The sequence below is a fragment of the Nuphar pumila genome, chromosome 9 (assembly GCF_984573655.1).
Source record: "Nuphar pumila chromosome 9, dmNupPumi1.hap1.1, whole genome shotgun sequence".
NCBI classification, from domain to species: domain Eukaryota; kingdom Viridiplantae; phylum Streptophyta; class Magnoliopsida; order Nymphaeales; family Nymphaeaceae; genus Nuphar; species Nuphar pumila.
In genome coordinates, this window is record NC_143257.1 from 114351075 (window position 1) to 114495253 (window position 144179).

At 37.4% G+C, this 144179-nt stretch overlaps 1 protein-coding gene across 2 annotated transcripts; it reads right to left on the bottom strand.

Moving 5' to 3' along the window:
• Positions 1-9790: 9790 nt before the first annotated feature.
• LOC149828943 (outer envelope protein 80, chloroplastic-like) lies at positions 9791-93473 on the bottom strand. 2 transcript variants are annotated; one of them, XR_016434093.1, is made up of 17 exons: positions 92880-93473; positions 92093-92186; positions 91873-91955; positions 91676-91773; positions 91516-91585; positions 88889-88982; positions 68965-69046; positions 68863-68898; positions 68358-68511; positions 68124-68264; positions 53571-53641; positions 53350-53428; positions 53132-53247; positions 41389-41536; positions 10739-10808; positions 10372-10583; positions 9791-10270 (listed from the first exon to the last, which is right to left on the bottom strand). XR_016434093.1 is itself a non-coding variant. In XM_090017011.1 (17 exons), exons 1-17 carry the CDS (start codon positions 93426-93428, stop codon positions 10267-10269), a joined length of 2001 nt encoding a protein of 666 aa, XP_089873137.1. In that variant the 5' UTR covers positions 93429-93473; the 3' UTR covers positions 9791-10266. The 2 variants fall into 2 exon arrangements, 1 of the variants encoding a protein (XP_089873137.1); XM_090017011.1 differs by having other exon boundaries at positions 10472-10583.
• Positions 93474-144179: the final 50706 nt, after the last annotated feature.

A 144179-nucleotide genomic window follows, 5' to 3' on the forward strand; every position in this document is an offset into this window, starting at 1 on the left:
TCAATGTTAGATACAAAAAAAAGAATTTTGCTTTATCTTTCAATTTCCACATTGGAATGTAATTTTTAGGTCTCAGAGATGTACCTGTTCTAATTATTAATTCCTTGCATTTAGTGGATGGTTTTATTATTTTAAGCCTTGGGGTCAACATTTTTGAGCTGTGTGTTCATCCAACTTTAATTAGAGGCATTTAATAAAAAGATGTGAGAATTAAATTGAAAGTGTAAAATACATTTTTAAATATTGAGATATGGACTGAAACAATCTTAATCAAATCTGCATGGATCATAGCTATTATTATCACATTAAACATGATCTTTCAAAATGACAGGATAAGGGGGAGCATTTTAAATTGAAGCATTGGGTGGTTCTCAAATTTCAAAAACTTTCAGTTCCCCCTATTTTATCCTATATTTATTTCCATAAAATCTTTATTCACTACAATGTTGACTTTTCCAACATACAAAAAATAAAAATTGAATTTCACATCTTTTACCATCTTTATGTGCACATTTGTATCTCATAATTGTATCCTGTCCTTGTCTACCAAAAAGAAAAATAAAAGGAAAAAAGCCACTTGTATGAAAAATAATGCATGTAATTAAAAGGGCAGACATAAAAGCTTCTGTACAAGGGAGGTAAAAAAAAATATTAAATGGAATTTAACTGGGTGTGGATTTGATGAAGTCCCCAACAGTACTAAAACAGGTCTAATCAAATACAGTTGCCCTTCCAGCTCTCACTGCATTTTTTTGGCCATTACTGCAATAGTATGTAGGCTAACAAGCAACCCAAGTGGCTCTCTTCTCATTCACATGACATGATAATTGGATGTGACAAGGAAAGCAGATAAGCAAGTTGAGGTACTTGCACTATTCAAACACAACAACTACAGTGGAGTGGACACATATCAGAATGGATCCAGAGTCCAGACATATATCGATGTGGTCCAAGTCATGAGACAAATCCTAATATGGTTATAAACCTTTTCTTTTATTAAAAAAAATGTCCATATTATATTTTAGAGTGTATTTTGGGTAGGGCTGGTAAACCAGCCCAACAAAGGTAGTTTGGGCTCGGCTCGTTTACATCAAGCCACTGCTCAGCTCGGCTTGTCTGGTTCATGCAAGACGAGCTTAGCTCGCGCTCGAACAATCCTGAGAGAATGGAGCTGAGCCACCCATTCTTCGTGCTTGCCTCGATTGCACTATACGAGCAGCTCATGGCTCATCTTGCCGAGCCAACTTGATGGACACGAATGGCCTTCAGGCAAGCTGAACAGAGTCAAGTCATGAGCTGTTCTGTTCGTTTGCCAGCCCTATTTTTTTTACTGAGAAAGCTGAGGTTAGGCTGACCCTTACCAGTTATACAACCATATACCATTGGAATTCGAACCTGCAACGTCCCAACACAAGGTGATGTGCACTAACTGCTCCTGCCAGACAAGCGGAGCCCTCGTTGGTTGCCAGCCCTAATTTTGGGAACATGGTATGGGTCCTTCAAAACTAGGATTTATGCATATAATCATGGACTAGTTTAATGACTTTCATAAGTTTATGGGATGGCTCTCAATGTTGTAACAGTGAAAATTTTCACGTAATTCAGAATGAAAAAAAAAAGAGTGATCCACTAGTAATAGTAGTAGTAGTAGTAGTAGTAGAAGTTTGGAATTCGTGAACTTGGTCACGTTTTACATGATGCCAAACATGCCCTTAATAATTCAAACAGGATGCATGTTTTCTTTTGTCGAAAATGATTGTGAATGAGTAAGATATGATCTGAATGAAAAAAAAAAAACTTGATCCACTAGTGCTAGTGGCAGCTAGCTAGAAAATTTGGAGTTCATGAACTTGGTCACGTTTTACATGATGTTAAGCATGTCCTTAATAATTTGAAACATGATAAATGTTTTATTTTTTTTATCAGTGTGGGAAAATGTTAAATCCAGACTAGGATAGGGTAGATTTTAATCATGCATACTGGAGCAACATGGGTCAGACTGTTCACAGGCTGTCACATGGACACTTTATTTTGCTCTCTGTACCCGTGTCAACGGACACACCATTTTACCTTCAGTACATACAAGTTTGTATTCAATTTATAATTTATAATTATATTTTCAGTATGTAATATACTTTAGATATAACATATTTATTTAGATTATATTCATATTATTTCATATTTATGTGATATTTAATATATATATATATATATATATATATATATATATATATAGCCGTGTCCCGTACTCATATTTTTTTAAATTGCCGTGTTGTATCCACTATACCCGTACCCGCACCCAGGTGACATAGCTCGCGCATATAGGTTCCACGTCACCTAGTTTAAGGAGATAAACTTAATGTGAACAAATATGTACATTAAGGGTGTGTTTGAATCATGGGACACACCCGGGACTGATCGGTCCCTGCTCAGGTGAAGATCTGCGTTTGATACGTGAGAACAAACTGGTCCGGGAGGGGGGGGCACCGGTCAACTTAATGTGAACAAATATGTACATTAAGGATGAGAGGATTACCTTAAGAAAGTGGTGCAACTCTTGTAACAACAAGGTTAAATTTGTGGGTATAATCACAACTATCTGCAAATATTTTGTAAATATCACGATCTTATGGCAATATATGTGGAAAATGACAAAAACCTGAAAATGCAATACTTCACCTGTTTTCAAATTTTCATCTTTTGGTTGTGATATTAACATGTTTTTTATTTTACTTTCTTAAAAAAAATTCTTTCAAGTTTCTATAGGTTTTCATAAGATTTTATATCATTACATGGGGATGATATTTTCCTGAGAAAGGTGTGAGATTTTCCCTTGCCATTCGAGAAAATCTGCACAATGAGACTTGTGACATTGGGTCTGAGGGTAACATGCTAACCACCTAATCCAATCCCAAAAGACAAGATCCAAATGGATCGGGATCCATCATTGCTTGTTTATTTTCAACCAAACATAAGTATTCATATGTGAAATCAGATCCAACTTACATGGATCTTACCTATCTGTGCATTAGCATCCATGTCAATGGCACTAGCTCCTCTGATACATAACAGATTGTTATTCCGTTCATATGGTATGGAAATTTGGCATGTATACTTGCATAAGGGCCTTGATTGGGGTTTAATTGTGCTTGATTTAAATCACTGATGACTTAAAAGTATCTAAGATCGAATTCCGCTGGTGCATGGGGACTGCCATTGCTTGATCAAGGTTGGGTCACATAAGGCTAGGTGGATGTGTCTTCAACAAGGAGTTTTACTACCAACGGGGGCTCGGCTTGTCTGGCAGGAGCAGTTAGTGCATGTCACCTTGTGTTGGGACGTTGCAAGTTCGAACCCAAAATGGTATAGTTGTATAACTGGTAGGAGCCTGCCCAACCCAAAAGACACAGAGTTTTACTTAGCAGGGAGGCAGGCTCATTAAGTGACCCGGTTCTCAGTGAGGGTCTTCCTTGGCCTTCAAAAAAGACTTAAAAGTATCCATGTAGCAATCTAAACTTCAAGTGCATGTTTGGATATGGAGGACATGTGGGAGTTGGACTTGCTTGGCATTGAGAACCACTTTTTTGCATTTTAAAATCTACATCCAACAAATGTGTTGACCAACCATTCATTTTAACCAACTAAACATATTAAATGAGTAATTCAAGGTGAGTAAAGAGCCTTAATGGTCATTAACTGATCATTTTTCACTTACCAAGGCAATAATGACCTTTGATTGCTAAGGCCATTCTAAACCTCAACCCACTATGTGGATGTACATGGATCATGTTTGGATGGTTCAGGTACCCTACCAACCCAAGTCCATTTAACTCACTTAAATTTAGTATACCACTACTATATCCAATGTCATTGTCACATAACTCGTGAGTTATTGTGGGCTTTATAGTGCATAGGGGTGGCAAATTAAATCTGACACGACCCGCCAACCCACCCGCTTCTTAGCCGGGTTCGGATTTGGCTTAAATGGGTTCGTGTCGTAAATGGGTCGACCCGCCTAACCTGTTTATTAAACGGGTCGGGTTCGTGTTAGGGGTATGCCAACCCGCCAACCCGGCTGATCCGTTTAATAAACGGGTTATGCGGGCGGGTCAACCCGTTTACCCAAACCCGACCCGTCAACCCACCCGCCAATCCGTTTACCCAACCTCGACTGGCCCGCCAACCTGTTTAATTGAACCCAACCCGCCAACCCGTTTACCTGTTTACCCGAACCCGACCTGCCAACCCGTTTACCTGACCCGACCCATTTATTAAACGGGTTAACCGTGTCATGTTGGGTTACTCGTTTAATAAATGGGTCGGGTTCGTGTTTGCCACAGCCGACCCGTTTAATAAACGGGTCGAGTTCATGTTGAGGTATGCTGACCCACCAACCCGCCAATCCGACCCGATTGCCACCCCTAATAGAGCCTGATCCGTATGAGAGCGAGAGAGAGAAAGTGAGCAATGTTGTCAGTATCGGTATTGGCCCTGAATCTTTTGGCCAACGATTCAGCTGGATCGGCTGATACCGATACTCAAGTGAATCCTTCTTATCAGCCAAAAAGAAAAAAAAACATTACGATGTCATTCAGAACGTGACACGTGTTAAAACTATTAACATAATATTAAAAAAATAATTTTTAATAATTTTTACATTTATTTCAAATAGCCGATTCAAGGGTGATGCGTATCAATTTTCTGCCGATATGATACATACGTATACCGATACTGACAACATTGAAAGAGAGAGAGAGAGAAGTTGACTGGATTGCAATCCAAACTGAAGTTGAGAATGGTTTACACTGTTGGAAACCTAGTCAACTCAGCCATTAAATCCAAGGTTTTGTAGCCGTTGGACATTGATTATATATATATATATATATATATATATATATATATATATATATATATATATATATATATATATAACTGGTATGCACCTGGATTTTGGTAGTTTTTTTTTTTCTAAAATTTCAGATCTAGATGCTTGGTTTTATAAAAACACACTCTTGGATCATCCAATTACCATGTATAAAAAGGATCTTTTAAGGACTTAAAATCAATGGCTCAGAATTTTGTAAATATTCAAGCATAAAAAATCACATTTTTTTTAATTGTCTATTACAAGCAAATGAATCTCGCCGAATGCATATGCAGGGTTAGATTTGCAAAAAAAACCTATGAAAATCTTGTTTCATACGAGTTTACATATTTTGCTGGTTTACTAATTTTGATTTATATAGAGAGAGAAAATATATGATTATACGGGAAAATCACACTTCTATTTAATTTTTTTGCCCACATATATTAATGTTTTTATGTCTAATTTATATGATCTTGGACTTTGAATCGATTCAATTCTTAGTTGATGAGAATTTCATAAAGTGCTTATAAAGAAGCATGACATAGATTATCCAGGACTTAGCTATTAAACCACAGAAGATGTTTTTTTATAGGGTTACAAACTAACAACAGGTCGGTTATGGATCAGGTCATGCTTGACCAAACACTGTTACCTGTTTTTATCAAATTGGGTCTTAAGGTCACATGGCGGGTTCCCGACCTGGATGTGATATAATGGTACCAGATCCAATAAGCAGTTAATCTCCATGGTTTCTACGGTTCTACCTAGCATAACTAAATTGGGTCTGGTTAAGATCTGATTCAGACCTAAAAGGATCCGAATACTGTCAAATATTCGAAGCAAACCCGAACTCGTTTACAGCTCTGGTTGGGACCCACCAGAGAAGGTTCACGAGGGCCCCTGCTGGGGCGGTGGGTTGGGAAAATCGAGGCGGGTCGGACCCAGTTATTGGGATCCAATAATTTAGGGCTCACTGTTCTGTCTAGGGCGATGACGTCACCCTGAGGAACGCCTAAAAGCACGTGCCAAGTGCCAACCCTTCCTTTGTTTGTCGTCTTATGCGACGTCAGCTTTTTCTTCCTTCCTGCCCGCTGCCCGTTGACCGGTCCATCCTATATCTGTGGACTAGGAAATGACGAAATTGCCCTCTCTGCTGAAGAACGAGTCGGGTCATTATTGGTCTGTAACCCGATCTATCTTTACAAAAGTGAAACAGGGTTCAGAAAGAAGGCCTGTTATGGGTTGGATATATGAACAGGAGGCAGGTCTGACTTTGAGGTGCCGGTCCCAGCCCTGGGTCTGGGTCATAATGTTTCTGAAAAGGGTAGAATCAGATCCAGATCCAAATAATGGTAGTATGAACCGAACCCGGAGAAATATTTTTGCCTAATGGTTTTTACGTTGGAAAATACCGGATCTTAATTGGAATCGAAACTTTAAAGATGGCATGGGTCCATATGCTACTCCAAACTTGTCGATCTATCCCGAATAGCTAGAAGGGCCTATTTTTTCTCTTTTTTTTTACTTTTTATGTTTAGTAATTTATTGAATTTATTCAATATTAAAAAAAATATTGTCACATAGAAAAAGGAAAAGAGACACAAGTTAATTCTTAGGTTTCCTTTCCATGGATCGATAAGTTGTGCTGTCAATGGGTTGGGTTTTTTTTTGGACCCAACCTATATTTGGATATTCAGGTATTGATATAAAATGCTGATCCGAATGTTATTTGGGTCAACCTGAACATGGCCCGAGCAACATGTGGGCTGTGTTTGAGCTATGATTTTTTCCGGACCCAGCTGACCCAAGTGTTTTATTATATATTTTTATGTAAAAATTATAATCCTAAATACCCTCTATATTGTTATGTGGATCTCAAACCGAACCTGTTGACAGCCCTAATGAAGTGTTGCAAGAATGATTTGCTTGAGTTAGAAAGGGTTGCATCACCGCGATGGGCCATGAGTTGGGGTTGTCATGTGATGTAGAAGAAATGGGTGGGTCTGGATCCAGATCCAAGTAAGAAGTGTTGTACTCTGGTCCATTCAGACCTACCATAGGTAAAACCTCCGATTAGGATTAGATCAACCAGAATCGGCCTGTACCTGATAAACTAATATATTTTATATGTTTTACATTGAAAAATTATGAATTTTAATTGGAACTTGGGTCGAATACAGGTCTGGTATGAAATTTCATAAAAACCACACCCAGTAGTCCTTATTTTAATCAAACCTTATAGGTCCAACCCGAATTCTTAATCGGATCTCCCTCTTTCGTACCAAACCCAGATCCTATTGAACCCAGTACAGGTTTGGGGATCACGTCATAACCAGTTTTCACCAAGACGTGCGTGTTGATAACAAAACCAGCAGTCTTATATGGTTGCTTCCCAACCTTGGGCTCCTGCAATAAATGATGAGAGGGTTGGCTCTGCAAGCTAAAACTGAACCCAGTTTGTGGTAGAAATCCATCAACTAATCAAGTAATGGCTTCATCAGGAGATAAGTTGATATAAATCTCTCTCTCTCTCTCTCTCTCTCTCTCTCTCTCTCTCTCTCTCTCTCTCTCTCTCTCTCTAGAGAGAGAGAGAGAGAGAGAGGCCGTCCAACTAAAGGAAGGTCCAAAATCTACAACCAACGACGATCAGACAACTCCCCCTCTCCAATGCTTGTGCATCTCATCGATCGGACCCCATATAATAGTTTTTTATAATTTATTTAGTAAAAAATATGTTTTATATGAAGACTTTGCGACAAATCGATAAAATACAAAATATTGTGAACTGCTGATTTTTAGCACTTTCAAAAACACATCTAAACATAAAAAATTCATAATCCAAAATATGTTGCTCACTAAATGAATGATAAAAATCAAATAGGTAAAGTCCGATCAATGAAAAACTTGATCGTTATCGAAAGAACACCATCGACATAGGTTGTAGATTTTGAACCTTCTTTTAGTTGGATGGATATATATTAATACTAGGTCCACACCCAACATAACCCAGATCCAAATAGTTGTATGTGAGCATGAAAATGAAGACCTGAATACTATTTAAGTTGGTTTGAACTAGGATTTTGTTGGATATTGACAGTTTCATGGGGCCTTGTATCCCTTGAGTTGATTAATTTTCATAAAATAAATAAATTTATGTATTCAAATTTTTATGAAACATTGCATCCATGAGTGATGTAATTTATTATAACCTGCAAACGAAATTGTGTTAAACCAACTTTTGTGCATGCAAGATAAGTCCATGTGATGATCCTGCTTGTTAAAGCACTATAAAAATTAAGTAACAAAGCCCCTAACTTAGCATTAATGCATTGCACTTTCATAGCTGGTCTCGCAATTAGAGTGTGGGAAGAGCTCAGGTTAAGTTAAGGTGATACAATGGCTTTTATATTTGGCAATAAGAGTCAGTGGAGTCGTGCAAAATTATTCACTAAGACCCATTATTGGCTTTCAACAAGTTTCAGGTCATTTTAAAGACCTTCAATTACTACTGCTCGAATGGATGAATCAAGTGTGAACTTTGCTCCATACCTAATTGAGGATGATTAATCTCTTGGCATGGTACTAAGTGACCCAAGATCGATATCTATTCATGAATCATGATTCTAGCTGGAATTAGAATATAATAAATCTGGCTGGTGTGTTCATGATGCAAATAATTGTGAATTTATTTTTAAATTTTAATTGTTAATACATTTCTATATTTTTTTAAAACAGGCTCGCGAAATCATTTTATATTTTGACTCTTTTTAGTGCAACGATTGCTATGATGCATTTGTCTGGCTATTTAGAGACGGATGGCTAAAACAGATTTTTCTACTATGATGGTATAGAAAATAAATATTTTGTTTTCAGTCAATTTAAGTCTTATCTGAGAAAGATTTATGAAATGGTGCATCATAGAGGTTGTGAATCTTCTTCCCTCTCCATCTATGATTTGCCTTAGACCTCAAGTAAATAAAAAAACTCACATTTCAATTAAATTGTAACGGAGTTAGTTGATCAATCCCTTTTTACCAAACTTAACCACAAAACTAAGTCACAAGCAAAATCTAAGTCAGATGTGATCCCAAGAGTGGACTTTCAGCAATCTGTTGCGTGTGGCTTGGCAAGAAAATTGAGTCATGGGTACAGTACCCCTTACATGTATGACCTATTGCTCATACTATATGGGATCCTCATTTTGGTCAACCGGCTGTAGAAGCCTCGAAGGGGTGCTCTTAGCCCAGTGAATATTGTTTATTTCCGTGTTTATCAAGGGTAGTATATAATTAACATGCACACCAACAAAGATCTTTATACTGGAGCTCTTTTTCTATTATTTATTTCTAATATATCCTTGGTAGCGGGTTAGTTACATCTACAACCCAAATGGAGGCCAAGCGTTTCATGATTCAAAAATGTTGAATCTCGTCTCAATCGTCATTTGTCAGCTCTTCAGAGTAAGCTCCTTGGCTTGGGCAAGACATTTAGTTCATGTCCTATTCTTGGATCAAGGAGGGAATAGGTCAGATAGAATAATTTCTTAGATGTATTACCGTATCCCCGTGGATTGTCCAGATTTGCACCAACAGGGCTCCAATTGTCTGGTAGGAGCAGCTAGTGAACGTCACCTTGTATTGGGACGTTGCAGGTTCAAAACCCAATGGCATAGTTGTATAACTGGTAGGGATCGGACTAACCCCAGCTAGACTTTCAAAAAAAAAAGAAAGATTGTCCAGATTTTTTATTATCATAAGTATAGGTTGATTTTTTAAAATTTTAAAAACAGAAATGCACTTTTCAATTAGGCTGAAAACAAAAACAAAAAGTAGGGGAACGTTATCTTCTGCTTTTGTTTTAAAAAATCAAACCAGAATTAATCCTGAAATTATTAGATCAGTATACTCTTACCCACTATCGCCTATTCAAATTAAAAAACAATCCAACCATGAAACACATTTTCACATGGTTTTACAGATCATGGTCCCAGTAAACCTTCTCCTAGGCAAGCAACAAACTGAACCCAGAACTAATCTAGCTTCAATTGCAGAAGTGTAAAGAAGTTTTGACAGAAAATTGCAAGGCCCAGAATATCATATGTGAACCTGATAAACAGAATAGTAATGAAGCAACTAAGCACTGAACAGGGGAGATGAAAATGAAAAACATAATTGACCTGCTTGAAGGACTAAGCCAAGGAGGAATGAATTTGAACTCATAAATACAAGAACTTTGGGGAGTTTTCTTGAAGAACGAAATCTGATGTTGCCTGTTCATGGATCATGAGAGTGCCCATCCCTTGCTGTTTGTTACAAAATCAAGAAGTGCCCCATTGTCATTGAAGATGGTCGAAAGCAAATGTCTCACAGTGTTCCCTTGATTAATCTGGCATACTTTGCTTACCTGTTCAAATATAGTAATGAAAGATTTCATGGTTGGACTAGAAAGAACTAACACTGAATTACAAGTGTAACAGGAGGTGACATTGAAATTTTTTAACGAACCTAAAAGCTGATAGAGGAGAAAATATGGTGACCCTCAAGCTACCGCAAGGTGACCATTTAATTTCTATATCCGACAGCAAAATGAAATCGTGTTGCAAACCTATCATTGAAGGCATATTCCAACCTCACAGGTCCCAAGGGAGAGTCTACACGAATGCCTGCACCATATCCATAACCGCTGCCAGGTTTGCCCCTTGCACCAGCGGGGTCTCCTGTACCACCCACCACAGATGGAAGTTTGTGCAAAAATTTTACAAAGAGTTTCAGATAAGTCTCTCTCTCTCTCTCCCAACACATTCCACAACCTAACATTTCTCAACTACAAAGAGGATCAGAAAATGCATATTACAATTGCAATCAATCTCACCTGGAACAGTTGATCCTGATCCAAGGTCACTTCCACAGTCAACAAATATTGCACCTTCTACTGGACCAAACTGCCAAAATACACCACAAAATTGAGAAGTGTGCTCAAGCAGCAATTTGGGAATGGATACGCAGTGTGAATGCACAAAAGCTTTATTTAGATGAAAGTACTGTACACAAGCTGAGCCAAGGTCTTACTCAGCCAAGTCCAAGTTCTCCCGTGATAGTTTTAGCTCCGTGGACAAAAGACATGATACTCAGCCAAAAGTCATAATAACGTACACTAGGATCCAATACAAAAAAATTAAAAATGAACACAACCGGATGCCTTACAAAAGTGCTTCAAAACGTACATATACCATGAGCAATGAATGTAAACAGCGCTATGTCCATGATTCTTTCATGGACATTATATAAATCAAATTCCAAAAGTCCTATAAACATTGAGTTTTAGTATATAGATGCAACAGCTCCATATATAAGGCCATTTAATAAATGAAACATTAACACACTGCAGCAGATGGTGGCCAAAAAATAACTGGAGTATCTTCACCACGTCACCTAAAATACTACCAATACATGTCATCAATCACTTCTATTTAGTCATTCATATAGGGAATTGAAGCAGGAGAGAGAACCGGAGAAACTTCCAACTATGATAGAAGGGAGAGAGAGAGAGAGAGAGAGAGAGAGAGCTCAGTAGCATGGGTAAGACAAAATTATACTTGAAGTGGTTTAACTGTTACAACCCCTTCATCTGCATATCCATCCATTTTTGCAAGGGAAATGGTAACTTAAGCCCGAAGCAGTGTTATTAAAAACGCGCCTCAAGGCGCAAAAAGCACGCCTCGCCTCAAGGCGAGGGGCTTTAAGCCTTGAGGCACACGTACAAAGTGCAAAAGCCCCGAGGCGTGCGCCTCATACGCCTTGAGGCACATGCCTCGAGGCGAGGCGCGCCTCATACTGAGGCATACACGCCTTAAGTTTTTGTGGTCAAATGAGGGTCAAAGCCCTCATTTGACCACGAAATAGGGTTTCGGCTAGGTTAAAAAGCAATTTTAACCTAGTTCCTCCTTCACGCACACTCTCCCTCTCCTCTCCCACTCGCTCTCCCTCTCTTCACGCTCCTCCTTCGCCACCGTCGCCCACGTCGCCACCACTTCCACAAGAGCATCCAAAGTTTCCTTTATTTGCTGTGGGCACAAGCATTGGTGCCAATGTTCTGGTATTTTTCCAATTTTTATATTCTTAATCCGAAGCTTTTGAAAATCAGTTATAATGTTGATAATTCAAACATTGTCATGGCCTCTTTTATTCCTTAAATTCAACAACACCTTTGCTCACTCCTCTCTAATCTTTGTCATGTAAAGAAAGAATACCATTTCATTAAATAGCTAAAGCAGCTGAGAGGTATGGCATTCTCATGAAGTCAAAATCTGAATAGTGGATGTCTACTTTACCACAATATGAACTGATCATGACCATTCCTTGCAGTAATTTATGCTGCTAACATGTGTATGGTTCCTCATACTGCAAAAGGTTAAATCAACCTTCTGTTTTAGTCATGGTTGCACTTCCAGTCAAGAATACTTGAATATGAGTATCTTCTGATCCATTCAACCTTCTTTTTCCTTTCTTTCTGGTATCAAGTCACGCAGAAGATAGGCATTGATTTGCTTGCAGAGTTTGAAAATTCTTTTTTTTCTCGTCTTTATTTCCCTTCTATACCACATTTTCCTTGTCTATTGTTGGAACATGTTTGTGCTTTTATGATTGATTCTTGGCTTCATTTCCTAGTTCCACTTTCTATTACTCTGTTTTAGAGCATTTTTTATTTATTTATAATTTTAGATATTTTTTATAGTTTTTTTAAGTTAGTTTTTTTTTTAGGCTTACGCTTTACACCTCGAGGCTTACGTTTTTTGAAGTTCTTTTTTAGGACATCGCCTGTTCATTCAACACTGGGGGAACATTTTCTTTGGCTGTAAGGGTGTGATGTAGGACCAATTGTGGAAGACCCAGATCCAAATTCCCAAATGTTGAAACTTGTGGGGCCCACCCTGTGAAAATCTAAGTGCACGAAGGCACAGATACACATGCACAAAAGCATGAAACAAAATGAACTTCAATTCATAAGTTCCCAATAGGAGCTTTACAATATTGCATATGCACTCACAAAAAAGAATATGTTTACAAGGGCCACTAAGGCCTATTTATAATGCAAAAAGAAGCCACAGGTGCAGCTCAATATGACGGTTGGAGCTGCACCCAATGGTCACATTTGTGACTGTTGGGGCAGCTCCAACAGCTATATGGAGCTGTCCCTTTCACAACAGTCAAAAAGAAAAAAAGTGTAAAAAGCAAAAGTAAATAAAAAAAGAAAAAGTAAAAATGTTAGCCCATTAGGGTGGCTGACACCTATCGAGTAAAAGGACTGAAATACCCCTGATGGGTATTTCAGTTTACAGTTAAAAGAGACATAATATTTTAACACTCCCCCTCAAACTTAGGTGTCACGACCGAAAGTTTGCCAAGAAGGAGGTTAAATCTTGGAGAACACAACGCCTTGGTGAAGAAGTCTGCCAGTTGATATTTTGATGTAACATAAGGAAGGTCAATGGTTTTTCTTAAATATTCTTCACGAACATAGTGGCAGTCCATCTCGATATGTTTCGTGCGCTCATAAAATGTGTGATTTTTGGCAATGTAGATTGCACTTTTATTATCACAACATAATTTTGTGGGCCCTTGAACTTGAATATTCATATCTTCCAACAAGTTGCGAATCCAAACAATCTCCATGGTAGTAGATGTCATGACTCTATACTCAGCTTCGGTGGATGAAAGCGATACTTTTTGCTGCTTCTTGCATCTCCAAGAGATTAATGATTCACCTAAAAAAATACAGAAACCAGTGGTAGAGTGACGGTTATTTGTGTCACCTCCCCAATCAGAGTCAGTATAAGCAACTAAACTTAATTCAGACGTAGAAGATAGAAATACTCCCTTGTTTACTGTACCCTTTATGTATCTGATGATGCGAATGATGGCGCTCATATAGACTATAGTAGGTGCATGTTGAAATTGACTAGCAACATGTACTGCATGAGAAATATCAGGCCTGGTAATGCTGAGATACGTTAGGGATCCAACCAGTTGCCGGTAAGGTGTGAGATCTTTTAAGAAAATCCCATTTTCATCTTCAAACCTACTATTTCAGGAGTTTCGCAGACCTTGTCATCTGTGATTCCTGATCTATCAAGAATCTCACAAGCAAGTTTAGTTTGAGACAAAAAATAGCCTCTCTGAGAATAAGCAACCTCAATTCCCAAAAAATATGTCAGAAATCCTAAGTCTGACATTTCAAATTTTGAAGTCAAAATAGATTTAATGCTCTTGATTCCTTTGATATCATCACCTGTTATTAACATATCATCAACATATAACAATAATATAACAATCCCTGCATCAGATTTCTTAACAAACAATGCAGTGTCAGTATAGCATAAAGTGAAACCATTTTCAGTCATTACATTGTTAAACCTATCGTGCCAAGCCTTGGGTGCCTGTTTCAGTCCATAAAGAGCTTTACGAAGACGAAGAACTTTATTTTTAGGGATTTCCATACCAGGTGGAGCATCCATGTAAACTTATTCATTAAGATCTCCATTTAAAAAGATATTTTTGACATCCATTTGGTAAATATTCCATTTTCGAATTGAAGCAATGGTGATAAGACATCTGACAGTAACCATACGAGCTACTGGAGCAAATGTCTCTTCATAGTCAATCACATATTCTTGACTGTACCCTTTAGCTACAAGACGAGCCTTATACCTTTCAAGAGAACCATCACTCTTAGTCTTGACCTTGAACACCCATCGACATCCTATAGTTTTCTTGCCATTGGAAAGAGATTGAAATTCCCAAGTGTTAGCTTTTTTAAGAGCTTTGAGTTCACTCTCCATGGCTTCTCTCCATTCAGTACACTGTTTGGCTTCTCCAAAAAATTTTGGTTCAAAATAAGAGTGAATGGCACTCAAACAAGCTCGATATTTAGGAGAGAAAGAATCAAAAGATACGAATCTAGAGGGAGTCCTTCTAGTTCTTTCAGTTCTCCTAGGATGAGAATCATGAGTGAAAATAGTCTCACTAGGTTCACTATATAGTTCAATAGCACTCATAAAGGTGCTTCTATCTCTATGTGAATAAGTGATGGGTTCTCTAGATACATTTTCTTCTTGAGGGGTAGAAGGGTTAGAGTTATTGTTGATCACAACCATTTCATTTTCACTATTATATGTTGATTCATCATCACTAGAGATATCATCATCCTTAGATAAAAGGTAAAAAAGAAAGGAGTAATCGGCATTTTCTAAAGTTTACAGTTAAAAGAGACATAATATTTTAACACACCCATGGGGCGCCACCTCTTAATTCAAGCAGTGTAGACCAAGTGGGGCCCACCTGTGGATCTCCCTTCCTATTTTTGAGCCTAAAGGCATTGTGGGACCCCCCACTCAAGTAGCACCCCACCTTAAAGTAGAGCTCCATGGAACTATTTCTCTCTAAGGAAGTCAAAGAAGAAAACTATTTCTGGAGATCCTAAGTTTAGCCTAAGGTTAATTCTGGAGCTCCCTAACTCTGGAAAATCTAAAAATGGAGATAAAGACCCCTATTTCTGGTTTGGTCCAAGTAGGCTTAACCAAGAATAGTCTTAGCTTATTTTGAGTTTAACTAGATTTAGGTTTTATCTAGTTTTAGGTTTTCAATTGAAATCTATTTTGTAACTTGTGTGGGCATTATATACCCCTCATTGGCCTATATACAGAGGACTTGTTCCCCTTTGAAAATCAATTAAGAAATCAGACTTCTCTCTCTCTCTCTCTCTCTCTCTCTCTCTCTCTCTCTCTCTCGAGTCCCTATCCTTTCATTCATCTCTCTCTCAAGGGGTAGTCCCTCTCCCACGTTTGTGTGTTGGTCCCTTGTGGTCTGATTTACTTCAGTGGACCATGGTTGCAGCCGAGGCCCACCTCAATCCGACAATTAAAACCCAGGTCTCCGGCGTTCCCAACTTCCTCAAGCCAAGTCGCGGTGTCTCTGACATCTCCCAGTTGAACCAGCCCTGTAGCAGAACTCAACCACATCTGCCAAGCCTTAGTAAGTCGTCCCAGACATTTCCCTTAACCCAAACCGAGTTTAAAATCCCTCAAACCCAATTAAGCCTAAACTCGATTTCTAACATACCCTGAAAAGTAGTCAAATTTCATAAAATCATCCAGCCCTAACCATAAGGTCTTTGAGTATGAAATTTGGACCCATTACATTTTAGGGTGTCTAGTGTTTACCTTCCAAAAATCATGTTTTATTGAGCTTTCTGTAAAGATAACTCGATTTTACAAGTTGGTCAGTCTATACCCAAAACTCAATTTGTCTCTGTCATGTCATGTCATGTCTTATCTGTCCCGCCACTTGTCCAAGTCATATCTCCCTATCCCCGTGTCGCCTGCCCCTGAAAATTAAAACATACCTAGTCTAAGGTATCTAGATCAATCCCTTCAAATTTGGAAATTTTTTATGGTGTTTGGGCGCACTGATTTTCTACCAAATTTTGTTGCTCTGTTTACCCGAGTTGACCATTGACCTAGACCTTGACCTAACTGAGCCTACCCCTATCCAAAATTCCTAACCTAGGCCCATGAACTCATCAAGTGGTATCAGAGTGAACGATCTTTCGTTCCTCTAATTTTTTAAAATGAATTTTGCCTTCAAAACCACCAAAGAAGAGGAGCAACACCAAGCTTATGTGTGGGAAACCGCATGTTCAGGCTCGAGACGAGCTTCCTACATATGTCGAGCTTGCTGTAGAAAATCCAAGTGAGTGTCCAAGATGCACAACAGCAACTCCGACCCACTGCCCATGTTGAACAAGTTCTCGAGAAGCATGTCGAGTTTTCGACATGTGAATCGACCTTGATTCTGCAGCCCGTCGACGAAACCGATGAGAGCGAACTTCCCGTTATTCTTGAGGTCGACACAACTACTGAAAGAATGTTGGAGGAGGTTCCAACGGATGAAGAGACTAAGAAAGTGTCACGAAATGGCACGAAACTCAAGACATTTCAAATCGTAATCCAAATGCCAAATCAAAATACATTTGAATACTAACAAGATACAAACTAATACAAGTTTTGTAAATAAATGATTTCATTCATAATGAACAATAAAATACATAAAAACCTCATTACAAAATGCACTTAAGAACACTCAAAAATTGTTAGACAAGGCAGATATCGTGCATTTATATTTGTATCTAAGTTTGGATCCGGATCCAAACTACTTTTGTGTAACATGTCCAGCCAATATTGGGGCATACTTGTAAATACCCCTAACCTATTAGGGTTACTTGTAAAGTACCTTGTATTAGGTTTTGTTATATAAATTAAAAGGTAGAGATCGTGATTTCTCCATAAGGGAAAATCGTGAATACTTGCAGCCTCATTCTCTTTCTTCTCTATAGTTTCCTGATCCTTGATTCTGGAGAAAACTTTCAAAAATATCTAGAACTACCCATCACTCTCTCAAAACTCACTCTTGCATACACCCACTTATTTATAGAGAAGGTAAAGAAGAGAGGGAAGTACCTTTCGTAATTGTTGGAAAGGGTCCAAGAGCTAGAAATCTAGTCATTGGACCCTTTCCAACAGCTAGAAAGGGTCAACCTAAGTTGATTATAGTATATATATTATATATACAACTATATATATATTATATTAAACAATATATATACATGTATTTACACACACACACACACACACACACATATATATATATATATATATATCTTAACAGCTTCCCTTAAACTTAAAGTGACTCAGTGCAAGTTTGAAATTACAAAAAAAGAAACCCATAACACAAAATGTCTTCATAGACTTCATCAAATTCTTTCATTAGGTGCCTCTTCAAGGGGTGCTCAATCATATGCTTCATTACATAAAGGATCTTTAATATCATCAATTCTTGATATTCTTAAAAATGTCTTTAGAATCATCCATACCGTCAATATTTGAAAAACCTATAAAAAGAGCAAAACAAGAGAAATCTAACAACAAATAACTATATATATATATATATATATATTTAAGTATATTTGTATATAGGTGGTGCCCTCTTTTAATTATTTTTGTATATTTGTTTTCTTTCTTTCTTTCTATTTTTGTCCTTTTTCTTTTTATTATTTTTCTGATTTGTTGACTGTTTGAACTGAATAGCCGTTGGGCTGATTCCCAACGGTTCTATTTAGAGCCGTTGGGAGATGCCCAACGGCTACAGTTCCTCTTCAGCATGTATATATATTGGGCTTTTGGCCCCTTTGTAAAATGAACTTTTCAGTGAGTTCTTTTAATAAAGACTACTTTTTCACTTATGCCTTGGTGCATTCTATGATATTTTTTGCCTTAGTGCATTGTTTGTGAGAGAATATTATTATCAACTCATTATTTGCCTTGATTAGCACTAATATTAGTACTTCCTTTCATGGTATCAAAGCCGGGTTGGCTACTTCGCTCATTTTTCTCTCGTGGAGGTTCTCTCCTACAAGCGTGTTGGTGGCTGCATCATAAAGCGAGTCGGTGATCCTCCATTGATTTCTCCTTCTTCTCATAACTCAAGCAACTCTAATTTAATCCTACCATTTAAGCTTGACGGTAGCAACTACATCATTTGGGCGGAACATTTGGAGACATTTATAAAAGGTCAAGGATTATGGGGATACTTAGAGGTACTATCTCGGAACTTACTCCTAAACTTGCTATATGTGAAAATAATGTTGAGACAAGTCTTGAAAGAAAAGAAAGAGAAAAAGCAATGAAAGAATATTATAAAAAATTAGATGAATGAGACATGAAAAACGCAAAAAATTTATCTTGGATGCTAAGTGAGGTTGAAACAAAGATTGCTTCAAATCTTTTATGCTACAAGAAGGCAAGTGAAGCATGGGAATACCTTAAAGGTATGTTTACCGAAAAAGATATGGCTCATAATTATCCACATGTATTGGCTAAATAAACAACTAAGTTTCTTTGGCAGGAATAAAAAATTAAGTTTTCAAACACATGAAAAATGCAAAAGTTAACTTCCAAGTCATAAATATTATCTCCAAGAAAAAGCTAGAAACATCAAACAAGGAGATAAGAATGTTAGAAACTACTTTATGGAGTTGTCTTCCATTTGGACTTAACTTGCTCAATTTGAACAAAAATGGGAAGGAAAATGTATTGAGATGTGGAGGGCTCAATTTGAAGAAGATAGACTTTTTGCATTTCTTTATGGTTTGAGACCCGAGCTTGAACAAACTAGGTCCTCTTTATTATCTTCTTCATCACCTACTCCTATTCATGAAATCCTCACTAAACTTAATAGAGAAGAGACTAGACTTAATATGAGCAAGAATGATAATGTTCTTGCTACACCTAGTATCACTTAAGAAGATGATTGTACTCTCGCCGCCTCCAAACCGGAAAATCATATCAAGTTTTATAAGCCTCCTCACTTCAATAAAAATCAAAACAGAGGAGAATTCAAAGTAATTTATTATAATTTTCATGAGCCCGATCACATCAAACACCAATGTCCTAGACTCAAAAAGGACTATAAACCACATGAAAAAAGGGTTGTGGCGGCTCCATCAAAACAAGAAGACACCATAAGTCTCAAAGATCTCACCAAGTCTTTGGCACAATTAACGGAGGCACTACAACCACTATTTAAAGGATCTACATCGGGGGCGGCTATTGCATCTTCTCCAACTCCCAGTATGTGTTCTTGGCTTCTTGACTCTGAAGCTTCATTTCATATAACCCCACATAAGTCTATTTTATCCGAATGTCAACCTAACTCAAATGTATCTTTTGTTTCTACTGCCGATGAAACGTCTTTAGAAATAAAGGTTATTGGAAATTTTAAAAGTAATTTGACTAAACACAACACGTTTTACATTCCAAAAGTTAGATTTATACCAAAACTATACCTCAACTTACTTCCTGTCTCTCAAATCTCGGATCATGGATGTGATATTGTATTCTCATCAAACAAATGTTGGGTGCATGATCGTCAGTCCAGAAAATTGATTGGGGAAGGTTCTGGGCAAGGAGACCTTTATTACATGAATTAACTTTATAGCCCAAAAGAATCATTTTGTAATGTTGCCCAAACAAAAGATATCAAAGTTTGGAATCAAAGACTTGGTCATCCAAATGTAAGAAAATTAAATTTTATACTTGTAACTAAAGATCTTTGCAAAGACAATTTTGAATGTAAGGAATGCATACTTGAAAAAATGATATCTTTGCCTTTTAGACAAATGATTGTTTATTCCTCTATGCCTTTTGAGTTGGTTCATTCAGATGTGTGGGGTCCTGCTCCTGTAGTCTCTAAAGAAGGATTCTTCTACTATGTTGTGTTCATTGATGATTATACTAGATATTGTTGGATTTATTTTCTTAAATTTAAGTTTGATGTGTTTACATCCTTCAAAAGTTTTCATAATATGATCAAAACTCAATTTGAAAGCAAGATTAAAATCCTAAGAATGGACTCCGGGGGAGAATATTTATCAAATGATTTTAAACAATTTTTAGAAAATGAAGAAATTTTGCACCAAAGATCGTGTCCTAGAACACCTCAACAAAACGGAATTTCAGAAAAGAAACATAGACATATTATAGAAACTAAAAGGACATTACTTATTGCTAGAAATGTTCCCAAATTTTTTTGGACTGAAGCTGCCCTAACCTCAATATATCTTATCAATAGGATGCCATCAAAATCCCTATCAAATAAAATTTTCTTTGAAAAACTATTTAAGTATAAACCTGATTATCAAAGACTTAGAATCTTTGGTTGCAAGTGTTATGTTTTAAATTATAAAGGAGATAAAGTATCCTCCAAGGCTATTCCTTGTGCTTTCATTGGGTATTCTGAATCACAAAAAGGGTTTAAATGTTATGATATTAAAAATGATAAACTTATTGTCTCAAGGAATGTGAATTTCGTTGAAAATGAAAATGGATTTGAAGGATGTATGTCACAAAATGTAAATGTTGATTACTCTTTCTTGTTTAAACTACTTTCTAATTATGAGAATGATGATAGCAAAGTTACTTCTATAGAGTTTTCTATTGAAAGAGAAACAACACTTGAACCAATAGCATACACTAGAAGGAATAGAAACATACCCACAGAAAACCTAAATACTCACGAATCATTAGAAGCTTCCTCCGAACAAATTATCATTCGTAAATCTGAGAGAACTCCAAAAATTTTCAATAGATTTGTTTCTTATGACTCATTCTCTCCTAAACATAGGGCATGCCTTTTAGCTATTCATTCATACTTCGAACCTTCTTGTTACAATGAAGCCAAAAATCTTCCAGAATGGGAAAAAGCAATGCGTATTGAACTAGATGCATTGGAAGGTGCTAATACTTGGGAAATCCTAAATTTACCTCCTAGAAAGAAAACCATAGGTTGTAGATGGGTCTTCAAAATCAAGACAAAGAGTGTTGGATCCCTGGAGAGACATAAAGTCAGATTAGTTGCAAAAGGATATTCACAGGAGTATGAAGTAGACTATGAAGAAACCTTTGCTCCTGTTGCCAGAATGACAACCGTTAGAATTTTTGTGGCTATTGTTGATGTTAAAAATTGGAATATATTTCAAATGGATGTTAAGAATGCCTTTTTAAACATCAATCTCAATGAGGAAGTATATATGGATGTTCCACCTGGGTTGTTAGTCCCTAAAAGCAAAGTGCTTAGATTAAGAAAAACCCTGTATGGACTTAAACAAGCACCTAAAGCATGGTTTGACATATTTAACAACGTTATTACAAAGTATGGTTTTAAACCTTGTTATACTAACACAACTTTGTTTGTCAAGAATTCTTCTACAGGTATTATAATCCTTCTTCTATATGTTGATGATATGCTAATTACAGGAAGTGACAAAGAAGGAATTAAAAAAGTAAAACAGTTTTTGAAAAACACTTTTGAAATGACTGATCTTGGATTTTTAACATATTTTCTTGGAATAGAGGTCTGATACACTAACAGAGAATATATATTGTCACAAACAAAGTTTGCTCTAGATATCATTAACAGGTCAGGACTATTAGACGACAAGGTTGCTGACACTCCAGAGATTGTTGGAATGGAGATGTGAGTTGATTATGGGGTTCCTTTAGACAATCCAACTCCATTCAGACAACTGATTGGATCTCTCATGTACCTAAGTATTACTAGACCTGATATAACTCATGCAGTTCATGTGGCCAGTCAATTTCAGCATACTCCAACGTCGACTCATATGGGTGTCGTCATGAGAATCATCAAATACATTAACGACACCATCAATAAGGGAATTTTTCTATCCTCCTCTTCCTCATTTGATCTTATTGCTTACTCAGATGCTGATTAGGGAGGAGATCCAAATAATAGACATTCAACAACTGGTTTTTGTGTATTTTTAGGGAAATCCCTGATTTCGTGAAAATGCAAGAAACAACAAAAAGTGTCATTGTCATCCACAGAAGCTGAGTATAGAGCGATGGCCACCACCGCCATGGAGATTGTGTGGCTTAAACAACTAATTACAGATATGGGAGTTCATCTTCAGAATCCTACGAGATTATGCTGCGACAACAAGAGTTCTATATATATTGCTCACAATCACACATTTCACGAACGAACTAAGCATATAAAAATGGACCGTCATTTTGTTTGTGAAGAGTACTTAAAGAATTGGCATCCCGTATGTGACATCAGAATATCAACTTACTGATTTCTTCACCAAGGCTCTTTGTTCATCGAGAATCGATTTTCTTCTTGACAAACTTTTTGTGATTGCACTATAAGTTTGAGAGGGACTGTTAGAAATTAATGTTGTATATACGTGTATACTTAAATATATATGTATGTATATATATGTGCATATATATATATATACATACTCTTCATAATCTACTTATGTAAGAGTATGTCTATATATAGACATATATTTATATATATTTAAGTATATTTGTATATAGGTGGTGCCCTCTTTTAATTATTTTTGTATATTAGTTTTCTTTCTTTCTTTTTATTTTTGTTTTTTTTCTTTTTATTATTTTTTTGATTTGTTGACTGTTTGAATTGAATAGCCGTTGGGCTGACTCCCAACTGCTACAGTTCCTCTTCAGGCCTTGGTGCATTCTATGATACTTTTTGCCTTAGTGCATTGTTTGTGAGAGGATATTATTATCAAGTCATTATTTGACTTGATTAGCACTAATATTAGTGTTTCCTTTCATATATATATATATATTATGGAGAGAGGATGGCCAATCACACAAACATAAAATATGTACAAAATATTTAATAAGTCAATTTAACATTTTCAAAATCATTTAAAGTAAGAATTCGCTAACAAACTCGAACATAATAGAATAATATTAAGAGAGATGCAAACAATACAACAACAACAACAACAACAACTACGCCTTCATCCCAAAACAATTGGGGTCGGCGATATGAACCAACAAAGAAAATCATTTTGGGTCTTCCACGTGAATCCTTCTCCTCCAATCATTTCTATCCAATGCCATGTCCTCGGTGAGGTTCAAAGCATTCATATCATTTCCTATCATCTCCATCCAAGTCTTCCTAGGCTTACTTCGACCTCTTTTAACTAATATATTTTCCCATTTCTCCATCCTTCTAACTGGAGCATCATTAGGCCTTCACCGAATATGTCCAAACCACCGTAAACGATTCTCTCTTATCTTATTTTCAATGGGCGCAACGCCTACCTTCTTACGTATCTCCTCGTTCCGAATCTTATCTTTTATTGTATTTCCACACATCCATCTAAGCATACGCATCTCAGCTACACTCATTTTTTGAATATGATGTCTCTTGGCAACCCAACATTCCGTACCATATAGTAAAGTGAGCCTAATAGTCGTCCTATAAAACTTTCCCTTCAACCGCAATGGCATTCTACGATCGCACAACACTCCAGTTGCACTTTTCCATTTCATCCGCCCAACCTTTATCCTATGATTTACATCTCCATCAATTTCTCCATACTTTTGAATGATAGATCCCAAATATTTGAAACAATTATCCACCGGTATTTCTTGCTCACCAAGCTTCACTAGACTCTCATCACTACTTTGTTGCTTACTAAACCGACATTCCATATATTCTGTCTTACTCTAACTCGACTTAAAACCTCTTGCTTCCAATGTCTGTCTCCATAATTCTAACTTAGCATTAACCCCAGCTCTAGATGCAAACAATGATAAAGTTATTTTATAAAAAACATGTACATATATATCTATCACAAAAAAGGACATGATTATTAAAGAAAGAACTCACAAAAGAGTTAAAATCATAAGACAATTTTACACAGCGGAAGACATAAAAGACGAGTGTTAAAAAAACATTAATTTTTCAAAAGATAATACTAAGTGTCAAATACACAGAATAGCCAATATGGGCATACACATAAGAGATTTCACTAATGAAATGCTTAGAAAAGCATGTAATAAAATATGCGGAATTACAAAAACAAAGTGCAAAAATACATACTAGTCACAACACAAAGACACGAAGGCACAATACAAGCATAAAAGTGCATAAGCACAAGTCCACTATGGGACAATACAAAGAGCCAACAAAGGGCAATACAAGTAAAACATAATATGTATCTATTTATTGAATATATGCTTAGAAAAAATATAACCTTATGCAAATTATGAAAAATAATTAATCATGGAATAACTCATGCAACTAAAGCATATACAACGCAAAATGCATGAAAATATTTCAACAACCATTTCTCATAAAATAGCAAATGAGTTTAGAAAAATTACGAAGAAATTTTAAAAATCTCATACATCATAATGAATGAATTTTGCAAATTAAAACACTAATTTGACAATCACAAGCAATCACCGCTTAGGCCTTCAAACCTCAAACATCAAGTGTATCAACGACTAGAACAAAAGCATAATCATCATGTCACTAAAGGGTCAAAGACACACACGAAGGTGTATATAAAAATATCTTGTCTACATATAATGACACTTAAAAACAAGTGTATCAGCGACTAGAACAAAAACATAATATTAATAAAGGGCTAAAATCATACACGAAAGTGTAAATAAGCATCTCTTGTCTTCATATAATGGCACTTAGATAAAAGGCATAATAGGAGGAAACAAAAAAAGTAAGAGCACTTGTAATGAAAACACACTAATGTTATCAATAAAATTATCAATTTTAACCATCTTTCGAAATATCATGGTTTCAAAAATAGATAGCCATCACAGATAAACAAAGTTACAATCATCCATAATAACAATGGTTATACAACAAAGGAGTGATACAATACACTTAGATCCAGAGATCAAACTGTAAGTTAGAGCCAAACCATAAGTTGACAATCCAAACTGACATAAAACGAGGTGCACACAACTCACCCCAACATCTCTAAATAAAAAATAACAAGGCCAAGAGAAATGATACATCATATAAAATTTTGTGACAAACACAACAAATGCCATAAGAAGGCAATAAGTACTCACAGAAAGCATTGTCTGAAAGCATTTTCCAAATAGGTGAGTTCATAAAAGGAACCGATTTGAAAATACAAAATTTCAAATCAAAAAATCCAATAAAGAAGATAAAATCTTAGAATGAATGTAGTGTAATCATATGCCCAACAATATGTCCCATGACAATTTTTACAATTTTTACAATCTTTAATAAGCAAACAAGAATCATGCTTCATTCTTAAAAAATGAATTCATAAATCAACCAATCAAGGAATAAGTGCACTAAAGTATATCACATACAAAGGATCAAATAACTCTCAAGGAGAAGACAAGAACAATATATATGATCTTAAAAAGAAGTCTTTTAGATTTAAATCATAAGTCTACTATGAGACAACAATGACATGTAACATTAAGGAAATAACACATATAGAGATTCTTGAAGAACCATTTATAAACTCAAAAGCATACATAATTATCTCCAATCATGAATACTCAAAGCAATAAGATAATCTAATAACTTATAGCCACATAGGCTATACAAAAGCTATGAATTTTAACACTACATACTAAATATCACTCACAATGCATCAAATATAACCTTCTAAGGGGCACAAGCATAAGAACCTACTAGGGGGGCAGAATACAATCTATAAGGAGAAAACAAGTTAATATTATAATATACAAAATGCATTCAAGTATATGTGAACAAAGCATCCAATGCAAGTCATTTGTAATATGAATGACAAAGAGAAATGAATACAAGTCATATATAAATATATCCAAGATCATTCTCAAGCATAATCAATCGAGGATGTTTTTCAAAGAATTATTTTTGCACAATGAGAGCAATATCTTAAAGTCAATCATTGAAGAAGCCACATAAAAATATGGGACATAAGCATGTCGATATGAGAGCATACAAAATATCCATGGTATTACCAAAGAATTAAAATTATGATGATTCAAGATATACATACAAGAATCTAAATTTCTTGACACATTTTTAACATAAAATTCACATAATATACCTAATAATCATGCTTTGACACATGCTTAAGGGCACCAATGATCATTACGATAAAACAAAATAAATACAACAAAAAATTAGTATTTTGCAAACAACATGAAAAACATATAAGCATAGTATTTAAGATTTTAAAGAAAACCACATACTCTTGTAAAATATAATTTTCATGACGATATTTTTCAAAAAATATATGTATTCATAATCAAAACATATATTTCATGTAAACATGCTTACACAAAAACATATATCAAAAGTCAATAAATTTTCACAAGTTCTAATTTTAATTAACTTGAAAACATATTCATTTTTAACATGTTAATAAATAGCTACTATATTTCAAACACCTTTTTTTTTAATATATACCATAAATCTTTAAAGTAGAGAATCCAAAGAAAATACATACCGGAATACGAGAGTCTCAAGTCCAAGCCGTTCATCAATTCAAATCTTTCTTTTGAAGCACAAACACTAACAAGATACCAAGACTCAGATACCTTGCTCTGATACCATGTCACGAAATGGCACAAAACCCAAGACATTCCAAATCGTAATACAAATGCCAAATTGAAATACATTTGAATACTACAAAGATACAAACTAATACAAGTTTTGTGAATAAATGATTTCATTCATAATGAACAATAAAATACATAAAAACCTCACTACAAAATGCGCTCAATAACACTAAAAAATATCTAAAACTACCCACCACTTTCTCAAAACTCGCTCATGCACCTACCCACTTATTTATAGAGAAGAAGGTAGAGAAGAGAGAAAAGAGGAGTACCTTTTCAAGTTGTTGGAGAGGGTCCAATGGCTAGAAATCTAGCTGTTTGACCCTTCAGTCAACCTCAGTTGACTATAGTATATATATTATATATACAACTATATGTATACATATTATATATATACATATATATAATATATATAAATCTATATTATATTAAACAATATATATACATACATATATATACATACAAAAATACATTCATATTAACAGAAAGCTCCCATCCTTCTCTCTTTCTCGAAGAACCCGCATTGTTATTCTCGGACTCTGAAGTGAGAGGAAGTGACGAGTTTCGTAGTCAAACAAAAGGACTACATAGCTCCTCGCAAAAGAGGCAAATTGTCACAAAGAACTTAAAAGACGAGTTCCTCCATATGTTGAGCATATTCATGAACCTCCTGCACTATGTGATGGATCACCATGCTCTTTTGGTGATCGATCAATTGCGGATGGTTCGTACTCCTTTAACAAACACATGTGTTGGGAGGAGAAGCCCCAATACGAATTCTCCCTTGCTCGTTATATACTGAACTCGAAGCTCACAATGGACGGAGGCCCTTGCGATGGTCGAAACATAGGAGGCGGGAATACCAACTCTCTCATGTGCAAGAGAGAGCTTTTCCTGTCGCGCATCACAAAGAAAAGGCTTTGCATGGGGGCCGAGCCATTGATGCTACCGAAAATGGCCAATGGTGTTGATCCCTCTGGTGGTTATGGTTTGGGTGCAAGTGCTTTGTTGTCTTCAATGATAGCAATCCATCTTGCTCGTGACAATATTCCCTACCTTTCTAAAGTTGTTTGAGATCTGCTGGTCCAAGGACTAGTCTCTGCTGGTCGTGACATTTGTGACGACAGCAACATAGTGAGAACACTTGAGTTGGTAACTGCCTTCCATGTTGTTGGGCTTGAGCCGAAGTTGGGAGGCAATGCTGGTTGAAAATCTGATTCTATTAGGTCATATGTGTTAAAAATGTAAATGTATATACATGTAAATGTATATACAACGTATGTGGACATATACCTAACTAAATAGTAACCAAGTATTAGTATCTAACTAGGTTAGTTCATTTTTACGTTTTCTTTTTTACTTTACTTTTTCAGCTACCTTGTAGCTAGAGAAACATTGGAGAGAGAGCCCAACGATTCTATTGGAGTCGTTGGGACTTCTCCCAACGTCTCTCTTAAGAGTTCCTTTTTGTGTGTATAAATAGGGGTGAAACCACAATTGCCAGTCGACGAAGCGGGAGCGGGAAGCGAGGCACTTTCAAAAATTTAGGAAGCGGGAAGCGTGGGACTACTTAGAAGCGAGTCATGAACCGTCTCAGAAGCAACCTAGGAAGCGAACCGGAAGTGAACTAGGAAGCGAGGGGGAAGCGAAAAAAGAAGAAAAAAAATAAAAAATAAAATGAAAAAAGAGGGAAGCGAGGGAGAAGCGTGGGGGAAGTGAGGGGGGAAGCGTGCTTCCCATAAATGGGAAGCGTGTTTCCCACCCAAAAAAGGGGGATGCTTCCCCCACGCGTTTCGGAAGCGCGACGTTTCGCGCTTCCGAAGCGCCTATCGGGGAAGCGCGCTTCCCCTACTATAGGGGAGCTTCCGGTAACTCTGGGTGAAACCCCCTCTCAAATGCATCATTCTTGCATGGTCTTTGATCAATAAAATATTATTCTTATTCTTTGTGTTTAACCTTTAGTGGGTGTTTGTGTGTGAGATCATTTTGTGGCTTGTGAATGTTCTTTTGGTGTTTTAGTGGAACTCTTTGAGTGTCCACCTTATTGTTTTGGTGAATACATTCTTGGAAGATCTTGTTTTCTTACATGGTATAGCTTGGAGATCAAGCTGATTTTTCGGTGCATTGGAAAGCACGCCACTCAAGATTTTGAAGAGATAAGTCGTGAACCGGGACATGCCAAGACATATTGTCCTAAATTAAAAAGACCCTACGAGAAGAAGGTAGCATTGGTTGCACAAGAGTCAAGTGAGCTCAAAGCTGCACAAGAATCACATTAGGAGTATGTCTTTGACTCAACTTGTAGGAGCTCTCCAACCTCTAGTCAAAGGAGCTTCATCAACCGGAGCCACAGTCTCTTCTCTTGGCATCTCTAACCTCGATAAGACTCTTTAGCTTCTTGACTTAGGTGCCTCATTTCATATGACACCAAATGGTGATATCTTATCCGAATGTCATAACTCAAGCGAGTCAAATGTTTTTATTGCTGATGAGACATCCCTTGAGATAAAGGGAATATAAAATTTCAAAAATGTTTCAAAAGGTTTTTCTATTCCAAAAATTAGATATATTCCCAAGTTAAAATTAAATCTTTTGTTTGTCTCTCAATTATCTAACCATAGGTATAATATTTCCTGCTCTTCTATTGGTTGTCGAGTGCATGATCTGATTAGGGAAGGCCACAGGGAAGGAGGTTTATACTACATGGATTTTTTGAAAATACCTAAAAATACTTTTTGTTATAATGTTCAGAAACTGGATTTGGATTTATGGCATAAAAGACTTGGCCATCCTAATATATCCAAAATCCAGCATTTTTCAAATATGAAAAATTTTTATAATTTTGAAAATTTTACATGTGAAGATTGTATTCTTGAAAAAATTGTCATTTTAAGAAAGAACTTTTGTCTCTACACGACCGCTTGAGTTAGTGCATTCGGATGTTTGGGGCCCATCACCTGTTATATTTAAGAGTGGGTTTGCATATTATGTGATCTTTGTTGATGATTTTACTAGACACACGTGGATTTATTTTTTCAAACATAAATCTGAAGTTTTTTCATATTTTCAAATATTTTACAATTTGGTCAAAAATAAATTCAAAAGGATGTCTTTATCTTTCGCACTAATTCAGAAAGATAATTTTTATCAAACGATTTTAAAGATTACCTAGAATCAAATTGTATTACACATAAAAAATATTGTCCCTACACTCCACCACAAAATGGCTTGACCGAAAGCATAGGCACATCATAGAAAGCACAAGAACTTTGTTTATCTCAAATCAAGTACCTAAAAATTTTTGGGTCGAAGACGCTTGGACGACAGTTTATCTTATTAACAGAATGACATCTGCTATATGGAAAAATATATCACCAACTGAAAAACTCTTTAAACTTACTCATGATTATTCTAGACTAAGGGTTTTTTGATGCAAATGTTTTGTATTCATTGATAAAAATGATAAACTTTCTTCTCATGCTATTCCTTGTGCCTTTTGGGGGTATGCAAATAACCAAAAAAGTTATAAGAAATTTGTATTTCTTATAAAAAGAAAAAAATTTGAATTTGAGAATCGTAAGGACATAACTGAGTATTCTTTCTTGTTAGATCTAATTCCAAAGTTTGGTGATTGTGATATGGATCTTGATGAAGATCAGAATATTAGAAATGATGTGGTAAGTGAAAAAGAATCTTTTGACAATGAGATAAGTGAAGAACAATCTCAAAATCAGAATTGTATTCAATATTTCAGGCATAGTAATTTTGAACATCCACGTGCCCTAGAGAAATATACTAGTGAAAACAATGTAGAAATACAAACTATAAGGTCATCGAGAGTATCAAAACCTCCTGAGAAATTTGTGTCCTATGGGTCCTTTTCACCTAAGTATCAAACTTACATTGTATTGATATATTCCTTCATAGAACCCTCCAATTATTCTAAAGCAAAGAAACATTCTGAGTGGGTAGAAGTCATGAGGGTAGAATCAGATGCTTTAGAAAAGGCAAATACTTGGACTATCCAAGATATTCTCTTAGGAAAGAAACTCATAAGTTGTCGATGGGTCTATAAGATAAAGACCAAGAGTGATGAAACCCTTGATGGGTACAAAGCTAGGTTAGTTGACAAGGGATACCCCCAAGAGTATGGAATAGATTATGAGAAAATCTTTGCACCTATTGTTAGGATGACCACAATTAGAACTGTAGTAGCCCTTGCCTCTGTAAAGAGATGACCTATGTACCAAATGGATGTTAAGAATGTGTTTTTTAATGGTAAATTGATTGAAGAAGTTTGTATGTAGGCACTGCCTGGTATAGTTATTCCTAAAGAAAAGACTCTTCGCTTAGATAAGGCTCTGAATGGCCTTAAATAAGTTCCAAAGGCTTGGTATGACAGATTTAATCAAGTTGTACTTAATGTTGTATTTCAATCTTGTTGAACTGACACAACATTGTTTGTTAAGATTTCTGATGCAAGTATTATTATTCTCTTTCTTTATGTGGACGATATGATCATCACATGATATGACAAATAGAGAGTTGAAAACATTAAAAACCTTCTCAAAAAACATTTTGAAATTACTGATTTGGGGTTTTAAAAGTATTTTCTTGGTATAGAAGTTGCTTATTCCCTAAAGGATACTTAATCTAAATTTGAGTTAGAGATTGTTGTCAAGTAGGTATTTCGAACGATAAGGTTGACATTCCTGAAGTTGTAAATGTCAAAATGAAGATTGATGATGAGGAACCACTTGAAAATTCAGCACCATACAGACTTATCGGAACTCTGTCATATCTCTCAATTACGATACCTGACATTGCACGTACAGTTCACATGATGAACCAGTTTCAGCATGCTCCTACCACTATTCATATGAGAGCAGTTTTTCGTATTATTAGATATATCAAAACTTCTAGTTTTTGACGACTTTTCTTGTTTGCTTCTTCCTCCTTAGATTTACTTGCTTTAATTGATATTGACTGGGGAGATGATCCAAATAACCGACACTCAACCACTGGTTTTTGTGTATTTTTAGGTAACTCGTTGATCTCATGAAGGTGCAAGAAGTAGCAGAAAGTTTCTGTCTCTTCAACCGAAACAGAATATCGAGTCATAGCTACAACCGCTACGAAGGTGGTCTGTCGAAGGAGATTGTTGGCTGACATGGGCGTTCCATGTACAGGAGCATCATGACTGTACTGTGACAATAAAAGTTTCATCTACATTGCCAGCAACCGGATCTTCCATGAATGAACCAAACACATTAAGATGGATTGTCACTATGTACGAGAGGAATATCTACATGGCACTATTGATCTTCCCTACGTTAAAAATATCAATTGGCGGACTTCTTTACCAAACCTCTCATGGGACTTTTTTACCAAACCTTTCGCTGCCCCTAAATTTCACCTTCTCTTAGACAAACTTTCGGTTATTCAACCGTAAGTTTGAGTGTTAAAAATGTAAATGTATATACAATGTATGTGTACATATACCTAACTAAATAGTAACTAAGCATTAGTGTCTAACTAGGCTAGTTCATTTACCTTTTCTTTTTTATTTTTCTTTACTTTTTCAGCTACCTTATAGCTAGAGAAACATTGGAGAGAGAGCCCAATGGCTCTATTAGAGCTATTGGGACCTCTCCCAATGTCTCTCTTAGGAGCTCCTTTTTTGTGTGTATTTTGTGTGTATAAATAGGGTGAAACCCCCTCTAAAATGCATCATTCTTGCATGGTCTTGATTAATAAAATATTGTTTTTATTCTTTGTGTTGGACCCTTATTGGGTGTTTGTGTGTGAACCCATTTTGTGGCTTGTGAATGTTCTTTTGGTGTTTTAGTGGAACTCTTTGAGTGTCCACCTTGTTGTTTTGGTGAATACATTCTTGGAGGATCTTGTTTTCTTACAATATGCCGGGTCTACCTGTCTAGCACTTGTTGTAAGCTCTAAGGAAATCTACCATGAGTCGACCCCTATGCTTCTTCCCTTGCTTGTTAGCACCAGGGACACCTGGGTGTGCTTGAACACCATGCTTCTTGAGGCTGATGTCCTTGAGATCAAAAGTACTACCCTGCTTCCGCTGGAAAATATGGTGTCTCGTACCTAGCCGAGTGGAATGAAAGTGTCATTAAGACGGTGCATATTGTGTCTAATCCCATTGTACCAGAGATTCCTAAAATAAACAAGCTTGAAATCAAGGGTAGAAGCTTTTACACAAACTTATATGTTCGTGAAATTTAAAATGGAGGAGAGAGTCTTGAGTTCAAATCTCAATGAAAGCACCAACAAAGAGGTTATCTTGAGAACGCAACTCATGGTGTTTGGAATAGAACCATTCACTATTTTTTATCCTCGTGAAAACCAACAAGGGATCCACCATTGACGAAGTGAGCTCCCCCTTCTAGAAGCTCACATGTGCTGACGGCTCGTGTGTTGGAAGGATGCATGGGTGTCGCATGATTCTAAAGGCTGGAAGACAGTTTGTCAATAAAATACGAAGGGGTGCGCGAACCTTGGAGATCGACTACACCCTTTGAAAGCATCCTCTTCGATTCTTGCCTAAGGGACTAGGTAATTCTCAAGCGGGAGGGGATGATGCGGGCCCAATTGTGGAAGACCCAATCCAAACTCCCAAGTGCTAGAACTTGTGAGGCTCACCCATGGGTCATCACATCCTAATTCAAGCAGTGCAGACCAAGTGGGGCCCAAATGTGGATCGCCTCTTCCAATTTCTGAGCCTGAAGGCACTGTGGCACCCACTCAAGTGGCACCCCACCTTAAAGTAGAGCTCTATGAAACTCGTGTAGAGGGCTTTGAATGACTCTGTAAGAAAAGAGAAAGGAAGTCAAAGAAGACTATTTCTGGAGATCCTAAGTTTAGCCTCAGGTTAATTCTGGAGCTTCCTAATTCTGAAAAATCTAAAAATGGAGATGAAGACCCCTATTTCTGGTTTGATCTTAGCATATTTTGGGTTTAACTAGATTTAGGTTTTATCTAGTTTAAAGTCTATTTTGTAACTTGTGTAGGCATTATATGCCCCTCATGGGCCGCATCACCTAGGCTAGTCAAGACCCAAGCCACATGGTCAACCAAAGTCCATACTACCTTTGGCTGGTATAATTGTGTGACCACTATGTCAAACCTAGACTTGACCAGCCCACAAGGGTTGCACTCATCCGGTATGGTGACCCATGGATATCTCTAAGTTTAAGGGATCGACAACACCGATTCAAAACCCACGTGTGCATCCCTTGTTGCAAGGCCGAAGATCGGTGTACTCCCTGGCAAGCAAGTGTCACGAAATTGTGTGGATTCCAATACACTCCATGATGATGTCCAAGACTCAAAATATTATACATTTAAACAACAAACTTAAGAATTAAAAGACACATATCAAAATGTAAATGAATAATTTTATCCATAATGGACATTAAAAAAGATACAAAATAAAATTACATTCAAACTTCACTACAATGAACTCAGAAAAATAATGCACAACCCTAATACTACCCATTACTCTCTCAACCTTACACATTCACGCACTCACTTTATTTATAGAGGAGAAAGAGAGAAGTAAAGGAGAGGAAGATAAGAAGTCCTCTCAATAGCCAATAAGGAGAAGCCTCCCAACGGCTAGAATTCTAGCCGTTTCAAACAAGTTTGACTAGGTCCCAACGGCTAGAATTTCTAGCCATTGGGACTAAGTCAACTTGTTTGACTTAGTCCTCAATATATATATATATATATATTACAACAACAACAACTACGCCTTCATCCCAAAACAATTGGGGTCGGCGATATGAACCAACAAAGAAAATCATTATGGGTCTTCCACATGAATCCTTCTCCTCCATTCATTTCTATCCAATGCCATGTCCTCGGTGAGGTTCAAAGCATTCATATCCTTTCTTATCACCTCCATCCATGTCTTCCTAGGCCTACCCCGACCTCTTTTAAATAATAGATTTTCCCATTTCTCCATCCTTATAACTGGAGCATCATTAGGCCTTCGTCGAATATGTCCAAACCACCGTAAACGATTCTCTCTCATCTTAGTTGCAATGAGTGCAACGCCTACCTTCTTACGTATCTCCTCGTTCTGAATCTTATCTTTTATTGTATTTCCACACATCCATCTCAGCATACGCATCTCAGCTACACTCATTTTTTGAATATGATGTCTCTTGGCAGCCCAACATTCCGTACTATATAGTAAAGCGGGCCTAATAGTCGTCCTATAAAACTTTCCCTTCAACCGCAATGGCATTCTACGATCGCACAACACTCCAGTTGCACTCTTCTATTTCATCCACCCAACCTTTATCCTATGATTTACATCTCCATCAATTTCTCCATACTTTTGAATGATAGATCCCAAATATTTGAAAGAATCATCCACCGGTATTTCGTGCTCACCAAGCTTCACTACACTCCCATGACTACTTCGTTGCTTACTAAATCGACATTCCATGTATTTTGTCTTACTCTTACTCAACTTAAAACCTCTTGCTTCCAATGTATGTCTCCATAATTCTAACTTAGCATTAACCCCAACTCTAGACTCATCAATCAAAACAATATCATCAGCAAACAACATACACCACGGCACATTTTCTTGAATTGATCTCGTAAGCTCATCCATCACTATAGCAAATAGGAAATGGCTTAAAGCAGATCCTTGATGTAACCCAACCGTTATAGGAAAATTGGTTGTCACCCCTCCACAAGTGCGGACATTGAAAGAAACACCTTTCTTCATCATTGTCCACCAGAGAACGTCCCTAGGTACTCTATCGTAAGCCTTCTCCAAATCAATAAAAACCATATGCAAATCTTTGTCCTCTCTCTATTTCTCTCAATAAGTTGTCTAAGAAGATATATAGCTTCCATAGTTGATCTTCCAGGCATAAAACCAAATTGATTCTCCGATATCATGACAATCTTCCTCAACCTAGACTCAATCACCCTCTCCCAAAGTTTCATAATATGACTCACGAGTTTTATACCACGATAGTTTGTGCAATCTTGTATATCACCCTTATTCTTATATAGAGGCACCAAAGTACTCTTCCTCCACTCATTAGGCATCTTATTTGTCTGTCAAATCTTGTTAAAAAGATTTGTCAACCATTCTAAACCTTTCTCTCCCAAGCATTTCCAAGCCTCGATAGGTATACCATCTGGGCCGCCAAATATATATATTATAATAAATATATATACATATTGTATGTATATAAAAATATATATACATATGCATGTGAACGTATACGTATATGTTATACTATGTACATAAGTATGTATATATACAAATAATAAATATACATATATACGTATGTATATACATATATATACTAAATGATACATTTAATCTTAACAGCAAGGTAGACATGGGGTTCTTACACCAGTGAGCTTGCAAGTGACCAAGGTGGTTTTCGTTGTTATCGAACAAAAACTTAGACTTGATCAACTCTCAATATGCCAATGTGTTACTTCATTGTATTCATGCATGTTAATTTATGAAGACAAGTTCAAAGCTTAGACTTAGAGCACATTTGCAAGCCCATGGTTGATTTGGCACAGAGTCCTCTTCCGAGGAACACAAGCAAGTTATTCAATAGTTGATTGCGGTGCAGCCCAAGAAAACAAACGGGTTTTCGTAGTTTTTTCAGAAACTTGAGGGCTACAAATATGGAATGCTAACGCAAGTTTGGATCCCTCGGATCTCAGACCAAAGACCCTTGGTTCTAAGATCCGAGGATCTCTTGTCAAATTTGTGGAGAGAGAATACCTAAAACGAGAATCTTAGATCCTCCAATGTGAAATCCCATATTTGAGAGACGCCTTGTTCTCCATTGAAAATCAATTAAGAAATCAGACTCTCTCTCTCTCTCTCTCTCTCTCTCTCAAGGGCTAGTCCCTCTCACACATTTTGGTGTGTTGGTCCTTTGTGGTATGACTCACTTCAATGGACTGTGACTGCAGCCAAGGCCCACCTCAATCCGGTGGTTTGAACTGGGGTCTCTGGCTTTTCCAGCTTCCCCAAGCCAAGTCGTGGTGTCTTTGACCTCTCCCAGCTGAACCAGCCCTGTAGCAGACCTCAACCATGTCTGTCAAGCCTCAATAAGTCATCCTAGACCTTTCCTTTAACCCAAACCAAGTTTAGAATCCCCTAAACATGATTTCTGACGTACCCTGAAAAGTAGTCAAACTTCGTAAAATCGTCCAGTTCTAACCGTAAGGTGTCTAAGTCTGAAATTTGGACCCAATACACTTTAAGGTGTCTAGTGTCTACCCTCCAAAGATTTATTGAACTCTGTAAAGAGAACTTGATTTTACAAGTTGGCCGGTCTGTACCCAAAACCCAGTCTGTCCCACCACTTGTCCAAGTTGTATCTCCATGTCGCCGTGTTGCCTGCCCCTGAAAATTGAACCGCACCTGTCCAAGGTATCTAGATCAATCCCTCCAAATTTGGGATTTTTCTGTGATGTCGTTCGGGCGCACTGATTTTTCTACCAAACCCTATTGGAAACCTGCACCCTGTTTACCCGAGTTTGACCACTGACCTAAACCTAACTGAGGCTACCCCTTGACCAAAATTCCTAACCTAGGCCCAAGCACACATCAGGGTGCCAAATGCAGCAAGTTCATTATGAGATCATCATCATGGAAATATTCACTTCAACACTTAATTGTTTTGTTTGTAACACTTGCCAATTCATTTAACAAGACTAGATTGACATCGTGCAACTAATTCTTGACCTTCCACTTCACAAGGTCTATGTTCTTTGGCAGGTTTATCTTGCCTTAGTAGGTCACTCAATAACCTGTATGGCCTATACTTCCACTGAGTGAAAATGTCCTTATTTGATCTCACTCTATCCACAGCATGTGCATGCTTTATTGCACCTTTCAGTGAAGTTAACCTAATACCATATGTGCAATACAATCTATTAGCGAGTTTAAACGTCCACTTACAAGGAACTTGTGCATAGTATTAATTGCACTTGCTTGCAAGTTCCTTGACCATTGCATTTTTCTTCTCCTTGGTTAAGATGTTGGTTGGACTTTTACAGGATCCATGGCAAAATATAGCAGAAGCAGGTTTCTGTTTCTTCCACTGAGTATTTAGTGATTACTTGAAGTTCAGTAGAGATTTTATGGCCAGTCCAATTGCATACTGATATTTATGGTGAAACTGTGGTTAATGTCATGAAAAACACTGTTAATTGGTTCCTTGCAAGGGAAAAGCATATTGATATACAAGATGTTACTATGCTTGCAACAATTACATGGAGAAGTTAGGCCCTCACTCTATGTTGGGACTGGTCTTCTGCCTTTAATGAAGTCTCACCTCATGTTCATTATGTTAAACTATAGTGTATATGTTTGTGTGTGTATATATGTATATATAAATAGGGGTGGGCATTCGGCCTACCGGGCTTTAAGTGCGGCATGGCCCGGAGATGGCCCGGTTCTTAACAGGCTTGGGTTTGAAGAGCAGCCCATGGCCCGACCCATTGGCCCGTTGGGCCAATGTGAAGCGGGTCGGGTCCGGCTCGGCCCAAATCCATTTGTAAATAGTAATAATTAACAAGTTCTCAACTTCCCATGCACCCAATTAATTATCTGTATGAATTCCATAAAATTAATGTAACTAATTAGGTAAAGAGTAATAGTTACCAAGTTACTATGCAATAGTCTATGTCACATGGGTGCGGGTGCAGGTGTGGGTGCGACACGGGTGCGGCGCAATTTTAAAATTTTTGGACACGGGGACTCGGCTATATATATATATATATATATATATATATATATATATATATATATATATATATTATTTAAAAAAATGCACAGACACACAGTCTGTGTCTGTGACTGCAGCACTGTGCACGGCACAACACGGATTGTGCACAGCACAACACAGACTATGCACAACACAACACAGCACAGACTGTGCACTGACTCTTTTTATTTGTTTTTTTTAAATAAAAAATATAAAAAAATTCATTTTTTAGGGACAAATGGACATTTTTGGACTCGGTCAAAGTTGACCGAGTCCAAAATGTGGACGGACTCAGACTCGGACTCGACTCGTTGACCGAGTCCGACTCGGCGTTGACCGAGTCCAGGCCGAGTCCGAAGCCGCACCCGTGTCGGGGCGTGTCGACTCGGGTGCGGCACCTCCCTAGCCGAGTCCGTGTGACATAGGCAATAGTTAATTTTTTCAATTTTTATATTATCAAAAAATTAATAAATAACTCAGGCCGATCGAGCCGGTCCGGTAGCCCGCGGGCCGACCTTGGACGTCCCACATATATAATGAGCCGGGTTTCGACTCGGTACCTAACAGGATCGAGCCTAAAACCTTAGCCCAAACTCGACCAGAGTTACCGGAAGCGCCTAGGCATATGAGGAAGCGAGCTTCCCCGAAGCGCGTTTCGAAAGAACGAAACGTCACGCTTCTGAAACGTGCAGGGAAGCGATTCCCTTTTTTGGGAAGCGTGCTTCCCATAAATGGGAAGTGCACTTCCCCCTTGCTTTCCCCACGCTTCCCCCTCGCTTCCCGCTCCCGCTTCCCACTCCCGCTTCCTCAACTGGCAACCATGAACCCGACCCATGGAGGGTCGGGCTGGCTTGGCCCATCGGGCAGCCCGGTACATCAGGCTGCCCCTATATATAAATGTATACATATTTATATGTATACATGTGTGATTCTTTAGGTTTGTAATAGGTTATATCCTCTAAGGGCATTTTGGTCTTTTTATATGATTGTAATAGGTTCTGCCCATTAGGGGCAGATTTGATTTTTTTTGTTTTCCTTTTTGTTTTTTGTTTTTTGTTTTTTTGTATTTAGGCTTTATGGTCATTTGACTATATAGGTGTTGGGTGCTCCACAACGGCTATATTTCTAGCCGTTGGGAGCTCCCCAATGGCTATATGGGCTCTCTTTTAGCCCTTGTGTGTGGTCTAGAGTTACTGGAAGCTTCTGAGGTAGGTGGGAAGCTCGCTTTGGAAGCGCGATACTCCTCACTTCCAAAACTCCATGGGAATCTCAATTCCCCCACGCTTCTTCTATGCTTCCCACACGCATTGTCCATCCTACCTTACATGCTTCCTATATGTTTTTCTCACGTTTCTTTTCATATTTTTCATGTGCTTCGTCTCCCGCTTTCACTCACTTCCCATGTGTTTTCTCTAAATTGGTAATCATTATTGTTAGATTTTAACAAAAATTTAATTCTTTACTGAAAAATCATGAAATATAAGAATAATCAATTTTGTTTTAGTTTTTATTTGCTTTATGTCTGATTCCTATTCAGTTATCATATTGCTTCTTTTTTTATTCTTATTTTGCTTTCAAATTGATACTTCGCTTCTCGCTTCCTACAAAATTTAAAATACCTCGCTTCTCGCTTCCGCTTCCTGTATCGTTTCTCGCTTCTGCTTCCTAGTCTGGCATCCTTGGTGTGGTTTATATAAGGGACCTCTTGTCCCTCTTTTATGTATGTTTTTTCTTAAGCATGTTATGAATAAAGCATGCTTGTTGTGTGCTCTCTTGAGTAACATTTGTGAGTGCTTGTGGTGTGCCATTGTGGCCATTTGTATTTGCCCATTAGTGGCTTACGTATTATCTCATTAGCATTGTGTTTGTGATCGTGATTCAAAGAGCTCATTTCTACTTCAAGATTTCATTACAGATTACAGGGTACTTGTGTCGTTGGTTTCTTTGTGTCATGAAAGAGAAAAATGTACTAACCAATGACAATGATAAAGACTTTAAATATAAACTAGGTTTTGCATTGCAGCACATTTATGAAAGATGATTCAATGTTGAGGAATATGTTCATTGTTTTCCAGGTTTTGGGTCATTTTCGTAGCGTCGAATTAATGAAGGTTCCACTTAGATATCCACACTTTGAATGTACATTTCCTGAGTTGGAAAGTGAGCTTTTAAGAAGACCAGAATATGAAAAAGAACTGAACCCTGAACTTCAGGAGCCAGAAGAACATTTACCCCATAAAATAAGTTCCTTATTGTATGTAAGCAAGACAAACTAAACATAGCCATGTTAAATTTGGTGGCAGCAAGGTAAAGGAGACCATGAGTCGCGATGTTGGTCACTGGTAACTTGGCGGCAGGTCTGGGCAGACTGTAACAAAATAACATTCGAAGGAGCTGCCCCTAATATGCAGCTGGTTCAAAAAAGAATCAGCAGAGAACTCAGAGAAGTGGCCAAATCGGGACAGGGTCATTCTGCAGGGTAACAGGGGAAACTGCAGGTATTTAGGTTGCAATCAGCGTAATCACGTGAAGGGGTGGAGATATTTTAAACCGGATTAGGATGACATGTCTTTCTTAATGCCCTGTAAATTGAATTGTAATATTAGAAAATGATGTATTATGAAAACTAAAGAATGAAATTGCCTTTCCTCTAAAAAAAAATCAATGCGTAAGCTCTCCCAAAAAAAAAGTCAGCTATATAGAAAAGCTGCACATACCATGCGAAACGAAACTTCTCCGCTTCCAACCACATATGACCTTCCAGAACCAACCGCACCTTCTTCATAACCTCGAACACTGTTAGTCCCACCAATAGCAAATGCTTCATGTGGAGAGAAATTACCCACAACAGTTCCACCAGTCAAACTGCATAATGATAGAACGATATTGTATTTTTTTCTTTAAATAAATAATAAAGAAAAATTGAGGAAAGAAGATTTTCTGGAGGACTTAGATATGGCTGACAAACTTCACATAATTAAGTAAAAATTCTGCAAACAACATGAATACATATAAACGTGTATGTGCATGCATGTACATGTATATATATGTATATATATTATTTATAATAATGTAATAGGTAAATATCCTCTAGGGGTATTTTCATCATTTTACTCTAATAGGGATTGTTCATTAGGAACAGTTTTTTTTTTTCTTTTTTTTTTTGTAATTTGCCCTTTTAAGCAAGGGATCTATGGTCTTTTGACCATATAGTCATTGGAGGCTCTCCAACGGTCATAAATATGACCGTTGGGAGCTCCCAACGACTCTATTGGGAGCTCCCATTTGGTCTCTCTCTCCCTTGTAAGTGTATATAAAGGGGCTTTGTTCCCCCTTAATTGTTAATGCTTCTCTTAAGCATTTATGCTCAATAAAGATGAATATTTTTTACATTTTGTGTTTTTCTATTTAGTTCCTTAATGTTTTATATGTTGTTGGCTATTGTTTTGTCCTATAGTGGACTTGTGCTTGTGTACATTGTGATTGCGATCTTGTAAGCCCTTAATGACATTGGTTTGTGCCTATGCACTTTTGTGATCGTAATCTTGTAAAGCCCTTAGTGGCATTGTTTTTGTATTTTCCGCTATTTCATTACATGGTATCAGAGCCAAGAAATTTTTCTTGGCATTTTGCCTCTTTTGGGTCTTGGAAATCTTTGGTTCGAGTTCATGCTTCGTGAATGATAGCTTGGATTCAAGGAAAATAGACTCAATATGTATCTTATATCTTTAAGTATTTCTTATGTTATCTAGTCCATGCATTATGCATGAGAAAACACTTATTTTCTTTATTGTTAAAATTTATATATATATATATATATGTTATTATTATTAAAATAAAAAAAATCTCTTTAAATAGCTTTTTAATCATCATTGGACTTATTTTTTATTAAATATCTTATAAGACTTATTTGTTTATTTTTTAAATTAGATATATGTATGCTTTGAAATCATGTTTGAATCTTAATTTTTCAAAACTTGCTTTATTTGATATATATGTATACCATCGTGTATGCTTGAGCATGTATTGTTGGCATTTAGATGCTTTATTTGAATAAGTCATGATTATAAATGTCAAATCATGTTCGTATTGTTGAACTTAGTTTTGTTCTTTTTTGATAAATTGTTATATATTTTAAAATAATTTGAGATATTTCAAAATAATGATGTGTGTATTTCACAAGTATAATTTTATGAAAATTTGTTTGAATTTGTATTTAATATTTCTCTTTACTCTTGGTGTATTAAAAGTAGCATATAAAGTATTAAAAATGATGATCTAGCTTATAAAATAATTTTTATTGATATTTGATTCTTATGCACTTATGATTGCCTTACATGCTGAATAAGATTGTTTGTTTATGTATAAGGTATTGAGCATAATTTCTTATAGGAAGTCATTCACTTTAATAAATGTCTTTTATGGGTTTTTTGTGGAACAATAGTTATGATATTAGGTGTTTATATTGTTGATCCTTTTTGTGATACTTATGATTATGTTATTAGTCTCATGGCATTATTTTATATGCTTTAAATGTGATTTAAATATTATGTTTCATACTTAGTTTTTAATAAAATATTAAGTTGAGAATCATGAGAAAATTTCTTGTGTTTTTATGAGAGTTATATGTGTTTCTCTCGTGGTTCACTTTAGTAATTGTCCATTATTGATAGACGTGTTTGTTCACTTAGATCTTTGGTAGATATGTGTGTTCTTGATTAAAGACTCTTGATTCATTTCATAGTTGTTATTTATAAAATATAAATTTTATATTGCGCCCTTAGCGCCTTAAATCTATCACTTGCATATATGCTTAAATTTGTTCCTATGCATGTCTTTTGTATAAGATAAGTGGCTTTAACTTATTTAGATTATTGCATATATATGAGTTCTTTTAATCTCTTTGTGAGAATTCATGATTAGTTGTACTTATGTATGCACTTGGGTCTTTTTATATATGGTTCTTTAAGAATCTCTATATATATTTTGGTCATCTTTAATGACATTGATTGTCTCTCACAGTAGACTTATAATCTAGATTGAGTTGTCTCTCTATATATCTTGCTTATATTAACGATGCTTATGATTGCACTATATTCAGTCCAAGTTTTTAATCTACCGTTATTGGATTTGATTTGAAACTTTATTTTTTCAAATCGGTTTTTACATTTAAACCTACTTGTTTGGAAAATTATTTCTGTGAGTATTTATTGCCTTCTTATAGCATTTGTTGTGTCCATCACAGAATTTTATATAATGCATCATTTTTCTTAGTCTTGTTATTTTTTATTCAGAGATGTTGAGGTGACTTGTGTGCACCTTGTTGTTAGTTTAGATTGTCAACTTATGGTTTGACTCTAATTGACAATTGTTTGATCTCTAGATCTGAGTGTGTTGTATCACTCATTTGTTGTAATGACTACTGTTATTATGGATGCTTGTAACTCTATTTATCTGTGATGGCTATCTATTTTTGAAACCATAGTGTTTCGAAAGATGGTTAAAATTGATATTTTTATTGTTTTCATTAGAAGTTATCTTACCTTTTGTGTTTCCTCCTATTATGCCTCTTATCTAAGTGTCATTATATATAGACAAGAGCTGTTTGTTCACACCTTCGTGTGTGTTTTTAGCCCATTGTTGGTATTATGATTACACTCTTGATCTAGTCGTTGATACACTTGATTTTTTAGTGTTATTATAAAAAATATTTATTCACACCTTCGTGTGTGATTTTAGCCCATCGTTAGCATTATACTCTTGATTTAGTTGTTGATACACTTGATTTTTTAATGTCATTATATGTACACAAAAGATATGTATTCACCTTCGTGTGTGATTTTAGCCCATCATTGGCATTATGCTCTTGTTTTAGTCATTGATATATTTGTTTTTAAGTGTCATTATATATAGACAAGAGATGTTTATACACACATTTGTGCGTGTCTTTGGCCATTTAGTAGCATGATGATTATGCTCTTGTTCTAGTAGCTGATACACTTGATGTTTGAGGTTTGGAGGCTTAGAAAGTGATTGCATGTGGTAGTTAAACTATTGTTGAAATTTGCCAAATATCACTTCTTGATATTTGTGAGAATTTAAATATCTTCATATTTTTCGCAAATTAGTGTTGATTTGCAAATACCATTCTCTTTGTTATGTGGTTTTTTTCTTAAATCTCTTCTTGAAATTTTGAATCTTTTACTACTTATTTTTTCTTGTACAGAAGATGTTTATGGATAAAAATTTCAAGCATTTTTTGCATACTTGAGGTTTTCTTTATATTGTGAGCCTTCTTGTGTGTGCCTCTTTGTGGGTGTTGAGAGTAGGAGTGGCAATCGGGTCGGGTTGGCGGGTCGTATCGGCGAGTCAGCATACCTCAACACGAACCCGACCCGTTTATTAAATGGGTCGGATGTAGCAAACACGAACACGAACCATTTATTAAACGGGTAACCTGACACGACATGGTTAACCCGTTTAATAAACGGGTCGGGTCGACACGATTACACGACACCCATCGCAGATTCGTAGCCCGCCCTCATTGTTCAGATTTGCAGAGGGTTTCGACCCTCTGCTCTCTCTTTGTCCCTCCGATCAGCCTCAGGACCGTCGCTGTGGACATCATCGCCTGACGCCTCACGCCTGAGGTGCTGCCAAGAGAAAGGGCGGAGCCCTCAGTGTTGTCGGAGAGAGGTAGCGGCCAGGCTACATGCATTCCCGGAGGTCGACCCACCTTGAGGTGCATCGGCTCAATGTGGGAAGCGGGTGCCAGAGAAGGAGACAGAGGAGGTCGTGAGAGGCAGCGGGAGGTCCCTCCTCTGTCGGGCCCTTGCTGCCACAGGTGCTGTGGGAAGAGGAAGCAGAGGACGATGATGGTGCTCGGTGCCCCACCGGAGGTAAGCGAGGTGACGCTGGGGGACCGCATTGAGCCTCCTGTAGTGGAGAACCCCTTTCGTGGGGTGGTTACCTCAGCCAGGTGGTTGCTGAAATTTATGGTAACGGCAGCGGCGAGGGCTACGACCATCGCCGTCACTGGTTCGTGTAAACGGGTTGCGAGTTGACGGGTTGACCCGCCCGCCTAACCCGTTTATTAAACGGGTCAAATGGGTTGGTGGGTTGGCATACCCCTAACACGAACCCAACCCGTTTAATAAACGGGTTAGGAAGGTCGACCCGTTTACAACACGAACCCGTTTAAGCCAAACCCGAACCCGGCTAAGAAGCGGGTTGGTGGGTCGGGTCAGATTTTGCCACCCCTAGTTGAGAGTGTGTTCCTTATGAAAACACTTGTGTGTTGTCCACTTGATATTGATGGACACTTTTGTTCGTAATTGAAGGCTATTTGATTTTTTACATTAAAATCATGTATTTTAAGTGCATTTTATTGATAAAAATAGTTATTTTTATTGTCGTCTTATGTGCATTAAATATGTTTTAATTATATGTTAGATATATATGTGTGTTTCATATTGATTATCTTGAAGTTAATTAACTCTTTTTTTTATTATATGCATGCTTGAAATGCTTAGGATATTATTTATGCATAATTGTTTATCTCTTCTTGATGAATCATGTCCTTTAATGATCAAATTTTCTTATGGCCAATGTTATGTTTTCTTAAAAAATATGTTGATTTTATAATTTTGGTTTGATTTCATAAAAATTCATCTTCGAGGAATACTCCGCTTGTCTTTCTTAATGATTATCTAATGTTTCTAAAAATTATTACTACTTTGTTTGAAAATTTTGTTCTTGTTTTAAAATATACTGGTTTTAAAACTTTATAACTATTGGGCTAGGATATTTTCCTTGTATAGTTGGAATCTTTTGGTTAGTTCACTCTAGAGTAGAGTTACCAGTCGAGGAAGCGGGAGCGGGAAGCGAGAGGCACTTTCAAAAATTTAGGAAGCGGGGGACCACTTAGAAGAAAATTAGGAACTGTCTCTGAAGCGACCTAGGAAGCAAACCGAAAGCGAGGGGGAAGCGAAAAACATGAAAAAATGGAGAAGCGAGGAGGAAGCGTGGGAGAAGCGAAGGGGAAACGAGGGGGAAGCATGGGGGAAGCGTGTTTCCCATCAAAGGGAAACGTGCTTCCTATAAAAGGGAAGTGTGCTTCCCAAAAAAGGGGGACGCTTCCACACGTGTTTCGGAAGCGCAACGTTTCGTGCTTTTGAAGAGCGTATCGAGAAAGCGCGCTTCCCCATATGCCTAGGCGCTTCCAGTAACTCTGCTCTAGAGGCTCTTAAAGATGCGATGGATTGAGAAAAGACATCTTCGATGCATCATGTCGTGAAGATGGAGATAGTCGATACATGTGTTTAGAGATGACCACCAATAAAGGCATTTGAAGACTTGGATCATTCTCATTAATTCTCTGTTGTATTTCTAAACTTTCGGTAAATCACACCGTAAGTTTGAGGGGGAGTGTTAAGATGTATATGTATATACATGTAGGTATGTATTGTCATACATATATATTTGTTTCATATTATACATATATATATATATATATTATTTATAATAATATAATAGGTAAATATTTGCACTTGTGGAGGGGTGACAACCAATTTTCTTATAACGGTTGGGTTACATCAAGGATCTGCATTAAGCCCTTTCCTATTTGATATAGTGATGGATGAGCTTACGAGATCAATTCAAGAAAATGTGTCGTGTTGTATGTTGTTTGCTGATGATATTGTTCTGATTGATGAGTCTAGAGTTGGGGGTAATGCTAAGTTAGAATTATGGAGACAGACATTGGAAGCAAGAGGTTTTAAGTTGAGTAAGAGTAAGACAGAATATATGAAATGTCGGTTTAGTAAGCAACGAAGTAGTGATGGGAGTGTAGTGAAGCTTGGTGAGCAAGAAATACCGGTGGATGACTGTTTCAAATATTTGGGATCTATATGGAGAAATTGATGGAGATGTAAATCATAGGATAAAGGTTGGGTGGATGAAATGGAAAAGTGCAACTGGAGTGTTGTGCGATCGTAGAATGACATTGCGGTTGAAGGGAAAGTTTTATAGGACTACAATTAGACCTGCTTTAATATATGGTACGGAATGTTGGACTGCCAAGAGACATCATATTCAAAAAATGAGTGTAGCTGAGATGTGTATGCTTAGATGGATGTGTGGAAATACAATAAAAGATAAGATTCGAAACGAGGAGATACGTAAGAAGGTAGGTGTTGCATCCATTGAAAATAAGATGAGAGAGAATCGTTTATAGTGGTTTGGACATATTCGGCGAATGCCTAATGATGCTCCAGTTAGAAGGATGGAGAAATGGAAAAATATATTAGTTAAAAGAGGTCGGGGTAGGCCTAAGAAGACTTGGATGGAGATGATAGGAAAGGATATGAATGCTTTGAACCTCACCGAGGACATGGCATTGGATAGAAATGATTGGAGGAGAAGGATTCATGTGGAAGACCCAGAATGATTTCCTTTTTTGGTTCATATCGCCGACCCCAATTGTTTTGGGATGAAGGCGTAGTTGTTGTTGTTGTTGTATAATAGGTAAATATCTTTTAGGGGTATTTTTATCAATTTACGGCCCTATTCATTAGAAACAGTTTTTTTTTTCCTTTTTGTAATTTGGCCTTTTAAGCAAGGGCTCTATGGTCTTTTGACTAGAGTCGTTGGAGGCTCTCCAACGGTCATAAATATAACCGTTGGGAGCTCCCAACCACTCTATTGGGAGCTCCCATTTGGTCTCTCTCTCCCTTGTAATGTGTATATAAAGGGGCTTTGTTCCCCCTCAATTCTTAATGCTTTTCTTAAGCATTTATGCTCAATAAAGATGAATATTTTTTATATTTTGTGTTTTTCTATTTAATTCCTTAATGTTTTATATGTACTTAGTGCTTGTGTTATTGCTCCTTGTTGGCCATTGTTTTATCCTATAGTGGACTTATGCTTGTGCAAGTTATGATTGTGATCTTGTAAGCTCTTAATGGCATTGGTTTGTTCCTATGCACTTTTGTGATTGTAATCTTGTAAAGCCCTTAGTGGCATTGTTTTTGTATTTTCCGTTATTTCATCACAGCATGTTCATTGTGTAGATAGATTTGTGAGTGGAAGAGCTTTTGCTGGGCATTCTCAAGTATTGACCATAAGATATATTTTTTGGAACAGAACATATGAAGACTAAATTTTTTATGTAAGGTTTTGGAAACTGTCATCCAAGGGCGTTAGAGAGGATATGCAGAATTCCCTATGCCTCCTGTTTGGGAGGAAGGAAATAATGTGGGAGATGAAACAGGTTGGTACTGGCAATGCCATATCCCTTCTATTTCCTGGTTTCAACTACCACCTTTGAGAGGTGATTGTTGTGAAATCCAAAATCTTTATCTAACACATCTACCAGTGTCTCAACATTTATCAAACAACCCATTTTCCCAAGAGAAGAAAAAAGTTCTATATAATATATAATCCAACAGTTTTGTGCTCTCAGAAGGCCAGAATTCTCTATTTACTCACCTCACCTCACTTGTGCAGAATGGATTTGCAGCTGGGCCGAAAAAGAATCCACAAGAGTAAGAAGTGGCACATTATATGGAAATGGTGGATGCCATTTCAATGATTTCATGGTGGCTTACTTAATGTGAGGAATATGTGTTTTCAATTGGGTTTCAGCTAAATCTACATTCCTACATTTTAGAATACAATTTGATATTTCTTCTCTTGCAATTTAAACAAAAACTGAAATTGTGGGGGGTGGTGTGTGTGTGTGTGGGGGGGGGGGGGGGGGGGGGCTCCTCCTCTTCCGACAGCGGCCTTTTATTTATCAGCATTGACTTAAAACTGTTAAAATATATATACCCTGCATGCACCCCCGCAACCAAGTCTTTTTTAAAGTACCGCACCCGCATATATGTAACATAGTTCATATTTAATTGCTCTATGGATGCATCTGACAAAAAGAGGCCTATAACCCTATCATCACCGGTGCCACCAGCAACAGCTTCCTCCAGATTCATTAGACCTTGAGGTTTCTTTTTTGTCAGTCCTCTTTGGGACACCCTCCACGCCATAATTAAGGTGCCCATAAAAAATGGGCTAGAGTAGATAGAACTCCACTTGAACTTGAAACTCACAAGAGCTTGAATGGTGGATATGTATGAGGTGAGCCCTCAGCCCTCCCACATGGGGTTGGCAACCCACCTTCATGAGTTTCTAGGGCTGCACAACGAGCTGAGCTAGCTCGAGCTCGGCTCGTTTAAACCCAACTCGGACTCGTCCGAGTAAGTAAACGAGCCGAGCTTGATCAGGCATTCAAGGTTGATTAATGATTAAGCTTGATTAGCCCGATTAAGCTCGTCCAATTGTGTCATATGGCGACTAATTTTAGGATATGTATTATTTTTGTTGACTTTTAGTCACAAAACCTACTTTTAGCTAAGTGGGTAACGTGTATACCGTGTATACATGAGGTCTTGGGTTCAAATCCCGCTCTCTATGCCAATGATTTTTTTTTTAAATGTAAGTTAATTGGCTCGAGCTCGAACTCAAGCCGAGTTTGTATACAACTTTTCAAGCTCGGCTCGAGCCCGGCTCGTGTGCACCTATGAGTTTCCAACATTACATGCCAAATTTGAAACATAATTATAAAGATGAATTCATAAGGTTATGCGAGTATAATCAGGGCTTTTAATAAATGGGGACCTAAGCTGCTTACAGCCTTAACAAGCTTCGCTGGAGCCACTAGTTGCAAGGAAATGCCAATTCTAGCTGGAATCTTATAAGGAATTTCCAAACAAATGGTGAAAAATTCAAATCCATCAAAAACCCAAAATCCTGCATTTGGTAATTATTGGATTTGGCATTTTGTTGCCAAATATTTTCTCCCGAACAGAGTCTTATGAAATAGAAAGTATGAGTATCAAGCAAACAAAATTTCCAGTCAACTAAGTAGAATAAAAGCAGTACATGAAAGCCAATCAACAAAGAAATACAAAAATAATATTGAGGACATCAAATCATTCAGAAGAAAGAATCACCATTGATCTATGTCACATAGACACGGCAACCAGGCAGCTGTACCCGTGTCCACATGGGTACTGGTACCAAACACAGCACGGGTACGTGCTAGTCCGGATCAGGTCGGGTCCAACCTCGACCCAACCCAATTTTTTTTTTGTTTGACCTCAATGAAAGGCAGGGAGGAAGAAGAAAAAGGAGGAAGAAAAATAAAGAGGGAGAGGAGGAGGAAGAAGAAGAAGAAAAAGGAGAAGAATGAAGAAGAAGAAAAAAAGAAATAAGAGAAGGAAGAAGAAGATGAAAGAGAAAGAGGAAGAGGAGGAGAAGGAAGAAGAAGAAGAGAGAGAGAGCATACCGGATCCTATTTTCTTCTTCTTCGAATCTAACACATAAAGAAAGAGAGAGATATTTTGTGCCTTATGTTTTTATTAAAAAGAGAATTGCATTCCCCCTCCCCCTTATTTTTAAAAATTACAGTCACCCCCTCCCTTATAAACTTTTTCTTTAATTTATGATATGGACCTTCCCCTGTCCACTTTTTTCAAAAAATTACAGTCACCTCCCTTACAAACTTTTTTTTTAAATTTTTTATGTGGACCTTATTATAGATCCAGACCCAAACTCTCTTTCTCAACACACACACACACACACATATATATATATAGTCGTGTCCCCGTACCCTCATTTTTTGAAATTGTTGCGTCATACCTTTCGTACCCGTACACATGTGACATACCCAATAGGTACGGTAACAAAGCAATTTTATTTTGAACTTTAATTTAAGTTCTAACTTATCTAAAGTAAGAACTCTCCCTTGACAACTTCAACCAAGGTTGTACGTATCGTATTGTTACCCATATCGGTTGGGCCCAAAGTAACACCGTATTGTATCGTATCATAGACATATCGTAAATTTTTAATAAATTTTTTCTAAAAAATCAGAAAAAATAGCAAAAATTCTAAAAAAAATCATATCACATGAAACAATGATGAATTGCACAAAATACAACCATAAAATCATATATGAAGCATTTATGTATCTATGAGTTGCATAAGACGTCATCAAACATCAACTATCTCACAAGAACAATGCAAAATATTAAATATCTTGCAATTAAGAACATGCCACAAGACTCATATTTTCATATTATATAAACTAAAATATTATGGTAATAGTTGCACTCGATTTTCAAACAGTTTTCACTCGTTGCTTGAGTGCCCCATTATTATGTCGGATCATCTTATGCCATCTTTGTTAGAGGAGTGTGGAGTCTGATTTCTACTTTTATATAAATTTTTAATTTTCGTGAATTCATGTTCGCGGTAAGTTAGCGGGGGCAGCGTCCCCCGAAGCAAAAAAAAATTGGAGAGTAGCTTTGTAATTTTACTCATATTAAAGATTTTTTTACCTTAACCCCTTTTTTGAGTGAAAAATAATGGAAATGCACTTTTTTTTACCTTAACCCACTTCTTTGGGTGAATAAACTGTGGAAATGCACTTCTAATGGCCTCTAGACAAATAGAGAAATCGGCCCTCAAAAGGTATTTAAAACAAAAAATGACAAAAGTAACTTTCGGCCTTTTTAAATTCTGTCGAAGGTGTATCGTACGATACAACACGATACAGAAGTGTAATGTACAGTACACCCAATACGTATATGATACACACTCGTATCGTGATACGAGTGTACGAGTGCATCATATCGCAAAACCCAAAAGTAACAATACTTACAACACTGACTTCAACAACTATAATGATCATTGAGACATACCACTGATGTAGCGATATTTTGAAAACAAGACAATGCTATATCATACAATGGGAAAACTATTAAGGGAAAGAATCATGGTATTTTCAAAATATCAACAATTTTAAAAATAAGACAATATTATAAATGATATTTTGACAACCCTTTTTCTGTCTTTTTTTCAAATATGATTTCTTCTTCCTTATTTTCTGAAAACTTTTCTGCTTTTTATTTATATTATTGCCAAAAAAATCCAGAATCTATGCATTTTTTTGTGTTATATATATATATATATATATATATATATATATATATATATATATATATATATATATATATATATATATATATATATATATATATATATATATATATATATACTTGTTTAGTGTTGATATTTATAAAAGAAAAGACATAACATCCCAAGAAATTGCATTGACAAGATTGATAATGGTAATTATGTTAATGATATAGCAATATACTTCAATTACAAGTACCTATTCATGAAGTAACATCACGCATGCCTCCAATATTGTGAAATCCTAAAGCTTTATAAACTAACAAAAAATTCAGTCACTGTACTACTTCGAATATAGAAAAAATAAATTGATCAAAACAAAATAAAAAAAATACTAGCCCATAATTAGTCAGAATTTATCAACAGACAGCATATAACAAAAGATGCTATGAGAGAAAATAAATTCAGCAGCCAATAACTATGTACCTCAAAATGAGGTGAGCTGGGCCAACTCCCATTCCTGTCCTAGCCCGAGCATTCACTCTGTTGAAACAAAGCCACTCCGGAAATACAGGAAGCCCTTGTTCCATGGTAAACACAAACTGTAATGACAATCACAAAGTTTCAGTGGTTAAAATAAAGACCAATGCACTATCAGCACCAAACACACAACAAACAAAGACCAAGGAGGCGATAACACTAACCATCGAAGAGCCATGATCACCAGAACCAGTATAGACAGTCTCAAGCTTCGCAATGAGCATATCATCATACATATTACCACTGAAATTAAATAGGACAAATTAAAGCATTTATATTAAAAGGTCAGCAGAACATAGAACAGCAAGAAATGGCAAAATATAGGGATCTATATAATTCGTTCTGAGATCACCCATCTCGAGAGCAACCAAGAGAAAATACAGACCTAAAAGTTAGTGGACTGCCAAATGCATCCTTGAAGATGGGCTCTCCCTTATCATCACGAGCACCAGCATGCTGAGCATATTAAAGTCCTGAATTAAGATATATTTTGCCAAAGCTAACTTACGATCTAACTATTGAATTTCATTCACAGGATTGATGATGGCCTAAACCAGAAAGGGCAGAAAGGCACATGGGAGGGCACTAGTAATATGATACATCAGACTACCAGAGCATAGTGAGTTAACAATGACGAAATAGTATACGAGTAAGATCAGTAACCCGACATCAGTATAGATCTCACATGAACAATTAAACAGAATTATGAAAATAATTAAATCTTAAGAAACCAATAAATGAGCACTATGCAGTTTCATAAACATCATCATTTGCAACATCAATGAAATTAAGTGCTACGCTGCTATAAGATCCAGACATTAGCAATAGCAACCAGCTCCCTTCTTTGTATTTCTTCTTTAAACCAACACCCTCGTACAGGTCTCTAACTGTTAAATATCTGAATGATGTTAGCCAACTGAACAAACCCGCCCTCCCTCTAACACTCTTCGTCTTCAATTCTAATCACGTACACTGCTTTTGGTTATATTATATGCCTCTACCATGAAATTTTTTAATAAACACTGCTTCTAGTTGTTGTTGTTGTAGTAAGAAAGTTGAAATTTGTCTTCACAATCAATCCTCAGATAATTTAGAATGTGAAAAATTATGCACTAAGAAAGCTATTCCTGCACCTTTATATAACGGTTTCCTTGTTCTTTCTTCTGTTCCACATCCTAAAACATAAAAATAAAGGACATTTCTTGAGTGTGCTTTAGTAATAACTATGGTAAGGCATAATCCAAGACTTGGCTAGAGCATTGGTCTAGTAGCATTGTGAAGACTTGGCTAGAGCATTGGTCTAGTAGCATTGTGAACTAAGCAGGTCACATAGACCAATAAAGCTTTGGTTGATTCTTGCAAGTCTTGCTATTGGTGTACATGAACCAAGTGACTCATACCATTGCTATTTCTGCTTTCTAAGCCAGTCTACCCTGATGCGGTAAGATGGGCAAGTCACTTGTGATTGTAATAAAACTACAGCCGACAAGTTTTGAATAGACTACATCTAGATATGTGGGTGTATCCATTAACTTGGACAGAGTCAGGAATTTATCCCAAGCCTATCCACACTGCATGTAGCCAAAACTCAAGAGGCTATCCAAGTCTATGCAATCTCAAAGAAGATCTGCAGTTGACTTGGAGAGCAGATCTTGGTGTAGATGGCAAAGACTTGAATAGCCTCTCGAGTTATTGGCAACAGAAGCATGCACATGCATGTGTGTGTGTACGTACACACACGCACATGTCACGAAAATGGCATGTATCCTGATGCACTCCAAATTCCAAAATGAACACCAAGAACCGAAATATAATGTATTTGAATAAAAGCTCACCATAAGAAATAAAAATGGAGCACAAATATTATGAATGAATAATTTCATTATGGATGAAATTCAAAAAATGCAAAGAAAAAACTCAAGATACAAAGAACATCACTACAAAACACTCATAATGTAATGACCCCAACTCCTACCTTTGAAAAATGCGGAATATTTTTTTTTTTTAAGAGTCGCGGAAAACTTCCCAGAGACCTGGGGTCCTTACAGTTCCAATTTCAGTTGGATAACCACACACCACAAAGCAACTTACATTTATCAATCATAACCAATCCACAAAATTCTTTTATTAATGAATCAATAAGAGTAATATGTTCAATGTCAAAAGTGAAATACCAAATTGTAAGAAAATCAGAAAAACTAAAAGGAAATAACAGTAGAGCCACTCTGTCCGTAAGTGAAGCCGTCTGAAACAATTGTGACCCTCGTATCCCTCAGAAGCGAGTCGACTTCACTGATCACCTGTGCCTGGGAAAAACCAATAAAATAAGAGGGTCAGAAATCCGAAGAGTTCTGCGTACAGGTTTCCCTAATGAATCAAATAAGAAAAAGAGCATAAATAAGATCCATGTAATATTTCAGAAGGATATTATTATAACCAAATTATAAGGCAATTAACAAGTTATGCAACAATAAAATGAACATTAAGCATAAGAGAACTCTAAGTAAGTAACAGTGATTATAATTTAATCAATAAAGGCATTTGAAGGCAAAAGAGATCAACATCATACAATGATCAAAATATAACAACCGAGTGAACAGGTAAACATGCATGAAGTAATGCAGAGCAAGAATATGCATGATTTATGTGCAATGCATGAACCATTTATTATTTTCCATTTAAGTTTTCCTCTTTCCATATGCATGTCCTATTAAATGCATACATCCTTAAGTTTCTCTTTTTAATTACAGTGGCCCGCGGATACACCAAACGGGTACAAACCCCGAGGTCAAGTAGGGTTCCCGGGGTAACTTCACACAAAATTGGTATTTTATTACCGGGTTCCAAACTTAGCCCTCGACCGATATCAGGAAACAGCACCATCCATCGGAACCTTGGAAAACAACATCCAAAGTCGGGGACACCAAGGAAAACACCATCCACTGGCGCCACTTTCTTGGTATACCAAAACAAACTCACAGCTGTGACTAACACACCACTCCCGGGTAAAGTGGCGGATTCTCCCTAAAACCGTGGCCAGGAGAAGAACCTCAATATCGGGTTCAGGGGCAACAAAATGCACACGGAGTTTTTGTATCCTCACGGTTTCCCCTAAACCGCAATATCCAAGATTCCCACGCTAAAGCAGGGACATCAAGGAGAAAGTGAATTACACTGTTCTTTATTTTCATTTTTCTGGTTATTAAGTCATTTCTTTTACATTTGCAAATTTACATGCAGAATTAATGACATAAGCTTGCACATCAGCATGCTAAGCTTTTCACGGGATCACAGCCCATGACAACATAGAACAGTGCGGTAAAACATTAATATCACATTTGATTTGTTGTAATGCATCAAAATAACTAAATCAGAGAACGACTGGTTCTCGAGGCTCACCCAGCCCCTGATGATCCAATTTGATCATCACTGCATTCACAAGCAAGAAAAATCATAAAGAGTATGCCACTATGCATTCTTTTCACACGCTTTTCAATGCACATTCATCTATGACAAAATCAATAATATTTAAATGCATGAGCACGAGTTCCCACACCAACATGCAATGCATACTTTCATTCATTGCACAATTCCTGTCAAATGCATCATTCCAATTATAACATGTGAATGATCATGCAAAACTCATAAATTTCAGTGTGCGTGTATGAACAATCGTGAAATCGACACTTTCACTGAAGCATGATCATCTAAGCATATGCACGTGAATAACTCATTCTTTCACATGGGTACAATTGACTCCATTATCAATAGAGAGCATTCCAGAATTCAACATGCTTGAAGAAACCTTTTATTCGACTCAATCGAGCCCAACAATTGTACCTGGAAAGCAACTAGATACAAGTTAAGGAAATTTGAACTGATCCTGTAAGCATATAAAAAAACAAAGCCTGGATATTTCAACCTGTACAGACCCTGCTTGGGGGTCCAACACGGCTGTCAGGTAGCTGCTAGGCCTGACAGTCACTGCACAGACTCTACCAGAGCCCGCGCAGGAGACTGCCAAGGCCTGGCAGTCAGCCCTTTCTTCAAAGAGGGCCCGAAAACCTGTTCAGGCATATACGAAGATACCTAGAGGAGGGAGATCAGGAAGGCACCAATGGAACTGCCTCCTTTTTTTTTTCTTTTTGCAAACTTACATTAAAGTGCAACTTAACATGTAGAAGGTTGCCTCAATTGGTAAATTGGGTTCTGAATGCGAAAAAGTAGATGTCTAATCCACATGATGTACATGAGACACAATGTGTTAGTTTGTTTTCAAGGAATCGGATTTCAAGAAATCAGATAGGATCTTGCCAACAACGGCAAATAGGAAAAATACATTTTATTAGCACTGCCAAACTAACTTACGACAGCTAATTTAAGCAATACTTTATGCTCGTGTAACTCAGAAACCTAGTTGGCTTGAATTCTTCTTTTGTTACTGGGTCCCATGTCTTTGTCAACCTCTACAATCCTGCCTCATATCAACCAGACATCCCTGAAATGCCCTGGGATCAGATATGATATACAACAAAAGGTATGGAAACAGATCTCTTTTCGTATGAGAACAAAATGATAATAGCATGAGCCCCCTAAACAAAAACGTAATTATGTAAGTTTGACTGTTCTATCAATGTCTTGATTGAACTCTAAGTTGTGGGATTGCATCTGAACTATGTTATCAACCCTATGCAAGAAACAAATACCCTTTCATCAAATAGTCTGAATACAAAAAGAGTAGGCAGCTAATACATGCACACAAGTAACCAATCGGGTTAGACACAAGTATAATCACCAACATTTAGCAAAATAAAATCTCGGGCTTCCATTGAACTATATGGTCTGAACAGAATTTCAAAAAAAGAATGTATTGAAATATGCTGAATAAAAAAAAATCTGAATACCCTTAAGCTGGAAACAGGTTTAAACCGCGAACTTGGACCTCATAGAGCAAGAAAATTAATGTATCCATGTCCTACCCTAAAATCCGAAACTCCCAACTAAGACAAATCATACCCAACTCATATTAAACCACCGATCAAACTTAAAATCAGTTTTAAATTCAGGAATCAGGTTCTTAATAGGTTCAAAAAGCCATCCTACGAGCTGCAATTCCCTTAGCTTGCTGAAACTAAATCCTTCTCAAGAAGCATTGTGAAAAAAACTCGCAATTTAATCCCATGTGATTCGACCCACCGAAAGCCCAAAAAAACAGGGATTTCAAGACGAGATTTCCCAAAAAAATTTACATGGAATCCAGTTTATACCCCCTTTCTCACCCGATTTCAAAAGAGAGAGCCCGTACCTATTTAAGAAATTTCCGGCGATCAACGGCTGCAATCGTGTGGGTAGGGCCGGCTGGAATCGCCCCTTGCGGCAGCTGTGACGAGGGCACCTATCGTGGCTGCGGTAGCTGCTGGTGGCTGTGGCCGTCCGGCGACCTCCACCTCCCCATCACACGTCCACACGAGGGAGAGAGAGAGAAACGAGGGTAGAGAGAGATGAGGGAAGGGAGAAACGAGGGCGACGAGGGAAGAGATCCCCTCTCCACTCCCTCTTATCGGTAGATCCCCCCCCCTTTTTCTAGCCGAGATGGGTGGGGATCGGTTACGCCAGCCGACCCCCCCCCCTCCCTTACCATCCTTTCCTCCTTTAGAAAGGGCAGGAATCGTGCCCTAGGCACGATTCATGCTCTTTCCTTCTTTTAAAACAAAACAACCCGATATAGGGTTTTAAAAACCCTATCGGGTTACGGATCCGGGTCGGGTCCGACCCGGGTCCAAGAGCTTCTTGCATTTTAAATTAAATTTTTAAATTTTTCTTTTAACGAGAGGGTCGGGTCCGGGTCTGCGACCTGCGGCTCAGGATCCAAACCCGACCGGACCCTTGCCTCACACTTGGTATGGATCCATGGATTGGATCCAAATGGATCCAATCGTGGATCCCCCTAAAAATTCTCATATAATATATATTTTTATATATATTTAATCAGGTATACGAATATATAGGGTATTTTACCTATATCCAAATGGGTCCTATCTGGGTATCGGATCCGAAATGTGGATCCCACGCCCATACATACATTATATACGTAGTTATCTCTTAAATAATTCGCCAAATTGAAAAATTTTGCACTTATGTAATTACATATATGTTTTACGAGATAAATACATATATAAAGACCCCTTTATGGATCCCGGATCCGCGACTTGGATCCCGAGCCCAAATCACATTGTTAAGAAATATATATCATAATATATTTAAATAAAAACCTAAAAATTAAGGTTATTACACATAACACTCGCAGAGAACCTAAATCTACCCATCACTCTCTCACCTTCACTATGCACACACACTCACATATTTATAGGAGGAAAGGAGAGATTAGAGATGAAAAGGAGACCACACTAGCCGTTGGACTAGCTTTCAATAGCTAGTCAAAGTCAACCATGGTTGACTTAAAGTATATAATATATGTAAATATATACACATGTATATACATATAAACAATATATAATATGTATACATATATATATATATATATATATCTTAACACCCTCCCTCAAACTTACGGTGTCTCACTGTAAGTTTGCAATTACAAAACGAATCCCATTACACAAAATATCCTCATGTTCTTCCATAATATAATAACGCCAATACTTTGAGAACTTGTAAATAGATCTAAAAGAGCAATCCAACTAGAAATAATTATAGTTATATATATATATATATATTATGGAGAAAAGATGGTCATGCATGCCAAAAATACAATATATAGAAAATATTTAATAAGACAATTTAACATTTTTTTAAAATCATTTAAAGAAATAATTTTGACATTAATTTTGAAAAATCATTAATTTTTCAACAATAGGCATTGAGAGACTTACCTCAATAGATAATTTTTAAGAAATCATAGTTTTTAATTCATAAGAGAACATAATTTCATATTATCAAAAGGAGAGATGCATACATAAAATATCTCAAAGATAAGCTCATAAATCATTAATCACTTTAAACATTCATGAAAACATGCATTATTCAAAGTCAATAAACATTTATCACAAAAAGCACATTAATGCATAAAAGACATGAAACATGGATTTTCAAACATCAATACCATGAATAATAACTCACAAAGGAGTTTATATCAGAGTTGTCAATTGAAGAAGCAGGAGCGAGAAGCAATTCTGGAAGTGAAACCAGGAAGTGAGGCACTTTCAAAATTTTAGGAAGAGAGAAGCGCGGGACGACTTAGAAGCAAACCAAGAATCATCTTGGAAGCGACATACGAAGCAAATCGAAAGCGACCTAGGAAGTGAAAAAAGAGAAAAAAGAAAGAAAAATAAAAATAAAAACACAAAAAAAAAGGGAAAGCGAGCTTCCCCTAAATGGGAAGCGTGCTTCCCAATTTTTTTGGTGCTTCCCAGCACGTTTCGAAAGTGCCACATTTCGTGCTTCTGAAACGCGATTCGGGAAAACACGCTTCCCCATACCCTATGGTGCTTTCGGTAACTCTCGTTTACATCATAAAATCCTACAAAGGAGAATAAATTACTCATAGATAGATTTTATTTTAAGAACGAATCATTTTTACACAGCAGAAGATACAAGAAATTATTCAAATCATTCAATAAAGAATAAGAAAAGACAAATATGACAAACATGGATTAATTAACTATTACATTTTAGAAGCAATATTAACCATACAACTAATGCATAAATAAATGAACCATGCAATAGTTTAGAATCAATGAAAAAAGTCACTTATGGACCAATTACAAGAAAACTTTTCAAGAGAAAGCAACTTAAAAAAAATATGAAGAGATTTAAAATCTCACAAATATCAAGAAATGATATTTTGCAAAACACAACAATAGTTCGACCACCAGAAGCAATCACCTCACTAGACCTCCAAACCTCAAAATTCAAGTGTATTAGCTACTAAAATAAGAGCACAATACAAACGACAGTCATTACCAAACTAGTGACCATGCACCAACAAACTCGTAACTAAAACTGACTACACCAGCTACAACCACAAGTGCATATACCTCACCTCACAAATGATTGTAAAACTACAAATGGCACCAATGGGTGCACATAACTCACCACATTGAAAAAAAAAACATTTCTTGTCTATATAAAATGACACTTAAATAAGAGGTATAATAGGAGAAAACACACGAGGTAAGAGAGCTTGTAATAAAAACAAAACTACTATCACAAAGAAGAATAAGAAAGATTTACAAATCAAGGCAAAGATATTAAATTTTATAATCTTTCAAAACACCATGATTTCAAAAAAATAGTCATCACGGATAAACATAATTATAAGCATCCATAATAATAATGGCCAAATATACAAATGAGTGATACAACACACTCATGGGACCAGAGATCAAACAACGATCAGTTAGAACCAAACTATAAGCCGACAATCTAAACTGACAAAACCGAGGTGCACACAAGTCACCCCAACAAACAACCATAGTTCAACAAAAGCAACATGGATTCAGAGGCCAGTCAACTATCAATTAGATCCAAAACAAGTGTCAACACGACACTCATAAACTTTGATAATTACAGACTTATAAAATGACTTAAGGTGCACACATAACTCACCTCAACGGCTAACTCTGACCCAACAACAAGGCCAAGAAAAATTATGCATCATACAAAATACTGCGATGGGCAAACAAATGTCATAGTACGGCAATAACGAACTCATGGAAAGACCAATTTCTAATAAGGTGAGTTCAAATACATAAATCGAGTTGAAAGACACAATTTCAAATCAAGTTCAATAAAAATTTAGAAACAAGTGTAATCATATACAACACAAGATGTGGCATGAAAATTTTATAAACAAGCAAATAACGGACAAGGATCATGCCCAATATAAGCAATCTACATAGAGGAGATGGAATCATGAAGTTTGAGTATCCTTCAGAAGATAATGAAATCATAAATAATCAAGAAACATGTGCACTAAGGCACATCGCATACAAAAGATCCAATAAATCTCAATAAAGAGACAAGAATATATGATCTTATTAAAGAATAGCTTATAAAACGCCAGATCTAAATCCTAAATCTACTATGAGACAATTGATAGCAAACATATAGAGATTCACAAAGAGCTATATAGAAGTTCAATAACATACATAACTATCTCCAACTATGAACCCACATATGTCATACAAAAATTTTATCATAATACAATAAATATAAAATCTCTAAGAATGCAATGAAATATCAATGCACAAGAAAGAAGTCACTAAGGGTTACAAAAGTGCACACGAACTCAAATCAATAAGCCACCAATGGGCAAAAGCACAAAAAGCTACTAAGGGCTAAGCAACAAGCATACATGAGTCTTAAAACATACAAGTTTTATTCATAAAATGCTAAAAAAGAAGCATAAACACAACCCACTAAAAAATATAGCGCATAATAGAGAAACACATTTAATATTATTAAAATATGCATTCGAGTTTATGATGACAAACCATGCTTATGACATCCAATAATAATTATAAAGGTTACTCGTGGTATATACCTAAGAATATAATGCAAGAATTCGTTAATCCAACATTATACACAAGCCATTAACTTGAGAATAATTTTACTTAATAAGGTATTTTAAAATAGAGCAATATCACTCAAACATACATGGAATAACACATTCACACGTTGATAGAAGGACCTTATGAGTATAGAAAACATCTATGTTATGACCAATGACAATACCATACAAAAATTTCTAAGATTCAAAATCTTAATCATGGAGTTCACAAAATATATCTTAAAATTCATGTTTGGTCACATAATTAAAACCACCATAGAAACATCACGATATATTAAAAACCCCAAAGACAATTTATGTATACACATACTTTAAAGACACAAGAAAAAAAATACAACATAAAATTTAATATTTTGCAAAACATGAAACACAAGCTTTTAAGAAACCACATATTTTTGCAAAATATAATTTTTCAATATACACATCCATAATATAAAACATATATTTTATATATCAAAAGACTTTTATATATCAAAAGACAACACTTTCTATATATTTTAATTTTTTAAAAAAAAATATTTTTAATATAACCCTTTTAAAACACCTACCATACATATGAAAATAGAAAAACCAATGATACATAATGGAATGCGAAAACCTTGAATCCATATCATTCATTAATATGAATATTTTCCAAGACCACAATGCCTTGCTCTCATACCATGTCATGAAAATGGCACAAATCTCGATGCACTCCAGAATGAACACAAAAAAAATGAAATATAATGTATTTGAATAAAAGCTCACCATAAAAAATAAAAATGGAGTACAAGCATTATGAATGAATAATTTCATTAAGGATGAAATTCAAAAAATACAAAGAAATTCAAAATACAAAGAACCTCACTACAAAACACTTATAACACTCACAAAGAACTTAAATCTACCCATCGCTCTCTCACCTTCACTATGCACACACTCACATATTTATATGAGAAGAGGGAGAAAAGAAGGAGAGATTAGAGAGGAAAAGGAGACCTCACTAGCTGTTGGACCAGGTCCAATGGCTAGTTTGACTAGCTTCCATGTAAAACCCCATTTAAAAAAAAATTGTTTGGACCTGGGCCCCCCCCCTTTTTTTTTAGGGTTTTAAGTAACCCGAGCTTTCGGGCGCCGCAACCCCCCTTTTCTCCCCCTTCGCTTGCGGGCAGATTAGGGAAACCCACCAGGGGTTTCCCCATTCGTGGCCCCCCTGCGCCTTTAAGAGAGACGTTGGAGGGCGAGGGGAGTGACGCCTCCCTCTCGCAGTCCTGGCCCCCACCCCCTCCGCGCCGGTCTCCTCCCTCGCTGCGCACGCCGCCGACGCCGGCCACCGTATCCCAGGTACGTCGTTCTTCCATTTTCTCCTCCCTCTTCTCTTCCTCACCCCCCCCCCTCTCTGTCACCTCGTCGGGAGGTCGGCAGGCGGCGCACAGCCCTGCCGCGCCCTCCCGCCTCTCTTGTGCCCTTCGAAGGGTCGACAAGGAGCCCTCAGGCCCCTGTCACCTTTCTTTCCCCCTTTTTTTTTCTTGTGGGGCTGTCGAAGGGCCGGCAGGGGTCCAGTCACCCCTGCGACACCTTTTTGCCTGTCGGCGTTTTGGGGTCGTCGTGACTCGGTCTGGCAGGGGCTGAGGCCCCTGCCATTCGTTGACTCTACCAGGCAGGGGCTGAGGCCCTGCTACCTCACCGCCATCGGCAGGGGCTCAACCCCTGCCGATTCGATGATTCCGACAGGGGCTCAGCCCCTGCCACTTGACGTTGCTGGCAGGGGCTCAACCCCTGCCACTTTTCTATTTCCGGCAGGGGCTCAGCCCCTGCCACGTAACTGTTGCTGGCAGGGGCTCAGCCCCTGCCACTTGATTGTTCTGGCAGAGGCTCAGCCCTGCCACTTTAGCATTTCTGGCAGGGGCTCAGCCCCTGCCACATTTATTTTGCCGGCAGGGGCTCAGCCCCTGCCGCTTCTTTGCGGTTGGCAGAGGCTGACCCCCCTGCCGCCTCGGTATTTTTTTCGACAGAGGGCTCAGCCCCTGTCACCCCGCGGCTGTCTGCAAGCAAGGGCTCGCCCCTTGTCGTTTTTCTGATTTCGGCCAGCAGGGGCACACCCTTGCTGCCTCTCTCTTTTCCTATAGGCAGGATTGTTTTTCTATTTCTCCGCATAATAATTAACGTAGCACTGTTGCAGACCTCGCATCGAACTCCCGCTCTGGCTCCACGGCCTGAGCCTCGTATCATCTACACGCGTAGACGCACGCAGCTGCACGACATCCCGAGGTAGGGGAAAGTCGCACGAAAAGTTTGTATGAACAAAATAAAATAAGACTTCTGAGATAGAATAGTTATTTTACATACCTGCTTATCTGAAAAAGTATTGGTTGGTCAGAGGTTACTCATTTTGATTCTTTTGAAATTGCATGCTTAATGTAAATTTTGTGGTTAGACTCATTATAGAAAGAATCAAGTAGTTTAATTGGCATACTTATTTACGTGTAGGATTACTTAACTCGTGATTGTCTGTTCGGCATGCTTATTCTTTTGAAACTGCATACTTAAGGTAGACTTTGTGAATAGACTCATTTCTAGAAAGAAAACCACTGCAATTACTGTTATAACCAAACCTTAAGGCAGGTATCGTATAAATTTGACGAGAGGTCATGGAGAACCTTGAATTAGGAACTCAACACTTTATATAGATGAGTTAATGTTGGCCTCCACAGGCCAAATTTCTCGAAAGAGCAATACATGTCATTTATGAACCAAAAGAATCATAAAACTTTATATGTTGCCCTCTCATCGTAGTCGTACCTCTAGGGAGGTACAATCGTACTTTTGGACAAGTACGTCCCATGTGGGTTACGATGGTTGGAGGATGAGGTTGTAACAACCTCGATGAGTGCAATTAGCACAATGCTGAGATCACATAAATGTTGACCATTCGCCTTCACAGGCAAAATGCTCGAGTGGGTCTAATGGACCAGAGCATGTAGGATGTGGCGACGGTTAAAAAAAAACCGTCATACCCATCCGATCTTCACGGTTCATCAAGGGAGAGGATGGATGGTACAAAGACTCCGATGGACAGGTTGTTAACAACCACCCCACGGGCAAAAGACTCGATTTTCCCCAGTCATCGGAGTTAGGGGAATTGGGATTACCATAAATTATCCTAGGTGGTAACTCCCAGGCATTTCTGCAGAAGTTGGATGCATCCATGGGCCACGAATGCCTTTGGGAATTTACTCTCTTGGTCACTGACCGTCCCCTTAGGAGCGGACTCAGTCAGCCATCCGGGTTAATGAAAACACCTGACATAACAAACCCCCGGATCGGTCTCGGCTGTTTCTACGTTTCGCGTCTGTGCGTACCCACAGGCCAGTTAATATCAGAACCTAAAGAATATCTTCATGAATAGTTGTAGATGATTGAGACTTGCACTGCTGGAAATGCTTCAACTAACAACTCTTTGCACATATTACACTTGTTAGAATAGATTATAATTGTATTGATTGCTTCAATATCATAACTGCTTATCTTATGAATGTCATGTTTTATTTTCATTCTACTTATCTGTTCGTGCACCTAGTGATTTGTTATGAAACTGACCCATTTCATGGGCAGGTGAGGAGTAGGACTTTACTGGCGGTCGATGGCGTGGTGCAACATGGATCAAGATTTATCTTCTTTCTGCTGGCGGCTTGGCTCTGAGTCTTTTTTTTTTTGAGTTTTCTTTAGTTTTATTGAACTTTGGAACAAAATGCTCATTTTGTAATAAACTGCAGATTTTTAATCTATTGCCTTATTTCTTAAATTCCTTTAAGTTGTTGTACATGTGAATGATGATTTTCAGCTAACGTACCCAGGATTGTTGACTTGTGCTCCTTTCTAAATATCTTCCGCTGTCGTTTTTAAAAGTTAAAACTTTAAATCTTTGAAAGGTTTAATTTCGATAAGGTTTTCAAAATCACAAGTCGAAATTTTGGGGTATTACATTCCAATAGCTAGTCCAAGTCAACTATAGTTGACTTAAAGTATATAATATATAAATAAATATATATATATATATTATATACTAGTATATATATACGTACATATGCATATATATAAACATATATGCATATGTATATACATACATACACATATAAACAATATATAATATGTATACATATATATATGTATATACATATACAATATTATATATATACAAAAAGATATATATATATATATACACAACAACAAATGGCATTATGTCTTTACAAGGAAAAACTTTATGGGGTTTGGGAGGAGTTGGGAATTGCAGGAAAGGAAGGACTCCAAACTGAAAGAGTTACAAACATTTTCTCCCAAAAAGATAATGCGTAAACAGTCAACAAGCAAAAAAGCGAATCCCCCCTAAAAATGCTAAATTCTTCACCATCACCTTTGCTTCAACCAGAGTTGTCAGTGAGGGAAGCGGGAGCGGGAAGTGAGGCACTTTCAAAATTTTAGGAAGCGGAAAGCACGGGACGACTTAGAAGTGAACCAGGAATTGTCTCGTAAGCGACCTAGGAAGTGAACCAAAAGCGACCTAGGAAGCGAGGGAGAAGTGAAAAAAGAGAAAAACGAAAGAAAATAAAAATACAAAAAAATGAAAAAAAAAGGGAAGTGAGCTTCCCCTAAATGGGAAGTGTGCTTCCCTTCAATTTTTTTGGTGCTTCCCAGCACGTTTCGCACTTCTGAAACACGCTTTGGGGAAGCGTGCCTCCCCATGCCCTATGGCACTTCCGATAACCCTGGCTTCAACTAAAGCTTCACAAACATTTCCTCTCTAAGAGAGGCTGCAAAAGCCCCCATTTTCAACCCGTTAACAAACGCAAATTCCCCCTAAAATGTCAACCTTTGCTCAACACCCTACTCCCAAATAGTGGTCGGCAAGAAATTTTGACCAAAAACCTTCCAATTTCAATAACCTACAATAACCATCGCCCAGCCTTGAGAGAAATATAAGTGGAGACATGAATGGCCAGCGTGACTCAGGTTTCCTTAAATAGAACTAAGGTAGAAAAAAGGACTTGACAAGCTGATTCTAAATGAGGCCTTATGGTCATGATATATAGACATGCATAAGAGAGAGAGAGAGAGACCTAGCTGAAGTTTTAAAGTCCTTTATACTGAATTCATCTCAGTGATAAACACAAGAAAAGAGAATCTCCACCCAAAATAAGACAAGTATCTTATATCTTACCATACAAACAAAATGATGCACCAGAAGCACCTTTGGGTTTTGTAAGATGGAACAGTACAGCCCACCAATATTTGAACGAAAATGTCCAATTGACTGTCTGGAAGACAAGGCAAAATTTCATGTCTTCTAAGTAACGTGCTTGATGATATTACCTGAAAAATAAGCCCTGCAGTCCCACTCCATTTTGGTCTGTAAGGCCTACCAAATTCGATGCCAGCAGTTACTCGACCAATTGTTATTCCACCATGATCAGATTGGTTCCCATGAATGAGGGTCCCTGGCGTCCTCGAGTTCTGCATTGAAAATCAGAAATAAATCACGTTAAGAGAGCATAAATGCATGTTTTCACCAATGCATGTAACATATCACAAACATTTTCACAGCACCTGGATCATGATTGATCTCGACGTTCTCTTGTCATCTCCTTCAATCCATGGGTCTGTGTAATTTATACGGAATATAGAATCGATCTGTCCTCTCTCCAATGATATGTTAAGTTTCTGATTGCATCCAAATAAATTTCTGTGGGAATATGCAAAGCTGCAATCAACATGAGACTGGAAATTAGTACACGAAATAAGGTACAAATTATCAAATGAGATGTCCTTTTATGTTTGAAAAACAAAAGGCATCAAATAACCATTCACAACTTTTGTCAAATATAACACATGCATCAAATCCCAATAACTCTTTGGACATGATCAGAAAGACAACTCAAAGAAACTTTGACAAGCATCATCTCTTAAGTTGTTGCATCACATAAAGATGCTCAACATATGCTGCCCTATGTCCCAGTTTCAAAAGCTTCATGAGTAAAAATAGCCAGCAGAAGGAAAAAGCATAAACAACAAGACAGGATTAAGACTCGCAAGTTGGAAAACAGGACTTTACCTCCCAATTAATCCTGAAAGGGGGCCACTTGTTATCCTGTATATAGAAGAAAGTTAGCAAATGAAAAATCATGTGCAGTACAGCATTTAAACAGTAACTCACCCGCTTGAAATTCCACCACCAGCAGAGAAACCTCCACTGACTCGCTCAACAACATTCATCGTCAGATCGACCTTACCAGTATCTGAACAATACAACTGTCACTCTAGTGGATGGAAGTAAGAAAAACAAACCTTAAGATTTATACGAAACAATAATGCCAAAAAAAAAGGGAATTGAAAAGGTTATCTAGACAAAAATAGTTGCAGCATTTTGATGATCTTTTCAGAGTTCTCAAGCAAGTCTTTACAAGCAGTAAAGTTTTCAAAAAACAAATAAATGAAGCCCAAGATCGACAAAGGGAATGAATAGGAAAAGTATTCCAACTATAATTTACTAATCTTTTGTCAAAATCAAACCAAGGTCATTTGTAAAAGTCAAACCATGGTCATAATTGTCCAGGAATTGTAGGGAAACACTTATTGTAAGTCTTGTAAAAGTCAAACTAAGGTCATTTGCAAAAGTCAAATGACGGTTATAATTGTCCAGGAATCGTAGGAGATGGCTATTGTAGGTCTTTTATAAAAGTGAAACCAAGGTCATTTGTAAAAGTCAAACCAAGGTTATAATTAGGTGGGTCAATGGATCGGGTATGACCCCATCCCGACCTGTACCGGATCCTACAGGCTCAAGGTTTGGTTAGAAAGAAGTATGAGATTTCGTATGGGTGTATGTGTGGTTCAGCTTGCACAGGAAAGTAGAGAGAGAGAGGAGGAGATGCACAATTGGCTGGGGCGGCACGCACAGGCTCGACCTCCAAACCCTAAGCTTTATAAAAAGAAACAGATATACAATGAGCCTTTTAATATCAGAGATATTACAAGAATGTCATTAATGAAACTGTATTGAGCAAGTGTTTCATTTAACATGCGTATGGATCTGGATCCAGATCCATACGCAAACTATATTTTAACACCCTCCCTCAAGTTGTACGTGATTTTGGAGCATGTACAACTTGCTCGTCAATAGCCAAAATTGACGTCTTGTTAACCCCTTGGTAAACAGGTCTGCCACTTGATCTTCTGTTCGAACATGACGTAGTTCTATCTCCTTCATCTCGACTTTCTGCCGTATAAAATGTTGATCAATCTCAATGTGCTTCGTTCTGCTATGCTGGATAGGATTACATGCAATGTTTATTGCGCTTTGATTGTCACATAGAAGAAATGATCGAATAATTGTCTCCCCAAGATCACTCAATAAGTGTCTAATCCATGTAGCTTCTGCCGTGTCTGCAGACATCGATCTGTATTCAGCCTTTGTACTCGATCGTGCCACTGCCTTTTGTTTTCTGCTGCTCCAGGACACTAAATTGTGTCCAATATATACACAATATCCAGAGACAGATCGTCTCTCATCTGGATCCCCTGCCCAATCTGTGTCTGTATAAGTGATGAGTTCATGTCCTCTATGCATATTATCGTTCTTGCGATAAACAAGTCTGTCTCCTATAGTTCCTTTTAAATAGCGTAGAATGCGCTTCACAGCTTCCATATGACCCTCCGTTGGAGCATGCAAACTGGGATACCTGATTGACAGCATAAACTATATCAGGTATGGTAAAGGTCAAGTACTGTAACATCTCCACGAGACTTCTATACGTTGTAGGGTTGACACAAAGATGACCATCTTCAGAGCTCAGCCTTTGATGTAATACACTAGGAGTGCTGACTGGTTTGCAATTCGTCATCCCGGCTCTTTCCAAAAGGTCAAGAGTGTATTTTTGTTGCATGAGTGTCATTGTGTCTTGTTGTCTGTCAACTTCCACACCAAGAAAGTACCTCAACTCCCCTAAATCTTTCAACTTGAAAGTTTTCATTAAAAACTGCTTCACGTCTTGCACATGATTATCTGAGCTCCCAGTGATCACAATGTCATCAACATATATAAGAAGTGTTAAAATGTAAAACTGTACACATATGAATATATAATAATATTATATTATATATATATATATATAAATACATTTTTCATTTCTTTCTTTTCTGTAATTTTTTTCCTTTATTTTTATTTTTTGTCTTTATGTCATCTAGTTCAGTTTGAACTAGAATGACTGTTGCTAGTCAAGTCATGTCCAGACTTGACTAGCAATAGAGCTATTGGACTGACACAGTCCAACAGCTCTAAATAGAGCTGTTGGATTGTGTCCAACAGCTCTATTGAGTCCTCTTTCAGCTGTGTATATAAAGGGGTGCAGCCCCTCTTGTATTTTATTTCAATGCTTCTTAAGCAATTGGTTTTTCATATCAATAAAGAATACATTTTTATTTTTATTTTGTTTCCAGTTATACCCTTTTTAAGGGTTATGCTTTAGTGTCATTCTTGACACTTGCCCTTGTTAATCTAAGCTCATGTTTTGAAGATCCCCATTTCATTTCATGGTATCAGAGCCGCAGAAGTACTAAATCTTGAGGAAAAGTTGTCTCGGTTTCCGTGCCCGTTTGCAAAAGTGTTCGCCACTTGAAGAGAAGTGTTTTATCACTTCATTAGAGAAGATTTCACATCTTGTTGTATTGTTTTTTTCCTTCTTTCTTTTTCATTTTCCTTCTTATTTCTCTTCTATCCCTATTCTTTCTCTCCTTGTAATCGATGGATGACAATGATAAAGTCACCATCATGCCTATGAAACTAAACGATACGAACTATGTAACATGAGCTTCAATCATGAAGCACCATATATGGGGAAAAGGCTTATGGGGGATTGTAGATGGTTCCGATTCAGAACCTAAGCTATCTCTTACTAAAAAGGAGGGAGATAAAGAGGTCCCTCTATCGAAAGAAGAGAAAATCAAGGCTATTGCCTCATACGAGAAGAAATGGAAAGAATGGAGAATATCTCATGCGAAGATAATGTCATAGCTTATCAATAGCGTTGACATTAAAAAATGCTCAAGTCTTGCCAAATTTGATCATGCCGATAAAGCATGGGAATACCTTAAGAATATGTATTCCCTTAAAGATATTGCACACGTGTGCAACCTCCAAGAAAAAGTTCGAATGATGACACAAGGAGACAAAACTATTCGTGAATATTACAATGGGTTGTCTGAACTTTGGGAAGAACTTTCCCTTTTAGAACCAAAGTGGCATTGTGCCGAAGACATCGAGCTTCGTCAGAAACAACTCGATGCTGAACATTTTTACCAGTTTATCACTAGATTAAGGCCGGAATTCAAAACCACTAAATCGGCCCTACTTCACCGGGGAAAAATTCCTTCTATTGTTAAAACTATTGAAGAGTTAACAATGGAAGAAAATCGTCTCCGGAAAGGTTCTTTAAAAATTGAAGATGATTTCGTTTTAGCCGTGTCTAGACCAGGGAATCATGTTCGATCATATAGGCTTCCTCACTTTAACCGACAAAATGGTGACTATGATAAGAAGAAAGTTATTTGTCATCACTGTCATGAACCGGGACACTACAGGCCACACTGTCCCAAACTTAAGGAGCTGAGAGAAAAAAGAGCTGTAATTGCTGGATCGGAGCCTAAAGATCAGGATGCACCAGTTTCCCTGGCCCAACTAATGGAGATTCTTCAGCCTCTCATCAAAGGTGCCTCTTCCTCATCTGAAGCTTCAACCGGCACAGCAGCCTCATCTTTTTCTGATCTAGGTAAAATTTCTTGGCTTCTTGACTCTGGTGCATCTTTTCATATGACCCCAAATAATCAAAGTCTATCCAAATGTGTTAAAAATAAAACAAGTGTGTCAAAGGTCTTTACTGCTGATGGGACTTCTCTTGAAATAGAAGGAATAGGAAATTTTGAAAAAAATTATAAAAAAAAAAAATTATTCCAGAAATTAGACATGTTCCCAAATTAAATTTAAATCTTTTATTTGTATCTCAAATTTCTGATTATGGGTGTAATATTTCATTTTTTTCTCATGGTTATTGGGTACAGGATCGCCAGTCAGGCAAGCTGATTGGGGAAGGCCATAGAGAAGGAGGACTCTATTACATGGATTTTTTGAAAATGCCGAAGAAAGCTTTTTGTTATAATATTCAAAAAATAGAGTTGGAACTGTGGCATAAGAGACTTGGTCACCCACATATAGCCAAAATCCAACATTTTCCAAATCTAGGGAAATTTTGTAACTCTGAATCATTTGATTGTGAAGATTGTATTCTCGGCAAAATGAAAAGATTATCATTTCAGAACAGAACCTTTTTCTCTTCAAAACCACTTGAATTAATACACTCGGGTGTTTGGGGTCCTGCACCAGTAATTTCTAAAGGAGGATTTGTTTACTATGTTATTTTTGTCAATGATTTCTCCCGACATACGTGGATGTACTTTCTCAAACATAAGTCTGAAGTATTTTCATACTTTCAAACTTTTCATAATATGGTTAAAAACAAGTTTCAAAATGATATTACTATTTTTCGCACAGATTCAGGGGAAGAGTTTTTATCCACAGATTTTCAAAATTATCTTAAATTGCATGGCATCACACATCAAAGATCTTGTCCTTATACACCTCAACAAAATGGACTGGCAGAACGAAAACATCGCCATATTATAGAAACCACTAGGACTTTATTAATAGCAAATCAAGTCCCAAAAGACTTTTGGGCAGAAGCTGCCTTAACTGCCACCTATCTCATTAATAGGATGCCATCTTCTTCGTTACAAAATATCACTCTCATTGAAAAACTTATGAACATTTCTCCAGACTACTCTAGACTAAGAATATTTGGGTGCAAATGTTTCATATTTACTGACAAAAATGATAAACTTTCCCCTCGTGCGATTCCCTGTGCCTTTTTAGGATATGCTGAAAACCAGAAAGGTTATAGATGTTTTGACTTCAAAAATAATAAACTATATGTGTCTAGAAATGTTTCCTTTCTTGAAAAGGAGAGCTTCTTTGATTTTAGAAAATTAAAAGACGTCACTGAGTACTCCTTTTTGCTAGATCTAATATCAACATCTGATGAATATGACCTTGATTGTAACTTTGATGATGATCAAAGAATTATTGATCTTAATGTTGAAAATGAAGCAGTTCATAGAGATACTAGTATTCAATATTCCAGGTGACAAGAGTTTAATCCTCCATGTGCACTTGAAAAATATTCTAACATTCCAATTAGACAATCATCCCGAATCTCGAGGCCTCCAGGAAAGTTTGTATCATACGAGTCTTTCTCACCCACATATAGGGCAGTTATTGTATTAATTCACTCATATGAAGAACCATCCACATATTTTCAAGCAAAAAATGATATCAAATGGATAGAAACCATGAAAGCTGAATTAGATGCACTTGAAAAGGCTTCTACATGGAATATTCAAGATCTTCCTTCAAGGAAGAAAACTATAAGATGTCGATGGGTTTATAAAATTAAAACCAAGAGTGATGGTACTCTTGAAAGATATAAAGCCCGTTTAGTAGCCAAAGGTTATGCCCAAGAATATGGGATTGATTATGAAGAAACCTTTGCTCCGGTGGCTCGTATGACTACTGTCTGAACCTTAATTGCCTTAGCTTCTATCAAAAAATGGTCTATTTTTCAAATGGATGTCAAAAATGCTTTTTTAAATAGAAAGCTAGTTGAAGAAGTATACATGGAACCCCCTCCTGGTCTAAGTATTCCTAAGGGTAAAGTCCTTCGCTTAGAAAAAGCTTTTTATGGACTTAAACAAGCACCAAAAGCTTGGTATGATAGGTTTAGTCGTGTTATGATTGATATTGGTTTTCAATTCTGTTTAACTGACACTGCTTTGTTTATTAAAAATTCTGATGCAGGGATCATTGTGCTTCTTCTCTATGTGGATGATATGATCATCACCAGAAGCGATAAACAGGGAGTTAAAACAATCAAAACACTTCTTAAATCTCATTTTGAAATGACTGATTTGGGCTTGTTGAGATATTTTTTAGGCATTAAAGTTGCTTATTCTCCTAGAGGATATTTATTATCTCAAACTAAATTTGCTTTTGATATTGTTTTCAGGTCTGGTATTACTGATGATAAGAAAATTGACACTCCAGAAGTTGTTAATGTTAAAATGAAGATTGATGATGGAGAACTTCTTGCAGACCCTACTCCGTACAGACAGCTTGTCGGGGCACTTTCCTATCTATCCATTACCAGACCAGATATAGCACATGTTGTTCATACAGCAAGTCAATTTCAACATGCTCCTACTTCTGTTCATATGGGAGCAGTCATGCGTATTATCAGATACATCAAGTCCTCTCTTTCACGAGGACTTTTCTTATCTTTCTCTTCTCTTGATTTAATTGCATATACTGATGCTGATTGGGGAGGTGATCCCAATAACAGACACTCAACCACTGGCTTTTGTGTCTTTTTAGGGGAATCATTGATCTCGTGGAGGTGTAAAAAGCAGCAGAAGGTATCTCTCTCATCCACCGAAGCTGAATACAGAGCCATGGCAACCACGACCATAGAAGTAGTTTGGCTCCGACGACTGCTTGCTGACATGGGAGCTGAAGCAACAAAGGCTTCACAAATGTGTTGTGACAACAAAAAAACGATCTACGTTGCCAGTAACAGAACATTCCACGAACGCACCAAACACATCGAAATGGATTGTCACTACGTCAGAGAGGAATATCTACACGGGATAATTGATCTGCCATATGTCACTTCAGAATATCAGTTAGCAGACTTCTTTACAAAGCCTCTCGCTGCTCCCCGATTTCACTTTCTCTTAGACAAACTTTCGCTCATTGTACCGTAAGTTTGAGGGGGAGTGTTAAAATGTAAAACTGTACACATATGTATATATAATAATATTATATTATTATTATATATAAATACATTTTTCATTTCTTTCTTTTCTGTAATTTTTTTCCTTTATTTTTATTTTTTGTCTTTATGTCATCTAGTTCAGTTTGAACTAGAATGACTGTTGCTAGTCAAGTCTTGACTAGCAATAGAGTTGTTGGACTGTGTCCAACAGCTCTATTGAGTCCTCTTTCAGCTGTGTATATAAAGGGGTGCAGCCCCTCTTGTATTTTATTCCAATGCTTCTTAAGCAATTGGTTTTTCATATCAATAAAGAATACATTTTTATTTTTATTTTGTTTCCAGTTATACCCTTTTTAAGGGTTATGCTTTAGTGTCATTCTTGACACTTGCCCTTGTTAATCTAAGCTCGTGTTTCGAAGATCCCAATTTCATTTCAAGAAGAAGTATAACAATGTCTGTCTTTTGGTAAATAAAGAGTGAGTGATCCAGAGAGCATCTTCTAAAACCATAACTTTGAATTTGCATAGAGAAACTTTCAAATCAAGAACGGGACGCCTGTTTCAACCCATACAGAGATTTCTTTAGTTTGCACACCCAGGCGGTAGGATCATTCTCGGCATAACCAGGAGGTTGCTCCATATACACTTCTTCCTTTAAAGTTCCATGCAAAAATGCATTTTTAACATCCATCTGGGTAAGGCTCCATCCTCGATCGACTCTTAGGGATATGATGACACGAATAGTACCCATTTTGACTACCGGACTAAAAGTTTCATCGTAGTCTTCACCATATTGTTATGTGAATCCTCGAGCAACAAGTCGCGCCTTATATCTGTCAATACTTTCTTCAGGCTTATACTTTGTTTTATAAACCCATTTTGAGCCAACTACATTCTTTCCTTCTGGCCGAGGAACTATTTCCCAAGTCTGGCATTCATGAAGATCTTCCATTTCTTCATTCATAGCTTCAGTCCAATGACGGGATTGAAGAGCTTGATTAAAACAAGTGGGTTCATCCTGTTTTGTGAGCTGAGACATAAACAACTGAAAATCAAGGGAAAAGGTCTCATAACTCACCCATCGTTGAATAGGATGCTTAATGCGTGACGGCCTTTGAGTCGGATCATTGGCGATGCTTTCCACATTCCTTGGCTCTGTATTTTTGTCCTGTCTAGTGTATATTTGTCCAGAGAAGCATTCTATTGGGGGTGGCTCAACTGGAGATAATTCAACATGCATTTGTGAGTCATTCAACTCCCTACTCAAGCCGAAGGAAGGACAATTTGTCTGACATGTTTCTCCTGTATTAGCAAAAAGATTTGCACTCATCCATGGATCATATACCTCTAATTCTCGAGATGGCAACGCTGCAGAGTCATTGACCTGAAAATTTCGTTCGTCAAAAACAACATTTATGGAGGTCCTAATATGTTTTGTAGTAGGGTCATAGCATCGATAACCTTTGTATTCATCTGCATACCCAACAAATCTGCACTTGACAGCCTTGTCTTGAAACTTATTTCGCAGAGATGAATCAATATGTACATAACATACACAACCAAAAACATGCAGCTCATCGTAAGAGGGATGTTGCCTAAATAAAATATAATAGGGAGATTTCCGATCCAAAAGTGTCATAGGAAGACGATTTATGATATGAACAGATGTGTGAAAAACTTCTGTCCAGAGACTAACGGGTACATTGCTATCATGTAACATGCTCATCGCGCTCTCGACAATATGTTTGTGTTTCCTCTCCGCAACCCCATTTTGTTGAGGAGTATGAGGGCAAGAAACATGTCGACTTATTCCTTTATCCCGAAGAAAGGCAATAAATTCGTTCGATGAATACTCTCCTCCACCATCACATTGTAAATGCACAATATCACAAGCAAACTTTGTTTTGACCATCGAATGGAATTCCCGAAATATTTGAAAAACTTCATGCTTGTGTTTTAAGAAATATATCCAAGTATAACGGAAATAAGAATCAATAAAGACAACATAGTAACGACTGCCAGAAAGAGAAGGAATAGGTGCGGGTCCCCAAACATCGGAACAAATAATCTCAAATGGCTTTGAAGCTCTTTTATTTATAATATGAAAAGGAAGAACATGGCTTTTACAGAGTTCGCATGAAGAACATTTATTATTATTATCAAAAAATGAGCATAAACTAGACTCTGGAAGGAGACCATCATATACAAGATTTTCAACGAAACCCCGACTACAATGTCCCAAACGACTATACCAAATATCTGGCTTATTACAATGAGATGAATTAAAAACTTCCAATTAAGGGAAAAACAAAGACTCTGAAGGCGAAGACACTGAAGAATGCTTGGACGACTTCAACTGGAGGACTGGGACTGAAGGCAAAGACACTGAAGGAATCTCCTTGAAGATGTACATGTTTTATTGTCGCTCCCCTTTAGCGAACGTCTCCTTCGTTCGTAGATCCTTAACATAAACAGAAGAGGGAGTAAATTCGACGGAAGAATTCATATCGTCAACAAGTTCAGCTACAGAAACAATGTTCTTTTTAATATTAGGAGCAAGAAGGACATTGGACAAGTGAAGTGAGGACTTTGACATAGGGATATGTGCACTGCCAGTATGACTAATGGAGTGATAAGTTTCATCTCCCGTAACTATACTACATTTTTTAAAATAAGGCAATAAGTGAGATAACTTACCCGCATTACCTGTAACATGTGTGGCGGCACCTGAATCAACATACCATTCGCCTTGTTCATTTTGCTTGATTGTCATATGTGACAATGCTGATAACAAAAGTTGTTGCACATCTGTGGATGGCACTTTCGTGTCCACAGTAGTAGCTGATTTATTCTCAATTTTGTTTATCTTTCCTCTATTATGTAGATTGAACCAACAATCAGCTTTCACATGTCCTCTTTTGTTACATAAGAAACAAGTGGGCACTCTCCTCTGATTCCCTGTATTAAAAGCCCCTGAAATATTAGGTGTAGGCAAGATACCACGTCCTCCCTGCCCAAAACGTCTGCGGCCTCTGCCTCCTTGATGCCCTCCATTCTCTTGTCCAAAACCTACAAAAGTGTCTATGGCCAAAACTGAATGAGGACGAGTTCATTCATTTCCTTCTACCCTTTGTTTCATAATCATCTCATGCTGGAGAAGTTTCGCTTGAAGGTCGTCAAAAGTGGGCAAGTGAGGAAGGCATGATAAAGTTGTGGTAAACATGTCAAAATCAAGACCCAATCCATTGAGAAGTTGTTGAACCTTATCTTTATCTGCAATAGCACTTCCAATAACCGCCAATTGATCAGTAATACTCTTCAAGCGGCCTATGTATTCCATGACTGTCATGGAGCCTTTCTTCAAACTTTGAAATTCATTTTTTAAGTACATAACTCGGGCTTCTGATATCTGAGAGTATGTCTGAGACAACTTATTCCACAGATCCGCCGCAGTGCAATCATCTGAAAGAGTAACCAACACTTCTTGAGAGAGTGTTGACGTAATATAAGCAACCAAAGACTGATCCCGTTTCCTCCAAGTTGTATACTCTGGATTCTTAATAGAAATGGTAATTGTGTCACCCTTCTCATCCTTGGTTTCCTGCAAAATAAGTCGTTGTGGTATAGGAACTAAAACATCCAGATGTTCATCGAGATCCTGTCTCCGTATAAAATGAAGGATTTGCCTCTTCCAAGTCAAAAAATTAGAATGAGTAAGTTTTTCTGTAACGAGCTAACTCAAGAAATTTGCAGAGGGACCGGATGACGAGGAGTAATCCATATCAATGGGACAATGAATAAGCAAACAAAACGAATGGAAAGAAACAAACAGGTTTGAGATCACTTAATCAATCAGGAGAACTTCAACAAGGCATGTACCTGTGCTACCAATATCTTGAAATAATCCTTTTTTTTTTGCAGATTCAGAATCAAGATTGTAAACTGTTATAATTTGCCTATAGGCGTTGCACAGGGAACACTAAAATAGCAATAAAGGAAAGGAAAAATTTCTGGAATCAAAGAGATTGTTTGCAATTAAAGAGGAGACTACGATAAAAAAATGAATAAAAATGATGACTACAATAAAAAATGAATCAAACATGCTGCAATCAGAGAGGAGAACACTTATAAATGATGACTGCAATGTGGCTGCAGTCGTTGATGTTGAGGAAAGAGTGACAGACGTTAAGAGTGGATGAATCAAGAGACGATGACTGACAGTCGTTGATGTGGCTGACAATCGTTGATGAACGAGAATCAAAAAAAAAAATGAGTAGCAGACGAACCTGTTTAGTTCTGGGACTGTCGTTGATGCACGATGGGATTGGTATCACGTTAAGAATCTGGACAGATGATGAACGAGAACTAGCAGAAAAGAACGAGTTGCATAGAAGGGTTCGGAGAGGAGAATAAAAAGGGGGAAAGACGAGTTGCTTACAAGGGTTCGGAGAGGAGAATAAAAAGGGGGGAAGACGAGCCAAAACCTGTTTCTTCAGATCTCGTTGAACACGCCTCTAATAGGATTCCCCAACCCCAAGCTCTGATACCATATGAGATTTCGTATGGGTGTATGTGTGGTTCAGCTTGCACAGGAAAGTAGAGAGAGAGAGGAGGAGATGCACAATTGGCTGAGGCGGCACGCACAGACTCGACCTCCAAACCCTAAGCTTTATAAAAAGAAACAGATATACAATGAGTCTTTTAATATCAGAGATATTACAAGAATGCCATGAATGAAATTGTATTGAGCATGTGTTTCATTTAACATGCGTATGGATCTGGATCCAGATGCATACGCAAACTATATTTTAACAAGAAGGATGTCTGATTAACTATCCAGGTCGGACCCATGAGGTCTGGTTATTAAATAGGTAGGGTATGGTTTATGAAATTTTATACCAAACCTGGGTCCGACTCGAGTTTCGACTAAGATCCATAATTTTTCAATGTAAAAAACTTAAAAAAATATTATTTTATCGAGTATGGACTGGGTCTGGTTTATGTAATTCTTATTGGATCTGAGTATGGTTTTTCTTATAAAAAATCCGGTTGGATCTGAATCTGATACCCGCATCACTTAGTCGAATCTGGGTTTGGACCCAAACATTTTAGCAAGGGGTCCGACCCATTGACACCCCTAGTTATAATTGTCCAGGAATTAAAGGAGATGACTATTGTAAGTCTTTTGTAAAAGACAAATCAAGGTCATAATTGTCCAAGAATTATAGGAGACGGATATTATGTCTTTTGTAAAAGTCAAATTAAGGTCATTTATAAAAGTAAAATCAAGGTCATAGTTGTCAAGGTATTGTAGACTTGTAGTAGATAACCATAAAGGGAAAATATAATAATAATAATTATTATTATTATTAACAATTATATTTTAATGGCAATAAACATGAAAATTTTTACACAACCGATTGGCCAAATAATGTGTTGACAACTCAAGTAGTTGTGTGTCAACATAAAGAGTAGACACACCAAGTAGCTAAGTGTCAACTAATGAAGGGTAGACACATCTAATAGATATGTGTCACACCAAGTAGCTAAGTGTCAACTAATGAAGGGTAGACACATCTAATAGATATGTGTCAACATAACGGCCAAGTAGCTGGGTGTCAACATGAATGTAATGCAAATTAACAAGTTGACACCTCTATCAGTTGGGTGTCAACTTAAATGTGAAATCAAAATAATATGTAGACACCTCAAGCAGTTGGGTGTCATTGTACATTTGTTACATGAATGAAAAGTTGACACATGGCTGATTTGGTCGCAATACCTTAGTGAACTTGGAGATTTATAAATAGGAGAGAGTTGGGACCCCCCTTCCCATCTTCTAGGCGTCCTTCTAGAGGCTGACCCATAGGGAGAGACCTACTTCATGTAAGTTACAATTTACTACTTGTAACTAGAGTTATATTTTGATTATAAGTTATTAACTATGCCTCATAATTAGAGTTAATCTCCTTAAGCTGCTATTTACAACTTTTAATTAGAATTATATTTTGATTAAGTTATAATTAGAGGTGTTCTTCGTATTGTAAGTGATTAGTTTTAACTTGGAATTAAAAACTTATATTTTGATTAAATTTTATTAGTTACAGTTTATAACTTAAGTAGTTCATTTGTGTAAAGTATTAATTGAAACTTATAATTGGAGTTATCTTTCTTATTTTAAGAAACTAGAAATGTAAACTCAAGTTGTTCATTTGTGTAAAGTATTAATTGAAATTTATAATTGGAGTTATCTTTCTTGTTTTAAGAAACTAGATACAATTCTATGCTTAGAGCTAATTTGCTTATTGCTACATGTATCTGTTACAAGATTTTTTTTATTGAAAGCTATTGAATAACATATATGTCATCCATGGTTTCCAAATACCTAGTTATTTTAGAGGATTGTTAATCTAAAAAATTTAGAATACGTATCTTTGAAAGTATATGTGAATGTCTAAAATAGCTTTCATTTATAAAGTATTTGTGAATTTAAGAAGGTATGTTCACCTACTGTATTGTAATTGTATTAAACTGCTGGCTGGTTAAATTCTCCCTCTACAACCATCCTGAGGAAGACTTGTGTTGGGTATTACATGTTTAAATGGCCCAAAGACTTATCATGACAGATCTACTAACTCAGTGGACTGGTCTTGGGTTTGATAGATCCTTTGATTTAGTTAATGAGATTAAATATTGTCGTTGAAAATATTGGGCTCGTGCCTTGACTCCTCTCAGGAGTTGAATCATTATAAGTGAACCCCTCACCCGTTAGTATTGTTAGCCCAATGAGATTGGCATTAAATGTTTATTGGCTCATCAATAGTAACAAAGGGATTTTATCCTACCCTTGACACTCTGGTTGGAGTGAATTGGACGATTTTAGGACAATAAAATTTTAAAGTATTGTTTATACCAATTATTATTGTTTTGAAATTGAATTAATAGTTTAACCATTTCTTTTGCAAACTACACAATTTATATTTTGAAAGTGACCAAGATTTCACAGGCTAACTATAAGTTTAAAGAGTTTTGGCATGTGGACCATGTTTTGAAACAAGTATTCTAAGAGAACTATGTTTTTAAATGTCAATTGTAAAGTAACTCAACTTTTGAAAGTATCTTTCAAAAGCAGCCTGATTTTTAAGGTTTTTTTTTTCAAGTTTAGTTGTCAAAGGCGTTAGGCCGAGCCTAGGTAGTGAGCCCCTAAAAAGACTAGGCGAGGCCTAGGTGGACGATGTGGTACCTCAAATAAAAAAAATTAAAAAACTTACAAAATATGTAAACAAACTACTAAATATACAACATAAAATCAATCAACAATAAGCAATAGACAAATAGTAAAGCAATTATATTACATAAAAATAGTCAAATAGATAACTCATTGGCTTATAGATTATATATGCATTAAGTACACAGATATGTATATATATAATTATATATAATATTGTAAATTTATAATATGTTAATATATATAATTATACACAATTACACAGAAAACATATATATGTATGTGCAACTGCGCATCAGACTGAGAGACTATCTCGACTAGGCCGCCTAGGCTCTGACTTTGACAACTAAGCGGAGGGGTGAAAGAAGGAGGAAGAAAAAATAAATAAGGTAAAAAAGAAAAACAAAAGAAGAAAACTAGAGAATAAAAAAAGAAAGTTTTTGGGGCGGGAAGAAGAAAAAAAATTAAAAAAACATGACAACTATGTCTCTGTGGCTTAGGCATGGACAGCCTAGGTAAAAAAACAGGGCTTTATCGCCTAGACCCAAAAGCCTAGGCGGTGGCCCTAGGCCTAGCCAGCCTAGGTGGCCTAGACAGAGCCTAGGTGCAGCTTTTGACAACTAAGTTTCCAAGTGAACGAAATTTCAAAAATGACTTTACAAAATGGTTATTTCCAAAAACGGTCCTAAAACTCTAATGAATGAGTTGTAATTAGTAATTTATTGGGTGGTGGTGGCTCATTACATAGTTACTATATTTTTTTTCAAAGTAAAACTGGCTGATAGCAGTTGTGGAGCTTTTAGAGGATAGTCGTGATTGACATAGATGAGGACATTGGCAAAAGGAGCAAAGATTTTTGGGTCATTTGTCTGTTAGCTTTATGTATTGAATGGCCTTGCAATCGTCTTAGAACTGTATTTTACCTTGTATGAGAGATTATATAAAAGTTGAGTTAATAAAAAGAGTTGTACAAATGCTTTGTAAATGTTCTTATTCTTGCTTTTGTAGCTCTATTGGGTTTCTATAAGCCCGAAGATAGTAATGAACAGCCTAGTAGTCACACCTTGAGACAGATCATTTGTTAGTTTTCGGGGTGTGACACCAACTGTTTCAAATTGAAAAATACTCACATGAAACAAGACAAGTTTAAGAAATCATGTTATATTGGTAGAGAGCACAGATGATCGATGATCTATATTTGTAATGATCATACAGTCATACCTGAGTTAACCCAGTGACTCAAGCAGCCAACATTTCATTTTCTAATAGAAAAATTAAAAAGATATAGAGAATAAGAAACCATAAGGAAAGTTTAAAAACAAACTGAAGGGAAAAAAAGGAACACAAAGGTTTATAGATATACCATGGAAACAAGAAGGCATATCCCACATATTTACACATGAATAAGGATTTTCTTGTGAAAGTTAACCGAATTTCATCTTTATTTTCTTAATGATTACACAACTAGGAACTCTATTATTAGACTTTTAGCATGGTTGGCCAGAGAAAGTTAACTTTCAAAAGGTCTCAAAGTTACTGCAAATGCTACTTGGCAAAAATTATCAGCAAGAAAGGTTTTCCATTGCATTGTTGCTTACATTGCAATTTTTATGGAAAGAGGAAAACACCTAGGTCTTCAATGGCACCTGGCTACCTCTCCATACCATAGTCACAAATATCGGTATCGGCTATATCTTGGTGAGGTATAATATCGAGATATTATAGGTTTTCCAATAAATCTCAAGAAAATCTTGGAATTTCAAAAATAAAACAAAAAAAAATGAAAAAAAAAATAAGAATAAATAGATGTAAAGCAAAGGAGCCATGAGTCCAAGTCTGAGCCATCTTCATCATTTGATCATCTCCGTGCATCATCTTAATCTTCACTTTCATAGACCGTTCCACCTTCTATATCTACTTCCTCAAAATTTATCTTATCAATATCAATTGCACTTGCATTGAACTTTTCTATCTCTTGAACCGTGTTCTTCATGAGTGTGTTCATGCATACAAATATCAAATCACTCAGTCTCGTGGGTAAAAGCTGGTTTCTCTTCCAATTCTGCTCACAAGCTGAGGCACTGCATGGTTGTCCCAATATTTTCATTGCTAAGTTTTATAACTTAGAAAAACATCCACCAAACATTTCCCACCATAGCCCTGAAAAGGATAAAAACTTAAAAAGTTAAAAAGCTGAAATATTTTGTTTGTTAATTCCATGTCCTTACATTAATATTTTATAAATGAAATTGTACATAAAAACAATGAGAGAAAAACTTACTTGGATGTGCTAAATAGATGAGATCCATAGCCAACCCTTCTTTGAACAATTCAGAATCCCTGGCATGACACTTCATCAACTATAATGCCATCTCTTTTTGTTCTTCTTTGGGAACCATTCTATTAGTAACAATGTCAAGTCCTTTCCTAACTTCTCTATCCAAATTGACCTTCTTATCTCAAAAGGAGGATTCAAATAAGTTGTTGCTGCATGTAAAGGGTTGTGCACAAGCTTGTTTCACCTCTTGTCAATGATATCCCAATATACCTTATAATTGTTGATTTCATCATTAAGAACTCTCTTGATAGCTTCTTTTGCTTGATCTAGTGCTTCATACAAATAGCCAATCGTAGCTCCTTCTCCATCTGTCATTCTTAAAACTCTAACCAATGGCTCTACAGCCATAATGATGTCCTTCCCATTTTTCCAAAAATCTTTCCCTTGAATTGTGTATGTCACTTCTCTCTCTTTACCCTCCTTGGTAACGTCTAACTTTCTCCATTAAGATGAGGCGGCCATAAACCTAAGGCTTTCTCTTCTTGTCTCAAGACTGATTGCAAGTATATAAAATGAGAAGCAAATCTCATGATACCAGGCCTTTCCAATTTTCTTCCCTTAGTATGGATCCTCATTGTGTCTAAAACAAGTTGTTTGTTGTAGATGAACTTTACAATCATCCTAGCATCAGCCATAGTGCCAGATACATGGGCATCAAATCAATCCCATGTGCAGCACATGATGTTTTGAATATGTTGAAAAACATATATTCGATAATAAGCCATGCTTTTTTTTAGTTGCTCCCATTATTAGTCACAATTTAGACAGCATTTTGAGGGCCAATCTCTTTTATAGTAGGAATTAGAAATTCAACAATAAAAAATGCATCTTTGATTTTCCCTTTGGCAACATCCGACTTCATGAAAATTGTACCACTTGGAGAACTGACCAGTAAGTTTATGTAAGACCTATTTTTAATGGTATCCTTCCAAATATCTGACATAATAGTGCAGTAGTAGACCAAGAAGATTTAACATTCTCTACATATTTGGAAACTTTTTGTTTTGCCTCATCCAACATTTTTGTTCTTACAGTCTCGCTACTTGGTGCCACATAACCAGGGCCATGATTACCAATTGTAATAAGCAAATTTTTGAACTCTAGAGATCTTAACAAATTAAAAGGCAGATTGTTCATAACAAGAACATAAAAAGGAAGACTATCAATATGTTCATTTTCTTGTTTTTTCCACATTTCAGTCATTGTTTTTTGAATACCCCCTAATGGATTAGAAAAAAAAAGGCTTACTAGAAATCATACCCAGTAATAAATTGCTCCCTTGTCCACTTGTTGCATCTATGTAAGACGTTATCTTACTCCTCTTGGCTGGTTTCTCCACCTCTTGACATAATGAAATTGCCATATTTTTTACCAACTCTGGAACTCCTTTACATGTTTTCACATCTTTTTTACTAAACCCAGCCAAATGGTACTCAAACCGAGTGGTTCCTCTTGAAATTTCTATTTTGCAATAGTTACATAACACGTTTCCACCTCCTAGGTTTTCTCTATGCTGCCAAAAATCATCTTTTTCTCTAGGCATTTTTTCCTCCTCCTTTCTTTTTTCCCTTCTTCTTGTTTTTCCTTCCCTTCCCTTCATTTCTTCTTTCCCTTCCTCTTTCTTTCCTTCCTTCTTTCTTTTCTTCCTTCCCTTCTTCTCTTCCTTTCTTACTTCGCAGGGCAGCCACTGACAGCCCCCCTTCCTCTTTTCTTCTTTCCCTTCCTCTTTCTTTACTTCTTTCTTCCCATGTCGCAGGGCAGCCATCGACAACCCCCTGCCTCTTTTCTTCTTTCCCTTCCTCTTTCTTTCCTTCTTTTTTTCCTTCCCTTCATCTTTCTTTTCTTCCTTCCTTCCTTCCTTCCATCTTTTCTTCCTTCCCTTCTCTTCTTCTCTTCCTTCCTTCCTTCTTTCTTGCCCTGTCGCAGGGCAGCCACCAACAACCCCCCTTCCGCTTTTCTTCTTTCCCTTCCTCTTTCTTTCCTTCTTCCTCTGTCGCAAGCCAGCTACCGACAGCCCCCCTTCCTCTTTTCTTCTTTCCCTTCTGGTTTCTTTCCTTAGTTTCTTTCTTCCCTTCCTCTTTCTTTCTTTCCTTCTTTTCTTCCTTCCTTTTTTTCTTCCTTCCCTTCATATTTTTCTTCTTTCTTTCCCTATCGCAGCCATGAGTATCGAGTATCGAGGGTCAAGGTCAAAAGTTAAAAGACTTAAAGTTAAAACCCTAAAGAAAAAAGTTATAAAATTGATACCAAAAGTAACCGGTTAAAAATCCATAACGACATATATATCCTTTTTTTCAAAAATCCTAAAATACCTCTACACTAACAGTTTTGAAAAAGTAACAGCTGATTGGGTTGTGATTGTGATATTATAGTGATATATATAAATTGCCGATATTTTGAAAATAATGCGATATGTTACCTTTAATATCGTTTTTCCATTTTACAGCTTTAATATCGCGATATTTTCAAAATTATTTGTGATATTTGTGACTATGCTCTATACACATACATAAGAAGGTCAGCAATTTAGCAAATCCCAAACCAATTGCCATGGATCAATCTTGGATTAGACTGTTGCAGGAAGTGGAATCTCCCCTTGTAGTTAGACCCACATTGTTGGATATTTGCACTTGCTTGCTAGCTTTGTATCCTCAAGCTAACTCCTTTTCATCTCTCATCTCCAATAATTCCTTTCTATAGAGATTTTCATATATGTCTTGCTTGCTAACTTTGTGTGTGTGTGTGAGAGAGAGAGAGGGTGTGTGTGTGTGTGTGGGTGTGTGTGTGAGAGAGAGAGAGGGAGTGTTTGTTTGTGTGTGTGTGTGTGTGTTATACAGCTTCCACTGGATGTTGATAAGTTCGCCAAAAAATATTTTACTTTATGGCTCTGTTTGGAACCCACTGATTGGGACAGGAATTAAGGATTTGGGGTAAAGTTGGGTCAGACTCCTCCACTAGTGGTTATCTAGCAAAAAAGGTGGTGAGGAGGTAGTTTATGGTTTTGCACCCTTGCCTATGCACCCAAGCAGAATTTGCAATTACCTCCTCTAGAAGGAATTGCAGGCCTTTCATTTCTCTCCATACCCGGATGTTGAGAAGTGTAATATGTGTTTTACTATTCTGTGTATTGCCCCCATTTTATGTACATATCATTATTTATAGGGGGCATTATTGTATTTTACCTTAGTTGTAGAGTCAACCATTTTTGTCTTGTAGTGCCCTACAGGGATCGATCTCTCTATACTGTTGTAACCATTCATTTTAGTGAATCAATGAAGCTTTCTTCTAGTGGTTTCTCTCTTAATCTTCTTGCTTGTGCCTCTCACTTTGCCTTATTAACTCCCTCTAACACCTAGCTACCCACAAATCCTAATAATTGTTGTAATCATAGCTTGATGAATGTTTAACTATGATAGCAAACTTTTGTTAGCGAAGAATCAAGTGATACTTAGTAGTCACACTTTAGAAATGTAAGAAGAATCAACTTTTGTTATTTACTTTGTTTCAAATGTAGTCTGGGCAAGCTACTAAACGTCATAAACTTGTCAAGGAATTAGCAGCTCAAAATTACAAAAGGAAAGAGTCTGAAATAAAAACTTCAAAAGGCAACTTCTAGTTGACAAGGCAGAACTGTACACTACCTCCTGCTGGTTGAGGAATAATGCTAACATCTTCCATGATTCCCATTGTTAACACAGTTTCTACATCCCTTTTTCCTTGTTGCATGCTGTACACCTACATAAAAGTAGTTTATCATTTCATGTAAACTAACAAGAAATCAAGTTAAGGACAACAATTACTCATGGAAAGAAAACAGAGTAACCTTTTTCCCATCAGCCTAAGATGCCCATATAGTGACAAGCCAAGAACATCTTGAACTTTCACAGTCCATGGGAAAAAGGTTGAAACAGAGCCATTTATAGGATGTGTTTGTGCCTCTCTCTTGAGTCTTAATTGTAAGAACTGGAATATATGGTCATGTGCTACCAAAGCAAATACTTAGTGCAATATAGTTACAAAACCATAAACCAACAAACAGGTAAGCAAACATACATGCATATATATGGATATATATTGATATAATTGATTGTACCTATAATCTAGTTGGAACCTCATGATATAAGCTGCTTTTACTCAATCTAACCTCATAGATTGAGGACAACAATTACTTATGGAAAGAAAACAGAGTAACATTTTGCCTATCGGCCTAAGATGACCATATAGTGACAAGCCAAGAACACCTTGAATTGTCACAGTCCATGAGCAAAGGGTTGAAACAGAGCCATTTATAGGATGTGTTTGTGCCTCTCTCTTGAGTCTTAATTTTTAAAAAAGGAAAAAGTACTGGAATATATGGGCATGTGCTACCAAAGCAAATACTTAGTGCAATATAGTTACCAAACCATAAACCAATACGCAAGCAAGCATACATGCATATATATGGAAATATATTGATATAATTTATTTTACCTATAATCTAGTTGGAACCTCATGATATAAGTTGTTTTTACTCAATCTAACCTCATAGATTGTTGAGTATGTTTTTTATTAAGGGGGAATTGACCCTTGGGTCGTGTTTTTTCAATGAAAAAACATGTTTTTTCAGTCAGGAAAATTTAGTGTATTTATGGCTGTCGATTTTTGCATCACCGGAAAAGCGAATACACATATCAGATTCCAGTGATCTAAAAGCCAGTTCCTGCTAAGGAGCATCTAGTTGACATCTATGAGGTTAGATTAAAAAAAAAAGTGTGAAGTCACTTGTAGGTAGAATCAATTGTAGCAAATACTAACCCTGTGTGTGTGTGGAGAAAAATACAGCATGTTGTATCAATGGATAACTCTGAGAAGACTTCATTCTTACACATCAGATTGGTAAGAATGTTCTTTTATAATTCTTATTTGGAGTTATTCTCCATCAGTTACTCAGGTGTAATTGAATGCATATAAGAAAGTGTGCTGATATATAAAATTAATTCATTGCAAAGTCAGAAGAGCAATCGAGCTGCAAAAATAAAGGATTTCTAAACTACAACCAAACATGAACGCGTTGGATGGAAAAACTTGGGGTATCTGCCGCTATATACATTCTCAGGGTTTAGCGTCAGACACAAAAAACTATAGAAATAAGACTCAAGAGATGGATGACATGCAGGTTGTGTAAAGAGTCTTACACACAATCAAGTCTACAAACAACTTGACAAAACATACATTCACCCAATATGGTAAACCAAAATAGCATACAAAATGCTCCACGGCACAAACATAAGAATAGTGCATAAATGCACTTGAATCTGAATATGTAAGAGGTAAAACCCTCTACCTTTGTATATATAATTACAATGGGCAGCATGCCCTTATTTATAGAGAGGTTACATGAGAGGAGCTATTAAAATAGCTGTTGGGATAGCTGTTGGGCTACTCCCAACAGCTCTAATTAGAGCCGTTGGGAGTAGCCCAACAGCTCTATTCAAACAGTCAACATTTTGACTGTTTGACAGAACCTGACAAAAAGGCTGTTGGCTGTTTTGACAGTCCAACAGCTCTAGTCAATTATGACTGTTTGACAAAAAGACAAAAAAAATAAGAAAGAAATAAAATTACAAAAATAAATAAATAAAAAAGTATTACAAGAATATAAGTATATACTTTAAATATATAGTTATATACATATATATATACATATACATACTCTTGTATTACGAAAAGTATGTGTATATATATATATATATATATATTCAAGTATATATATATATTCAAGTATATACATATATATGTCATTTTCTAACAGGTTGGATATTGCTAAGATGAGACAATACTAGTGATGCCTAACAAGGATGATGATAAAAGTATATGCACATTTTATGCTTTAATTTCAAGTCAAGGATTAAAACTAAGAATAACACAAAATAGAGATTAGATACAATTAGAAGGACGAGTATATCGATATCAGATGAGAGAAGATTAATTAGAGATACTAACCTACAATAAAATGCATAATTATCTAAATGTTGTCTCTGAAATTACAATAGTAAGAGTAATTTTTTATATATTTTACTTTTTTCATTTTATTTAATCCTACAACATTTTGCTCATATTTTTCTAAGAGAAATTATTTTGACGAAGCCTCACAAGATATCCCCTGGCTGATAAATTCATGAGAATGATATATGCGATAAAAGTTCATTATTAACATCCACAGAACACTCCAGCAACCAGATTTGAAAAAAAAAATTGAGCATAACTTTATACATCCATAATAATGGACCTGTCCTTTTTTGGTCGTTAGTTGTTGAAGTATCGTTTCAGGCTTTGTTTTTCCAGTAATTGGCTCCCCGCTAATCTTGCAAAGAAAAATAATTTGATATTGGTAACACAATTTGAATGATAAATATCTTGAAAATGTCAAGAAAAGTTAAGACTATTACGTCTTTCTATCAAGGAAACGGATGGTGATGTTATTGACTTCAGCCTCTGAAACTTTTAGTTTAAGGATTCCACCTGAAAGCATCTGAATATCTGATACCTACAACACCAAACACGCATCATTTGCAAAGAACTCAATCTTTAACTTCAAAAAAAAGCTGATCGCAATTGAACTTCACATGAAGGAACAAGCACAAACCATTCCAAACAGGCCACGCTCCATATACCATCCATTAATTGAATTTATGACTTCATCCAAGTGTCTAACATTGACAACTTTTCCTGCACAACTTGATAACACAGATTAACTTAATTCAAAAGCTATGAAATTTAAAACATGGTAACATGGTCACAGAAACTGGAGAAAATTTCTTCCATTTGGAAATATATGTTAAACAAAACCCATCCAAAGAACATACCATATCCATCACCGAACGCATCTTCCAAAAATTTGGCAGGAAGAACATTTGCCCCCTCACATATCAGGCCTTGAAACTCTTGATTTGGTTCTACCTTGAATCACCAAAGAAGTTAATACTGACAAAAGGGGAAGCAAAAATATGTTTTTTGACAAAATACAAACTAAGAATACCAACTTCAAAATAAATAGAACCAATGAAACAAAATCACATTGCACAGATAGAACTAGAAAATAATTAAACAAACTTTTATTCACTGTGCGTTAAGAATCGCAAGGCAAAACACAGAAAAAGCCAAGTAACTCTGCATCTAAATCTTAGCTAAAAAAACACAAATGTAGACCAAAAAGGATCAGCAAGCCCGCACCAAAAAAAAGTCCAAAATATGAAGAACGGTCAACTTGAAAAATGGCAAGAATAGTGATTTTATCCAAGGTATACCAAACAAAAAAGAAAAGAAAAAGAGAAATCCCAACAAGCTCGTTCAAAATATTTCTTTCCTCTGCACCCAACGATCCATTCAGGAAGAGAACGGTAATGCACGCAATGCCAATGTAACCCCTTGTAAGAATAGCTCGAATTCCCGGGGGGAAGCAACAAACCAACGAAAAATGAAAAGATTGAACAAATTACTTAATCCAAACAAATCGACTAAATTCAACTCCAAAGTCCCCAATAAAGCAACAACGATAAAACGGACAAAATTGATAAGAATTAACAGACCAACCCACCAACATTAAAACAGGGGAAATTGGCTAAATTGATCGAAATTAAGAGATAATTAAACCTGAAAAATCAACCGAATTCCATCGCGGGTGTCGACTGCAACCGGCATGCACGACGTAAAGAACCCACTGTCGATCACCCGGAGCACGTCCTGGTGAACCTCCTTGACGGTGAGCGCCGAGTTCGGCCTGCACGCCTTGAGCGCCGCCGCCACCGCAGCCTCCATCTCCTTGCTCTCCAACTCCTCCCCGTCCTTGTTCCGGACCAGCACCTCGCTTATCAAAACCCTCTCCTCGTCCTCCTTCGGGTGTCGGCCAGGCCGGACAATGGGGCCAGCGGCTTCCCTCTCCGGTGCATTTCCGGCAGGTTTCTTCTCCTCCGGCCTCGAAAACCCCAAGGAAGACGAGCAGAGGAGACTGTTTCCGCCGGAAAACGGGAAGCTCCGGCGGGGGATGAGGGCTTTTAGGGTTTCTAGGGTTTTGGAGAGGCTGAAGGAGAATCGGTGGTGGCGGTGGGTAATCGGAAGAGAGGGGACGGGGATCTTTACCCAAGACGATACGAACCGGAAGGGATCAAGCCGGTTCAGGCGAGGGATCTCGTTTTCCGGCATCTTTCTCTAGGGTTTCCGCCGGAATCCGGTGGCGGGGATTCTTTGCATGGACGGAAAACTGATGAACGGTGCTCGCCATTACTGGTAAAATTGGGTCCATGAGGGCTTCGAATCATGATCTGGATCCGGTTACTTTTTGGTCTAGACTCGACCCGATAAGAGTGGTGGGATCCACAGCCCAGTCCGGAGTGCTCTAGGGGTTAAGTGCACAGTCATGGTTGACCCGGTTTAGACCTGAAATTTTATCTGTAGGTCCGAATATAAGTCCGGATCTGAACTAGATAGAATGAAATGAAATTGATTCTGGATCCGAATTTTTATACACCAATAGTGGATCAGATTTTTCAAAAAAAAAAAAAAAAGGTTGAAACAGGGGTTTTACTATAAATGGATCGGATTGAACCAAACATTAATCCAATAAAATATTGTCCGTCTCCTCATCCGAATCTATAGAAAATCAGATCAAACAAGTCCCCATCTGGTTCAAATCAAATATGCAATAGCACAATCAAATCTGGTGCGTTTGATACGCCGGACACAGGTGCGGGAACAAACTGGTCCCTTCCCGAGCGTTGTCTCGCATTTGATACCTGCGGCGCATCTGCACAGGACGCGCTAGTCACACGACTGGTGAGTCAGACAAATGTCGCATGGCGTTTGTCTTGTGATGCAAACACACCCTTTAAGACCAGGATCCAAGAATGGTCCAACTTGAATTCTTTTTCACCCTTAGTCTTCTTTGTTCTTTCATGTACTATCAAAAGGGATGGCAGTGGAACGGGGAAAAATGGGGCCCTGCTCTGCCTCGCCCCGTTTGTTTGGACCAGGGATGAAGGGCATGAAACGGGGATGAAGGTTAAAATCCATCCCCATGCGGGAATTGAGGCAGGGATGAACTTACACTTTCTCCTGCCCCCCCCCCCTCCCCCTCCCCGACAATAGATCAAGGGAAAACCGGGCCCCACCACACCTCGCCCCCATTTGGACCGGGGATGGAGGACATGAAATAGGGATGGAGGCAAGGGTGAAGGTTAAAATCCATTCCCTAAGATGAAAGTGAGGATGGAGGTTCATATTTTGAGACGGGGCGGGGTTGGAGACCTTGTCCCCCACCCCCTTCCCGTCCACTGTCATCCCTAGGCGCTAGACCTTCGTTGGATTCACCCCATTTTAGCTAGTTGCATTCGTCTTCTTGTAAAGTTGGGGGTTGATACTTCATCACCCTAGGCTTTTTTCTGAACTTGTCTTTAAATAAAACTAAGTTTTCTTACTCCTCGGAAAAAAAACTCCACCAAATATTAAAATAAACATGCTTTGCACTTTTTAAAATTTGATATTTTGATGACCCGTGCATAGTGATCAAGTTGCCAAGCATTTTTTCATTGAGAATGTTGCTAGGAGATACTCCCTACCATTAAAGAAAATCAAGCACACATTCATAGAATTATGTTTGGGAGAGGGTGATTGAGTCTAGGTTGAGGAAGATTGTCATGATATCGGAGAATCAGTTTGGTTTTATGCCTGGAAGATCAACTATGGAAGCTATACATCTTCTTAGACAACTTATTGAAAGATATAGTGAGAGGAACAAAGATTTGCATATGGTTTTTATTGATTTAGAGAAGGCTTACGATAGAGTACCTAGGGACGTTCTCTGGTGGACAATGATGAAGAAAGGTGTTTCTCTCAAGTACATTAGTATAATTAAAGATATGTATGAAGGAGTAGTAACCAATGTCCGCACTTGTGGAGGGGTGACAACCAATTTTCCGATAACGGTTGGGTTACATCAAGGATCTGCTTTAAGCCCTTTCCTATTTGCGATAGTGATGGATGAGCTTACGAGATCAATTCAAGAAAATGTACCGTGGTGTATGTTGTTTGCTGATGATATTGTTTTGATTGATGAGTCTAGAGCTGGGGTTAATGCTAAGTTAGAATTATGGAGACAGACATTGGAAGCTAGAGGTTTTAAGTTGAGTAAGAGTAAGACTGAATATATGGAATGTCGGTTTAGTAAGCAACGAAGTAGTGATGGGAGTGTAGTGAAGCTTGGTGAGCAAGAAATACCGGTGAATGATTATTTCAAATATTTGGGATCCATCATTCAAAAGTATGGAGAAATTGATGGAGATGTAAATCATAGGATAAAGGTTGGGTGGATGAAATGGAAAAGTGCAACTGGAGTGCTGTGCGATCGTAGAATGCCATTGCGGTTGAAGGGAAAGTTTTATAGGACGACTATTAGACCCGCTTTACTATATGGTACGGAATGTTGGGCTGCCAAGAGACATCATATTCAAAAAATGAGTGTAGCTGAGATGCGGATGCTTAGATGGATGTGCGGAAATACAATAAAAGATAAGATTCGGAACGAGGAGATACGTAAGAAGGTAGGTGTTGCACCCATTGAAAATAAGATGCGAGAGAATCGTTTACGGTGGTTTGGACATATTCAGCGAAGGCCTAATGATGCTCCAGTTAGAAGGTTGGAGAAATGGGAAAATATATTAGTTAAAAGAGGTCGGGGTAGGCCTAGGAAGACTTGGATGGAGATGATAGGAAAGGATATGAATGCTTTGAACCTCACCGAGGACATGGCATTGGATAGAAATGATTGGAGGAAAAGGATTCATGTGGAAGACCCAAAATGAATTTCTTTTTTGGTTCATATCGCTGACCCCAATTGTTTTGGGATGAAGGCGTAGTTGTTGTTGTTGTTGTTGTTGATTAGAAAAAATAAAACACAAAATTACCCCAAAGCCTAATTAAATCTGTGTCATTCAAAAAACCAAATTCAAATGACATGAATATAATCAAAGATGGAACCAAAATCGGTTCTACGGTAAGATCTGGCTGGAACTAAAGCCATACAAGTTCGGACCGGTTTGATTATGTATTTTTGGAACTGAGTTAGGAGTTGACCTCAACTGAATTTCTAAAAAGAGCTATAGTGGTGGGTGGCTAGTCGGTTTTGAACACACAACTTGGAAAAGTCAGCATGTTTATCTTTCGCTTTTTATTTTGGATTTATAACCCAAAGAAATTGCACTCGAACCTGGTCGGCGTGGTCGCGTGGCTTTGCCTGCCATACCTACGGTCATCGTGCTAGCAGCATAAAACTCTAAAGCTAGGACCCCTGCCCCCAAGACTTATGCCTCGCATTATCTTTCACTTTTGTTTTAATATATAACCTGAAGAAATCGCACCCGGCACGAAGACCTGGTTGCGTTGGCGCAGCCTGCCATACCTACAATCGTTGTGCCAGCTGCGTAAAACTCTGAGGCTATGGCTTGGGCAGAGGAATCTGTCTAGCAACTCAGGCCCCACCCCACTACACCAACCTCCCTTGGGGCTATCTTTCACTTACTCTATGCATTTTGTAAGCATTTGTTTTGGACAATATCCAAAAGAAAAGTTCACTTAAATATATTTAGCAGCTTTTTACTAAAGCCCATGTAGAGTAGGTAAAGTGCATGCCTTTCATCCAATGCAATTAATGAAAGAGATCATAACATTTTTATGCTTCTTGTTAGTTACTTGCTCATGTCTTGTGGCTTCCTAGCTGAAAGTTAGGCCGAGTTTGGCGCCCCATATTTTGGATGAATTTCTGTAAAAGTCAATTATGGGGATGACACAGTTTAAAAGTTCATCTACGAAGTCTGGAAACTGTAACTTGAAAGGACTTTTAAACATGAATGGTATGTTTGGTGCAGTAACCAATGTTATCGGTGTGTATCGGGGCTTCGTATCGGCAGAATTTTGATACGTTGCAAGGTCGATCCAACTATTTTCTAATAAAATGTAAAAAAAATACCAACAAATATTTTTATAATATTATTTTTAAATTATTTTAATAGTTTTAATGTGTGTCACGTTATGATTGACATGTAATGATTGTTTATTATTTTTAGCCAATACAAAACGATTCAGTTGAGTATCGGTATCGACGCGATACAGTTGAATCGGCAACCCAACGATTCACGTCCGATACCGCGATACTGACAACATTGGGTTAAACCCACCAAGCCCAACCTGAACCCAACTCGAGGGTATTGGATCACTCTGTTTTTGTGGCCCTTTTGTAATAATGAGTGTAATTGGATATTGGATCATGCTGCTGAGAACTTTGATTCTCTAACAAGAGTTCCTAAAAAAAAGAGGGAAGCTGGGAAAGTGATTCTTCCATTTTCACCTATTCAAAATTCTTAGTTTCTCTCTAAGGATGTTAATGTATTTGATTTTATCCATATCTGATCGAATCTGACCCCATTTAGTTAGATTCAGTAAGCTAAAACCATATCCGATTATAATTATATGCAAATGTGGTCTGAACAGGCTAAAAACATTTTCATTTTCAAGATTATCCGGCCCTAAAAATTCTGCAAATAAATGTTCAAACATGGAATGTTTTTTTAATGTAGTTGTATGCATGTGTCAACATTTATGGAAATCAAGAGCTCAAATTCATACAACCCAAGACATATATTGATTACTGAATAGTTGGTTCACTATTATGCTTTGTTCCTCAATGAAACAAGCATCACATTTTAGCACAATGGTGCAAAGTATAAACGGAAATACATGCCATAACTTGAACTTATTGTTTCTTCTTCCTATCATGACTTTGCAGATCCATTTGAAGCTTTAACCTCACAAGCCAATTTCACACACACTTCAGCAAAAAAAAAGTATGGATTCTACACTAAATTTTGTAACCTTCTTCTCAAAATTCAGTTGTTATTGTTTCTTCTTCCCGTCATAACTGCATATCCAAGCTTTAAATGCGAAAGACATCAGTGCATAGGGTCACAAAGATCATTGTTAGAGACATCCCTGCATAGTTTTAATAATCATTAATGAGAAAGACAGCATTTGAGTTATGCACACATGCATCGTAGAAAAATGCAAAAAAAAAGTATATTCAAGGAAACTTTGCTTACAAAACTTTGAGGTTTGAAAGGTGGTGAACTCTCTCAGAATGGGCCCTGTGAGCCTATTATTGTTCAAACGACTAGCAAAAAAAACAAAACAAAGTGAGCACACTCCCATGAAACTTGAGCACGCCTTTCATTGCCAAACCAACTGAAATTACAAGATAGCAGCAAAGAAGACTTGCAGGAACCTCAGTGATTTCAACTTCCCCAAAGACTTTGGTATCTCTCCTTCAAGTTTGTTGCTGTATAAATCTAAGCTAACAAGGTTCTTCAAATTTCCGAACTACTCAGGCAATTTACCACCAATATCATTCCTGTAAAGCTCCCTGTAATAGGAAAACTCCATCTGAATAAAGCGTAGAACCAATCCTCAAATTAACTGAAATTTAACATGAACAACACAAGGATGACCATATCCTCAAATTAACTGAAAACTCCAAAAATATACATCGCAAGAATTCCTAAACTGCTCAAATGAGGTGACATACAATCTGATGACCTGGTTTTCAGAATCACAAGTGACATGGAACCATGTGCACGGATTGACCAAAGTGTCATCCCAGCTCTACAACACTTTTCTAGGATAAAAAAGCCTGCCTCTCAAGGCACATAGAGGGTTTCATGAATCAAGCCATAGAACACCAATTCAAGCAAAATTGGTAGAACATCCTTTCAGACAAAAGAGAAACTGGAATGCATCAAAATATGAAAAAAGATGCCCTATTTCTGGGAAGAAGAAAAACTAAAAAAAGAGAAAGGTGCCTTCCTAGTGAGTGCATGTTCTCCACTTTCATCAGTAAATAAAAAAGAAAAAAGGCAGGAATTTTAGTGGGTACCTTGAGAATTGGTTGAGGAAGATGGTGAGGCCATGTAACACAAGAGAAGTAGAGGGCAGAGAACCCATTTGTCTTCCATGGCCTGTGAAACAAGTGGGATGGAAACTAAAAAATAGAGAAAGAAATTGGAGCAACAGAAGAAAAGAAACGGGAAAACCAGTAAGAATCAAAATTACAAGAAGGGGGAACCTTCTTCTGCAACCAACATGAGCGACCACCAAGCAAGAAAACTTGGAGTGGCGAAACCCATGTTCATCCCTAAGCCATTTGAAGATGAGAAGGCTTGAGCAAGAGAGGTCTCCAACGAAGAATCCAGGTAGAGTGAGAGAGATGGTTCATAATAGGAAGAGAGAAAGAGGGGGATTAAGAATCGTCGTCGTGCAGTAAGAGGGAGAAGGGGTGCATCTGTATGTTTATGTTTGTTGTTGCTAAACATGGTAGGAGTTGGTTCGGGTACTTTGCTTTGTGGGAGATCGTCTTGCACCAGCGGAGGGAGACGAAGAAAACCATAACCTCTACTTTATATAGATGGCATTGGTTATAATTTATCAATATTGCAGGGGTGTTTGCAACTGGCTAACTCTTTCCCGCTCCATCCCGCCCGAGAGGGTGGTGTATGTTCCCCTGGATGATTCTGGATCCCACGTCTGTGTTTGGGGCTTTGAATGAGCACCGTGTATACAAGCACATGGGGCTCGTATTCTCGTGTATGTTGATATAACTTTGCATCGGACTCTAGTGTTGTTGCAAAGACTTAAGTACTCTTTTTTGTTATTCTTCTCATAAAATGATGGTTTGAGAAAATGACAAAAATGCCTTTTATTCAAAAAAGAAAAAACAAACAGTTCAAAAAAAGGACAAACATGTCCTTCGTCCAGAAAGTCGAGGATGATGTTGACTCTTCAAAGTCTTCTTCTTCTTTCTCCGTAAAACACTGTAAAACCCTCTCTCTCTATATAGAAGAAATCAAGGAAGGATTCTTGAAAAGACTTAAGTGCCCCAAAGATGATTATTTAAGACACAGTCTTTGCACTGCAGGATTATCCGAGAAAGAAATCTCTCCTGGAGGAGGCCATGAACATCAACCCTCTCACTCTCTCTCTCCCTTCTCTTTCTGCTTCTGTGCACATCCAGCAGAAGATCCTACATTGCTCCATCAAGCACCGACTGACCTGCACATTAATTGTTGTGGAGCCTGATTTAGAGTTTTTACCCTTACAGGAGGAGGGTTTGGGGGCTCCTCCCAGCGTGGGTAGCATCATTCAACTAAATGAGTTGTAGATCCTAATTCAGAGTTAACCTTTACAGGAGAGGGGTAAAACCTCATCTCACTCTCTCTCTCTTCTCTCTCTTCTTTTGTGCACATCCAACAAACGATCCAACATTTCTCCATCAAACACCGACTGACCTGCACACTGACTGTAGCATCGTTCAACTTGATGAGTTGTGGAGCCTGATTTAGAGTTTTTGCCCTTACAGGAGGGGGGTTTGGGGGCTCCTCCCAGCGTGGGTAGCATCATTCAACTTGAAGAGTTGTGGAGTCTGATTCAAAGTTTTTACCCATTCATATTTTAAGGCATTATATCTCATGTTTGAACATCCACGCATGTGCAGTTTGCTTTCATCATGTTTAGTTGTTTTCTAGATTATACTTTGAATTCTAGTGCATTTTAGATCTATCGATTTGTATGTAACCAGAGCGCATTTTAATCTAAATTTTTTACTGCAACTTTATGCATATGTCTTCATGCTTTCCATCAAAAATCAGATCATTCTGAGTTTGTTTGACCCACTTTAAAAATCGAGATTCAGAACCTGTTATTTTGCACCGTCAGGATTTTAGCAGAATCAGGACCAACTTGCGGAAGTAATTTCTCCCTAACCAAAGATGATATTTCCGATCCGTAAATAGGGTTGTTTTTTAAATTGAATCTAGTTTGTTCATACCAAATTTCAATGATTTCTATGGTGTTTTCATACCAGTTGTGGGTCGAAAACCATAACCCTGTCACCTTGTGTCATTTTAATGACTCAGATTTTGATCCATTTTGTTTGAACTTTAATTCCCTAATGGAAGATCATTTTTCAATTCTATAAAACGAATTCTCTTTTTTTATCTGTCTAGTTCATCCCTATAAATTTTCAGAATTTTTCATGGTCAATTACTATTTTATTTTGATTAAATATCAGAACCTTATATCCAGATTTTATAAATGTTCTGATTTTGGCCCCCATATCATGACTGTTGTAGCACTTCTTCAACAAATCGCTATTTAATTGACAATATTCTTCAACAAATTATTGTTATGATTTTTTTGGGTCTCTAATGAGTCCCAACTATGATTTGTAGTATTTTTGGGTCTCCAACGAACCTTACAATGATTTATAGTGTTGTCCGGTCTTTTAACTATGATTTATAGTGTTTTGGGGTCTCCAACGAGCTCCACAGCGATTTGTAGTATTTTTCGGTCTTTTAACTATAATTTATAGTATTTTCGGGTCTCTAACGAGACCCACAACAATTTATAGTATTGTTGGACCTCGCTATAACGATTTTTAGTGTTTCTCGCTAAACACTACAGCGATTTGTGATACAAATCGCTATCTGAATCAGGACCAACTTGTCAGGGCCATATCTCCCTAACCAAAGATTGGATTTCAAATCCGTAAAAAATGGTGTCTTTTTTATAAAGTCTATCTTATTCTTGTAAATTTTCAGCGATTTTTATGGTCATTTGATACCCCATTTGAATCTAAAACTAGACCCCTACCAGTCTGCCTTATTTGAGTGACATAGGTTTTTAGTTCATTTTGTAAGAGTCATATCTCCCCAACGGAAGATCATTTTCCAAATCCGTAAAAAACGTTTTCTTCCTTTATGTGTCTAGTTTATATCTGCAAAGTTTTATAACTTTCTATGCTCATTTGAAATTTCAAATCTGTTAAAAACTGAGACATGTTATTATTACCTTTTAACTGAGTGGATGGAAGTTAATTATAACTTGTTGGAGATATGTCTCAGTTTTTAACAGGTTTGAAATATCAAATGAGCATAGAAAGTTATAAAACTTTGCAGATATAAACTAGACACATAAAGGAAGAAAACTCTTTTTACGGATTTGGAAAATGATCTTCCGTTAGGGATATATAAGTCTTACAAAATGAAATAAAAACATATGTCACTCAAATAAGGCAGACTGATAGGGGTCTGGTTTTAGATCCAAATGGGGTATCAAATGACCATAGAAATCGCTAAAATTTACAAGAATAAACTAGACTTTATAACAAAGACACTATTTTTTACGGATTTGAAATCCGATCTCTAGTTAGGGAGATATGACCCTAACAAGTTGGTCCTGATTCAGATAGCGATTTGTATCACAAATCGTTTTAGTGTTTAGCGAGAAACACTACAAATCGCTATAGCGAGGTCCAGCAACACTATAAATCGTTGTGGGTCTCGTTAGAGATCCGAAAATACTATAAATCATAGTTAAAAGACCGAAAAACACTATAAATTGTTGTGGGGCTCGTTGGAGACCCCAAAACACTATAAATCATAGTTAAAAGACCGGACAACACTATAAATCATTGTGAGGCTCATTGGAGACCCAAAAATACTACAAATCATAATAGGGACTCATTAGAGACCCAAAAAAATCATAACAATGATTTTTTGAAGAATATTTTCAATCAAATAGCGATTTGTTGAAGAAGTGTTACAACAGTCATGATATGGGGGCCAAAATCAGAACATTTATAAAATCTGGATACAAGGTTCTTATATTTAATCAAAATAAAATAGTAATTGAACATGAAAAATTTTGAAAATTTACAGAGATAAACTAGACACATAAACGGAAAAAACCCATGTTACAGAATTGAAAAACGATCTCCCATTAGGGAAATAAAATTCAAACAAAATGGATCAAAATCTGAGCCATTAAAATGACACTGGGTGACAGAGTTATGGTTTTCGACATAAAACTGGTACGAAAACACCATATAAATCGCTGAAATTTGGTATGAACAAACTAGATTAAATTTAGAAAACAACCCTTTTTACGGATCGGAAAGATCATCTTTGGTTAGGGAGAAATCACTCCCGCAAGTTGGTCCTGATTCTGCTAAAATCCCGACGGTGCAAAATAGTAGGTTTTGAATATCGATTTTTAAAGTGGGTCAAACAAACTCAGAATGATCTGATTTTTTATGGAAAGCATGAAGACATATGCATGAAGTTTCAGTAAAAAATTCAGATTAAAATGAGCTCTGGTTACATACAAATTGATAGATATAAAATGCACCAGAATTCAAAGTATAATCTAGAAAGCAACTGAACATGATGAAAGCAAACTGCACATGCGTGTATGTTCAAACTTGAGATCTAATGCCTTAAAACATGAATGGGTAAAAACTTTGAATCAGACTCCACAACTCTTCAAGTTGAATGATGCTACCCACGCTGGGAGGAGCCCCCAAACCCCCCTCCTGTAAGGGCAAAAACTCTAAATAAGGCTTCACAACTCATCAAGTTGACTGATGCTACAGTCCGTGTGCAGGTCAGTCGGTGTTTGATGGAGAAATATAGGATCGTTTGTTGGATGTGCACAGAAGTAGAGAGAGAAGGGAGAGAGAATGAGATGGTTGATGTTCATGGCCTTCTTCAGGGGGAACTCTTTGCCTCCCTTGATTTCTTCTCTAGAGAAAGAGAGAGGGTTTTACAGTGTTTTACGGAGAAGGAAGAAAAAAAAGATGACGATGAAAAGTTCAAACAGACATTTTTGATGGCTCAGGTTTGTTTCGTCGGATGACCATCGGGAGGAGCCCCCAAACCCTTCTCCTGTAAGGGCAAAAACTCTGAATCAGGCTCCACAACAAATCAAGTTGAACGATGCTATTCACATTGGGAGGAGCCCCCAAACCCTCCTCTTATAAGGGTAAAAACTGTGAATCAGACTCCACAACTCATCAAGTTGAATGATGCTACCCCCGCTAAGAGGAGCCCTCAGACCCCTCTTTTGTAAGGGTAAAAACTCTGAATCAGATTCCACAACTCTTCAAGTTGAATGATGCTTCCCACGCTAGGAGGAGCCCTCAGACCCCCCTTTTTTGTAAGGGTAAAAACTTTGAATCAGACTTCACAACTCTTCAAGTTGAATGATGCTACCCACGTTGGGAGGAGCCCCCAGACCCCTTTCCTATAAGGGTAAAAACTCTGAATCAGGATCTACAACTCATTTAGTTGAATGATGCTAGCCACGTTGGGATGAACCCCCAAACCCTCCTCCTGTAAGGGTAAAAACTCTGAATCAGGCTCCACAACAGTCAATGTGCAGGTCAGCCGGTGCTTGATGGAGCAATGTAAGATCTTCAGTTGGATGTGCATAGAAGCAGAAATAGAAGGGAGAGAGAGAGAGTGAGAGGGTTGATGTTCATGGCCTCCTCCAGGGGAGATTTCTTTCTCAGATAATCCTGCAGTGCAGAGACTGGATCTTAAATAATCATCTTTGGGGCACTTAAGTCTTTACAACCACTTCTTTTCAAGAATCATCATTTTTTTTGGCACCAATGGAGGAGAGGGTACTTAAGTCTTTGCAATCGCATCAAACTCCAATGCTAATTAATGCTGACAAACATGGGGATACGAGACACACATGCTTACATACGTGGTGCTCTTTGGGACCCTCGAACATGAGATGTAGCTAACTGCCCTGTTCGGGGGGGAACATATAACCTGCTTTGATCCCGCCCGTGAAGAATGGGAAGGAGCTTTTTTTCCCTTCCTATTTCATTGGTTTAATCATTGGTTTGTAGGTGAAAGGGATCCCTAAATTATCCATCCAAACACCTTCTCTTATGAAATATATCGGGTCTCGCGCCCTGAAAGGCCTTCGAGCATTAAGAAGGGGCACCAAACACGGCCTTAGTCCCATATCGACTATTTCGGGAATATGGTGTCTGTTCTCCCTCTAAGATTGACTCTTTGTTACAGTGTGTCTTGGGGGTCTCAATGAGCGCCATGTATGTAAGTACATGAGACTCGTATTCCTGTGTGTATCAGCATCACTTAGCATCGGAGTCCGTTGTGGTTACAAAGACTTAAGTACCCTTTCTTGCTATTCTTGCCATGAAACGACGGTTTGAAAAAATGACAAAAATGTCTTTCATTTTAAAAAAAAAGGAAAACGATTGTTTCAAAAAAGAACAAAAATATCATCTATCTAGAAAGTCGTGGATGATGTCAACTCTTCAAAGTCCAAACAGCAAAACAAACCTGAAACACTCTCTTTCTTTTCCGTTTGAACTTTCTGTCGTCATCTTCTTGTTTTTCCTTGAAACACTCTAAAACCCTCACTCTCTCTAGAGAAGAAATTAAAGGAGGTAAAGAGTTGGTGATCCGATGGTGATCATTGTCCTCTTTCTGTTAGTAGTGGCCGAAATGTTGCCCTCGTCCAGCCGGCAACCGACTGCGGCGCCTCCTCCGTCGTCATCGAGGGACACCTACAACGAAATCTTTCTCGAGTACACCTACAACGGAGTCTTTCAAAGTACAATTTATCTACCCCTATGTTGGCAATACTTTTGATCAGGCCTATGCCTTCTAGGCCACCCGGACGCTGCTCAACACGGACATTCGCACTCTCAAGTCTTGGCGGGCATTCATCGAGTTCTGGCACTGCGAGGTCCTCATCTCTACCTCCGATGTCATGCTCTTCGACAGGACCCACCTCCCTGCTAACGTCGGGAATGGCACGTTCTTCTCTGGCTTCCCCATCACAGACCTCAAGACTGCTATCGGGACGGGTGGCGATATTTTCAAAATACTATGATATTTTACCTATATTATCTTTTGCTGAATTTACAATGCTAATATCACGATATTTTAAAAATATCACCTATATCTCACACTATGTTTTAAATCGTCCCCATCTTCCTCTTCCAATTGTGAGGAATATTGTAACACCCTGATCTGGGACCTCAGGAGTCCGAGTTCGGTTGGTATTACTTCCCATAGAAAAGAGTTCAAAGTTTACACTGAGAAAACGTGGCAAAAAAAATTCTTTTTATTCTCATAATCAACTTTTTCTTTATAATGTTCATCATTCATAATAAAAGAAAAGCAATTACATCTTTATTCAATGACAAGAAAATGAAATATACCAAATGCTTTATTGTAGAAGGAGAAAATGCTCACGTCCTGATTGGTCTAATGCCTGAAACCTACAGTTGTAATTAAACATAAGGGTGAGTCTACAACCCAGTAAGAAATAATTATAAACAAATAAACTATTAACTTACAACTGTAGTAGGCTCTAAGTTCCTAGTCTTAGTTTAGTTTTCGACACACCACACAAGTTGGTATATTTTAATTTTTCCCATTAACTTTCTCAAACACTATCTTACTCAACTATCATTAAGTTGGTTATATCGGTCATAGTCGTCTATGGGCGTAGCAACTTCTTAGAACACCCCATTTCTACATGTTGGCCAGACAAATAAACCATACACTCTTAGTAGTCCTCGGTTCATCAGGCACTGCAGTGAACCACCATGGGGACCCTACTGGTAGCTAGCCGGGAGGTCAAGCTCTTAATCTCGGTATGATTCATGCTACATCCAAACCATGATGGTTATCAATCATCCCTGGTCCTCCAGAATTTCAATCTCGGTATGAATAAGGGCATAGCACGAGAAACATAAAACATAATATAGTTATCATCATCAATATCATCTGCTATCTACTACCAATGTGATTGCTACTACTACTAATTAATTATTTGTTTGCACAAACTAATTCAAAATTCAATGTATCTTTCACTTCCTTTGCTTTCATGTATTCAATATTTCTGCATTTCCAACATTCAAGGTTAACTATAAAAACTTCACATCTATTATTGCACCTATATCTCAAGGATAAATTACAAAATTCAATAATTTGTACTTAGATTTGTCATATGCTTAAAAAGGCTGGATGTTATTCAAATTATTGCAATAAAGATCACTGGTTTGCCCATGTGGTTCTACATCCTCTTTTATTGCCTATGCATCAAACATCTAAATCCCTAATCGATTTGGACAACTGTATATCATCTATGTGCCTGAGTTCAATGTTTGGGATGTCAATATCGTTCACTATTTGGGATAATTGGATGATCGTCAAAGGACTAAACTCGATAGATGGTGACTCAAATAGATACACATTATCTATAAGATTCCCATCATTCAATTCATCAACCACACTTTGTTTAACTTTACAAGCAACAACTTCTTTAGCTTTGCAAGCAACTAAGTAAACGTCACCACTAAATGACATCGATTGTACATCATCTTTGTCTAATACAACTATCCATATATGCTAGCGATCTACATTTGAAGAACAACTATACTGGAAGATCATTGACTCTTCTATTTATTTAGTTTTACGAAACATCAAAGCTATAAATTCTCTATAGTTAATATTTTCGGAGACCACTATAAAACTCAAAATAGTATATTTTAAACATTTTAGAGACTATCATTAACAGCTTACACCAACCACAAAAACATATCATTCCTTTAATTTAAATAGCATGTGAGAAAAAACCATTCATTTACACTTCATACATTCAATTAACATAAATACCTATAATAACTACTCTCAAAACCAACTATCCCCAATTCAATGCATGTGCATAGTGAACCCTAACTTCGTTACACCAATACAAAAACAATGAATATTAACAAAAAGCAAACAAACAAACATAACTAATCTACAACACAAACATATATATATATATATATATTCCTAAATGGTAAATCTAGTGACAAATATTAAATAAAACACAAAAAAACATATAAAAAATATCTACATCAACCAAACACAAATACACAGGGCTACTAAATGATCATCTCTCTCTCTCTCTCTCTCTATATATATATATACATATATATATAAAGGAAAATATTAGAGTGAAATAAAACTATATATATTGTTTGTATGAAACTCATCTTTCGATCTAACCAGGAAATTCAATAAGAATGACGATACTACAACTTCGTCAGAATGCAGTGTCAAAAAGCACCCTGGATTTGTCGTAAGGGAAGAGGAACAATGTTGAGGGTTCTACATGAAAATTATGATTTTTTTTATAAAAAATGAACAAAAATGTGTTTATATATGATTCGGCTAGCATTCAAAGTTACGCAGGTTCACATGCCAAATATTTGAAAAGTTATGAGGTTTAGTTTAATAAAAGGTTCACAAATATTTTTATATGAATTTCGTGAGGCATATGAAGATTAAGATATTTATGAGGTTATGAGGTTCAATTTAACAAGATGTTCGCATATTTTTTTATGCAAATGTTGTATTATATATGTAAATTTAGTCAGGTATTTGAGAAGTTTTGAGGTTTGGGTTTAATAGGATGTTCTCAAATATGATTATGCAAACTTTGTGATGTCCCCAAGGAGACCTCCTTTTAAGTGAGAGTTTGCGATACTTGATGAGCGGAGTGACATATCATGCGAACTTCATGAGTTTCATACATAAGAAGGGTAAAAAGGTTCTAACGAAGTTGGCTATTTGTGATTTTAGACGTGGCAGATTTAAAAAATTGTGAGGCATTTAATAAAACATGTTATTTTTGGTACAGAACGATCATTTTTTGGTAATTATTTTCGTCCAGTTTGATGAAAACAAGGTTGTTGATGTTGATTATGGGAAAGACAAGACTCGATTCACTGTAGTTGGTAGCCATTATCAGTGATTGTCTCTGATACCATGAAAAAAATAAAACCACACGTCAGAAACAAACACCACACTTGATATAACGTGGTTCGTTTTTTGAGAACCTACATCCACAGTCGCAAACACTCACACTCTGATTTTATTTCACACTGTAGCAAATAAGAGAATTACAAGAATTTATGGAGGAGTCTTTCTCTTCTCTTAGGTCTTTACATTCTTGACCTCTAAGAAAGATTTCCTTTTGAAAATAATTTCCTGCCTTTCCTTCATCTTGAGGGAGTCTTTCACAGGGACGTCCCCTTGAGTTTCCTTCTTGATCATGGTTTCCTTCTTGATCAAGGACACTTGAAGATGCAATTTCCTGTTCCTTTGAGTTTCCTTCTTGAGCATGAATTTCCTTGATCAAGGACACTTGAAGATACAATTGTAGTTTTCTTAAAATCACATTTAGCTGGCTTAATCATGGGTTGCCTTATCATTCTTGGATTTATCTGCACCAATCTTGGACCCACTAAAACGTGTGGATTTGAAATAGAGTTCGCAAGCAATTCATTTATACGTCTATTGCTAATTACTCATTATTATTTTGTGTTTTTACTATTGATATCTTAAAATAAAAGTTAACTTGTGCACGCGCACATGAGTTTCCTTTTTTTTTTATGACAAAGGAAAACCCGCACCGAGAGATGGGTTATCACTTAATGGGCCGACCTCCCTGCAACGTAAAACTCCGAGTTGAGGACACGACCACCCAACCTTACTGTGCGCCAACCATGATAAAGCAACGGCAGCCCCCATGTGCCAGCGGGATTGGATCTTGAGCCTTCAGCTTGACACAACAACCAAGCTGAATCCATATTATACATAAGATCCATATTATTTAGCTATAGTGAAAACATAAAACAAACTAATATAATTTAGCAAATTAACTTCCTAACTAGACCGGGTTGGGTTATGCCTAGGGGTGTCAACGAGCCTAGTTTACCCAGACCCGACCCGAACCAAACCCTATAGGGTTCGAGTATGGTGATAAATAATAAGATCTGATTAAGACCCGAGTCCGGACCTGAAGGTCTGATTAGTACATGGATCTGGGTATAGTTTGAGAAATTTTATAATAGACCTGAAGCCTACCCGAGTTTCAATTAAGACCCACAAATTTTCAATGTAAAAATGATAAAAAATATGGTTTTACCGAGTATGGTCTGTGTCTGGTTCATGTAGTTCTTATTGGGTCCGAGTATGTTTTTTATAGTAGACCTGATACCATACCCAAAAACCGAGTCCAAGTCTGGTACCATCTGGGTCTGAACCAAACCCAACCCGTTGACACCCTAGTCATGCTCAATAACTTAGGCGCATGGTTGTGGAAAAGTATGCTACTTCCTCTGAGAAAGTAGCGGAGATTTGTTTCTTACGATCAAAGAGTGGAGAAATTTTCCATGGACAAAAATCTTTGCACATGCCGTTGTGGATCACATCAGGAAATGAATCACACGAAACTGCGTGTACTCTTGAATCGGCAGGAGACTCCAAAGGAAATGAATAATTGCCCCTTGCCAGCAATTATCTCACTATGAAGCTGGGGACTTACTCATGCCAGGAAGTCGAGTTTCAAGTTATGCAGAGCCTACAATGCTTGATCTTGATGACACTGGGAAGTGCCTCTTTTCTCTGGCTGACATGCCACTTGATCAAGCTCAAATGGGTGATTCTTGTGAAGATGTAAAATCTTTTACCCTGATGGTACTTATCAAGACAGCATAATGCACATTGCTTGCTTGATCGCTTCTTTCTTGAATGGTGAAGGCAGTGTCATTCGGGGTTATCTTGATCTGATTTTTAATAAACAGAACATTTTGCTGTTTTGAAGCTTGAAAGTTGCATCTCTAGACTTGAGGAATTCTTCAACTTTTTTTCTTTTTGGTGTTGATTTCATATCTTCAGATATTTGATGAGGTCCTCATAGACAACCAAGCTGCTGAGGAAGATCTACATAATTATGAGGTGTGTAGGCCTGTTGAGAAGCCTCGTCAGGGGGTAGAGGAAGATGGGAAACATAGTGTTGTTCCGTCAATTTCAGCGACCGAGTCATCAGTCGTTCAACTCCAACGCCGGAATCATCGGTCTTGAAATTATGTTTGTTGTCAGATGTTAATGTGCCAAAGAACAAGAGGAACCGAGTGGGGCGCAGAGTTCCTGCTGGCGGTTGGAATTCTGAGAACCCGATAACAGGCACTGACCAAGACAGCTAGCAAGTGAAATCTGGCCTACGATAATTGCCTCTGAAAATCTGATATTGTTTTAGAACAAGGCATTGTCGAACAATCTCAAATTTGTTTAACAGTGAATATCTTTTAATTTATCCTGTTACAAATAATCTTAGTGGGAGAGAATGTTAACATTTAGAATACCTCTTTCTTGATGTTGGACATTATGGGTTATGGATCCAACCCACAGTGTGACCCGGTTTGACACCCATTAGTGGGTGACGTAGTGACCACGTAATGGGGTTAGTGGGTGGGAGTTATGTGAATGTGGAAAACCACATTCAGGTAACTGCCTAATCTCCCATTATATAAGGGGTTAGGGGCTATGAGGATGATGAGACGTTCATAGCATTTATCCTGCCAAAAAAACAGTTTCACATTCGGATATCATGGAGCAGGGTACTGCTCACCGTCGACCTAAGGCCTGAGCTCATTGTGGGCGTCGACCGGCTGAGGAGAATGCCGAATTTCCTACACGCACTCGATGGCGAATTCAAGTACGCTTCCTGTCAGTGTTTGTTTTACTGGATTCGCCAATACTTTGTGCCATTTTTAGAAAAAATGATGTTAAGCCCCACCCCTACAAAATCAAAGGAAGAGAAGGAAACTGACCTTTGTACTTCGTCTACACTTTAGTCGGATAAGAAACAAAAAAGAATCAGCAGGTAACTGTAAACAGAGGTGGCAGCGGATGAAGTGATGAATTGCTGCTGCATGGTATGGATACATGAAAATTTTGACAGTTTCAGCATCTGTTAGATCCCTGAACAACTGGGAATGAGAATTTTAAACAATTTGATTCTTGTCCATTGTAATGCGTTCTGATTAGTTCCCAGCATGTCAGATACTCACATGTATCGTTCAATGCATTTTCTCGGCAATACTTTCATAAGTGATTTTTATCAAGAAAATCTCGGAAGCTTTAAAAAAAAAAAAAAATAATAATAATAAGAAACATAGGGAAGTAATAGGTTTTCTATTATTTTTCTTGCAAAAACTATAAAAGAAACAAGTTTTCATTTTTTTAAAATACCAAAGATAAGATAACGCTGGGGATTAAGGCCCTCTCCTTTTATTGAAAGAGCCGACATAAATACAACAGGTCAATTATACAAGGTGCAATCAAGGAACAGGGCTGATCCCAAAGCGCTTCCCCATTCTGGACAATCTGAGAAGGGGGGAGGCGTCTTCACACGGGTTAGAGTCCAGCACCAAAAAATGGGTCAGCAATACAGAAATAATATGAGGAAAAGCCGAGTCCAATGTTCATCGTCCAGCAACAACTGCTCTGAACCATCAATTACTCACAGAGAAGGAGATTGGAGCAAGGCTGGGTCCTGGGATATGCGAGTGCAGATCAGGTGATCTGCCAAGTCACTTTTAGGAAAGTGATTTGTCATCCTCGCCGTCTACAATATGCACAAAGACCATGAGGTCCTTGTGAGATGAATCAATGGATGGTGAAGTTGACAGATCACCTGATCTGCTCTCGGGATATGCTGCATGGTCCACTCAGCACACTGATTTCTGGCAACACCAAATCTGAACTGAAGCAGTGGTAGGAGCAGCTAGTCCATGTCACCTTGTGTTGGGACGTTGCAAGTTCAAATCACAATGGTATTCGTTGTATAACTGGTACGGGTCTGCCTAACTCCAGTTTGCCTATAAAAAAAAAGAAAAATCCCGGGATCCTACTGCAAACAATTTAACTTCACCATCGAGTTGCAGTTTGCAGAAACCAACTGTATATCTAGTTTGCGCACTGTCGGGGGTGGCCAAGGGTTTGGATGGAACAATGTGATATCTGCTCCAACCTTGCACAATTCTACTTATGCGGCCATCCATTAGAATACGTCTGAAACATTCTACACAGCTAGCCCACACCTCCCGTATTAGCCTTCGTAAGAGAATCGATGATCCTCATCATGGAAGATGAGATTGTGGATGCTACAGATGTGCCAACAACCACATGAAAAATTAAATCCCAGCATTTCTGTAACCAGCCCAGAGAAATCTTCTTCGATGACCACCATTGGAACTCCTCGACTAGTGTTCTACAAGGATATCGGCTGATCCCAAAGAATCCTGGGATGGTTTTCCAAACGTTGCTGACCCATGAACACACTATGAAAATATGTTGCATTCGAAGAATCTTGGCAAGGGTCAAGTGCAGTGCAATGAAACACTGCAGATCCACTTCCTGCACAAACCATTTGACCCCTCCAAACTTTTACTTTGGTCCCATCACCTACACACTAGGAAAAGAGATGTGAAACAGATTTCCATTCCCATATAATGCTCTTCCAAGCATAAGATGCCCGACGACCAGATGCTTTTGCGTTGAAGGTACTTGGTGTACATGAACCGGCTCCACAGATTGGCAGAGTCAAGGATCGAAATAGCAAGGTAGGCCATGCATATAAGCTTTGTTAACGTCCTCTAAGTGTTTTATGCCAGCACCTCCTCCAATTTTTGGTCTACATAGACGATCTCAGGCTATGAGATGTAGATGGGAAGACGGGGAATTGCCATTCCAGAAGAAGTGACAAAGTTCTCTCCAAAGCTTTTTAGAATTTGTCCAGGGATGCGGAAGGAGAGAAGCCAGAAGAGTGGGACACTGGATAAAGCATGGTTCATGAGGCAAAGCCGGCCAGCATAGGATAGGGTATGAGCTTTCCAACCAGCAAGTTTATCCTCCACTATAGTGAGAATGTCCCTCCAAGTCTCGACAGTAAGAGAACCCGCAAACAAAGGCAGCCCCAAATAGGTCATTGGTAATGCCCCCATCGTCCAGCCCATACGCCGGTTCAGATCAATGGCTTGGTGCTCTGATGAATCGAGTGGAATGAACAGCGATTTACACGGGTTCAACTTCATACCTGCACAACATTCGAACTCTTCTAGAATGGATTTGAGAGTAATAATAGAGTATAGGGAGGCAGTGGAGAAAAACAGTGCATCATCCGCAAAAAATAACGAGAGCACATCCTCTCTCCAACGAGGGATGTTAGGGAGAGCAAGGCCACCATCAGAGATAGCCCCCAAGAAGGTGTCGCACAACAACAAGAAACAAGGGGACAATGGATCCCCCGATACCAATGAGAGGGTGGTGTATGTTCTCCCCGGATGATTCACTGACGTCTCTGTTCGGGGGTCTGAATGAGCGCCACGTATACAAGCACATGGGGCTCGTATTCCTGTGTATATTGACATCACTTAGCATTGGAGTCTGGTGTAGTTGCAAAGACTTAAGTACCCTTTCTTTTCTTTTTATTTTTCTCGATGGTTTGAGAAAATAACAAAAATGCCCTTCATTCAAAAAAGAAAAAACAAACGGTTCAAAAAAAGGATAAATATGTTCTCCATCCAGAAAGCCGAGGATGATGTTGACTCTTCAAAGACTACACAACAAAATGAATCTGAGCCATCAAAAATGTCTCTTTGAACTTTTCATCGTCATCTTCTTCTTCTTCCTTCTTCGTAAAACACTGTAAAACCCCATCTCTCTCTCTTTAGAGAAGAAATCAAGGGAGGCAAAGACTTCCCCCTGGAGAAGGACATGAACATCAACCCTCTCACTCTTTCTCTTTTCTCTCTCTACTTCTGTGCACATCTAGCAGACGATCCTACATTGCTCCATCAAACACCGACTGACCTGCACACTGACTGTAGCATCGTTCAACTTGATGAGTTGTGGAGCCTGATTCATAGTTTTTGTCCTTACAGGAGGGGGTTTGGGGGCTCCTCCCAGCGTGGGTAGCATCATTCAACTTGATGAGTTGTGGAGCCTGATTTAGAGTTTTTGCCCTTACAGGAGGGGGTTTGGGGGCTCCCCCCTGGCGTGGATCCCGCTGCGCGGTTAGCGGGTGGGGGGTCCAGAGGGGGCCGCCCCCCGGACCAAATTTTTTTGGGGCCTTGTATAAATTTTTTATTTTCTTTCCCTCTTTTAACTATCGAAAAAGAGCAATAAGGTATTTTGTTTAATCGTGGGGCTCATGTTTCCTTCAGTTGTTTCTTGCTTAAGGTTTTCGTAACACCCCCTTCCCACGATTTTTCTATTTTTCTTTTTATGTTTCTTTCTCATGATTTTTTCAATGACTCCTCTACAACGATTTTTAGCGTTTTCGGGTCTCCAACGAGCTCCACAGCTATTTATAGTGTTGTCCGGTCTTCCAACCGCGATTTGTAGTATTGTCGGGCCTTCCTACAGCGATTTGTAGTATTTTCGGGTCTCCAACGAGCCCAACAACGATTTATAGTATTATCCGACCTCTCAACATCGATTTGTAGTATTGTCGGGCCTTTCTACAGCGATTTGTAGTATTTTTGGTTCTCCAACAAGCCCCACAACGATTTATAGTGTTATTCGGTCTTCTAACAACGATTTGTAGTGTCTTTGACAAATCACTATAGAGATTTTTAGTATTTTTGAGTCTCTATCGAGCCCCACAACGATTTATAGTGTTGTTGGATCTCACTATAGCGATTTGTAGTGTCTTCCGTAAACCACTATAGCTATTTGTAGTGTTATTCAGTAACAAATCACTGTAAAATTGTTACCCGAATTAGGACCAACTTGTTAGGGCCATATCTCCCTAACCGGATGTCATATTTCAAATCGCTGGATGTGCACAGAAGTAGAAAGACAAGGGAGAGAGAGTGAGAGGGTTGATGTTCATGGCCTTCTCAAGGAGGAACTCTTTGCCTCCCTTGATTTCTTCTCTAAAGAGAGAGAGGGTTTTACGAAGAAGGAAGAAAAAGAAGATGACGATGAAAAGTTTAAACAAACATTTTTTATGGCTCAGGTTCGTTTAGTCGGATGACCATTGGATCGCCAGATCACCATCGGCGAAACGATTAAGGTTTGTTTTGATGCTACCCACGCTGGGAGGAGCCCCCAAACCCCCTTCTTGTAAGAACAAAAACTCTGAATCAGGTTCCACAACTCATCAAGTTGAATGATGCTATCCACGCTGGGAGGAGCCCCCAAACCCTCCTCCTGTAAGGGCAAAAACTCTGAATCAGGCTCCACAACTCATCAAGTTGAATGATGCTATCTACGCTGGGAGGAGCCCCCAAACCCTCCTCCTGTAAGGGCAAAAACTCTGAATCAAGCTCCACAACTCATCAAGTTGAATGATGCTACCTACGTTGAGAGGAGCCCTCACACCCCTTTTCTGTAAAAGTAAAAACTTTGAATCAGGCTCCACAACTCTTCAAGTTGAATGATGCTACCCACGCTGGGAGGAGCCCTTAGACCCCTCTCCTGTAAGGGTAAAAACTCTGAATCAGGATCCACAACTCATTTAGTTGAATGATGCTACCCACGCTGGGAGGAGCCCCCAAGCCCTCCTCCTATAAGGGTAAAAAACTCTGAATCAGGCTCCACAACAACCAATGTACAGGTCAGTCGATGCTTGATGGAGCAATGTAGGATCTTGTGCTGGATGTGCATAGAAGCAAAAAGAGAAGGGAGAGAGAGAGTGAGAGGGTTGATGTTCATGGCCTCCTCCATGGGAGATTTCTTTCTCGGATAATCCTGCAGTGCAGAGTCTAGGTCTTAAATAATAATCTTCAGGGCACTTAAGTCTTTACAACCACTCCTTTTCTAGAATCATCATTTTTTTTGGCACCAATGAAGGAGAGGGTACTTAAGTCTTTGCAATCGCATCAAACTCCAACGCTAATTAATGCTGACAAATATGGGGATACGAGATGCAAATGCTTAAATACGTGGTGCTTTTTGGGACCCCCGGGCATGAGATGCCCTGTTCGGGGGGGAGGGTAACATATAACCTGCTTCGCTTAACGAAGACAGTGAAAACTAAAGAATTAATTCCCAGGGGATTCATCAATAACAACAGAAAAGGAAAGGATGAAACACACAACATAATTTGTTGGACCCATTGTGAGTTAAATCCAAGTAGCAGGAGACCCTTAGACAAAAACTCCCAGTCAACGCAGTCATAAGCCTTAGAGAATTCATTTTTTCAAACAGAGACGAGATCTCGCTGGTGATGGTAGAATCCACAAGGTCATGAGCGAGTAGGATGCTTTCCTGAATGATGCGGCCACTCAAATACAGGGTGACAACAGGCTGCATCCGGTTAACCATGACTTTGGTGATAATCTTGAAAAAGAAGTTGCATAAAGCAATCGGGCGAAAATCAGAAAAGGTGTGAGCATTACCGGATTTGAGAATCAACACAATATGAGTAGAATTGACCTAGCAGACCAATTTTTCTTTTCCAAAGAATTCCTGCACCGCTTTTGTGACAACCTTTCTTACAATTCTCCCATAAGTTTGATAAAGCGACCCCGAAAATCAATAGTCCAAGAGCCTTCTCCCCATTCGCCTGAAAAACTGTCATTTCAACCTTTGCCGCAGTCACACGAGAAAAGTTGTGCATTCTTTTATAAGAATATGCAACATGTCAAAATTAGTAATTTGTAATATTCAAATCCAAAAGTGAAGAGTAAGAGGTGTCTTAGATTGTCAAAGAGACACCTTGCTTGATAAAAGGATGCAACTTTATGTCTCTTTGAAATTTACCAAAAAGTATTAGATTTTTTTTAAAAGGTGAAACCTTTTGAAGGAACATGATACATTTCTTTTTGGGTTTTATACAAATCCCTCATCCTTCTTGTGTTGGATGTGCAATCTCATCTTATTTGCTTAATAAAATATTATTATTATTAGTGCATTTGTGTATAAGTGTGAGTAAAACTTTTAAGTTCCTTTTCTTTTCAATCTTATTTTTTTGGCCATAGCTATATTTCGTTATATCAATTAGGGCATTCAAAACCCAACAAGTGGTATCAAAGTCAGGTTGAAGGAGACCACACTTACACCAAAATCATGGCAGAAAAATTGAACAACTCTGTCACCAATCTCTCCCAACTCCAAGTGCTTGTGTTTGATGGTGAAGGTTATGATTTTTGAAGTCTTAAAATGAAAACCCTATTCGCCTCACAAGAGCTTTGGGAGATTGTCTATGGCGGTTACGAAGAACCAACTGATGATGCAATTCTTATATCATGGATGGCGCCAAAACAAAAAGTATTTAAGGATAACAAGAAGAAGGATGCAAAAACACTTCTATATATCCAACTTGGGGTAAGCAATGTTATCTTTTCCTAAATTATGAATACAACTTCATCCAAAGAAGCTTGGGATATTTTAAAGAATGAATTCAAAGGCTCGAAGAAGATTATCTCTATCAAGCTTCAAGCATTATGGAGAGATTTTGATACATTTCCTATAAAAAATAATAAATCTATTCAAAAGTTTTTTACTAAAGTTGTTGGGAGTATCAATCAAATAAGGAGCTATGGTGATAAAATTAAGGAGAAAAAAATAGTTAATTTTTTTTTAAAAGTTTATTGTCAAAGTATGATTATGCCGTAGCAGTCATAGAAGAGTCAAAAGATCTATCAACTCTATCATTACAAGAATTGATAGGATCCCTCGAGGCGCATAAGAAGTGGATTGCAAGTACTGAATCTCAAGTAATTGAGCATGCACTTTAAACAAAGCTCAATATAAATGAAGAAAAAGAAGGCTTCAAAAGAAGACCTCAATTTTCAAAAGGAAGAAATCAAAGTTCCTCAAAGGTTGCAGCAAAGGAAAAAAATATTCTAGTCAACCAAGGCAGTTTAAGCAATCAGAAAAATACTATCATGTTTGCAAAAAAATTGGGCATGACTTTAGAGAATGCCAATTTAACTCTATAAATGTCTAATACCAAATCACTCCTAAAAGGACTGTTAGTTTAAAGAAAAACATGAAGTCAATTTCTCAAAAAATAAAGATGAGAAAAATCAAATTGTCTTCTCTTGCATGAACATTGAGCAAGAACCAAGTGATATATGGTATGCAGATAGTAGTTGTAACAACCACATGACTGAAAATAAAAAGTGTTTCATCAAACTTGATGAAACTATCACCTCCAAAGTAAGAATGGGAGATGAAAAATCTCAAAATATTGAAGTCAAAAGAGTCATAGTAGTCAAAACTAAATCAGGTCAGACCAAACTCATTCATGATGTTTTTTATGTACCTATTTTAGCACAAAACTTGTTAAGTGTTGGTCAACTGATGAAAAGGGGTACTGAGTAAACTTCAATAATGACCAATGTACTATTGTTGACAAAAATAGTCAGCAAACAATAGCCAAATTGAAGATGACTACAAATAAGGTCTTTCTCTTGACTATGAGTTCATGTGAAGGACAAGTACTAAAAGTTGAAAGTTTAGATGTATCAACACTACAAGAAAAATGCTAATTAGCGACAAAAAATTGTGATAAAAAAAAATTGTCACAAATTTGCGATGGATTAGCGAGAGAAATATATTTGTCGCTAAAATATCGCTTATTTGCGAAATTAGCGATGAAAAACATTCTGTCAGTAATCCATTGCTAATTAACGATGGATTAGCGATGGAATTTATTCTGTCTCGATATCCATCGTAACTTAGCGACAGATCAACGGCAAAACTATTTCGTCGCTATTCCGTCGCCAAATAGCAATGACCTAGTGACAAAATTTGTCTGTCGCTAATTTCCTTCTAAATCCTTAATTTAAACCCCTTTCTTTCTTTTTTATGTTTTGTCTCTGTCGCCCGCCGCATTTCTTCTTAGTCGCCTGTCAACCCCCGGCCCGTGCCTGCCGCCTCTCAGCCGTCGGCCGACGACAGTCGCCCGACCCCCTTCGGCTCAGGTAACCCCCTGACTCCCCTGTCTATTTTATTTTTCGGCAGGGAGCGGCCGAGCCTCTCTGTCTTACGGGATGCGAGGGAGGGGCTCGGCCCCCTTCTCTTTTTTTTTCGTCAAGGAGGGACCGAGCCCTCTTCCTGTTTTTTTATTCGCTAGGGAGGGGTTGAGCCCCCTCCCTGTCTCCCTGTCTTACGAGATACGAGGGAGGGGCCCAGACCTCTCCCTTTTTTTCGCTAGGGAAAGGCCGAGCCCCCTCCCTTTCTTACGGGATGTGAGGAAGGGACTCCGACCCCTCCCTGTTTCCTTCTTCGCCAGGTAGGGGTCGAGCCTCTTCCCTGTATTATTTTGTATATTTGTGCTTCGCAGGTACGTTGTTGAGCTAATTGTGTGATGCTTAGTGCTAAGCATCACATGTGTCTAAAAATGCAATGTAAAAAGAAACAAGAAAAAAATGCAAAGGCAAAAACAATTCAAATCGGGTAAATATCCGTGGTAAGTAAGTGATGCAAGCGCATCACATGTTATTTAATTTACTGGATGCACCACTTTTTTGTTCACACACTCACTTAGTTGTGGATATCTAGGACTGCTTTGATGGAGTTTGGAGATCATGTTGAGCACGATTTTAAGGTATGAAAATATAAGTGTTCTTATTTTTGGAGTATGAATTCCATACTCGGCATGGTAGTAGTTAACGAGATATTGGAGTGTATTTGTTGTAGGTACATGTTTGACATATGTTTTGATATGAATGATTTGAATGTATTGCAATGTTTGATGTGTTTGTATCCATGCTTGCATGAAGTTATTTTCCATTTGATTATACCTTCCATGCGAAATTGTATCATGAAAACATGCTTCAAATGAATGTATCATTTTATGAAATGTGATTTCATATTTCTAAATATCCTCGTGATGTGTATAAATATGATGTGATGGTGTTACACACAAAAATGTATGCATTAATTGAAACAAAAAATTGCTCACAAATAATCACCAAACAAGAATTAATAGATAAATTCGAATTTTTTTCATCATAGCATTATTACGATTCTCTTTTAACTGCTGATGATAATATTTGTAACATTATAGGACAAAATGGTTGCAAACCGTGAATGGATGTACTATAGTATAGTTGATAATGAGGTGTCACATGAATATATGGATGGTGTTGACAGTTTTATTGAATTCGCAACGGCAAGTGTCAGTACAGTGGATCCCACCGGTCGGATCCGATGCCCCTGCACGATATGTAAGAATAATCGATTTGTAGAACCTCATGGCGTTAGACATCACCTATACAGGAAGGGTTTTGTTAGTGGTTATCAAAATTGGATGCTTCATGGTGAAGAATTTTAAAATAATTTTGATTCACTAGTGGATATGGTGCACGATAATCTATATGTAGATTTGATATTTGATGCCGAAGGACCAGAAATGGGTTATGCTATGGGACATAGTGATACACCAACTGGGGTAGAGGAAGAAGCAACAAACGATGCATCTAGTAGATTTTATAACTTACTTAGAGATGTTGATAAGTCACAATGGAATGGTTGCGAGAGTCACACTATCTTGTATGCAGTTCTTCAACTACTGAATTTTAAGTCAGAGTATAATTTAGCTAATCATGTTTTGACCGTCTGTGCTTTATTGTGAAGAGTATGTTGCCCAAAGATGAGAAATTACCATAAAATCTTTACCGTGCGAAGGTTATGGTCAATGCACTAGGTATGGGGTATCAAAAGATAGATGCTTGTCCAAATCACTGCATGTTGTATTTCAAAGATCAAGAAAATAACAGATCTTGTCCATCATGTGGACATCCTCGGTTCAAGCCAAAGACAAGGAAAAATGGTAGCACAATGTCAAAAGAAGTATCATATAAGTCACTCCGCTACTTCCTTCTCACCCTTAGATTGCAACAACTGTATATGTATTCGAGGACATCTAAACAAATGATATGACATGCAAATAAAGTTCAACATGATGAAGACAAGATCACACATCCTGTTGACGCAGAAGCTTGGAGGCACTTTGATCGTACTCATCAGAACTTTGCAATGAAAGTGAGAAATGTTAGGCTAGGTTTATGTACAGATGGATTTAATCCATTTGGGGGTAGATCAACGCCATACTCGTGTTGGCGGGTATTTATCACCCCATACAACCTTCCTCCAAGCTTGTGTATTAAGCATCAAAATCTTTTATTGTCTCTATTGATCCCTGATCTGACTTCTCCAAGCCAAAATCTTGATGTATATTTAAGGTCATTGATTGATGAACTAAAAATATTGTGGGATGACAGTGTTCTCACGTACGATGACCACAAAAAATAAAACTTCAATATGAAGGTTGTTCTATGGACAATCAGTGACTTCTCTGCATGTGGTATGTTATCTGGTTGGAGCACACATGGGAGGTTAGCATGTTCGTACTGCATGGATGATACAAAATCATTTAGATTGACGCATGGAAGGAAGTCGTGCTTGTTTAATTGTCATTGTCGATTTCTACCCAGAGATCATCCGTTCTGATGACAAAAGAATGTGTTTCGAGCAGGCACAACTGAAACGGAAGGTCCACCCACAAGGTTGTCTGGCTTAGAGATTTTAAGAAGATTGTGATACTTTTCATGTAGACTGACAGATGCCCATATACCAACGCCCTTCCTTGGATTTGAGAAGGATCACAATTGGACAAAGAAATCTATATTTTAGGAACTACCATATTGGCCGACTTTATTGATACAACATAATTTAGATGTCATGCATGTGGAGAAAAATATGTTTGATATTATGTTCAATACGGTAATGAATATGAAAGAGAAAATGAAGGATAATCCAAAGGCCCGTATGGATTTAAAAGTAATATGTAAAAACCAGAATTGAAACTCAAAGAGTATAATGGCAAAGTACTGAAACCAAAAGCAAGGTACGTGCTTGGACCAGATCAAGTAAAGCTGGAATGTCAATGGTTGAGACAGTTGAGATTTCTAGATGGATACATTTCTAACATTGCTCGGGCTGTGAAGATAGACGAGGGACAATTATATGGGTTGAAGAGCCATGATTGTCATATCATTATGCAACAGTTGATACCCCTAGCATTTCATGATATGTTAGGCAAACCTATATGGGGGGTATTGTCCGAGTTGAGTAGATTTTTTAGAACATTGTGCGCATCAGAAGTCGTAGTATGTAAGGTAAAAAATCTTTAGGATTCTGTCATCACTACTATTTGTCCGCTAAAGAAGTTTTTTCTACCAACATTTTTCAATGTTATGGAACATGTGATCATACATTTGTTATATGAACTTAGGGTTGGTGGAATATCGGTGGATGTACCCATTTGAAAGGTATATATTTTTTTATATCTTTCTTTTCAATGCTATTAAGAAATTTATTGTAATCTGAGATGTATATTGTTGACAGATGCATGTTTGACCTCAAAAAAAAGGTTTGGAATAAAGCAAGAGTAGATGACTCTATTTATGAGGCGTACACTTTACAAGAAATTTTAAATTTCTCATCTATGTACTTTGAACCTCACATTCCAACACGTTATACATGCCTACCTCGTAATGATGATGGAGAGCAATTTATTGTAACTGACAAATTGTCTATATTTCAACTACTTGGGCATGCATTTGATAGTTGTCGGTCAAGACTCTTGGAAGATCAAGAGCAAGATGCAGCACAAATCTATATCCTTTTTAATTGCTCAACAATCGACCCATACATCGAGTAAGTATACTTAATATATAACACTAAGTTCTATACGTGCGTACATGGTTCAGTAATATAAGTATTTGTTAAGTGAAGACGATTTGATCTGGAGTTGCGAAGAAAACTTTCACATCTCACTGATGCAGAAGTACAGAAAGAATGTGAAAATAAGTTTGTGACATGATTGAAAGAGTTGGTAAGGACGATGATATACATTCTTTCTGTGTAAACAACAATAAGATACTTAATTGGTCACATTAATTGTTTATGCTTGTAGATCCGCCATGGTGATGTTAAAGATCAAGGAATATGTGATTTACAAAATGGTCCAACCAAAGTTGTGTAATGTTACAACGGGTACATCGTAAATGGTTATCGATTCCATACAAAAAACTACGGTGTCAACAAGTCAATGATGAATAGTAGCGTGTGCGTCAAGAGTAGCTGCTACGGTGAAAATGAACATGACTACTACGGTGTTATAAAAGAAATAATGGAGTTGACTTACTTAGGCACAAATAATAGTGTAATTTTATTCAAGTGTCATTGGTTTGATCCAACAACAACAAGAGTCGACAAAGCCTCAGGCATTGTGGAGGTGAATCATAATTCAAGGTTTGGAACATATGAACCATTCATATTAGCCTCGCAAGCTCAACAAGTTTACTATACTTCATATCTGAGTACAAGGAAGTCAGATAGAAATGAATGGTGTGCAATTTGTAAGGTGAAGTCTAAACTATACTCCGAGTATGATCAATTACAGAAAGACAAGATTACTGAAGAGGGTGATTATTATCAATCAGATGATATGTATAACTTCTCTTATGGTTACGATGTCGCACATGGTATGCATGTCATATCTCCATTGTCCAATGGCACATGCATGGAAGAATGTGATCCAAATGATATACCAAGTGGATGGGCACTCAATAAAGAAGAAGAAAAAGAAGATGACGAAGAGGAGGAGGAAGAAGAAGAATATGATAGTCAAACAAGTGATTAGGAAACATTCTCAAGCTAGCGAAATACATCTTGTAATACATACCTGTATTTGATTTGAATATATTGAAATGTATTGCAATGATTTGAATGATTTGAAGGTATTGCAATGTTTGCATGTCTTGCATGAAGTTTTTTCTTATTTGATTATATATCCATGAAGATATAGAGTTGTGTAACTGATCCAATTGTATTGCAAGTTAAAGATAAGTTATCCATAATTAGCAATTGATTTCATATCTTATGTTTTAATGTATTGCAATATTTAATGTGAATCTATTGAAATGTATTGCAATGATTTGAAAATATTGCAATGTTTGAATGTATTGCATGACATTTTTTATTTATTAGAATATGGTTTGTAGAGGTCACAGTCATCGAACACCCAGTGGTAGTCAATCTCAGCCTTCATCTTCATGGGCTGCTTCGATAGGTATATCATTTAAATAATTGTATACTCAATTAGTTTAAATATGCATTGTGTGAATTTCTAACTTATTGTTCTGTAGGTGATGTTTCACCTACACATGACCCACTTACACCAGCTACGCATACACATCACAATACAACGCCGGATGAAGGGTCTTCTCAGTGTGACACATGACGACTAATTCAAGTAGTGTATATTGATAGATGACCGTAAGTATTTCATTGTCACTTGTCCAATACTTATCATATAAATAGTATATATCGAGAGTCTATTGTTAATGTGTATCAATTCATGTGCAGTGCAAGGTTTGAGCAACAAGAAATAATACGAGAAATTAAGAAGTCACTACTGCAGCATCTTTCAGGATCGGTAGCGCAATGAAAAGAGTACCCGACGGAGGTGTTGAACAGATTAATGTCCTCATTCATGGTATGTAATCGTTTATCATAACTAATGTGTTTCATATTTATGTGTGATAACTTTCTGAAAGTATTTGTAGGCTTCCCATTGCTTCGCGACTGCGAACGAGGAGAAAGACACGAGGGTAGTGTGGTAGAAGATGGTTGCCAATCAATTTGTTGACATGCTGCACAATATGAAGACTGCAGCAAAAAAAAAATAGCTAGTGAGATAGATGATCCACTGGAGTGGAAGGGACGGGGCCTTCTACTATCAGAAGAGATTATTGGAAGGGCATGTGCGACAAGTGGGTGAGCAATGAATTTTGAAACCACTCAGCGAACTCTACACAAAACTGAGCAAAGATGCCCAATGCCCATTCACACACAGGTGGATCTAGGAATTTTAAGAGCCACCAGAAGAAAATGATAACTCATCAATATATATATATAATCAAATTTGCAAGTATTTATGCATATTTATTAATCGATTTTTTTATCATTTAACATTGCAGGAAGCAGAAAAGAAGACATTGTGCCTTACAAGGATGTGTTCGTTGAGACACATAAACATAAGAGCATGAGAGATTTTGTGTCAAAGAAGACAAGAGTGACATCGATATGTATTTATTGTATTAATAAACATTATAATATACAAGTTACTATGAATTACGTTATCATAAATATTATAATTATTAATTATTAATTCATATTTTAATCATTACTTTGTAGGAGTCATACGAACAGCAAATGGTACAACGATATGACGAGGACTCTACTCAGCATCCACCTTTTGATCCTGCAACATGGGTGACTGCAACTGGTGAACCCAAAAAGAGTCGTGTGTTCGGGTTTAGAAGTAACATGAACACCACAATAGTTGTTGCCTCCTGCAGCCACAGCTCTTAAAGTTCTCCTGCCAGCATCAACTCCTAACGTTCGATTGACTCTGCTATGTCTTGGGATGGTGTATGCTAGCGTCTTGAGGACAAAATGCAGTACTTTTTAAATGAAGTCATTCCCAACATTGTCCGTAATGAGTTGTGCAACTTTTTTCAGGACAGAAGAACTTCGTCTGTATTCAACATGAGCTCTGGTGCGCGTCAGGTATAAAAATTCATGTCATTTGTTTTATATCGTTAGATTTCAAGCTAGTATATGCATGATTGAATACATATATGCATGATTGCCTCACTATGAATTTTTTTAACACCTTATAACACATTTATGCATAATTGATTCACTATACAATTTTTATGGCACCCTTATAGCACATATACGCATGATTAAATCACTATGAAAGTTTTTTTACAACCTTACAACACATATATGCATGAATTCATCACTATAAAATTTTCTTAGTGCCTTATAAAACATATATGCATGATTGAATCACTATAATTTTTTTGACTGCTTTAGAACATGATACGCATATTAAATCACATATAAAGTTTTTTTACTGCCTTCGAACACATATGAGCATGATTGAATCACTACAAGGTTTTTTTACTGTCTTAGAACATGATACACATGATTGAATCACATATAAAGTTTTTTGACTGCCTTAGAACAATTATGAGCATGATTGAATCACTATGAAAGTTTTTTTACTGCCTTATAACACATATAAGCATGATATTAGCATATATGAAAGTTTTTTTATAACCTTAGATCACATATATGCATGATTGAATCAATATGAAAGTTTTTTTATAACCTTAGAACACATATATGCATGATTGAATCAATATGAAAGTTTTTTGACAACCTTAGAACACATATATGCATGATTGAATCACTATGAAAGTTTTTTGACATCCTTACAACACATACAGGCATGCTTTCATCAATATGAAATTGTTTTACTGTCATAGAACACACATATGCATGATTGAATTACTATAAATTTTTCCTTAGAACACATTTATCCATGATTGAATCGAAATGAAAGATTTTTGACTGGTATAGAACACATATGAGCATGATTGAATCACTATGAAAGTTTGTTGACAACATTAGAGCACATATAAGCATGATTTCATCACTATAAAAGTTTTTTGACTGTCTTGTAACACATATATGCATAATTGTAATACATAACACATTTATTTGACAGCCTTATAAACTATATATGCATGCGTGAATCACTATGAAATTCTTTGACAAACTTTGAACACATATCTGTATGATTGAGTCACTAAACAATTTTTTTTCAGTCTTAGAACACATATTTGAATTTTATTAATGTCCTTCAGTTTATTGCTATTTTTTGTGTCATTCAACCATTTACTTTGTTGCATTAGATTAGGTGCATTGCATATAATTTATTTCATTACATTTTGTTTATAAATACTAACATTTTTGTTCTCTTGTAGGATGTTGGAGATGATCAGCGTAGAGGAGCTGATGGAGTCATGGAGGGAGGGGCAGATCGACAAAATGAAGAGGATGATGCCCAAAATCTTGACGAGGATTAGATTCATTTGTTTAATTTGTTTGACGTACTTATAACTAATTATAACTTGGCAAGGATTGTATTTGGTTGTTAAAGTTTGCTTAACTTAGAACTTGTGTTGAATTTGTTTCACCTATATATATATATATTTATGTGTATTTTATTTTTTATAAGCAGGTTATACGAATTGTATAACGAGAATTTTTTCTCGAGTTTTAAAAAATTTCAAAAAAAAAAATTAAAAAAAATAGCGACAGATTAACGACGAATATTATTCGTCGCTACTTCATCGCCAATTTGAAGCAGTCAGCGATTTGCGACAGAATTTAATCTGTCGCTAATGGTCGTTGCCAAATTGGCAACGGACATTAGCGATGGATATGTATCCCTCGTTAAATAGTAGCGACGGATTAAATTTTGTCGCAAAACCAAATCAATTTCTATTTAGTGACAAATTAATGATGGACATGATTCGTCGCTACTTAGCGACAGATAAATTCTGTCGCAGTTTAGCGACTAGGGTTATGTGACGGACGCTATCCGTCGCAAAATCCATCGTTAACGTCTTTAGCGATGAATTTGCGATGAATTAACGACTGCTGGCGTCCGTCGCTAATACGCAGTTTTCTTGTAGTGTAAGATTTGAACATTTAAATTATCAAAGTTTAAAATTGTTGAAGCAAAAAAATATGGTGATTGGGCTTCCTTATATCGACGAATAAAATCAAATATGTGAAGGTTGTATATATAGCAAATTCCATAGACTTCCTTTTCCAAATTCATCTTGGAAGGCGAAGCGTCCTCTTGAATTTGTTCATGCATACATTTGTGGACTGATGTAGACATAATCTCACAATGAAAGAAAATATTTTTTACTCTTCATCAACGACTTTAGCAGAATAATGTGGATATACTTTCTTCAACAAAAGTCAGAAGTATTCTCTATTTTTAAAGAATTTAATGCAGAAAAGGAGAGCAGGTTCAAACTAAGAAGATTAAGGATTGACCACGAAGGAAAATTTACATCCAATGAATTTTGCAACCATTGCAAAATCCAAGGCATCAAAAGGCAACTAAGTGCAGCAAAAATGCCACAACAAAATGGTGTCATAGAGTGACGAAACCACACTATTTTTCAAATGGCAAGGAGCATGTTAAAAGAAAAGAATCTTCCAAACAGTTTTGGGTCGAAGTCGTGAACACAATAATGTGTATTTTGAATAGAGCTCTCACCAAGTCTATTCACAATAAAACTCCGTATGAGGCATGGTACAAGTACAAACCAAAAGTAAGTCATTTTAAAGTTTTTGGTTGTATTGATTATAGCAAAATTCTTTCTTAAAATAGAGAAAAATTTGATGAGAAGGGAGAAAAGTTCATATTTATTGGTTATAGTGATACTTCAACAACTGATAGACTCGTTAACCCAAATACAAAGGAGTTGGTTATCTCAAGAGATGTAATTTTTAATGAAAAAAGTGAATGGGATTAGGGAACACGCTCATTAGAAGCACCTCAAATAGAAACAAATTTGATTATGCTAGACACTTCTACAAGCAAAGAACATATGGACTCAAGTAATTCAAAAACAGATACTCCTCATAGAAAGGTGAGATTGCTTGCAGATATATGCTTCTTGTCATATGACATTGTTTTCATTTGAGCCTCAAAATTATGAAGAATCCATAAAAATGATATTGGGAAAACTGTCACGAATGAAGAGATTTTGCCAATTGAGAAAAATCATACATGAGAATTGGTAGATAGGCCAAAAGGAAAAATATAGTTGGTCTAAAATGGATTTTTAAAACCAAATTCAATGAAGATGGCTCAATTCAAAAGTACAAAGCTCGGCTTATAGCAAAAGGCTATTCCTAAAAATTTGGAGTAGACTTTAATGAAACTTTTGCTCCAGTTGTGAGAATGGAGACAATTCGAGTTGTGCTAGCCATCTCCATCGAGTTGAAAGTTCTGGTATATCAGTTGGATGTAAAATCTGCCTTTCTTAATGAAGAACTCAAAGAAGAGGTTTATGTTAAGCAACCTCTTAACTTTAAGAAGAAAGGACATGAAGAAAAAGTTTATAGGTTAAAAGAAAACCTTATATGGCTTAAAGCAAGCACCGTGAACTTGGAATATGAAAATAAACCAATAATTTCAAAAGAAAGAATTTCAAAGAAGCCCAAGCGAACCATCTCCATATGTAAAGAGAGATGGAGAAGATTTTTTAGTTGTTTGCTTATATGTGGATGATTTGATCCATGTTGGATCAAATACAAAAATGGTTGTCAAGTTTAAAGAGGACATGATAAAGGAGTATGAGATGATAAATTTAGGAATTATGAAATATTTCCTTGGAATACAGGTCAAGTAGAAGAAAGGAAAAATTTTTATTTCTCAAGAAAAATATTTTAAAGAGTTGCTGAAAAAATTTAACATGTTGAATTGTAAGTCGATGAGCACTCCAATAAGTGTCAATGAGAAGCTGACAAAAAATGATGGTGCCAAAAAGGTGGATGCTTATATTTATAGAAGCTTGGTCGGATCATTGATTTATCTTACTAACACAAGACCCGACATTGTAAATGTCGTTAGTCTTGTATCCATGTTTATGCGTGAACCAAGCAAACTCCATCTTGCAGCAGCCAAAAGAATTTTGAAATATTTGCAAGGTACAAAAAAAATTAGAATCAAATATGTTACTAAAAACAACAATCAACTTGTGGGCTATATGGATAGTGATTGGGCATGGTCAATTGATGATCGAAAAAGTACTTCAAGATATGTCTTTTGCCTGTGATCCAAAATCATATCTTGGTTATCAAAGAAGCAAAATACAATTGCATTGTTGACTGCAGAGGCAGAATATATCGCAGCTACCACAACAACAAGTGAAGCAATTTGGCTTAGAAGAATTTTTTTAGATTTACAGCAAAAGCTTGAAGGACCAACCATCATCAACTGTGACAACAAGTTTGCATTGCGATGACGAAAAATTCAATCTTTCATAGCCGCTCAGCACATTGAGATTCGTCATCATTTCATCAAAGAATTAGTTGAAAAAGAAGAAATCATGTTGAAATTTGTGCCAAACAATAAGCAAGTTGCAGATATGTTCACCAAGCCATTGCCCATAGATAAATTCAAAAATTCCAAATCCTCTTTAAGAATTACAAATTAAAGGGATGTCAAAATTAGTAATTTGTATCTAAATCCAAAAGTGAAGGGAAGAGGTGTCTTAGATTTTCAAAGAAACACCTTGCTTGATGAAATGATGCAACTTTATGTCTCTTTGAAATTTACCAAAAGTATTAGGTTTCCTTTAAAAAGGTGCAACCTTTTAAAGGGACATGGTACGTTTCTTTTTGGGTTCTATATAAAGCCCTCATCCTTCTTGTGTTGGATGTGCAATCTTATCTCATTTGCTAAATAAAATATTTTTTTAGTGCATTTGTGCTTAAGTGTCTGAAAAAATATTAAGTTTCTCTTCTTCTCAACCGTATTTTTTGTAGCCATAGTCATATTTGGTTGCATCAATTAGGGTATTCAAAACCCAACGCAATGGCCAATATTGGAGAACATGGCCCCGCACTGACTGTCTTTGTTCAAGAGCTGAGAAAAAAAAACTTGTTGGCCACTTGAATCTCAGAAAAATCATCTCACTCCATCAAACTCGATCGAGTGAATATTGTTCTTTGAAAGATGGGCTCGGATGGAGGCATGAAAGAAAGAAGAGTTTGAATCACCATCTTTGAGCCACAAGGTACAAGTTTTTTGGCACAGACACGATTCATCGGCTCGTAGAGAGTTGATTAACTCATCACGAAGCACATGCATGCTCCCTTTCCACCAAAGACTCATCACCCAGCTCCATCACATGTTGAATGGAATCTAATTTCTCCTTTGATCTCTGCAACACGCCGGTCTATCGCACCGATACCACGGCGACTCCAATATTGAAGATGGTGACAAACCTCTTAGAACTTATGCAACACCCGCTCCATAGGACAACCCAGAACTCTAATGGCCCAACAGGGCAGGTTCTCACAATAGAGTGAGTCTTATAAGACAACCAGTATTTGAAGAACTTAAATATTTTAAAGCTGGATGGGAATAAGTACTACAGTTCGAACAACAAAGCCATTATGGTCAGAAATGGATCTAGGTAAAATGTGAAGTAGATTATTGGAGCCAAGAAACCCAGGAGACGAGACACCAGTCAAGCTTACAACATATATTTTCACTGTCGAAACCATTATTGGTCCAGGAGGCGGACTTCCAGAAGCCCATTATTATAGAATGGATGAAGTGAAGGAAGTTACTACGGGAGGACAGATTTGTAGGCCTACCAGTTTTGTCAGAATCATGAGGGAGGAGAGTTCATGAAAGTTGTGCCTACGGACAAGTCTATGGGTGTCAAAATAGATACCCACAGCAGAAAAAACTGTCTATCAAAGGAAAAGAAAGACACATGCAGCCAGAAATAATGTGGGAGAGAGTTCACTAAATACAGGGCTAGGGGCTGATCCAGGATTCTAACAAGTGGGCACAAATGCAAAGTAAAATAAAAGAAAAGAAAAGAATTAATAATAAATTATACTAATTCACGACATTAAAAAAAACAAATCAAAACTCTAATCCACCATTTGTCCATCTCAGCAAATTCATCCCAATCTTTTGAAAACAGCGAGCAGAATCCACTAGTCACCTCAACCAAAGCAGGTTATATGTCCCCCCCCCCCCCCCCGAACAGGGCAGTTAGCTACATCTCATGCTCGGGGGTCCCAAAGAGCACCACGTATGTAAGCATGTGTGTCTCGTATCCCCATGTATGTCAGCATTAATTAGCGTTGGAGTTTGATGCGATTGCAAAGACTTAAGTACCCTTTCCTCCATTGGTGCCAAAAAAAATGATGATTCTTGAAAAGGAGTGGTTGTAAAGACTTAAGTGCCCCGAAGATGATTATTTAAGACCCAGTCTCTGCACTGCAGGATTATCTGAGAAAGAAATCTCCCCTGGAGGAGGCCATGAACATCAACCCTCTCACACACTCTCTCCCTTCTATTTCTACTTCTATGCACATCCAACAGAAGATCTTACATTGCTCCATCAAGCACCGGCTGACCTGCACATTGACTGTTGTGGAGCCTGATTCAGAGTTTTTACCCTTACAGGAGGAGGGTTTGGGGGTTCATCCCAGCGTGGGTAGCATCATTCAACTAAATGAGTTGTAGATCCTGATTCAGAGTTTTTACCCTTATAGGAGAGGGGTCTGGGGTCTCCTCCCAACGTGGGTAGCATCATTCAACTTGAAGAGTTGTGGAGTCTGAATCAAAGTTTTTACCCTTACAGAAAAGGGGGGTCTGAGGGCTCCTCCCAGCGTGGGTAGCATTATTCAACTTGATAAGTTGTGGAGTCTGATTCACAGTTTTTACCCTTATAGGATGAGGGTTTGGGGGCTCCTCCCAATGTGGATAACATCGTTCAACTTGATTTGTTGTGGAGTCTGATTCACAGTTTTTGCCCTTACAGGTGAAGGGTTTGGAAGCTCCTCCCGATGGTCATCAGACGAAACAAACCTGAGCCATCAAAAATGTCTGTTTGAACTTTTCATCGTCATCTTCTTCTTCTTCTTTCTCCGTAAAACACTGTAAAACCCTCTCTCTCTCTAGAGAAGAAATCAAGGGAGGCAAAGAGTTCCCCCTGGAGAAGGCCATTAACATCAACCATCTCACTCTCTCTCCCTTCTCTCTCTACTTATGTGCACATCCAACAAACGATCCAACTTTCTCCATCAAACACCGACTGACCTGCACACTAATTGTAGCATCGTTCAACTTGATGAGTTGTGGAGCCTGATTTAGAGTTTTTGCCCTTATAGGAGGGGGGTTTGGGGCTCCTCCCAGCGTGGTTAGCATCATTCAACTTGAAGAGTTGTGGAGTCTGATTCAAAGTTTTTACCCATTCATATTTTAAGGCATTAGATCTCATGTTTGAACATCCACGCATGTGCAGTTTGCTTTCATCATGTTCAGTTTCTTTCTAGATTATACTTTGAATTCTGGTGCATTTTAGATCTATCAATTTTTATGTAACCACAGCTCATTTTAATCTGAATTTTTTACTGCAACTTCATGCATATGTCTTCATGCTCTCCAGCAAAAATCAAATCATTCTGAGTTTGTTTGACCCACTTTAAAAATCAAGATTCAAAATCTATTATTTTGCACCGTCAGGATTTTAGCAGAATCGGGACCAACTTGCGGGAGTGATTTCTCCCTAACCAGAGATGATCTATCCAATCCGTAAAAAAGATTGTTTTTTAAATTGAATATAGTTTGTTCATACCAAATTTCAGCGATTTCTATTGGGTTTCATACCAGTTTTTGGTTGAAAACCATAACCCTGTTACCCTGTGTCATTTTAACGGCTCAGATTTTGATCCATTTTGTTTGAATTTTATTTCCCTAATGGAAGATCATTTTTCAATTCTGTAAAACGGGTTCTCTTCATTTAGTGTTTAGTTCATCTTTGTAAATTTTCAGAATTTTTCATGGTCAATTACTATTTTATTTTGATTAAATACCAGAACCTTGTATCCAGATTTTATAAATGTTCTCATTTTGGCCCCCATATCATGACTGTTGTAGCACTTCTTCAACAAATCATTATTTGATTGGCAATATTATTTAGCAAATTGTTGTTATGATTTTTTTGGGTCTCTAATGAGTTCCTACTATGATTTGTAGTATTTTTGGGTCTCCAACGAGCCTCACAATGATTTATAGTGTTGTTCGGTCTTTTAACTATGATTTATAGTGTTTTGGGGTCTCCAACGAGCCCCACAACGATTTGTAGTGTTTTTCGGTCTTTTAACTATGATTTATAGTATTTTTGGGTTTCTAACGAGACCCACAGCGATTTATAGTGTTGCTGGACCTCGCTATAGCGATTTGTAGTGTTTCTCGCTAAACACTACAGCGATTTGTGATACAAATCGCTATCCGAATCAGGACCAACTTGTCAGGGTCATATCTCCCTAACCAGAAATCGGATTTCAAATCCGTAAAAAGTGGTGTCTTCGTTATGAAGTCTAGTTTATTCATGTAAATTTTCAGTGATTTCTATGGTAATTTGATACCCCATTTGAATCTAAAACCAGACCCCTATCAGTCTGCCTTATTTGAGTGAGATAGGTTTTTATTTCATTTTGTAAGAGGTATATCTCCCTAACGGAAGATCATTTTCAAAATCCGTAAAAAAGGTTTTTTTCCTCTATGTGTCTAGTTTTTATCTGGAAAGTTTTATAGTTTTTTATTCTCATTTAATATTTCAAATTTGTTAAAAGCAGAGAAGGGTTATAATTAACTTTCATCCACTCAATTAAAACGGAATAATAACATGTCTCGGTTTTTCACAAATTTGAAATATAAAATGAGCATAAAAAGCTATAAAACTTTCCAGATATAAACTAGACACATAGAGTAAGAAAACCCTTTTTACGGATTTGGAAAATGATCTTCCGTTGGGGAGATATGACTCTTACAAAATAAAATAAAAACCTATGTCACTCAAATAAGGCAGACTGATAGGGGTCTGGTTTTAGATTCAAATGAGGTATCAAATAATCATAGAAATCGTTAAAAATTTATAGGAATACACTAGACTTCATAACGAAGACACCACTTTTTACGGATTTGAAATCCGATCTTTGGTTGGGGAGATATGACCCTGACAAGTTGGTCCTGATTCGGATAGCGATTTGTATCACAAATCGCTGTAGTGTTTAGCGAGAAACACTACAAATCGCTATAGCGAGGTCCACCAACACTATAAATCGTTGTGAGTCTCGTTAGAGACCCGAAAACACTATAAATCATAGTTAAAAGACCAAAAAACACTACAAATCGCTGTGGGGCTCGTTGGAGACCCCAAAGCACTATAAATCATAGTTAAAAGACCGAACAACACTATAAATCATTGTGAAGCTCGTTGGAGACCCAAAAATACTACAAATCATAATAAGGACTCATTAGAGACCCAAAAAAATCATAACAATAATTTGTTGAAGAATATTGTCAATCAAATAATGATTTGTTAAAGAAGTGCTACAACAGTCATGATATGGGGGCCAAAATGAGAACATTTATAAAATCTAGATATAAGGTTCTGGTATTTAATCAAAATAAAATAGTAATTGACCATGAAAATTTTTGAAAATTTACAGGGATGAACTAGACACATAAACGAAGAGAACCCGTTTTACAGAATTGAAAAATGATCTCCCATTAGGGAAATAAAAGTCAAACAAAATGGATCAAAATCTGAGCCGTTAAAATGACACAGGGTGACAGGGTTATGGTTTTTGACCAAACACTGGTATAAAAACCCCATAGAAATCGCTGAAATTTGATATGAACAAACTAGATTCAATTTAAAAAACAACCTTTTTTACGGATCGAAAAGATCATCTTTGGTTAGGGAGAAATCACTCCCGCAGGTTGGTCCTGATTCTGCTAAAATCCTGACGGTGCAAAATAACAGGTTTTGAATCTCGATTTTTAAAGTGGGTCAAACAAATTCAGAATGATCTGATTTTTTGTGGAGAGCATGAAGACATATGCATAAAGTTTCAGTAAAAAATTCAGATTAAAATGAGCTCTGGTTACATACAAATCGATAGATCTAAAATGCACCAGAATTCAAAGTATAATCTAGAAAGCAACTGAACATGATGAAAGCAAACTGCACATGCGTGGATGTTCAAACATGAGATCTAATGCCTTAAAATATGAATGGGTAAAAACTTTGAATCAGACTCTACAACTCTTCAAGTTGAATGATGCTACCCACGCTGGGAGGAGCCCCCAAACCCCCCTCCTGTAAGGGCGAAAACTCTAAATCAGGCTCCACAACTCATCAAGTTGAACGATGCTACAGTTAGTGTGCAGGTCAGTCGGTGTTTGATGGAGAAATGTTGGATCGTTTGTTGGATGTGCACAGAAGTAGAAATAGAAGGGAGAGAGAGTGAGATGAGGTTTTACCCCTCTCTTGTAAGGGTAAAAACTCGGAATCAGGATCTACAACTCATTTAGTTGAATGATGATACCCACGCTGGGAGGAGCCCCCAAACCCTCCTCCTGTAAGGGTAAAAACTCTGAATCAGGCTCCACAAGAGTCAATGTGCAGGTCAGTCGGTGCTTGATGGAGCAATGTAGGATCTTCTGCTGGATGTGCACAGAAGCAGAAAGAGAAGGGAGTCAAAGGGTTGATATTCATGGCCTCCTCCAGGGGAGATTTCTTTCTCGGATAATCCTGCAGTGCAAAGACTGGGTCTTAAATAATCATCTTTGGGGCACTTAAGTCTTTTCAAGAATCCTCCCTTGATTTCTTCTCTAGAGAGAGAGAGGGTTTTACAGTGTTTTACGGAGAAAGAAGAAGAAGTCTTTGAAGAGTCAACATCATCTTCGACTTTCTGGATGGAGGACATGTTTGTCCTTTTTTTGAACTGTTTGTTTTTTCTTTTTTGAATGAAAGGCATTTTTGTCATTTTCTCAAACCATCACTTTATGAGAAGAATAGCAAGAAAGGGTACTTAAGTCTTTGCAACAACACCAGAGTCTGATGCAAAGTTATGTCAACGGGAATACGAGCCCCATGTGCTTGTATATGTGGTGCTCATTCAAAGCCCCGAACACAGACGTGGGATTCAGTGAATCATCGGGGGGGGGGGGGGAACATACACCACCCTCTCCACATTGACTGTTGTGGAGCCTGATTCAGAGTTTTTACCCTTACAGGAGGAGGGTTTGGGGGTTCATCCAAGCGTGGAGACAAAAGTAAACAATGTAAACAGTAGAAAAAGAAACAATGAGCAAATAGAGTTATTCTTACAGTAGATGTAAGCCAAAAGAGCTGAACCACGTATTTCTTGTGTTTCTCTTTTCTCTCATTCCTTCCTCTATCTTGCTTTTAGTTTAGAGAGTACTCATGGAGTTCTTTTTTGAAAAGAGAAAGATGGGGTTAGGCAGACCCTACCAGTTATACAACTATATACCATTGGGATTAGAATTTGCAACGTCCCAACACAAGGTGGCATGGAGTTGTACACAGCAGACACTGAAACAAAGCCATAGTCAATGTAGCATCTCTCAGCCAGTAATGGGATATCTAAACCATAACAGTCGCTTCTCGGTGCTCTCAACATAAAATGTTAGTCTTGAAACTTTAAACCAAATACCATCGGAGAACCAAATTTCAAGTGTTGGTTCATGTAACTCCTTGTTTAGATTAGAAATTGAAATGATGAATGTTTGAGCTTTTGGTCACTTTTCATGTGATATAGAGAATGACTTCACCTTATGTGCAACATCGCTGCATGGCGGGCATGCAGCGACCTGATTGACAGCCATCCATCTAGGCATTTCTCAAGATGGGTGTGGTGTCCACCTCAAGAAATGTTGAGATGGATCATCTCAAGTGGAGCTGCAACCTAATGCCGCTGCATAAAAATGAGAACCAAAACAGTAGTTAGACAAGCACTTGCGAGCATGCACACACACAAGGTTTCAATACCTTTAACAGGAATAAAAATTGGTGTGCGCGCACACACACACACACACACACGCATGCACGTGCGTTCACATATGCTTGTACTTGCACAAAGTTTTGTAGGAACTTAACTGTCAACGTGAGTGGGACCAATGCAGGGTGGCCATCGAACAAGGATCCCATCATTTGAAACAGGATGGATTCCGTCACATATTCAATCCTAGCCATCCAGCGGAACCATCTAGCTGTTGATTGGATGGCTAGGATTGAATGTATGATGGAGACCATCCTATTTCAAATAATGGGATGCTGTTCCGTGACCATCAATGTTGCAGACTTCAAGATCAGCAGTCTTCTACAGGGTTACAGCAAGTAAAATCTAGATGAAGGTTTGCTAGAAAAATTTAACCTGCAGTAACTGCAATACGGGGGCCCTTCCATGGTATTCCTTGGTAGGAGGGAAAATGGACCGGATCAACAGGCCTTTGATACAAATCGGTTGCATTTTTCTTATATGTGGGTATTATAATAAGATCCAAATGTGCATTCAGATAGATTTGGATTTGTATGATCAGACTCTTTGGGTTAAGATTTGGATCATTTTTTCTCTAAGATCTATTTCCACAGAGGGATCTAATCCAATCGGCTTGGGCTTTTACATGAATGACCGTTGTTTAGATCTGTGTCTTACTGGACCCAGTTTTACCCAAATATAGTTCAAAACTGGATTCAGCTCTACTAGATCAGATCAAATTTCTGTCCAGGTTAGGATTCGGACCGCCCTCCTAAAATTCGATACAGATTCAGACCTACCAATTATTTAACCTGTACGATACCTTTTTGTGCCCCCCTCTTTAGGGGAAAAAAACTGCCCAAAAAGTTCAGACAGCCAATGTAAGGAGTGAAGTCAGGGTAGCAATTTTTTAGTTGGACTCAAAAAGTCACAATGTCTAGAAGAAGTAAATGGGTTTACTCAATGCTTTCTTTGAAAATAAGATTTCAAAAGTTTGGTGGCTACCACCTTGCGGGGCCCACCCACGTGGTTAGGGGGCGGGTGCAAGCGGCAGAGGACATCCCCACGTCTCATGTTCGAAACCCACCATGGGCATCATCTGCATGTAAGCCAAAGCAGCAGGCTCCCTAAGAAAAAGAAAATATATAAAAAAAAGAAAATATTATGTTTAGACAAAAAATACAAAAATGATAAAAGAAATAAGAAAAACATATTTAAATTGTAAAAAATGAATAAAAACAATAAAACTAATTGATAATATCATGATAACATCACAAGAATATTGCAATATTCTCATGATAATAATGCGATATTATCAAATTGGCAATATTTTCAAAATACTGTGATATTTTACCTATATTATCTTTTAGTGAATTTATAGTGCTAATATCACGATATTTTGAAAATATCACCTATATCTCTGACTATGCTTTTAAATTGTCCCCATCTTCCTCTTCCAAATGTGAGAAATATTGTAACACCCCGATCTGGGACGTCAGAAGTCCGAGTTCGGTTGGTATTACTTCCTAGAGGAAAGAGTTCAAAGTTTTCACAGAGAAAACGTGGCAAAAAAAAAATTCTTTTTATTTCCATAATCAACTTTTTCTTTACAATGTTCATCATTCATAACAAAAGAAAAGCAATTACATCCTTATTCAATGACAAGAAAATGAAATATACCAAATGATCTGCTGTAGAAGAAGAAGTTGCTCACTTCCTGATTGGTCTAATGCCTGGAACCTACAGTTGTAATTAAACATGGGGATGAGTCTACAACCCAGTAAGGAATAACTATAAGCAAATAAACTATTAACTTACAACTGTAGTGGGCTCTAAGCCCCTAGTTTTAGTTTAGTTTTCGACACATCATACAAGTTAGTATATTTTAATTTCCCTCATTAACTTTCTCAAACACTATCTCACACAAGTATCACTAAGTTGGCTATACCGGTCATAATCGTCTATGGGCGTAGCAACCCCGTAGAATACCTCAATTCTGCATGTTGGCCAGACAATAAACCATACACTCTCAGTGGTCCCTGGACCACCAGGCACTGCAATGAACCACCACGGGGACCCCATCGGTAGTTAGTCGGGAGGTCAAGCTCTCAATCTCGGTATGATTTATGCTACATCCTAATCATGATGGTTATCAACCATCCCTAGTCCTCTAGAGTCTTAACCCGGTGTGAGTGAAACCCTAAGTTATAACTAAGTTCAACCTATTGAACCATATTCTCAAACTCGTCATACACTCGTTCTCTCACGAGTGATGTTGTGAACTCTTCACAACGAAACTCATTCTTAAATCTCATGATGATTTTAAGACTCACACATCTCTCACTAAGCACGCAAAGATGTAGGGTCTCTACATCGTTAAATCACCGGCGGCCCACTCTCCGTGGTGGCTGCACTCTGGCTGCGAATCAGGTAGCCCTTGTCACAGGTCGTCACTTCCAGAATTTAAGAGGTTATGTATGTTGATCTCAACATATCTATTCATACAACATGAATAGACTATATGGGACTCCAATCTAACATACTCTCATCACAATGCATGATATTAATGAATATTTAGACATGCAATCACAAATACAATCTCTTTCAGTCATGCAGGATACGTCATAACTAACATGAATATCACAACCACACGTATAAAATCAACTCATAATGTCAAGCATAGTAATTTATATGCATGTCATGGTATCACTCGAAAGTTATCATGCTACTCATATTAATACACAAAATCACAATAACATGCGACATAAAATGTTTATTCACTTCTAAAATTACTTATAATATATCTTACCTTGAAGGCAAATCTTGTACTTTTCCTTAAATCGAGCATCACGAAGCTCTAATAGTATGATCTGGTTACACAATATTCTCATATTAATGCACAAAACTTCATGCATTATTATTAAATTACCAAAATACTCTTTCCCAAATTTTTTCATGAACTCTCAATTTCTGCATCACTAATTTGACTGAATTTCATAGACTAGTAGATTCTTTTCTACAATACGAGTCCAATGCATCAAACCTCACTCGATTCTAAATTCGGGGTATAAAGATATACCTATTTTACCAAAATGGATCTCGGGTATCCCAAAGGATATTTAAGTTATTTCAAATTTTAGTACAATTCGAGACTATCTTAAGATCTGATCCAGATCCATTTTTTAGCTGGATCCAACCATATCTGCTTGGATCCAGATCCATTACTCATCTGGATCCAGAACAGTCTGACTGGATCCAGAATGATCTGACTGTATCCAGAACATCCTGACTGAATCTAGAATAGTTTGACTGGATCCAGGACATTTTAACTGGATCCAGAACTATTTGTCTGGATCCATACACTCTTATTGGATCCAGAACTGTCTGACTGAATCTAGTTCTGATATGGATCCAGGACTGATCCAATCAAATCCAGAATAGTTAGTCTGGATCTAGAACAGGTTCAGATCGAACTGGATCCATATTAAGAACCCAAATCCAGTTAGATCAAACTGGTTCAGCCTGACTCGGGTTTATTCAATCTGGTTTAGCTCAGACCCGATTTGATCTGAATCGATTCTACTTGAACCAGTTTGGTCTGAACCGGTTCAGTTCAAACCGGTTCGATCTGAACCGACCTATATAAACTGGTTCGGCTAGACCCGATTTGATATGAACCGGTTCAACCCGAACCGATTCAACCAACACATTTTTTTTATTTTTTTTTGAACCCGGTCTGTCTCGGTCTGGGTGTGACCCTGACCGACCCGGTTCGGTCTGGGTCACACCCAGATTGACTCAGTCCCTTTTTTTTTGTTGACCCGACCTTGGGTTTGGTCTGGGCACGACCCGGTTCGGTCTGGGTCACCCCTGACCGACCCTCGACCTGCCTTAAAAAAAATGAAAGGGGCAAAACCTCTTTCGTTTACAGAGAGGGAGCGACCATCGGCCGACCCTCTCTTCTGTACCCATGGGTACGAGTCGGCATCCGACGCCGGCCGACCCTCCCTGCAATAGAGGGATCGGACACTGGCACCGACCCCCCTCTCTCTCTTTCCCATCTCTCTATTTGTTTTTTGTTTTTGTTTTATCTCTATCCCCTCCGACCAGTTTGTCTGAGAGGGTTTTACAAATATTACCCACAAGTTGTATTTTTTTGGTTCTGTGAACTTTAGCCACTGAAGTTCAGAATAAACATTGAAGGCTTTTGATGAGGTGCACCAACATGAATGATTGCTTCCTACCTCATGTCATAAATCCTTTCTTTCCAAAAATCAGCTTCGTACAGGGCCACGTTATGCAATAACTAACAATCATTAAGTCTATTAACTTTCTCCCACATGCTTCTACCTGATTTCCTGCCAGTGGTCGCACTTACCAAGTACCAACAATAAACACAATTTCATAGTAACCTTACTGGCTGACCCAAATGAGTACCTGCCAACGTGCAATTCATTTCATGGCATTTTAAGAAAAAAAAAAAGCTTAAAAGAAAGGCATGGAGAAGAGAAAACCTTGATGCCAATGAGAACATGAACAAAGTCCAAATTTTCGTAGATCACGAACACAAAATGTCACTGGGACATGCATTGGCTACTTCAGCTAATCCTGAGAAAGCCAGTTAGAGTGAGCCAATATGGTTCCAAGACTTGGATTTGGCTCAATTGGAGTTGCATTTTAAATTGAATTTCTAGAAGTTTGATTGGGTATTCATATGATTAATAAAAAATGGCAGTTGAAAAGAATCCAAGAAATCTATTCTGATGGGTTCTGAATAGCTTCCAAGTCAGTCAGCTATCAAGCTAGTCATCAACCAGGTCCAAGTTGCTGGACTAGCTGAAGCAGATCTATGTAGTGTATAAAGTTGCTGATCTCAAAGCTTGTCCAGCTTACACAATTCAACAGTGATGAAGCAGACAAGATAATGATCCAGTTCCTTTCATTTCACTTTTATTGATCATCCCTAATGGCACAGCCTTCTCTCAAGAAATATTATCTACTGTGCTGATAGGAACAGTGCAGTACTTGAGAACTTCATAAGTCTGAACGATGAAGAAAAATGGTATATTTCTCTCTTAGAAAGGAATACAACGCAGACTATATATATATGCAGTTCCCTGATAACGTGGGATTACATATTTACATGAAAGGAAATACATGAGATATACAAAAAAAAATTACATCCCTAAAAATTTCCAAATATATGCACATCTAACTGCCCGTCCTTATCCTCTCACTCAACGACCAGTCCTTATCCTTCCACGAGATCCAAATCTCAACACTCCCCCTCAAACTGGAGAGTGGAGATCCAAAACTCCCAATTTGCTTAACAACATAAATTGTTCCTTCCCCAAAGTTTTTGTAAAGAGGTCAACAACTTGATCCTTAGACTGAACATAGATAGTTCTGATGACACCTTCGGTGAGCTTCTCTCGCACTAGATGACAATCATTGTCGATTTGTTGTGATATGGATCACCACCTGATTGTCAAACATTAGATCCCAGGATAGGTCACTTCAACTTGAAGATCTTTGAAGAGAAACTCTAACCAAGTTATTTCGTAAGTGGCATTAGCCATGGCACGACATTCTGCTTATACAGACCAGTGAGAAACCGTGTTTTGTCTCTTGGTTTTCCATGATATTGGACTTTATCCAGAAAGATACAATCTCCTGTTAC

Bases quoted from the DNA above. Each gene is read 5' to 3' on its own strand.
- LOC149828943 (XM_090017011.1), bottom strand. From the start codon at position 93,428: ATGCCGGAAAACGAGATCCCTCGCCTGAACCGGCTTGATCCCTTCCGG. The intron at 92,187-92,879 runs GTTTAATTATCT...TGGTGATTCAAG, and splicing joins GAATTCGGTTGATTTTTCAG to GTAGAACCAAATCAAGAGTT. The intron at 53,429-53,570 runs GTCTGTATTTTC...ATTTAATTTCAG, and splicing joins GGCAGTCCACTAACTTTTAG to TGGTAATATGTATGATGATA.